At 41.0% G+C, this 144,179-nt stretch overlaps 2 protein-coding genes across 5 annotated transcripts; both read left to right on the top strand.

The window, feature by feature from the left end:
- Nucleotides 1-32,043: 32,043 nt before the first annotated feature.
- LOC117264749 (melanoma receptor tyrosine-protein kinase-like) lies at nt 32,044-140,457 on the top strand. Its single transcript, XM_033638964.2, has 27 exons — nt 32,044-32,268; nt 84,742-84,893; nt 85,866-86,073; nt 94,190-94,324; nt 95,969-96,037; nt 98,894-99,012; nt 99,564-99,705; nt 104,080-104,193; nt 104,279-104,405; nt 104,728-104,801; nt 106,021-106,111; nt 106,312-106,511; nt 106,604-106,736; nt 107,444-107,534; nt 110,986-111,143; nt 111,255-111,287; nt 116,018-116,162; nt 116,471-116,593; nt 119,308-119,406; nt 120,005-120,190; nt 124,222-124,377; nt 126,020-126,095; nt 128,659-128,805; nt 130,168-130,265; nt 134,623-134,766; nt 135,031-135,124; nt 135,432-140,457. Exons 1-27 carry the CDS (start codon nt 32,184-32,186, stop codon nt 135,794-135,796), a joined length of 3,564 nt encoding a protein of 1,187 aa, XP_033494855.2. The 5' UTR covers nt 32,044-32,183; the 3' UTR covers nt 135,797-140,457.
- Nucleotides 36,870-42,717, top strand: LOC144458969 (uncharacterized). Of its 4 annotated transcripts, XM_078163001.1 has the most exons (5): nt 36,870-39,984; nt 40,917-41,443; nt 41,591-41,734; nt 41,974-42,078; nt 42,202-42,717. In XM_078163001.1, the coding sequence occupies exons 2-5, from the start codon at nt 41,405-41,407 to the stop codon at nt 42,343-42,345; spliced, it is 432 nt and encodes a 143-aa protein (XP_078019127.1). In that variant the 5' UTR covers nt 36,870-39,984; nt 40,917-41,404; the 3' UTR covers nt 42,346-42,717. The 4 variants fall into 4 exon arrangements, 3 of the variants coding, with proteins under 3 accessions (XP_078019127.1, XP_078019128.1, XP_078019126.1); XR_013488298.1 differs by having other exon boundaries at nt 36,870-41,443; nt 41,940-42,078; XM_078163002.1 differs by having other exon boundaries at nt 36,870-41,443; nt 41,977-42,078.
- Nucleotides 140,458-144,179: the final 3,722 nt, after the last annotated feature.

Genomic DNA, 144,179 nt, shown 5'->3' with positions numbered 1-144,179 from the left:
GAAGAGCAACTGAGGAGGGATCCCTCTTCCAGGACGGACAGACGTGCAATAGATGTCAGAACAGATCAACATGACAAATTAACAGTAATCCGCATGACACAATGAGACAGAAAGTGAGACAGAGACAGAGAGAGATGCAGGACAGACAGTAATGACAGTAGCTTACAACAACATTAATTAAAGTAATAATATAATTTTAATTACGGCTATTGTGGTACAATATGTTGAAAGTATATATTAATATCTGATAGTATACATATGTGACAATACTCATATATAATAACAGTAGAAGTATGACTAATGATAACAGCAGCAGCAGGAGGCATCAGGCAGGACCACGACAGCAGCACAACCACACACGTCACACTATCCAGGCACCGCTGCGACATAAGTTAACCTGCGAGACAGTGGAGCCAAGTTAGCGAGATGCAGTAACAGGACATGAGTGTTAGCAAAGGAGAGAGAAAGAGAGAGAGAGAGAAGGAGAGAAGGTGCTCGGTGTATTATAGGAGGTCCCCCAGCAGACTAGGCCTAAGTCAGCCTAACTAGGGGCTGGTACAAGACAAGCCTGAGCCAGCCCTAACTATAAGCTTTATCGAAAAGTAAAGTCTTAAGTCTAGTCTTAAATGTGGAGACGGTGTCTGCCTCCCGGACCGCAACAGGAAGATGATTCCACAGTCGAGGAGCCTGATAGCTGAAGGCTCTGGCTCCTGATCTACTTTTGGTGACTTTAGGGACCACGAGTAACGCTGCATTCTCCGAGCGCAGGGTTCTGGTGGGATAATATGGCACTATGGACTCTCTAAGATATGATGGAGCCTGACCAGGGACGGTTTTTGCTATGGGCAATGTGGGCAACCGTCCAGGGCGCAATCTATGTGAGGGCGCACGAGCGCCCTCCAAAAAAAAAACAAAAGAAAAAAAAAACTCGCTTTTCTAGACTACCGCTCATTTCCACGTCAAGTTAGTGGAGTGGGCGCTGGGGCGCCCCTATTATCACATTTCAACAGGCAGCAGAAAAGAAAGGCGAATCCTGGCGGTTGTGGGTTGAACGGGGGGTCACAGACAGGAATACGGCGGAGGCTCATAGTGCTCTGCAGTGCAAGATAACGGCTTACCGGCGACAGAGAAGTCCGACTCCAGGTCCAGTAATTTCCTCTTTCATTGGTGTCACGACTGCCCAGTACCTGGACAACCGAGCCGTGGCGGCACACAGGTATGTGGCATGTCTGAAGAGAAACGAGCCGTTCACATTTCTCTCTTTGTGGCAGGTAACGGCCCACAAACCTCACCGCACTTTAGGGACTGTTCTTTACTTGTCAGGGGAGGAGGGTGGCTGGTTGGTTTTTATTTTATTTTGATCCCCCCTATGTTAATCACCGCTGAGGGATGGTTTGCCCAGGGCATAAAACTAGCCAGGACCGCCTCTGAGCCTGACCATTTAAAGGGACATTGTGTAACATTTTCAGTTGTTTATTGGCAAAAATTGATGTCTGCATTCATAAATATGTCATCACTGGTGTACTATTACCTCCACCAATAATCTGACTTATTCTCGTAAAAGGAGAATTTCGGATTTGTTTGTACATTGTGCAGGTAAGTCGTCAGTGGGGTTCCATTACATTTCGCCATCTTGAGAATACACCCGCCAGCAAGGGACATACAGCACCGCCTTCGGCGTTTTCGTTGAGAGCCAGGCCAGCACTGCATGACTGAGGAGCCGAAGGAGAGGAGCAAGAGGCGCTTCGCTACTACCCTGGCAAATTTGAAACAAAGTCCCACTCTTTGAGCATAATGCAGGATCATGCATATGCAGCATCATGGGAGACGGAATCCTTGTCGCCAAGAAAGCGCAAAAGGGAATAGAAAAGGCAGCGTGACCGGCAAATTAAAAAAACGAAGGCCCACATCGGGGTAGCCTTTCCCAGGTAGAGAGAGCTGCTGAGGGAGAAGGGTAATGCAATCACAGGCCAGCGCTGCTGTTGGCTGTTAGCCGCTGTTAGCGGCCAGTCGCTAACAGCCTCATCCCTCTCCTCGCATCACTGCACCGCTGTTAGCTGTTAGCCACTAGCCGCTGTTAGCCGCTGTTAGCGCTGGCCTGTGATTGTATTACCTTTCTCCTTCAGCAGCTCTCTCCACCTGGGAAAGGCAACCCCAATGCTGACCGTTGTTTTTTAATTCGCTGGTCACGCTGCCTTTTTGATTCCCTTTCACACTTTCTTGGCGACGAGGATTCCGTCTCCCGTGATGCTGCATAATACATGATCCTGCATTATGCTCAAAGAGTGGGACTTTGTTATGCGGCAGTAGTGCCGCTGGCCACTAACAGCTGTTAGCGGCGCAGTAATGCGAGGAGAGGGATGAGGTGTGTGAGGTTGAGCCACTTGTCAGTTGTCAAAGGACAAGACGTGATTGGTTTGTTTCAATTTACATCCGCCCCAACAGTCCTACGTTGTAAACACAGCCAGCATGGTGAGGAGGGGGTTTGTCAACTCGCGTCTTGTGTGTCTGTGTAGGAGCCTGAATGAATACTCCATGTAGTATCGGATGACATGGTTTCATCAGTGTTATCATAGCTTTTTGGTACAGTTGTTGCAATACGTGTTTGAAACAGTGAGGCGCTAGAGTGCGCCATCTATTTGAATGCAATATATGATTTCAACATTAGATGGGAGAAATTCCTACACACTGTGGGTTTAAAGCTTTGAAAGTTAACAGTAGGATTTTAAATTCAATTCTGGATTTTACAGGGAGCCAGTGCAGAGAAGCTAAAACAGGAGAAATATGGTCTTGTTTCTTAGTTCCTGTTAGTACACGTGCTGCTGCGTTCTGAATTAGCTGGGGAGTTTTTAAAGACTTATTAGAGCTACCTGATAATAGAGAGTTACAGTAATCCAGCCTAGAAAAATCACATCTTGGTGTTAAAATAAAACAGTAACCAACACTTACTGAAAACAAAAGTCAAAAATAAAATGTAATTATTATATAAATGAGTCCCAAATCTTTTAAAATAAATGTTGTATTTCCCTTAATCCACAGCCCGACATGACAACATCCATCAACACAACTTTGCTCGCTTGGTCTGTTAGCAGATTTCGATGTCAGAGTGATTTATGTTTAGCTTTAAACAGAATATAACCATCTGATCTGATCTATTGTTTAGTATACAGTTTACTAGGAAGCATAAAAAAATACAGGGGCATATAGTCGGAAGCTATTATCTCTTTCCAGTACTCTATACTGTCGCAGATTTCCAGAGGCAATGAAACAAGCTGCTTTCATGTAAACCACATTTGATACATGGCTCCAGGGACGGACTGGGACTAAAAAACAGCCCTGGACATTGACTCGACCCGGCCCACAGCAATCGGTGCGCAGAAACTCATCAACCCCTGGCACAGGTGTCAAAATACTTTATTCATGACTCATGATACTATACCATCCAAATTATAGCAGTAGCACCGATGTTGACTAGATGTTGTGTTTAGAGCATTGTATTCTAGTTTAACTTGAATACTCACGCAGAAATGAAGGTCTCATCACACTGCAGTCTCTCTGGCTGAACCAATACAAAACAGTTACCTGAAACACACAACGCATAGTATGAGTTATGATAAACCACAGTGTAAAGAGGCTGTAATTATACAGTTTAACTTGAATACTCACAAAGAAATGAAGGTCTCATCACACTGCAGTCTCTCTGGCTGAACCAATACAAAACAGTTACCTGAAACACACAACACATAGTGTGAGTTATGATAAATCACAATGTAAAGAGGCTGTAATTATACAGTTTGACTTGAATACTCACAAAGAAATGAAGATCTCATTACACTGCAGTCCCTCTGGCTGAACCAATACAAAACAGGTACCTGAAACACACAACACAATAATCTTCAGTAATTAATCTTACTGCACAAATAATAACACCACATTTTAATGAAAATACACCAATACAAATTTAACTTCTGTATTCAAAGCCTTCAAAGTTTTTAAGTATTAACAGAAAACTGTACCAAAACTTTAAAAAGCAAAAGCACAACAGTCCCTGTCAGTTTTGTACTATTTTTTTTTTTATATTTCTTAATATTACTGCTGCATGTGGCATTTTACAGCTAAAAGTGGAGCTGTTTTAACTACTGTAATCATTATTGCATTTCATTTTATTTCATTTCATTTTTTGCATTGAGCAACACAAACTCAGTATAGATAAAAATGTAACAACCTGAATAACATTTTCTAACATCAGCCCTAGCAAGTAACTCTCTTTCTCCCTCTCTCATGTTCCATACTTACTTGCCGTGAACTTGTGCTGCAGTGCTGCTGCTGCTGCTGTTGGCTGTGCTGCTGAACATTTCAGTTAGGCCTAGTTTGCGACATTTAGCAGCTTCACTCTCTAAATGTTGCAGTTTTTTTCCATCGCCTTCTCAGCCTCACCCTTTTCTTTGTGTTTTTTTACCGGTGTTATCCATATTTTTTCCATATAGTCACTTCACTACTACTACCAAAGATACTCAGTTATCGTCTTTGCTACTACTACTACTTCTCCTTCTTCTTCTTTAAAATTAATTGGCGGGCACAGGCAGTGCCGGCTGGCATCCAACTTATTCTCCAGAACACACAGATGGCCAGTCCGCCCCTGCATGGATCAGGTGTGTTACTGATATGTAATGTATGGTCTCATTATCCATTTGTACTGAAGCAGTTTGAACCAAGTGTTACTTTGGATTCAAGATTGTGAACAAATATGCTGCCATTCTTCTTCCACTGAAATTAGATGAAGATGTTAACACCCAGCAGGCCTTTTACCCTCTGACTTTTCCTTTGCTTCAGCTGCAATAATTTGATAAAATCTGGAAATTTGGCCATATGTTTCAACATGGCTTTGGGCCATTTTTTCTAAAGCATTAATATTTGACAGACCTAGAGAGTTTTATGTCTTTGTTATGAAGTTTCTAATTTGAAGACACTTTAAAATGTGCTTTGAATCAATTCCAGACATTTGCCCAATATCTTCAAATCTTAAAAGACTAACATTAAATCAGTCTGACTTTACTACCCCTATCTGCCCACATATTAAAGTCCCTGAAAATCAGATTAAAGGAGGATTTTCTCCTGCATAATTCAGCACATCACGTCACATGATCAGTGTACTCTTTACATATGGCTTTAAACTGTATTTTTTCAGTCTGGATAGTTTTGCTGAATACAGATTCAAAGGTATCTTCGAGGTTGTGGCCTCCTCCATTCTTATTCAAATTAAATGTTTAATTGAAGCAATTTTATTACATGCAGTGGTGTAAAAAGTCACTAGGGGTCAGCACATAGTTGTTGAGCCTCCATATACACACACACACACACACACACTCATTCCCCTCTGAAGCATTCTGCTCAAAGCTTCAGCAATAAACTAGATAGATAGATAAACTTTATTTCGGTGTCACTCCACAACACACATTAAAAATACATGAGGGTACAGAGGGAATATGTTTATAAAAATACAATATTCAATACAATTTACCCCCCTCCCCCTTGACAAAATTAAAAGTGTTGGGGACCATTCAAAAAAGAGTTGTGAGACACCAACTAAAACATCATGAAAAAGATTATAAAAACGTACACTATGGTACCATGAAAAACAAAACACAGAACAGTTGTTTTATAAATTGGAACTCATGAAAGACAATCTTCTGTTAAGGAGAAGATGATTCAATGGAACCATTAATACATAAAGTACAGTAGCGTCTATCCACTGGGGTGTTTGTATATCTACCAGTTTCTATTGCTAAAGGAGCAACTCCACATCTGAATTTTTAGCGAAGGCACTTCTAAGCTGTTTTGATAATATATTTTGCACATAGGACTCTGTCTCAAATGTATTCTTAAATAGGCAGTAAGTTCGTAGTTTGTTCCCTTCTGGTGTATTTATTAACTGTAGCCATGATTCCTCGTCTGCCTTTGACACTACCGTATCAAAATATTTAAGGTCGTTACTTAAGTAAACCATATCTGTACGAGCAAGGTGAGATAAGTTCATAGAACTAAGAAATGTTTCATGTGCGCATCATTTTTTACATTTGACAAATGAGCCGCCCACTGAAAAACACGTTTACATAATCGGTTGTCAGGCATACCACAGAGTCTGCCAGTTTTTAAAGATACAGGACCACTGGTGTTGCCATGGAGTTTTCCAACCTATATCACCCTGTATAGCAGCATTTGGGGTGTATTTACCCACACCTAAATAAAATCTACATGCCCGGTTAAACACAGCATTAACACAAGAATAACTTTTGTAACCCCGAGACAGCAGCAGCAGCAGCACAAACTAGTGTTGGTGTATAGGATGTAAGATGTAGAGAGATACATCAGCAGAAATGCAATATAATATTAAGTATGTTTTCTTTAGTGTATAATCACCAGAAAATAAGAATTGTTATTTTTTTTGCTACTTTACAATGAGCCATTATATCTACATAGGGAGCAGGTCCTTATCTACTATACAGAGATCGATATGTTGCACCGCCATGTTTCTACAGTAGCCCAGAACTGACACACCAAATGATGGCTCTATAAAGGGACACAGGCATTTTCGTGTTTTCACAGTGGCCACTGTAGTTAGCATCCCCTACATGATGAGCAGTGTCAGGAAAACACTGATTTTTAACATGAAACGTCTTTATTCAGTGTTTTTACTGGTTTAAATCAGCTGGTTTGTTTGTTTGAGAGGAAGAGACCTCTGTGGATAATTCAGCCTCCAGTAAAAACCTCCTGAACAATGAACACTGAAGGAATTCTAACCAGGAGAAGTTTCAGCTGGTTGTAATCTGCAATCCTTACTGCTAGACACCACTAAATCCTCCTAAATCTGGTGCACTGGACCTTTAAAGTTAGATTTTGTCACAAGGCTCCTCCATATGTCAGGTCCTCAACCTAAAGGTGCAGATTGGAATTTAACATTACAGTTTTCATTCAGTGGTACATATTTCCAAACAAAGCTGCAACAAATGAAATGATCACAACGTACCTGCCACACAGGAATCCATTGTCCTGAAACCCTGCCATTATAGACTGAATACAAGTACATAAACTGTATATAAATACACTGAGTGTGTATAAATACATCAACTCTATCTAAATACATAATCTGTTTATAAATACTGTCTATGGAACATCCTCAGAGTCCACAGAAACACATGGATCAAATGATGAACTAAATTCAGACAATTTCCACTTTTAATTACAGCTCAAAACAGAGCAACAAAAGATTATAAACATCTTAAAGCCAGTGAGTGGTGTGTGTGTGTGTGTGTGTGTGCGTGCGTGCGTGCGTGTTTAGTAATGCTACAAGTCATGCTACTGTGTGCTCACAGTTACACACTTCTCCCCCTCTCTGCAGTGTTTTAGTGGTTTTATCCCACAATTTTAAGTTGCTTTAGTGGCTTTAAATATCTCTTAAACACACTACTGCACCCCCGCTGCCTTTTCTGGTCATCGACGATTGTTTTATCTACTTTTTAACTTTCTTTGCACCAAAGCTGGACTGTTTGTAGCCAGTGGCTAGGCTAGTTAGCTCAGCCGGCTAATCTAACTGCTACAACCATGGCTACCTCCAGTCTCCACAAAGATGATCTACAACTCGTAGAAACAAACCAAAAGATTGCTGACCTCAGACATGTTATCCGATGAACTGAAGAGCAAATCCGACATGTTGACCGCCCTGCAGGATGTAGCTCATGAACAGTTTCTGCAGATCTCCTAACTGACAGTGGCTAAGCTATCCACTACAGAGATGCTATCGGACACACTGCCCTTGGATCAAGCCACAAGTTGTTCACGGGCTGAGGTAGTCCGTGGTGGAAGACCGGGAAACACCATTTAGCCTCCTCACCCTCTCTAACAGGTTTGAGGCACTGTCACAACCCAGTGAGAACCTGGAGCCTGGTGATGCTGGGGTTTCTCCCCCATCGCCTGGTGGTGCCTCCGCGGCTCCCAGCCCTGTCAGCCCAGTGCCCCCCGCGTTACTGCCTGAGGACACCCGGAGCCACTCTGCTATGGGTCTGAAACACCAACCCCGCACCTGGTCTTCATCTTCATCCCGGACATCGACCCCCGTCTCAGACCATCACATCCCATCGGCGACAGCTTCACAACTGAAACTACTCAGGGAGGCAGTGCGAAGACACACCAGGGATCCTCACTACCCTGACCGGGGACGTGACCCTCCCCTTCCTGGGGATTTGGCTCCCATCATGTCGGCGTCCAGCAGCAGCAGCGCTCCTTGCCAGGACACCCAGAAGCCCATTCCCCGTCCGCTTTTTCCTCCAACCACGGTCATCTTTGGAGATTCCGTAATAAGAAATATCAGGTTTTTTAATGCAGTAACACACTGCTTCCCTGGAGCTACTGTAACCGTCCTGTTACAGAAGCTTCCAGGTCTGTTTCTGTGACTCCCCCCCTTCATCAAACGAGTGATTATCCATGTCGGAACAATTGATACAGCTTACAAACTGTCCGAACACACCAAAAGGGTCTTCAGTTATCTTTTTAAGATCCCATTGAACTCCAGACTGTCAGTGTTCATCTCTGGTCTAACTCCCACACTTGGCCATGAGTCAGAGAGCTTCAGCAGTATTCTTAACCTACACACTTGTCTCCTGTCAGCCTGCAGGGCTCACAATGTAGGCTTCATTGACTTGATTGCTTATTCCTGCGCCCCACAGGCCAAGGAGGAGGCTTAGCTACGGTCTATTGAGACTGTTTTTCCTCTCGCTCACTAAACTTTAGATCTCACTCGTCCTTTGAAGTCCTCATGAATAAAATTGGCCACACATCCCCGTTTTTACTGTGTTCTAATTTACTACCCCGCAGGTAGAAACAGCTCGTTCCTTGCTGAGTTTGGTGACTTTCTGGCATCCATCATTCGCTTGGACAGAATTCTCATGAATCGATGGATTTCAACATTCACAAGAGCTCAGACAATTTTGCAGTTGACTTTCTCAACATCACTGAATCATTTCACTTTGCCCAACATGTCTCTGGTCCCACTCACAGCAAGGGCAACACATTAGATCTTGTTTTCACAATTGGGTTAAATGACCGATCACAAATGCGTTATGTTTAACATATCATTCGAGAACGATTTTGTACCGGAGACGCGAACCAAATGCTCTTGCATTGTTAACAGTTCAGCTGTAGAAAGTTTCACTGCTAATTTTGATAGCAATGTTTTGGTCTCCCGTGATGATGAAGTAGACTGTTTGGTTCACGTTTTCAACACACACTGCACAGCCATTTTAGATAACGTAGCTCCTCTAGTAACTCGCACTGTCCATCCTGTAAATTCCTCCCCCTGGTTAAATGATGACATCCGTGGACTTAGACGCATATGCCGCAAAACAGAGAGACTATGGAAATCCACCAACCTCCAAGTCCACCGTATTCACCTCAAAGAGCTGATAGGTGATCTTAATGACTTGATTAAGAGTGCTAGAGCTGCATACTTTAACAACCACATTACATCTAGCAAACACAATCTCAAAGTGTTATTTAACACCATAAACATTATTGTCAGTCCCCTCTTCCCTCTGTTCCTGTGTTTTCAAACGAAGACTGTAACCATTTGGGGTGTCGGTGGCTTACTGGATAGAGCAGGCGCCTCATGTACAAGGCTGTTGCCGCAGCAGCCCGGGTTCGACTCCAGCCTGTGGCCCTTTGCTGCATGTCATTCCCTCTTTCTCTCCCCCTTTCAAACTTGACTTTCCTGTCAATTAAAGGCAAAACTGCCTAAAAATACTGGATGTATTGTGTGTGGTTCCGTAACAATAAAGCACAAAGATACAGACCAATTACAACAGATAATCTAGCATACAGTAAAGGGCAAACCTAAAACTTGACATAAACCTTTGATGATAGCTTGCGTACAGAGCTAATGGCTAATGAACATACTAGCTTTCAATTAACAATTTACCATAAATAAAGGCACTCAAATTGTGAAATATATAAAGACAGCCATTCACTAACTAACAAGCATACCATATACAAGAGCATAAACAACAGACTTGATGAGTGAAACACACATCAACAGCAGCTCATCGAATGCAATGCAATTCACATGTTATTAGCTTGGCTAGCAAGCGACTAGCTTGAATCACATCAATTAAGCAGATGGAAAACAACTACTAAATCCCCGAAATATTTGTGACTAAATATACACTTTAAAAGTGTGTAACACAGCATAAGAAGGCAAATTACTTACATCTTCATGGACGCACACACTTGTAAATAAACAATAAGTCCGGTTTACAAAGTGCAGCCGTCATCTGCTCCTCCATTGTCTCACTCACTCACTGCTGTGTCCGGGGCGTGGTTAGGGCAGTCACACAGAGTACACATGCACAGAGCATGATCAGGCATGGGAGAAGGGGAGAGGAAATCCACAGAATAACTCGATTAGGTTCATTTTGTCTGCTCAGTTGAATGGTATAGAGGTTTTTCTTTTTTCAGATTAAGAGATTAGGAGATGTTGCTTTACCTTGACATGTTTCGACTGTCAACTTTAGTCTTCTTGAGAAGCGTCATCTGACGTGTGTCGTGACGTGTCTTTATCAGCTGGTGTTTCCTTAAAGGTGTGACCGGCCTGGCAATCTGACAGATCTGCCAGGCCAGTTACGCCCCCTGCCGCCCACTGGTCTCTGAAGGAGAGAGTCCCAGGTGTGCAACAGCATGAAAGCCCCTTCATCCCGGTTGATGGTGTCCCTGGCCCTTTTCCTGATCTCTATGGCCTCCTTGATCCAACGTTTGAATATGTTGCTTTCTGACCCAATTACCTTCGCGTTGTCCCAGTTGTGAAGTTGACAGTCAAAACATGTCAGGGTAAAGCAACATCTCCTAATCTCTTTGTCTGAAAAAAGAAAAACCTCTATACTAGGAAATCCACAGAATCTTGGCTGTTTTTACAGCCGCCCACAAATTTAGTGTGCAAATTTGTCATCAGGGAAACCTCTACTATGTCTCTATAGCATTACTGGGTAGAGCGGACAGTCTGATGAGCCGTACCACTGGGCGAGTGTAGGTCCGATCCTTCACTTGGACAACCGCAGTCCTCACTCAGCCATCTGCTCCAGGTATGATGGTCTTTACTGTTCCCACTTGCTACAGCGCTCTTGGAGTCTGATCTACAATGAGGACTACAGTTCCGATGGTGATGTCTTCTTTTTCTGAGTTCCATTTCTGCCGCGCTTGTAGTGTTGGCAGGAAGTGCTGCATGAAATGCCTCCAGAAATGATCAGCCAGGACCTCTTGTGTATCTCACCACCTTTTGCGACTTAGCAGTTCTGATTCTGAGTAGACCACTTGTGGCAGGGAGGAATCTGGCCGCCCCATCAACAAGTAGTTTGGGGTGACAGGATCCGGGTCTGCAATGTCCGTGGAGACGTAGCCCAAAGGTCTGGCGTTGAGGATGCTCTCTCCCTCGGTCAAGACAGTCCACAACACCTCCTCTGTTACAGTCTGAGCTCCTAATGTGGTACGGAAAGCTGTCTTCACGGATCGCACCTCTCTTTTCCAAGATCCACCAAGTCCACAGACTTGAAGGGGGCAAGTTGGCCATTCTTGGAACCTTGGGTTTGCCTCTCCACTTCCTGCACTCAGGGCAGTTGTGTTGATGCTTTTTCACTGCTTCCCTCCCTCTCAATATTCAGAACTTCCTGCGCAACTCAGCAAAGACACGTTCAGCTCCAGGGTGATGCAACTGATTGTCAAAGTGCTGGATTAGGAGCTTCGTGACTGGGTGAGAGGGGGCTACCAGTATCGGGTACAGAACTTAATGGCTCAGGCTATCACACCTGCGGAGTCTACCTCCCACTTGGATCAGGACATCATATTCAGGAGCAAGGGTGAGCAACCTGCTGCTTGTTGGGACAGTCTTTCCTGATTTGATTAGCTCAAACTCCTCAGGAAAACTCTCCATTTAATCATGTCGCAGGAGGGCCAGCTCTGCTTCACAGAAGTCATCGGCAGCAGGGTGAGCAGTGTTGTCAGCTGCCCCATGTAGCGACTGTGTGGTGGCTTCCAGGAGGTCCTGATATGCATTGAACTGTTGGACATCAGGTATTGTTGGACTGGTTGCTCCTGTAAACAGACCGCAGGACACTGTCTTCTTCAGCTCGTCCACCTCTTCTATAGGTTCGTTCTCTGGGGCATTTGGCCAGCGGTTGGCTGGGAGCTGAAGAAAGGGTAGCCCTTGGCTTCAGCGATTCTGTCCAGCAAGCTGAGCGAGTGTTTTCCCTCTTGTTATATCATCAGCAGGATTGGTCGCTGGGTCAATATAGTGCCAGGATGCAGGGTCAGATAGCCCTTGTATCTCTGTCACTCTGGTTCCCACAAATACTTTACAACCTCTTGGGGTCTAAGAGTGAGCTCTTTCTTCAGGACAGAAGCCAGCTGTGCTCCCATCAGGACTCCGCGCAGTTCCAACCTAGGAACAGAGAGTTGCTTCTTAGGTGTGACTCTTAAGCTCACAGCCAAGAAGGCCACTTGGACCTGTCCTTCATCCTCTTCAGTGCACAGGTACACCACAGACCAATACGCTCGCTCGGAGGTGTCACAGAACACGTGGATGCTCCGACTGCTATTACTGCAGTCCAGTTTGTGGTTGGAGTAGCATCTCAGCATTGATATCTGTGACAGCTGGAGAAGCTCACTTTCCCACGACCGCCAGACTTGCAGTAGGTCTTCTGGTAGGTGGGGATCATCCCATCCTCTTTTCTTGTCCCAGAGACGTTGCACGATGACCTTGGCTCTCGTGGTGTATAGGATTATGAATCCAAGAGGATCATACTGTTGGGCAGGCAGTCGATAAATGTTGCGCATGGTAGGCTCTGGACTTTCATGCTGGTGGTGTTTGTATGGCAGTGTGTCAGATTTGCACTACCATACAAGTCTGAGAGTGCGCTCTCGAGGGCCAGCCGTCTCTTGAGTGAACCAGGGTATGCTGCTCTCTGACCGAGACTCTCTTGGTAGGTGGCCAATGACTGTGGGCACATTACTAGCCTATTGCCGCAGTTCAAATCCACCTTCCATAAGAAGGGATTGCTGACAGTCTACCAATTCCTTAGCTCGCTCTTCAGGGGGAGGCTCTGTAAACAGTTGTCAACATATAAACAGCATTCAACTGCATGGTGGGCATCTTCTCCTGGCTCTGTGTGCCTCTGGACATGAGTTTGAAGCGCAAAGGTAGCACAACATGGGCTATATGTTGTCCCGAAAGGGAGTACATGCCGCTCATAGACGGTTGGTTCTTCATCTACTAGGAATGGACAGTCTTCTTCCAGCAGACGGACCAGGTGGAACATCCCCTTTACATCACTGCTGATGGCAACTGGGTGTTCCCTGAACCGAAGCAAGACTCCTAACAGGCTAGCTCCCAGTGAGGGACCAGGCAGGAGGTGGTCATTCAGGTTCTGGCCATTGAAAGTGAAGGAGCAATTGAAGACTATATGGTCTTTTCCATTGTGGCGCACCATGTGGTGTGGGATGAACCAGGAAAGGCTGCTCTTGTTAGTATCTGTTAGTGACACAGTGGTGGCATAATTTGCATCCAGCAACTTGTGAACCTCCTTAGAGTAAGTTGCTGCCTTCTCCGGTTCTCTGGCAAGTCGTCTTTTTCTCCCACGTAGCTGAGACATCACAGCTTCCTTAGGAGCATGGAGTGGGGGGAGATTCTCCTTCCACAGCAGTGGGGTAGCATATCGTTGGACTCTGTTCACCTCAACCCTGATTGTTTTCTCCTCAAGCTAGGGCTGGGTGGTATGACCTAAAATTTATATCACGGTATAAATCGAATCCCTTCACGGTAACAGTATATATCGCGGTATAAATTTAAGTGTAAATGTTATAATATAAGTGTTTCTGAATGGGTTTTGTAGTCCCTTAGCAAAGCTAAATTGATAAAAAAAACAACAACAACAACAACAAAAGCAAAGATATAATGTATTTTTTAGAGCATTTATTGTGCAGAATGCAGATCTCAAAACTCAAAATTAAAACCCAGTACTCTATGGTGCAAAATGTCCCTTAGGATCTATATCAAAAGGTAATTTCCTTCTTTTAGCAAAATCCTAAATGACTGAGTTGTGTTTTTTCCACCTGGACCTTTATGCTCTGCCATTTCTCCTCTAATCATCACGCTGTAACCTGTGACAGGCTGCTATGATACCACAACTATCACACATTCACATATGGAGTTTTTTGTGGAGCCCCTAGCATCACATAGGTTTACATTACCAAAGGTTTATGACAAACCCTCTTGCTGAAAACCAACTCCCGTGTGCGCACGGCGAGAGAGGAGAGGGAGAGACGCTGTGCTGCTGCCAGAGGAGACACTGAATGAGTTCCCTCTGAGCGGTAAGTCGCTAAAAGAGTCTGAGAAGTCCGGGGCTGTTCATAAGACATTAACTCACTCACTCACAAGTTCTCCAGCAACACATGTTGCACGTGCTACGCTAAATCACGGACGTGAACCAGCTCCTCTTGCTCCGCTGTCTCTGTGCTCGCAGCCATTTTCACACTGAGGCAGATGCGATGACGTCATCGACGATAGGACGGTAGAGCGCAAATCTCTACCGTGGGCCAATTTTATATCATTTCTACCATCTACCACATATACCGTGCAGCCCTACCTCAAGCCTTCGCACTGCCTCTGAGTCTTGCTTTGACCTGGTGATGAGACGCTCACTCTGATATGGCAAGGTATACTTACAATACTTTAATCGTGACTCATGATACTATACCATCCAAATTATAGTGTGGTGAGCGGGGGGCAAGCAAGGGTGGTGGACAAGTGGTAAAAAAATTTAAATTTAGAGTATGTATTCGTGACAACGCCACCTAGGGAGTTTCACCCTAGGAACTACCAGGGTTACAGTAAACAACCAAAAAGGCACAGAGGTTCGTATTGCTACATTGAGAGAGACAGGATGTGGTTTCAGTTTAACAAAAATTTATTTATTTATTATGTAAATCAATACTTTTTAAAAGCCATAAAAATCTCACTCACACCCTTAAAAAGGACCAAATAAGGGGGACCTGATCGGTGCTGAGGCTTACCAGTGGGGGAACATGAGTCAAAGAGGGGGTGTGAGGGATCCCAGGAGAGAAACAAATCACCCCAATCATGTGAAACCAAAGAAGACAAAAAGGGGGTGCACGGCCCACACACACAAAATTAAGGGGAAACCACCACCGGGACGCCAGGGACCACCACCGGCAGCTCTCAGCCACTGAAAAGGAGAACAAAATTGGTGAGGCTGGCTAAACCAAAAGAAACAAAACACAAATAAACACCAAATAAACAAAAGTAATAATGTGGAAAACTACAGTGCAAATAAACAAAATAAACCGAAATATGGTTGACGGCCACGTAAGCACAACAAAATCTTAAAGTCTTAGGCTGCCAAACATCACACTAAGGAAAAAGAAAGAATTAACTTTAGCCTAATCAAATTAGGATTTAAACAAAGTAGGCTAACATGTAACAAACAAGGGCATAATACAATATAAACTATATAAATCAAAACATACAAAACAAATCAAAGACATAAACAAAAACAAATTCGACTCAAAACTAAGCAAAATATATATAAATTGTCAAAATCATACAATTACATAAGGCAACTAATGAAAAATAAACCACAAACTACTCCCAAATAAATAGAAAACCAGAAAGACAAATAACACAAAATTAATCAAACTAAATTAAATTAACTCAACCCCACAATTAGGGCCCACGTTTCAGGCGGCTGCCAGAATGCCAGAATTCCACTGGATGCGTGTCCATTGCGGAACAGCTGCGCTGGTTATCCGCTGTGTGCATCGCCGTCCGTCAACACCCACCGGCTGCGTTTGCTGTGCGGAGCGGTGCAGCTCCGCTGGACAGCGGGTGCCAGGAGGACCCACGAGATCTTGCGAATTCACACGCGCGATATAACAATATGTAGTTCCTATAAACAGAACCACAAAACCAGAGGAGTAGTAGGAAGACATCTCAGTGCACCTTCATGATTAACATCTCCTCGTCCATGGTGTCAGCGAGGTGAAATGACGTCTGAAAACCTCTGACCTGTTGACTTCAGGCCTGCCTCCGCCCATTATGACGTTTTCAAGGTGTAGTGCAGGGAAATATGATCCGCCATAAACACTGTTTATTTTATTTGGAAATTAATTGGATGTTTTATTTTGTGAATTGCTGCGTTGTGCTCCGGCGTCCTGCAAAAATAGAAGTCCTGCTTATCTGTTGCGGAGGGCTCTGGAGCACCGCAGCTGTGATGGAGCCGGAACGCAGCACAGCCGCAGCCGGTGGAAGCACACACATTGACTAGAATTGAAACGTATCAACTCCGCTGCCGTTCTGGAGCGCAGATGCAACCCACGCGCATCTGGTGGAATTTGGGGGGAAGACCAACACACACACGCTCCCAAACACAGACCTACTGGCCATAAAGGCCACAAGCAGCGGTGGGCAAGAGCAGCAGGCGGAGCAGCACAGCACAGCAGTGCATCACACCAGGTAGAGCAGACATCAGGCAGACCAGACCCCAGGCAGAGCAGACGGGGCCTGAGGCTATGTTAACCTTTGGGGCTAACAGTCCCTATCAAGCACAACAGAGCTATGTTAAGCAAAACACTAACACACTGTAAAAGTGGAGGCTAAAGGAGGCAGAGCCCATGAGGTGTACATACCGTCTGACAGCTTCTGTCAACCCCTGCAGAGGAAAGTGTGGCACTCGTCCCGCAGATTAACAGGGTATAAACGATGTGTCGCCACAGCACGGGAATTCACTCTGACAGACCGGGGATATCAGCGTCACACAAGGAGTCTCACCAGGCGAAAATTGTAGCTTCAGTGAAGCCACTGCATGCTTACCTGCAACCAGTGGGATGCAGAAGCCGCGGAGAATGACACAGTGGCTCCATGGATGGTACAGACCTCTTGCTGGATGATGTGGAGTGCCAGGTAGCTTCCCGGTAAAGGTCTAAGTAATCAGCAGCTTCATGTAAGAGTATGGTGTGCTCTGAACCATCATCCAATATAGCGTAGGTCTCAAGTGACTTGTTGCCGCTATGAAAGATGACACATCTCAACTTAAGTAGCACTTGACTGCTGCTTGTTGGCCGATCTAGGTACAGAATTTCAGAGATGGAACTCACTAAATTGCTTTCTTCAGTAGCTTTCGGCTTATCAGATGCTGCAGCAGTTTGGTTGGCAGTGACCTCATGTAGAACCTCAAGGTGCTTTCTTTCACACTGTTTGCACTTAGCTTTGAGGGTACACTTTGCTGCTTGGTGATTACGGCTGTATCTCCAGCACCTCTTGTTGGCTTTAATCCACTCTGTCTTCTGCTCTGTCAACAACAGTTTAAAGTTGCTGCACTGGTTGAGGTAATGCTGCACAGAGTCACAGAAAGGACAGTACTTCTTTGGCTTCTCATGTGTTGTCTCGCCTGCAGATACAGTCAAAGCGTTTTCCGACTTCTCTTTCTGCTCACTGCTGTGGAGAATAGTAGCACTCTTCTGAGACTTGTGGTCAGTGTGCCGGTCCCGGCATGTAGCTTGCTTCTCTATACTGGTTTCCATCCACCTGTACATGCACGTCATACTCAAGCCACTCAGCTAGGTCAAGCAGGGTTGGAATAGGGGTGCGGATGGGGTTCACCAATTTCTGAAAATTGGCTTTTAGGTCGTGTGGCAACTTAGTTAAGAGGCGAGATACATGTGAGCCGCACCTCAACTCCATCAAGCCTTGGCCTCCTAGCTGGTAAAACATGCACACTAGTGCACTGACTTGAAGGGCAAATGACTTGAAGGCTCTGATGTCACCACTCTTGATGTTGGGGCCATCCATCAGATTAGAGATACGCTTCAGGGCTAGCTGTTGAGGTTGACCGTACATCTCAGTAAGTGCTCTGATGGTATCACTGAATGGGAACAGACCATTGCTGTAAGAATCAGCAATGAGCAGTGTTTCTTTGCACTTTAGGTGATCCATCAATATCTGGAACTTAAAGAGCTCTGAAGTATCTGGTGGGAGTATATTGTCCAATGCGAGCTTCAATCTTGCTAAGTCACAGGGGTCCTCATGTTTGAAGTCTGGGATCGTTGGCTTAGGTCCACAATTTTTTAATTTAATTTAATTTTTTTTTTTTTTTTTTTTTTTTAAAGTCTGGGATTGTTGGCTTAGGTCCACAATAGTTCTCTACCTGTGGGTGTCTGCTGAAACAGGGTTGGGCCCGAAGCTGCTCCCTCAGATTTAGATGGTAATATGGATATTGGCGGAGATCATCTGGGTTACGGTCATCACAGTGTCTGTACTGTGGATCAGGTCCATAAATGCTGGCATAGCCATAGGCTGGACGATAGCGATCCTCAGGATAACGTCTCCTATCAGGGGGATCATCGTGATGAGCTCTAAGACTAGGCTGTAGATAAGATTCAGCAGGCGGACTGTAGCTTTCACCGTGGTGACGATAAGCCTCGCTGAGGGGAGCGCGGGCCCTGTTGTCAGTCCAACTGCCTGAAGCACCATATAAAGGGCGGTTGCGGTCTTCAGACCAACCATAAGCAGCCTCATGCTGAGTATGGTATCTGTCATCATGCCAGTGGAGGCTGTCATCATGGCGATAATAGGCTTCATCAGGCCAGGAACGGTACCTCCTGTCAGGCATAGAGGATGTAGCCCCATGATGAGGGCTGCAGCTGCTGGTAGGCTGACGGCAAACAGCACCAGGTGAACAGTAGTCCTGGTTTTCTTGGTGATGCGGATGTGACTGTTGCCCCGTGCTCAGGCTGTGAGGTGGAGGAGCCTGTCTTCCATCTGGTGTTTGCGAAAGGGTGTCTTTGTAATGAGGGGATGACTCACCTGAAGTTGCTGGTGAAAGTGCTGCATGCCTACTGGACAACCCTGCTCCCTCTAGACTCTTACTGAGCTGCTGAATGGGGTCACGTAGGCTGCTGTGTGGTTGTGACTCATCACTGAATAGCACCTGTGGAGCGCGTTCATGCTGGCGTGGGTCCAGATTAGCGCTGCACGATTAATCTAATCGCAATCGCAATCGCGATGTCAGGCTGTGCGATTACATAACCGCATAAAAGGCTGCGATTTGCGATTTAATGTAGGCTAAATAAATGTTAACGTGTGTGCCTGTGAACGTGACTGCCTCTCCTGTAGTGTGTGGAGTTTGTTGACATCACGCCCACAAGCTATCCTGGTGCGTGCAGCCGGCATGCAGCAGTGACCAGCACAGACGCTGAAGAAGAGCATGAGCACAACCATGAACAGGCTAAGTTGGTGGGGAAAAAATACGTCTGTTACATGGCGATACTTTGGATTCAGGTACGGCGACGTTGAACAGAAAGATGTGTTGTAAGTTAAAGTCGCCACGTCCCGCGGCAACACGACCAATCTATATCAACACTTGAGACAGGACGTGGCGACTTTAACTTTTAAACTTTTACACAGCACGTCTTTCTGTCCAACGTCGCCGTACCTGAAAGACATGCTGTATAAAAGTTTAAAAGTTAAAGTCGCCACGTCCCGCGGCAACACGACCAATCTATATCAACACTTGAGACAGGACGTGGCAACTTTAAGTTTTAAACTTTTACACAGCACGTCTTTCTGTCCAACGTCACCGTACCTGAAAGACATGCTGTGTAAAAGTTTAAAAGTTAAAGTCGCCACGTCCCGCGGCAACACGACCAATCTATAACAACACTTGAAACAGCACAGGGAAAGGTAGGAAGAGTGCATGCAAGAGAAAGCCGAGCCGTGTAACGTTAAAGACAAAGAGACAACTGAAAGTCGCCAGAGCCTCATAAAACAACATCCAAGCACAGTTAAGCAAACATTTGTAAGTGTCACAGGGAAATCATGGACTCCATAACAAATGAAAAACTGCGCAATTTTGTTCTGTTTCGGCCCACTTGACATGCTGCTGTGTTGTGCTATGGCGTGCTGGAATTTGTCATTTATGTGACAACGCCTGAACGCAACACAGGCTCGCTCTGCTGTGTGTACAGTTTATGTTTATGTTTATTTTATTTAAGAAGGGACAGTGCACATTAATTAACATAATCACTTAAATCACGTAAATGTGCCAAATTTAGCCATACAGGCTAATTTTCATCTGCAGATGTGCTGCGCTGCTGTGTGAGCAGTGTGTTTGACTGTTAATGGTCATTGACACACTGTCTGTCCATAATAATAACTATGTCAGGTCAGTGCCCCCCTAATATAATGTAGGGGAAACACTGAAAAAAGACTCATGATACCATTTATTTATTACATTTTATTGTAATTATATTGTAATCACAATCGCAATCGCAAATCGCAGTATTGTCCACCATAATCGCAATTGCACATTTTTATCAAATCGTGCAGCACTAGTCCAGGTGACCACAAAACCGTGACAGCTTACTAGTGGGCGCAGGTGTGTGTGACATCTCATCCACATGGTGTCTGGGCCGTGATATGACATCTGATGAAGCTAGTATAGGAGAGCTAGAGATCAGGTCTGTAAGGTGTTGCACATCTTTTCGCAGTTGGCCCGTTCTTCACTGTTCCTGTCATCTGACGGTTAATGGCCTCTTCGTTTGCGAGGCCAAGTGGGCACGCAATTCCTTGTCTCTCCAGTTGCTCATCTTTACAGTGTCTGTCAGGTTTGCGTTTCCTTCTTGCTACTAGCTGCTCGCTAATTCCTGCTATCAGTTGTTTCCTGTTTATCCACCATCGGTGGGTCGCACGTCATCAACAGCTCCTCCCACAAGTCTTCAACAACCCCTCCCATTGCGGAAGGCTGCCTCGGTCTTTTTAAACTAAAAGGGTTCTGTCAATATGACTACCCATACGAGGTGGAAAATTGGGCACCTCGGATCAACTCACCAATCCGGCTCTGTGTATCTAAACACTCGCAACTTGCCGGCAAAACGGCCGAACATTCGTGGAAAATCTGACAGTGTAAAAGTGGCTACTGAGTACACATGCACAGAGCATGATCAGGCATGGGAGAGAGAGAGGAAATCCACATTGTCTTGGACGTTTTTGCACCAGTCATTGTGCAGCTTTTCACCCATCTCCCTGAAAGATCTGTTTGACATAGTGAGCACTATGAAAACCTCCTCAAGCTCCCTAGACATCCTCCCTACTTCTATGCTCAAGGAAGTAATTAGTGTCACCAGTAGAGTCAGGCTTTGTACGGCGGTGGGAGAAAGTGACATTATAGACTATGAATTATGGACTTTTATTTTATTATACATGACAGGGAATAACTTTGTTGCGTATGTACAGACTGAGATTGGGGACTGAATTCATTCATTCATAAAATAGATGGACTGTCGAGACTGTGGGTGGGGTTGTGTGTAATCTGTCATTCACAGCTGATATGAATGAGCTGCAAGATTGGGACTAGCCGCTGATTGGTCTGCTTCATGCCAAGCTTTCCAGTGGACCACGGTGATTGGAGATTTTTAAACAGGAGCTTGGCGGTGCGCAGGAGGCTCACCTGAGGAGATTAAGACGCCACAAGGAGACACAACCAGGCGGCTCACGGGTGAACAGCGGCGACAGGTTGCCAGGAGCCAAGGGTCCGACGTAAGCGATCTACTGAGAAGTACCAGCGGCAGGGGCCAAAGGACTTCATACAATGGTCTGTATTTCCTGTATGAAGGAAAGTCAAAACGCCATCGGCTAATTGAGTGAGTGTGATCCCAGATGGGAGACAAGCTTGTTACTGAACCCTGCCAGTTGTCTGTACTACTTACAGGGCCGAAGACGGACGCCGACCAGCTGTAGCCTGTCGTGTGGGGAGGCCTGAAAGACCCGCATATTACGCTCACTATTTCCTGTGCGAAGGAAAGTCAGAACATAAACCTTATTTTGAGTGAGTGAAAACCTTTGCTTTAGAAGGATTGGTTGCTGATTTCCCCTATTGTTTTGTCCGCGTCAGTCGTCGGCCTCGGGACGCCTCTGGGAAACACTAACCGGTAGGTTGTAGTAGGCTGCATGATAAGGTGGCTATATAGATTTATCTGCCTTGGTATTGGTTAGGGATCAGTGTGTGCATGTGTGACTGTATTTTTACCGTTTGTGAAATGAAATTGAAATAAAGTGTTTATATTTTTAAACTTGATTTCGCCTACTGTCTGTGTGATTTTGGGGTATCTAAGAACCTTGTCTGGTGAGCGCCTGTAGTAAATTGGGCACTCGCGACATTAGCTCTGTAGGTCCTAGTATAGTCACTATCATCAACAAATCCCTAGTCTCTGGCTCTGTCCCTTCCTGCTTCAAGCAGGCGGTCATCCAGCCTCTCCTTAAAAAGCCTAATTTGGACCCCTCCGGTCCGAAAAATTACAGACCCATCTGCAAGCTGCCTTTTGTCTCTAAGGTCTTAGAGAAAGTTGTGGCTAACCAGGTCACTAGCTATCTGTCAAATCATAACCTCGCAGACAAATTTCAATCCGGCTTCCATAAAAAACACTCCACTGAAACCGCCCTCCTCAGAGTCTCAAATGACCTCATGATGTCAGCTGATAATGCTGAATGTTCTGTCCTAGTGCTATTAGACCTCAGTGCGGCGTTTGATACGGTTGATCATGGCATCCTGCTGGACAGACTCAGGGAGTTGATGGGCATATCTGGAAGCGCTTTAAATTGGTGCGCCTCCTACCTTAGGGAGAGAAGCTTCTCTGTGGCTGTGGGTCCTTTTAAGTCTGACCCCTCTGCCCTTTCATGTGGTGTGCCTCAAGGTTCCGTCCTCGCACCATTTTTCTTCGCCCTATATATGCTCCCGCGGATGACATCCAGCTGTACTGTTCTTTCAAGCCTGATGAGTTGGAGAAGCTCAGTCCTACAAGAGTGTCTCTCCCCCATTGAAATCAGTCAGAGGTCCTAATTATAGCCACCGACAATATTGCCTCTCGTGTGTCCATGCACTTGGGGTCCTTAAAAGAAATCGTTTGCACCCACCTGAGAAATCTGAGCATCTTATTTGACCATTCTGTGCATCTCGACAAGCATGTCAAATCCCTCACCTGCACCTGTTTCTTTCACTTCAGAAATATTGCAAAACTCCGGTCCATCATATCCCACTCCGAATTAGAAATGTCTGTACATGCCTTTATCTCATCAAGGCTTGATTACTATAATTCACTGTTCACCTGCCTCAACAATTGATCTAGTTGTTTTGAACTAGTTGGAGCCAACTCCAACTAGTTCAAAACACAGGTCCAAGAAATCATGCCACAACACCCCATCCTGGCACCCAGTCCAATTCAGAATTAATTTCAAGGTCATGTTACTTACCCACAGAGCCCTCCACGGTCACGCCCCCTTCTACCTATCTGATCTCATCTTCCCATATTCCTAGAGCCAATCACTACGATCAGCCGACCAGGAGTTTCTGGTGGTCCCCAGGACCAGACTAAAGACAAAAGGGGATCAAGCCTTTGGGGTAGTGGCCCCAAAGCTCTGGAATGCCCTCCCCTTGGCCCTGCTCTCAGTCCCATCTGAGAGCACTTTTAAACAGCAGACTCACCTGTACAGGCAGGCTTTCGCCCACCTATAGCCAACCACTGTCTTTTTCTCGTTGTATTTGTTGTCTTATTCTATGCTTTTTACCTTGTTAATTTCTAAATCCTTATTTTATTTTGTATTTTATTGTATTGTTTATTGATGTAAAGCCCTCTGTGCATTCATGCTGTGAAGTAAATAAAGTTTTACTTAACTTTTGTGGTGTTAGAATGGTGTCAGAAAATGGAAATATTAAAGTGAAGTACAATTACCTCAAACTGCACTGAACAAGCAGCAGCTTGTCTCTGAGTGTGAGGTCAGTGTTTAGCCCAAGGACATTTTCACTGATAGTGGTGGACGGACACACACACACACACACACACACACACACACACACACACTATATTTAATCCTCATCTTCAGGTCTGGGTGTTTTGTTAAGCCATCAGGGCTCATTAGTTCACTCTCTTCTCTCCACTCTCCTAATCTCCTCTCCTCTTCCTTTGTTTTGCCCCCCCCCCCCCCCCACCTCCTTCTCCTCGGACTGACCGACAGATGAAAATCAGAAAAGTGAAGCTGAGCAGTTACTCTGAAAGAACCGCTCCATCTAAATTTAAATATTCATGCATTACTTATTGATGATTCTTCATATATGTTGAATTGTTATGTTCTTATTTTTGCATGCTCAGCAGATCTGGTGAGCTTTTACTGGAAGGATCTCTGTAACACCAACACGGTCTCCAGTTTCCTTTTGATTAGTTTGACTTTACAGGAAACTATCTCAGAAAAAATACAATAGTAAAAAAACAGCATAAAACATTGAAGTACTCGACAGCATGGGCACTGCTGCTGCAAAAGACTTACAACTGCCTAATAAGTCAGATGATTCTAATGGTATCATTAGGTGAAAGATGATATTGATGTGAAGTGTGCAGCAGCAAATGTTTGTTCATCAACATTTTCCCACCAAATCATCCCCCAAAATACAAAAGTTAGAAGTCATGACGTCATGTTGGTGATGGATGTTTGTGACATTAAAATATTTTGATGCTGTTCTTTCATTTGAATCTTTTTCCTACAAAACACAGCACAGAAAGCTTATAGTGATCCTCATGTTTTTCAGCATTACTCCATTGTTTAATTTTCTTCCACCTCTTCACCCCCTCTCCATCCATTATTTTCCACTGAAAGCTCTCAGTCGATTAACCTAATTCCACCTGCAAACACACAATGCAGCTGAAAAACAGGAAAAAACGGTCATCTTTAATCCTGATTTAACTGAGCGAGAGCAAAGAAACATGAAAGGAGGAGGAGGAGGGAAAACAGGGGGAGGAAGACAGAACCCTGACTTCTACAAATTACAATCACACAGCTGATGAGCTCTATAAATGACATTTTATAAAAAATGTGAAACAAGGACTCATGATAAATATGGAAGTTTAACTATCATGATTTAAAGTGTTTTATGGATATGTTAAACACATACAGCTGTGTGAAAGATTATGGTCCTTGGATACTGAACACTGACTTGAAAAATGAAAATGCTTTTCCTTCATTTTTCATTATATAACTAAAGCCACCATCTTTCATGACCCTTAAAGGTCCCTCGAATTGAGGCATGCTTTAAAGGTCCAGTGTGTAGGATTAAGGGGGATATATTGGCAGAAATATAATATAATATAATATAATAGTAAGAGGGAAAAGCCCCTTTTTCTTTTGTTATAATTTTTTTTAAGCAGTAAGTGTATAATTTGGGTAGAGCACCTCTGTGAGACAGAGCAAGACAGTACAACTAGATAAGCAGTAGTTACGTTTATTTCTCCACTTAGAGACAAAGCACCACAACTGATGGCTTCTCAAAGTGACTGCAAACTTCATCACACAGACTGAACTACCAGCATATATAATAATGCACTAAAACCAAAATTAGTTCAGCCTAAACAATGTACACTACACCACACCACAAGAGTAAGACATTTGTTGCTTAGGGTACTTGTACTACAAAGGTTATAGGAGAACACATTACTATAAAAAAAACAGAAAATATTGAGTACAAAAGCAGGCTAAAAACAACAACAATACAACACAAAAAGAATGCGTGCATGCAATGAAAAGTGTCCGGGAGTGACCAGGCTAGAGAGACTGGACTCACAGCAAGCTGTCAACAAATGCAGGAGTAATCTCTCTGCTGAGTTAAACTTAATTCACAAAATCACTGCACAATAGTGCACACAGTCCGATTTCAGCTTTTTATTCTCAATACAATACCACACAGCCGTCTTGCCACCTCCGCCTTGGTCGTTCTCCAAACAAAACAGCCCGACTGGAGGGCAGAGCAGTCTTTTAAGGAGACAATGATTGATCTGCTGATTATCAATTCACCACAGCTGTGAGGTTTGCATCCCATGGTTCGCCGGCAGACCCAAGAAGTAGAAGAGAGGGAGAGAAAGCACAATTAAACTCAAAAGCAGGTGCTTACATAATATCATCAGTATGTTTTCTTTAGTGTATAATCACCTGAAAATAAGAATTGTTGTGTTTTTGTTACCTTATAATGACTCGTTTCTATCTACATAGGGAGCAGTTCCTCGTCTACGGAAATCACCATGTTGCACCACCATGTTTCTACAGTAGCCCAACATGGACAAACCAGACACTGGCTCCAGATAGGGACATTTCACGTTTTTGTGTCGGAAAGCTCAGTTAGCAGCCCCTCCATGACAAACAATGTCTGAGAAACACTGACTTGTAACGTGAAACTGACAGCCACCATAGTTAGTGGCTGCAGCTGAGCAGTGCTGCTCAAGTGCAATTGTGACTTTTGTTGCAGACAGTGAGGGTCTGAAGATTTGACTGTTAAATGCTGAAGCTGATTTTACGGTGGCCCTGAAGGCTCAACACACTACAGAATAAGAAAACCCAAATGAAGAAGCATCTTCACACAAAGACATCAATTTGATGACACATGAACAGCTTTTAGAAAAAGTGCTGCAAGAAGCTCACAACACAGAACAACAACAGAGACTGTTTCCAGGGATGTGATTCAGATATTATTGCAGATATCTGCTGTTAACCTAGCATTAGCTGTTTGTTTATAATCATGATATCTGAATCATGTGATCATTGCAGTCACAGATAGCTGTCTATCTGTACTTGTGTATGTGTGGACGAGGCATCAGTTGTCATTTGTCTCCAATTTTTTTAATTTAAAATGTTGAATCCATCAGTTTATTACATGAATCTAAAATTTATATAATATAGTTTATTATAAAAATATTTGATAAACTGGTATATAATATTACATATGATATGCTAATATTTGTTTGATGACAGCAGTTTTTCTGAAGAAATGTTCCCACGAACCAAACATTTACTGGATGAGATGGTGTCATTGCCCGCTCACTTTGCTGTTTTCCCATTGGTTCACGTATTTTCTCAGACGGATGACACAGATAAGATGTGTGTGTGTGTGTGTGTGTGTGTGTGTGTGTGTGTGTGTGTGTTTGTGTTGTAACTTGTTGAAGAGGGCATGCTAAGACACTGCAACTGTCACACTGATGGGATTAATCAGGACCAGATCTTGGAATTCATGTGTGTGTGTGTGTGTGTGTGTGTGTGTGTGTGTGTGTGTGTGTGGTCAGGCTCATGTTACTGGATTTACTACAAAAACATTCCACACAGAGTGAAAATAAACATTATTTCTGACGTTCATCAGAAACACGACTCATCTATGAATCAGCTGTCAGTCAAAGAAATGAGACAAACGTGATAAAACAGATAAAGGTAAGTGAGAATCTTGTTTCAATTCAATTTCAGTCATCCTCATTGTGTTTGTGAAGCTGCTGTTTCTCAGGTGAACAGTCAGCTGTTAGCTTCACCTGACCTCAGTTCTGACCCACATGTGAACTGAGTCTTTTCTGCCCGGCGACACGCTGTCACATTTTATTAAACACAAATGAACAAGAAAATCCATTAAGGGTTTTTTGTTCTGCTTTGTTGGCGAGAAACGAGTGGCTACACACGAAGGATTTTAGGTAAACAACAGAAAAGCACAGAGGAGTGATTAATTATGAATGCAGAGAATACTGCAGTGTGGGTGAAATCAGTGACCCCATTAGCATGAACACATGATAAACAAACAGACGGCGAAGGAAGGAGAGACACGTTAAATAAAATGTAATGATTTTGAAACAGAAAGTAAAGAGGTGTCTGAGCTCTGCAATTTTAACATTCTGTTTTTAGTTCGAGATCAGTTTAGAGAAAGAAAAAAAACATCAGGAAACTTGACTTCCCAACAGTGAAGTGAAACAGCTTTGGAAGCCACAGCAGATTGATAAAGGAGTTGCTGTAAAAGCACCACTGCAACTATTCTGATATTTTGTTTTCATAATTTGGCCATTTGGGTGCCCTAAGTGCAACTGACTGTATTAATAACTATAATAATAACCTTAAAGTATGACCACACTGATCAACAAGTTTGCACTGTAGCTGCACTGTGTGCACTGAACCTGCAGTGCACAGCTCAAACCAAATTGTGTCTGACACAGCCTTATCTGGGTGAGTTAATGCAATACGTATGATTAGAATTGACAATGATCCATCCATCTATCCACTTATCTGAGGCCAGGTCATGGGGGGCGGCAGGCTGAGCAAAGTACTGTACTCCAGATGTCCCTCTCCCCAGTGACACTTGCCAGCTCCTCCTGGGGGATTCCCTCCCAGGCTAGATGAGATACATAATCCCCCCACCTTGTTCTGGGTCTGCCCAGGGGCCTCCTGCTAGTTGGATGTGCCCATAACACTCCTAACAGGAGGCATCCAGCAGGATCCTGATCAGACTTCACTTGTATCTGTGATCTTATCTCATTCTGTAAATCATCTCATCTGTAAATCAGTGGAAACATTTTTTAGAGCGTTACATCCACTGTGAAATGATTTTTTTCATTATTTGATCCATAGGGACCATTAACATTTGGAAAGTCTAGAAGAGCCATAAGATTAAATCAATTTACCCATCCAAGTTAGCGGAGCTAAACTGCCATACTCAGCAGCAGTAAGTCAACTGTGCACCTTTTTTGTGGGCCCCATAATGTGGAGGATCCGGGTGTTTTCATACCGTGAAATTAGAGCTTTTTTGGCTTCATGTGCCACTAAGCAGCTTTTATAGGAATAAGTGGGGCCCTGCCTCCAATGCTGTATCTAGGTCTCTTTATACATCCATGCTGTAGATGAGGACCTGCTCCCTATATAGATATAAATGGTTCATTCTAAAAATTCAACAATTCTTATTTTCAGGTGATTATACACTAAAAAAACATCCTGATTATATTATATTCTATTTCTGACAATATTTCCCCCAAAATCCTACACACTGGATCGTGAAATACATTTTTATATAAAAGAAATGTATTAAAGAAACAATGTTCTTTGTTCTTTCTGGTTTAAGACAAAATGACATGTATGAAGATGGGACAAAATGGGACAGACATGTCTCACTGTCATCTGATTTCTTTTAGATCCAATGACTCAGTTAATGACCTATCAGGAAAATGACCAGCAGATTAATAGAATACAAACATGTCTGTTGCAGTACTGGTAGATCCACCAGGCTTTTAAAATTTGTACACTAAACTGAGATTTTTATTTAATAATAAGTCAAATATCATTTAGAAAATGTAGTGAGACACAAAACCGTTTTAAAAAAACTGTGAGAGTTTTAAGTCTGTTTCAAACTGAACAAACACAAACAGTCAAGTACCCAAGTCAAGGTTTGATCTCTCCTCTCCACCTCTCTTGTCAGTGTCCTTCCCCTCTGGACTTCTTCAGCACTGACGAACAAGCAGAGAGAGAAAGATGATCAGACTGAAACTTCACCTCCATCTGTCCTGAGAGAAAAAACTTGTAACTTTTGACTGTACTGTCAATTTGTTGTTGAGCTTTGATCCAGATCTGCATGTCCTGTTGTCCCACAAGGTCTCCACTCCTGGTTTATACTCAGCTGGTCTGGGCTCAAAGCTCTTTCTTCTTTTTTCATTTCAAAACCTGCTTCTCAACCAGCACAGCCATCAGAGCTTTCTGATAACTTTAGATCAGAGGATAATTAATGTTGGTGTTCAGAGAAGAACTCAGAGAAAGAGAAAGAAGATCGGGCTCTCAAAAGCTGCAGAAAATGAACCTTCATCAACCTGTAGAAATAAACTTTTTAAAATGTCCACACATGATCAACAGAATGGCACCTGACAATAACTTCTCAAGCTTAAAAAAAACCCCTTCAAATAGTCCAAAATTACTACGTACATTTCTCGATGTGTGTTTCTGCCACTCTCTGACTTCAATCAGAATCAGTTTTATCACAAAGTACATTTTCACTTCACTTCTCTCAAATTTTCTTTGGTATTTGGTGCATATACTAAACATACAATAAACAAATTAAAAGGAATAGAAATAAGGCATAACATTCAAGAACATCAATATAGAACAGAAAAGTTACAATATACAGTGGCATCCAAAAGTTTGGGCACCCCTGATCAAAATTTCATTAACTGTGAATAGTTAAGTGAGTACAAGATGAACTGATTTCCAAAAGGCAGGAAGTCAAAGCAAGATTACTTTTTATTTAGATCTTTTACAGTTTCAAAATAACAAAAAAGGAAGTTTGAGCACCCTGCATGGTCAGAACATAGTAGCGCCCCATTTGGCAAGTATCACAGCTTCTAAGTCTCTCAGTTCTTTGGGGCATTGGTGGCTTACTGGATAGAGCAGGCGCCCCATGCCGCAGCAGCCAAGGCTCGACTCCAGCCTGTACTCCCCTACTTCCCCCGCCACCCAAACTGTAGTAGACACTGTAGTGAAAAAAAAAAAAAAAAAAATACTTTTATCAAACAAATATGTACAATATAGCAGTTTCAGAATAAGAGAGCTGCACAGTTTTGAGCAGGATGTGCAAAAATATTAATCAGGGGATGTGCAAAATTCACAGTGGAACAATTATTTTGCAATATGCAGAGATTAAAGAGAATTATTTTTGAGTAAGAAATTTTTATTTAGAAGAAACAAAGTACTTAAGAAAGAAATGATGAACATGTGATTTGAAACAAAGGCCACTCTGAAACCAGGAAAAATTAAATGAAGAAAACTTTTGAAAGTACACACTGACATTCTTATGATTCAACTGCGTGTGAATGTTTGTCTGATGTTTGCTGAACATTCCTCATCTGTTCAGGTTGATCACATGTCTCATCATTGTGTTCTCTGTTCATATTTGACATTGGCTCACATGACTCACCTTTTGTTTTCACTTTGTGTTTTCACTTTGTGTTGTTTTTCTATTGAGGAGAGCAGCAGGTTTGACAGGATCGCATTTCTATAACCATATATTATTTCCTTTACTTTATTCAATAGGAAATTAAAATTAAGGTAAAACAAAACCTCCTGTGTTGATGGACCATCACTGGTTCCCAACCTGAGGTCCAGACTGATGGAGGGTCATCAAAAAATCATACTATTACTAAATTAAATGACTTCAGACTTTATTCTAACATTTGATTATTTCTTATGAAAAAAAAAAAAAAATACCTGAATAATTTGCCTCATTTAACAAATGAGTATTTGGTCCTTCACCAGAAAATTTCGAGCATCAAACACTTGATTTCCTACATTCTGGTGAATTTTTATGAACCAATTTACTGTGTAAATGTCTTTAATTTAGTTAAAATAAAAGTCCTCTGCTACGTTCATTTTGTGTTTTTATTAGGGGTAGACCGATCCCCCCTGAAATCTATGCCTATGATATAATGTATTACACAATAAATTAACTGATGATGAAAATATATTAATTAGTTGCTGTGTAGTCTTTAAGAGAGAATTTTATTTTATTAGCTCATAATGTTTTGTTCTAAATAATAAATAAATATATAAATAAATTAATGTTCAATATTTCCCGCTGACATGTAGGCTAGTGGAGTTGAAATACAAAGCAGCATAAATTCTAAAGTAAAAGTACCCTTAAAATTGTATTTCCGTACACCACTGAGTTAATGCACGTGTTACTTTTCACTGGCCTGTGGCCACCAGGGGGCCTCTGAAAGAAAGAAATACAAGCGAAGACAATTTCCTCTGTTGATTTGATTCATTTACTTTAATTTAATAAAACTTTATTTACTCCTGTTAGGGTGATTAAAGCCAGCGCGCTGGTAATATCTTTAAGGTAAAAATTTGACCCTATTCCTCTGTCTCTTCCCTGTCTCCTCTCGAATGGACGCAGTGAAGTGTTTTTTATTCCATGAACATTATTTCATGTTTTTTTTATTTGTGCTGTTGTTTTATTTGCATTTTCTCTGACAGACAATGATGTTGAGTTTCAGCAAAGTCGACCACACATGTATGTCATGTGTATGACATGTCAATAAAGTTAACTGAAACTGAATAAGAGAGAGAGGGAGGAGGTGTGGAGACAGAGGAGGTGTGGACTTCTCTGCTGTCTTAGTTCACCTAGATCCGCTCCAACCCTCAAACACGCGAGTGCCTGTGCTGTCACTGCGACTCATGGAGAAACCATCTGTTCTCAACTATCACAAGGAGACAAACTTTGAGGAATTTAAATAAAGAAACACCTGCAGACATGAGGTTTTGGGGAGGAGGAGGAGGAGCGGCGCTCCTGATGCTGCTGCTCGGCCGCTGCTGCTGCCCCAGTCCCGACAGGAAAGGTAGGACTGAGCCCGGGGTGAGAGCTCCGGAGAGAGAGCGTGTCAGTGTGGGAGACAGGGAGCAGGAGCCCGGGGTGAGAGCCCTGGAAAGTGATCTTAAGACTGTTTCTGCTGTTTTTACTTAAACAAGAGATTTACCGATTTATCTCCATCGCTGCTCCTACTTTACCATAGGAGTTGTAGCCTGCTATTTATCCTACAGTTGTGTTGTGTAAAAAAGAAGATAAATTATGAATAGGTTGACGCAAACTGAGTTTTAATACATTCAAAGTTCACAAAATGATAATAAGGTGAAATATTACAGAAATGTTATAAAAGACGTCAAATGTTTACAAAATGTAAATGTAGCCTGTCTTTATAACAGTTGGTTAAATTCATATAACGTTATCATCATTAGTGAAAGTAGAGTTTAGATATGTAGGTTCTTATAGGAATGAATGGTTAAACTACAAGTACAATTTATACCACAATAAGAACATTATAATAATGATTAATATGCTCAGTCATAAATTAGGCATAAACCACATGATGCCTCATGTGTTGTCTCATTCAACACTAATTGTGTTTAGAGTTTAGAGTTTAGATTATTATCATGGAGTTTCTGCAGAAGAAACACTTTAAACAGCTCACAGACAAAGTGGATTCATGTAACGGGTTACAACTAATGAGCTGAAATGTGAGCTCAGTTTGGCTCCCGTCAGAACATCACAGGAGAGAAACTACACTTAAACTCTTTCATTACTGAATTATCAGCAATTAAACGTTCATTTCCTGCTGTTTTCTTTGCATCTGAGCCAACTCTCTGAGCTCGTCTGCCCTCACTGTGGCTGTAGACTGAATAACCTGTTTGTTCCAAACATGAACTGATGAGGAAGAGCCTCAGTAGGGCTTCAGCTTTCAGTTATTTTCATGATTGATGGATCTTCTGATTGTTTTCTTGATTAGTTGATTGTTTGGTCGAGGTTACAGATTACTAGCTAGGCCTACCCTGTTAAAAATGTAACATGCATTGTTATTATTTTAATTTCTTCATCAAAGTAATGCAACTCATTACATTTGATTACTGTTTGATTACTTTTCTCACAAATGTTAAAAAACTGGACAATAAATCCTAAAAATGTGTGGAAACCTGCCAAAAGAAGGGATTCTTGCATGGTGAAAGATGTAAAGCAACAGAATGAATGTTTTATTCTACATATAAGCTTTTTACCAAAAATAAAAAATTCAGATGTAACCCATTTTCACCAACTTAATTACATGTAACTATTTACACTATTTATAAAAGGTACAATCATGGAATGGGGGTACAGAGTTGTCTCGCCTTTCAGACGGCAGTGGAGGTAGTAAGAGCGCAAAATCCAAGTCTGTGTTAAAGGGACATCCTGCAGGATGGGATGGGTGTGACGTTTTGATGACATTATATATGTTCAACACACTGCTGGGAGGTTTTAAAAGGAGCTGATAGCAGTTAGCAGGTAACTCAAGAAGAACAGTGACTGTTTATGTCTGCAAAACAGTGAAAACAATGAATTGCAGGAGCTCCTTACCCACTGAACAGAAGACGAGATCAGCCGCCATATAACAGGAATGGTAAATGATTGTTGTTGTCATGTTAACGTTTATAAAGCACTGTTGATATGTCTGTTATGTCACACTAGAGGCTGACACTGTCGTGTTACATGTCATGCCTCTTTTGCTTCCATGATGCTGGTATGCTGTGTAAAATCACAAACTGGGGCGACATTATGCCGCAGATGTTTGGTTCTGTGTTAAAAATGAAAATACGGTGTAAAGAAGGGACTTTGAAGCAGCTTTAAACATAGCCAAAAACCCTTCTTTGGAAAAACGGTTAATTGCCCCCCCCCCCCCCCCCCCCCCCAATATATCATTTGAGGAAACTCTATAATTTTAAACTACATAATAATAAAAACTGAAAGCATTATATATGCAACCCGATGAATTTTAACTTTAAAAAAATTGCGTCCTCCCCCTCATCTGCCTCACAATGGTTTGGTCCGTGTCCGCATACACTGGCGCACAGCAGCGCTCGGCAGGACTGACTGTGGATCAGTGAAAGTGTGTCAGAGTAGAGGTCACTGAGCTCCAGTTAGTAACTACTTTGCAAAAGTTCATTTAAAACAAGAGACTGACCAACACTTTTATTTACTTCTTCTTTTCAACAGGATAAAACACGTTACCAGATATAACCAGACAGCGTTTCGTTCAATTCATTACCTTGCGGTTGAGTCTTCTGTCTGAATGCAGCAGTCATACAAACAGCCCTGCCGCTATCAAACTCAAATAATTTTGGACCAATATAAGTGCAGTTTGGATTGTTACAATTTACAGAAGTGTGTTTACGAAAGAGAATACTTAATTCTCATACCAATTTTTTTCTAATCTTTTGTAGATGGTAAGTGTAATATTTCTATATTTAAAATCAACGTACCTTAAACAATTAAGTTCCAAGTATATTTTTCCTGCATTTAAAGTTGTTGTCATGGTGTGATTTTGTTTATAATCTTTTAAATAAATGAAGACTTGATTAAAAAAATGATATAATTACAGCAAACACAAATTCAAAAAACAATTTCAAAAAACAAAAATTCTCTGGCAGCCTTCATAGTGAGCGTGTTTTTTTTTACACTGAAAGCAGAACAAATAAATGTGCTTCTTTGGGAAAATTAAATCCAATAAGGCATATATTAGCTTTAATTTAGTTAACAGGTGTTGCCTCGCTCCTACTACTGTAAATAGCCAGCATGGCATTGTAGCAGAGATAAAATGAGTAACACTTATTGAATGACCACATAAATATATGATATCAAGATAAATTCAAACTGAAACTATCTTCATCGTGATTTCGGTCTTTGTAATAAGAAAAACGACACCCACATATATATATATATATATATATATATATATATATACAGTACAGGCCAAAAGTTTGGACACACCTTTTCATTCAATGCGTTTTCTTTATTTTCATGACTATTTACATTGTAGATTCTCACTGAAGGCATCAAAACTATGAATGAACACGTGTGGAGTTATGTACTTAACAAAAAAAGGTGAAATAACTGAAAACATGTTTTATATTCTAGTTTCTTCAAAATAGCCACCCTTTGCTCTGATTACTGCTTTGCACACTCTTGGCATTCTCTCCATGAGCTTCAAGAGGTAGTCACCTGAAATGGTTTTCCAACAGTCTTGAAGGAGTTCCCAGAGGTGTTTAGCACTTGTTGGCCCCTTTGCCTTCACTCTGTGGTCCAGCTCACCCCAAACCATCTCGATTGGGTTCAGGTCCGGTGACTGTGGAGGCCAGGTCATCTGCCGCAGCACTCCATCACTCTCCTTCTTGGTCAAATAGCCCTTACACAGCCTGGAGGTGTGTTTGGGGTCATTGTCCTGTTGAAAAATAAATGATCGTCCAACTAAACGCAAACCGGATGGGATGGCATGTCGCTGCAGGATGCTGTGGTAGCCATGCTGGTTCAGTGTGCCTTCAATTTTGAATAAATCCCCAACAGTGTCACCAGCAAAACACCCCCACACCATCACACCTCCTCCTCCATGCTTCACAGTGGGAACCAGGCATGTGGAATCCATCTGTTCACCTTTTCTGCGTCTCACAAAGACACAGCGGTTGGAACCAAAGATCTCAAATTTGGACTCATCAGACCAAAGCACAGATTTCCACTGGTCTAATGTCCATTCCTTGTGTTTCTTGGCCCAAACAAATCTCTTCTGCTTGTTGCCTCTCCTTAGCAGTGGTTTCCTAGCAGCTATTTGACCATGAAGGCCTGATTGGCGCAGTCTCCTCTTAACAGTTGTTCTAGAGATGGGTCTGCTGCTAGAACTCTGTGTGGCATTCATCTGGTCTCTGATCTGAGCTGCTGTTAACTTGCGATTTCTGAGGCTGGTGACTCGGATGAACTTATCCTCAGAAGCAGAGGTGACTCTTGGTCTTCCTTTCCTGGGTCGGTCCTCATGTGTGCCAGTTTCGTTGTAGCGCTTGATGGTTTTTGCGACTCCACTTGGGGACACATTTAAAGTTTTTGCAATTTTCCGGACTGACTGACCTTCATTTCTTAAAGTAATGATGGCCACTCATTTTTCTTTAGTTAGCTGATTGGTTCTTGCCATAATATGAATTTTAACAGTTGTCCAATAGGGCTGTCGACTGTGTATTAACCTGACTTCTGCACAACACAACTGATGGTCCCAACCCCATTGATAAAGCAAGAAATTCCACTAATTAACCCTGATAAGGCACACCTGTGAAGTGGAAACCATTTCAGGTGACTACCTCTTGAAGCTCATCAAGAGAATGCCAAGAGTGTGCAAAGCAGTAATCAGAGCAAAGGGTGGCTATTTTGAAGAAACTAGAATATAAAACATGTTTTCAGTTATTTCACCTTTTTTTGTTAAGTACATAACTCCACAAGTGTTCATTCATAGTTTTGATGCCTTCAGTTAGAATCTACAATGTAAATAGTCATGAAAATAAAGAAAACGCATTGAATGAGAAGGTGTGTCCAAACTTTTGGCCTGTACTGTATATATATATATAAATTTATATATATAAAAAAAATTCTTAAAGATATTTTTTGGGCATTTTTGCCTTTAATTACATTTGTCCATGCTGGTTCCATTTATATGTGTTACAACAACAGTAAATTTGATTGAAATATTTCTGTTTATTATGTTTATTATTATTGTTTTAATCAAACCCTTCGTGCTAATCACAGCATCAGTTAAATTCACAAGCTTTTCAGTTCTCACACGTTTTTAATTTTCATCCCTCAGTCGTTGTCTTGATGTGTTCACAGGCACAATGAAAAGATGAGGATCACTCAGAGTTTAGTTCACACACCCAATAAACAAAGTGTCCCTATGGGAGTGATAACCTGAGGGAGGATCACACAGATCATATCATTACTGATATCTCACAGTACTCACCCTTAACACCCTGTAACTCCCCAGTGTGTTTAAAATACATATTACAGGGCTGGCCCTAGACTTTTTGGGGCCCTGAGCAGAATTTGGTTTGGGGCCCCTCTTTTGAAACGTGCTGCCACTCAAGACTGACATTTTTCAGGAATCCTGGATGTCATGGGATTACTGTGGGATTTCCGCGGGATTGGAGTCTGTTTTACCATTCATCACATGACTGGGACTGGACAGGGAAAAAGTCAGCGGTACTGGGCAGGACAGTAATCATAATAAAAATATTGGCCTAGCAATGTGAAGTTATTGCAGCTATTAGTTCGTTTCCACAGAGGAAATATATACCTCTAAGTATATGAGTACACTTATGTTTAGCATGTGAAGTAAAATTGATCATTTATTAAGATAATATTATTGCGATGCTCATTTCTGTTAGCGTGTTAATGGTAATTCCCATTATATGTTAGCATAGAGCTAATGGACTGTGTGCTAGTTATTTGCCACATGGTTGTAGCAGTTAGAATCAAAATAAAGCTTAGTACATTTGTAAGTTTTCACTTACCAGGAATTTGCCTTGATGTTTTGTGCAAACAATGAACGTATTAAGAGGAAATATAATTAAAAGCAAAGTAGGACAACAGTCAAGAACATAAATATAAAACAGCAGTATTACAATAAACATACGAAAAAGATATTATTTAAAAATATAGAATATGTACAGTATAGCTGTTTGAGCTGTTATTTTAGCAGCATGCTTCTCTGTATAGTTGATTGAATGTGCTTAATTTTCCATATAAATATTTTGTTCTAATATGATTAAATGCTATATTCTTTGTTATTTAAAAACACAACACAGGAACGGGATGGGACAGAAGTGAAAATCCACTCCTGTGTTACCCTCTAGTTGCCACTTTACATGGCACTGTTATTATTTTAGTACAGACAAGCATATAAAGACCAAAGTGGGACCTGTTAGCAGCAACACTAGCTTCAAATTGACTACAGTAAATACTGTATTTGTCTATTACGGCATAACCCCCTTAACGGTTCTTCTCAGAACATTTTGATTGATCTGGTTAAAGTCTGATGCATATTTTAGTGTTGTAGTCTCATTGTAAAGGGTTGAACCTCACCTGTCTTCATGTGTAAGATGTGTGAATGTAGAAAAGATGTGACACGACCTAAAACATGGCAGTCATATGGAGAGGAGCAAACATTTATTACAAGTATCTAATAATGTTGTGTAAGTCTGATACAGTGATGAGATGAGAAAGACAAAAAGAGACCAGTTTAATCAGCAGTTCATTTGGAGCACGACTTTAGTCTTAGTTTTTTCTTTAATTGATTATTATTACAGTGACCTTTCATATACGAGGGTTAAAATACATTTTCATTATTTCTTATGAGGGACTTGTAAATATAATGCTTTGTAGTGACACAGTAAATTCTAGTGTTGCAAAAAATATAAATTTATTGATACATATCAACTCTAAGTATTTGAAACAATTGCAACCACAATCTGTGGTTAGATAAAAGTGTGTTTAGGTCCTGGTTAAAAGCAGCGGATGGGAATCCGCACGAAGCCCGTTGCACTTTGTGCAAAACAAATATTCAACTCGGAACATTAGGGGTAAAGGCTCTGGAATCGCATGTGAAGTCTTGGAAACATGAGACCCAAATAAGAGGTCTGCAACACACCAGACAACTCTCCTCCATACTTCCTCCTTCGGGGGACCCAGTGCCTGCAGCACCGGCTCCGCCTCCAACCTCCCAGCCACCCGCTACTGCTACCCAGCCTCCCGGTGCCTCTACTCGGCCTCTCGCTACTCAAGGAAGAATCAACCTTGCGCTGGGATTCACGCCAACACTGGTGGCAGAAGTGATGTGGATGCTGGAAACCGTAGTTAAACACCAGTACTATAACAGCAACGAAGGCATAGGCAAGCTTTTTGCCCACATGTCCAACAATTCCAACATCACGAAAACATTTGCATGTGGTGGTGATAAGACGGCTTATATCACAAAGTTCGGTTTGGTGGAATACATCAAGAGGGATCTCGTCACGAAAGTCAACAACGGACTGTTCGTTGTTATGTTTGATGAAAGTTTGAACCAGGTGACCAAGACCAAGCAGCTGGACATACATGTTGGTTTCTGGGATGAGGGGGAAGTCCAGTCGAGGTACCTGGGGTCCCAGTTCATGGGACATGCAACCGCGCAGGACTTGCTGGTGAGTGTCAGAGTAAGTAGCTAACGCAAATCAATTATTTATCTGTTCCATTTGGTAGCTAAACATTTTTCTAGAATGCCACTAGCTGTAGTGTCCCAGCTAACTTTATATCAGTGGGCCTATTGTAGGCTAACGTTAACTTAGCCTACTTGTCTCATCTGTGAACTTACTAGCAACATGTATATTCATTTTCAGCTTCATAGGAATGAGTGTTTGAGTACATTTGAAATGCGTGTTGGTACGTAGCCAATATTGCAATTATCACAGCCATTTGAATATTCTCAGTCACCCTTCCTGTAGCTGCAATTGAGTATTAGACTACACATTTGTTCATCCTGCAACCCTTGTTGTTTTCATTTGTAATGCAGAACTCGGCTATGAACAACATGGATATTGCCTAACATTAATTTTTGTGTTTCAGGAGTGTATTAACCAGCTCCATCTAAGGAGCCTGGTCTCTGTGTCGATGGATGGTCCCAATGTAAATTGGAAATTCTTCGACCTTCTCCAGGAGGAGCAGGCTCATCTCTATGGAGGTGTGTTTTAGAATCATTACTATATAAAGTGTCTTCATGATTATTTATCACACAAACACACAACTCATTTCCCTAAAGCCTATGGCCAAAGCCCTGGACCACTAGGGAAGAGAAAGGACAGCCTCCAACTCTTCTATCTCTCAACAGTCACATCATGTCCTGTTAATACCACATGTCACTTTCCTACAGACACAGCAGAGAAGGGTTTTAAACTGATATGGTTATATACATTTTCTAATAAAGTTATATGAATTTCAATGACAGGTAAGTAGCTGGTGGCTGTGGGGAGCTGTGGTCTTCACACACTTCACAGTGCCTTCAAGTGTGGCTTTGTGGCATGGGAGCTGGACAGACTGCTGAAGATATAATAAGTCTGTACTACATTCATAATCCCCCTCTGCCTATTTTTGCTGTAAATATTGATTTGCAGTCTGATCATGATCTCCACACCTCTGCTGTTAAACCCAATAGACCCCTTTCACTGTTTACAAACAATGTACTAGCTGCCTGGAAACAGAGATGTAATTGATCAAATTAATGAATGCACCTCTTCCATTTAGTGTGACACAGCCATTCCAGTGATGGGGCCACAATTAATGTTATCAATTCCACCTGGAAGCAGTGGAGCAGTTTGCTGCCAGTATGACATCATCAGAAAAGGGGTGTTTAGTACAACCGTATTGTAAATTTTATCTGTACACATGGTTCCCCTCACCGACAACCCACTGTACAACTCTGTACATTGCTGTTGTGTTAACTGAAACTTACTGAACTTACTTACTGAAACTTTATTCTAATTTTAATTTCATTTTTAATTTGTATTTCTATTTTTCAGTCTTGTTTCACATTGTCGTGGAAGCCATCAAAAACATTTCACTGTACAATGTTTACCATGTGCATGTGACAAATGAACATGCCTTTTTCTTTTGAAGGCAATGCACACATTGTTTAACAATGTGCCAGCGAGGAGGGAGGACTACATGCAGGTCACCAAGTCAAGTGTGTTCCCGTTGTCCTTCTGTGCCCACCGCTGGGTGGAGAACCTGCCTGTGGTGGAGAGGGCTCTGGCGGTCTGGCCATCACTCCTCATCTACATGGAGGCAGTGAGAACTAAGAAAGTCCCCAACCCTGGAACAGATGAGCACTCTGAATAAGTTATACAAATATACGACTGGAGAACACTGATGACTTCTTCCTCTCTACGGAGACATTGTTTAGCTGAATTAACTGATAGTTGTGAACTTTGAAACTTGAGGGGGAAAGCAACTTTGAGTTACTGTAATGTGGTAACCTTAATGTCAGTGTGCATGCAGTTCTACCAATTATATGAAATACATTTTATATTTTTCTCCTCTATTTTATACAGGATCATATGACACCATAGCGGCAGCTATAAAGTGTCCTCTCATCCTAGCCAGTGATGCCCTTCTTAGGAAGGGACTTGGTGGAGTTGCTGAAGGTAAAGATTCATACGGGGATCATTGTAATGCCATTTCTAGCTTCCGTAGAGTCAGTGAATGCTTACATTCTCCTTTTCCCTGTTCTGAACTGTCAGTTTTACATTTTGCCAGGACATCTGTTCACTTTTTAGTGTGCCTGTTAACAGTGTTTTCTGAGGCGCTTTATCAAGAGGGAGCTCCTCCAACACGCCACAACAGTCCAGCTGACCCGACTGGATGTCACAGAAAGGAAGAACTGGGTCTGTCTGCAGGATGTTGACATTGGCCTTGGTGCTGAGTCGATCCTCAAGGTAGTGTGATAATTTAACCTACTTAGACTTGATGCAGCATTTGTGTGTATACCTTTTAAAACCGATGTGATGTTTGTGTTGATTGCAATGATGTAAACAGTGTTTTTAGGTTAAAGAATGGCGTATTAGGTTTAAATAGGTTTAAAAGATGTTAAAAGTTAAGGTCAGGATGCTGGCAGCAAAAGTTCTTGTGTGATGTCCTCAGCAAGCCCTACCCTGACCTCTGGGCTTTTTGCCAGAAGCTGCTCATCTTGTCCCACGGTCAAGCGTCTGTTGAGAGAGGCTTATCGGTGAACAAAGAGGTGGAGACAACCAACATAATGGAGGACACTGTTGTTACTAAGGTGTGTTAATTTCATCAAGTTTCTTCATTTATTAAAGAAAACCGGTAGAGAGTTTTAAGTGATCTATTAGTTTTAAAAGCAATGCAGTGTTTTATAATAGGATTACATGAATTTCCCTGACAGGTGCCACTCACTAAGGAGCTCCTGAAGTCTGTGGAAGGAGCTTGGACCAGGTACTGTGACTACATTTCAGAGGAGAGAAGGAAGAAGGAGTTAGAAGCGCAGGCTCAGAAGAGAAAGGCTGCAGAGCTCAGAAAGATTAAGTGACTTTTTTGTTGTTCGGGACTAGTTCAGTTTTCTTATCAACCAGGTTTGATTGCTCTGGCTTTGATCTGAACTGAGCTTTTGTGACTGTGTTCATATGAAATGACTGTTTTCTACTTTAATAAATTTACTTTTGAGTAATTTTGGGACTTAGTTATTTTATATTAATTATCCTTCAGACTCCTTTGTCTGTATGGCAGTGAAATCACTAATTTCATCACTTTGAGGATGACAAAAAGCTATCATATGATGTCGCGAGATCTAAAATTCTATTCAACGAGGTCTAAAAAAGATCCAAAAAAGTCTTAAATTTGACTTGTTGAAACTTGTAGGAACCCTGCCACTGCAAATATCCTCGGTGTGTTGTCAGTATTTGTTGGCAAATATGGCACAAAATGGTGTCTTTTTGTTAAGGACATTCAGTATATGTTTTATTGTCTCATAAAAGGTATTTCCCAGGGGGCCCAAAGAACAGCTTATACTGCTTCATGGCTGGCTCTGCATGGTTGTAATGCCTAATGAACCTGCTGCGAGTACCCATAAGCTCACATTTGTATATGATCACATTAATTTTTTCTACCTTTTGTACATTGAATGTAAGCTAAGTTTGTAACTAATGATTATTTTCATTATCAATTAATTAAGTTATTTCTAACTAATCATTTTAAAGCAGTGAAAAAGTGCATGTCACTATCTCTAAAAGCTTAAGTTCACATATTCAAATAATTACTCACTTTGTCCAACTAACAGTCCTAACACCAAAGATATAAAATCAAATATCAAGGACGATTAACTTGGAAGAAGCTGGAACCAGAAAGAGTTTTGTTGGCATTTTTGATTAAAAAGACACATTTTGCGTCATGTGTTTCTGAAAGATCTGAACTGAGATAACAGATAGTCTTCTTTCCTTTTTCCAGCTGAATTGACAGTAGAAACAAAAACAAGTTTGCAAAGCATCACAGGAGGTCAGACTGATGAATATTGAGCATATTTTGTTTGTTTGTTTTATCAGGCTGTTTGGCTGTATGAGTTTTGTCTCCTGAAAGAATGAAAGAATAAATAACCTAAGGAATGATGGTAGAAAATGCTGAGCTCAGCTGTTCAGACTGTTATCTGTGTGTGTGTGTGTGTGTGTGTGTTTCACTTAAACGTGAAAACAGCTAACTGCACTCTCTCTTTGTCTTGGCAATAATTTGATTATGAAGGATTTTTGTGACTCTCAGTGTGTGTTTGTGTGTCTGTCCTTGTTTTGAATAGACTCTTGTTGTGTTGTTATATGTTCACTACATCCACACAGATGTTTCAGTCTCATGTTAGAGTTGAGGGTTCACTTCCCACACCAATCCGCTAGCCAATCAGACACCAGGATTCAGAGTCTGAATATTGAGTGTAGAGTTCACTGACGAGATCCTTGAGGAGGTGGTTACAACCTGCAAGCAGGTTGCAAATGAACTTGTGGAGGTTGCAGACATATAGTGGGAGACTGTAGAGTCCATTCCAGAGGTCCTAAAAGAGATTCCAGGGTTCCTTGAAGTGGTTCAGTTGGTCCTTGAGTTGGTACCAGAGATCTGTGAAGACTTTCCAGACATATTTGAAGAGGTTCTGACTATTCCTGACCACCTTTAGGAGTACCTTGTGGAGGTTCCACACAGATGTCATGAAGTTGTAGAGGTCCTTTACCCGAATTAGAATTGTGTCAGTTGAATTAGATGTGGCTGTTCAATACAAATATTTGACTATTTGCTCCTTTTTTTCCATATAGTTTGAAAGTTTGAACAGGGTTCAGTGGGACATTCAGGCTGTCAGTAACAGTAAAGAGGTTTCAGGGATCCTCAAGAAAGCTGCAGAGGTCCATGAAGTGGTTCTAGGTGTCCTTGAGGATATTGTAGTATTCCTTGACAAGGTTCCAGGGGTCCTTTAAAAGGGTCTAGTATTCCTTAAGGATCAGGAGGTTGTAAAAGGTCTTTGAGTTCCTTGCAGAGGTCCATGAGGAGGTTTAAAAGGTGCTTGAATTCATCATGGAGTTCTTTATGAGGGTTCCAGATGGATGTGATTAATTTGTAGACATTCTTAAAGAGGTTTAATTTTGAGGTTCATTTGTCAAGTTCTTAAAGAGGTTTAATTTTTCAGGTTTATTTGTAAATGTTCTTGAAGAGGTTTCAGGGTCTTAAAGAACATTGTAAAGGTCATAGGGATTCTCAAAAACGTTGTATGTATCTTTGGTTTGGTTCCAGAGGTCCTTGAGGAAGTTTCAGGAAAGGCTGCAAAGTTCCATGGAAAAGTTCTAGGTGTCCTTGAGGAGGTTGAAGAATTCCTTGACAAGGTTCCAGTAGTCCTTGTGGAGGGCCCATTGTTCCTTACAGTTCAACAGGTTGTAAAGAATACTTGAATATGTCGCAAAGGGTCACCAAGGAGGGTAAAATTGGCCTTGAGCATGATGTGAAGTTCCTTGTAGGAGCTTCAGACAGATGTTATAAACTAGTAGACATTCTTAAAATTTTAAGTTTGGTTTTAGGGTCTTTAAAGCCCTGTTTCCACCAAGCGGCACAAAACGTTACGGATCCAACACAGTTTGGTACGTTTTCTTCCGTTTCCACTGTGAAAAGTTGTGGATGGTACCAATGGAACCGTTCCTAACTGTTAGCATTTTTGGTGCCCCTTCGGTGGGGGTGCCTAGTACACAGATCTGATACTAAAAGATGGAGCTGTTAACACTGCAGTTCGTTGATTGGTCAGTAGCGGACGGTCACTCTGCTTAAAGTGCTGACACACCAAACCAACATCAAAGGACTAGCGGTGACGAAAGCCAAATGTTGTGTCGTCTACGTCGCCTCATGTCGCCCTGTGTCACTTGCATTTGAACACACTACAAAGACTACATCCAACGGCCAAGTAGCACGTACGTTCTGCGCCTGCATGAGAGGAAATAACGCAAAAGGCGAAACCGAAAGTCCGAGGAATGCCTGAGATAAACAAAGTGGCGGAGTGAGAGAGTGGTACATCCTGGATTTCCTATCTGTGCAGCCGAGCACCGCAGCACCTCCACGGACTATTACATCCAGACGGTCCCGGTGTTTCCTCCGCAGGCTCCACTTCACTCTCTTCCCACTTTAACCTGAATAACAAACCGGTTAGCCCCAGTTTCACTACAGGCAGATTCACTCGCTACAGGGGCGAGGAAATAAAACCCGAACAGCCAATCAGAGTGATCTCTCTCACCGACAAGCTCTGCAGCCCCGATTCAACATGCTCAATCGGCTGAAAAGCCGCCGCTGCTGAGGCCGAAGTGCCGACGGTGTGAGACACACCGCAAAACTAGGGTGACAGACGCTCACCGACGGCCCGACTTTGACCGACAGCCAACCGTTGGCTTGGTGTGTCAGGGCCTTTAGGGCTGAGTTGTGGCTAGGTTTAGGCTGTAGCCACTGTTCATACTGTGGAGAGTTTTATTAGTAGACTGTAACTATAAAATATAAGGATGTTTTGCTTGAAGGACTGAAACTGCCAAAATCAAAAATAAATAAATATATGCCCAATTATCAAATAAATGTGCAGGTTAATTTGAAAATAGATAAATATGCACAGAAATATAAAAATTAATAAAAACAATTTATTTATTTATTTGACAAATTACTTATTTTCCTTATTCATTTATTTTCATATTTATTTATTCCCTCATTTATTTTTTTATGTTTACATTTATTTCTGTTTTCATTTATTTCCCTATATATTTATTTATGTATTTATTTATTCCTGTATTTCTTCACCCATATGATAATGAGGGGTGTGTGTCTTGACTATTCAGGCATTAGCAATCAAACCAGAACACACCACAGTACTGTGAGGAGACTTCAAAAGTGTCAGGTCAGGCCCTTTTCACAAAGACCGGAGGTGCACAGTTGGAACTGTAAAATGTAATGTCTAATTAATATTTCGGTAACTCTGCTTGTTTCGACCACTGCATGGAAGTTTTATGTTCAGTGTCAAATATAGGGAACGTGAAGTTGACGTGAAGACCATGTTGAATTTTGGGTACGGGCTGTGTTTAAAGGATCCCGCTGCCTTTCTGTTGGTGAGTTGGAGCTATGAGTTGGTTACTGTTGACAACATTCTTATATCAATGAAAGTATGTTTTCAGTTTACACATGTAGATACTTGTATTGCGTATGCAATGTTTAAATTAAGAGAGTAAGTTGAGTTTGCACAGTCAATTGAATCTGTAACACACTCAAGCTAACTGGCTATGATTTAGTATTAGCTGTCTGACCGCTATTTGACACATGCTGTTGATAATCAGTGTTATAACTGAACAACAACAAAGACCCACTCCATTTTAGAATATATTTACTCCTGAACAGCTGCTACCATACTACATGAAATATGTCATATTTAAACTTTGGAACATCTCGTGTTATACCATCAACAGACCTGCAGTCTGCAGCAAGGGGCAGAGCATCATCACAGTGAGTGATGAAGATCACGGCAGCAACATGGGATGACAGAAGAGAGTGAAGCTTGATGCAGGACTGAAGCAGAAGCTGCAGGACATCCACAAACTGTTCCTTAGATGAATTTCATCCTCACAGTCTGCACAGCCAGCAGAGAGAGCATGATGGTGCCTGTGTTGGTGTGTTGGTGTGTTGATGGGGGCATCAGCTTGTTCGGTAGTTTCAGAAAGAAGCATCCAGGGATTATGCTGTGCCTGCTGGATATTGGTGTAATCCTTCACATGTTCCTTTTGTAAAATAAAGTTTTATTCTATACAGTTTTGATATGGTGTTTTTTCCTTCATATTATACATTATGTAGGCTACTTAAGTGTTGAATATGGGGTTAACTTTTCACTAATACTGATAAAAGAGGAGAAGAATCAGAGCAAGATCTGCTCAGGTAACAAGGACATTAACAAAATATAAATGTTTATGATTTCTGTGAACGTTCAAACTTTTGTCCATCTCTACATTTCTTTCAAAGACTGACAGAGTGGACATGAACAGTAGAGGGTCTGCTGTCCAGGCTGGAGTTGTCGTCTTCTGCATTGTGCAGAGGCTGTGGCACAGACTGCTTCTTTAAATAAAATCACATGTAAATTAATTGCATATAGATCAGTTTGAGCTCAATGTAAGTATATGTGACCACTGAAATACAAAAGATAACTAACTTTCCTCCTTTTTTTATATGATTATTATTGTCACTTCACAATAAACCTATCTGAAGTTCACATAATTATTGTTCTTCACGCTTAACAGATGCTTCATCTCTGTCTGTCCTTTCACTGTCTAGTAAGTTTTGTATTTTGTTTGGTTTAATAATTCAGACAATAAGAGGAGTGTCACCTTATCTTTGCCAGTATGTCTGTAGTCTGTAGTTTCAGATAACTCTCAAATTTTCCAAATGTGCCTCCACTCGAAACTGCGTGAAGTCTGGATTTTCAGCCATGTCGCCCAAAATTCTTAGATCTCTTGCAATTGTTCGCCAGTGTATATTCATTGCTAGTTGCGTATAGCCCCTCCTAGTGATTTCCGGAAGGCTGCATTTGGGATCGAGACAAGTACCATCGATCTGTGAAATCTCATATAGATTAACCAATGGCTGTTAAGTGACACCATGAAGACACACCCCCTCATTATCATATGGGTGAAGAAATACAGGAATAAATAAATACATAAATAAATAAATAGGGAAATAAATGTAAACATAAAAGAATAAATGAGGAAATAAATAAATATGAAAATATATGAATACGGAAAATAAGTAATTTGTCAAATACATAAATAAATCGCATTTATTTATTTATTTTTATATTTCTGTGCATATTTATCTATTTTCAAATCAACCTGCAAATTTATTTGATAATTGGGCATTTTATTTCTACATTTCTTTCTTTATGATTTCATTTATTTATTTATTTATTGAGCCATTCATTTAATTATTTTTGCTGCCGCTTGCAGCAGCCGGAGTCTCTGAAGGGTTACTTTCGGTCAAGGTACCATACACCTCTGGTGGAAACAGGGCTTAAGAAGATCTTTGAGGAGGTTCAAAAGGTCCTTGAAGAGGATTCATGGTCCCTTAAGAAGTCCTTGAAGTGGTTCTAGGTGTCCTTGAGAACCCTGTAGAGGTCTTTTAGTATGTTGCAGAGGTTCTTGAGGAGATTGTAGGTGTCCTTGAGGAGGTTCTAGAGGAGGTTGTAGAATTTCTTGAAGAGGTTCCAATGGTTCTTGATAAGGGTCCAGTGTTCCTTAAGGCTCATGAGGTTGTAAAGGGTCCTTGAATTTGTTGCAGAGGTCGATGAGGAGTGGTCCTTTAACATGTTGAGGAGTTCCTTGTGGGGGTCCAGACAGATGCAATAAACTTGTAGAGGTCCTATAATAGATTTCAGGGGTCTTTAAGAAGATTGTAAAGATCCATGAAGAGGTCATAGGGATTCTCAAAAAAGTTGTATATATCTTTGATTTGGTTCCAGAGGTCCTTGAAGAGGTTCTAGGTGTCCTCAAGGAGGCTGTAGTATTTCTTGAGAAAGTTCTGCTGGTCCTTGAGGGGACCTGGTGTTTCAAGCGGTTGTAAAGGGTTCTTCTGTATGTTGTGGTGTACCATGTGGAGGTTCAAAAGGTGCTTAAAGACATCAAAGTGGTCCGTGAAGTGGTTGCAGAGTTCTTTATGGAGGTTCATGAGGTCATTGAAGAGATGTGCAGAGGTCCTATGAGACTTGTTAGTGGCCATGGAACTTTAAGAGGTCCTTGAGGAGTTACCTTGAGTGGACCTGCTGTTTCATTTGTTTTATGTCAAACATTGATGATATTAAATCTTATCTTTTTAAATCTTATCTTTCTCTTTAATGAACTTTAACAAAGCCGATACCCTGCAGGCCTCTTCTGATTGGTCAACAGACTTTGGGATTATAATCTGCACATTAATCAGGTCTCTCAGCTTGTTTCTGCAGTGAGCAATCATCGATATAAAAATGAGAATAGTGTATGTGTGTGTGTGTGTGTGTGTGTGTTAACTGAGCAACCATCGGTTGGTTTGTTGTGTGTCGTGGATGTTGAAACGTTTTAAACCTGAGAGCTTCAGCTGCACTAAATGATGTAACACTGATTGTTGTGACTGCAGAGAAATGTTTGAACTGAGTGATTTGACCTTCAGTCTGCCAACAGAAATGTGTGTGTGTGTGTGTGTGTGTGTGTGTGTGTGTGTCAACCTTGTTCCCATTGACTCTGACTTTTGGGAAAGACCTTGGCGGTGTGTGTGCTTGTTTTTGTGTATGTACTTGTGTGTGTGTGTGTGTGTTTCTTTGGAAGCAGCTAAGCGAAACACCAACAATAAAGAAGATGTTGGAGCCTCGAGGTAACCATGACAACACTGTTAGCATACTGAGTTGAGCTGTACTGACTGAAAACTACGACAACAATCAGCCAGATTCAGGACAAACTGTGCTCACCAGGCTGCATGGATGGCATCGACATGTAAGAGCCTCCAACCCAAACACTTAAAAAGACACTAAACATTTTTAATGGTCGTTTTGTGCCTCTTTACGCTTGTTTTGCATCTATTTGTAGTTGTTTTGGCATTTCTTTATGGTTGTTTGTATCTATTTGTAGTAGTTTTGTGTCTCATTAAGGTTGTTTTGCATTTATTTGTAGTTGTTTTGCATCTTTTTTTTTTTTTTTTTTTAAGATATTTTTTAGGGCATTTTGCCTTTATTGGACAGGACAGTTGGACAGGACAGTTAAGATGGGGGGGGGGGGGGGGGGGGGGTGACATGCAGCAAAGGGCCACAGGCTGGATTTGAACCCGGGCCGCTGCGGCAACAGCCTTGTACATGGGGCACCTGCTCTACCACTAAGCCACCGATGCCCCAGTTTTGCATCTATTTGTAGTTGTTTTGGATCTCTTTGTAGTTGTTTTCATCTTTTTTGTGGTTGTTTTGTGTCGCTTTGTGGTTGTTTTCATCTGTTTGTGGTTGTTTTTATCTCTTTGTGGTTGATTTCATCTCTTTGCGATTGTTGTTTTTTTTTTAGTCTTTTCATGCATATTTGTAGATGTTCATCTCTTTGTTCTCATTCTGCTTCTCTTTGTGGTCATTTTGTATCTCTATGTGGTCACTTTGCAACCTTTTGATTCTCTTCATAGCAGTTTTAGTAGTTTTAGTTTTCTTGGCCTCTCATACAGTTGGAAGCATCAGAAATTTTTCTCAACGTAAAAATGTTTGCTAAGTTTTGACTGTCCTCTTCACACCAGAACAGCGTGCACACTAATGCTAATCCAGCACTCACATAAACATACACCTGCCTGACAAAACAAGTTACAGATATGTAAGCGAAAAGTAAAAACAGAAACATAACTTTTTTTTGTTCCATTTGACTTTTATTATTTATTACATAAACATAAATTATGTAAGCTTCACACAGATATCACGTAGCATGTGTAAATGTGATTTCCATCAGCGATGCATCACAAATATGTGAAGGGACTCTGTGTGTGTACTCTGACTATCTGAGCATGTCACATTTGTCAGTCTGTGGGCAACTTAAGTTGTTCCAATTATCCTTGAGCAAGTAATGAATGAGAATAACTGTGTGCAGACGCTTTCCCAGCAGTGAAAGTGAGAGGCTGTCAACTGCAGCTTTGTCATTGCAGGAGTGACCTGCAGAGCCTAAGGACAGAGGCTGTGATATGCTTCACATATTGTGAAGCCCTTGAGGCAAATTAGTGACACTGGACTTTATAAATAAAATTGATTTGACTTTACTTACAGGCAGCAGCGATGCAGCCTGGGGGATTTTCAGAGCTGGAATGTGAAGAATGTCAATAATGGAGCTCAGAAACAGTTAGCAGGATTATACCGGCTGCTCGCTCTCTGTACTGTAATGTGAACTCTGTGTTTGAGGCAGGAAAATGAAAACATCTTTAACCTGTGTTTGACTGTTTCAGAGTAAACTGCTGTCACTCCTGGGTCAGTCCCTGGAGGTCAGAGTTCACACAGAGCTGGGTCTGCAGCTGGACCTCTGTCAGCTGTTTCCACACATGTAATCTGCAGCAAATATCAGCGTATGGCTGCAATTCTCAGTATTCACACTTGAGCCTTAAATTGTGTGTAGTGTAATGGCTCTTTATTACAGAATTCAGAAGATGGTGGTGAAGAAACTTTACCTCATTTAAGTAATTTGTGCTCTCAAAACACTTCCTGTGATAACTCCTTTATTTCTGACACAGCAACACAAAAACTGATCTGGTAATTTTAAGAAAAAAAGAAAAAAGAACATGTTGGCATTTGGCATTTAATACTTGATTGATGACAATCATGCTTTAAAAACAGAAATATTTTTGTTATTATACTAATAACCTCTTTGTTCCTGGTCCCCCATGTCCAGCGGTGTTCCACAGGGTTCAATCCTTGGACCTCTGTCATTTTCATTTTACAAAATACATTTTCATTGTTATGTTGATTATAACTTTTTAATAATAGTAACTGGTCTCATGTGTTAGCCTGTTTAGTAGATGCTAAGTCGGGCATTTGAGCAAAAAGTCACTTTTTATTTGAAATTGGAACCACTGCTCATATGTTGTGTTTACTGCCACAGAGGAGATATCAATCTCTTTTTTGTGTGTGATGGCGCCTCTCTGCTGGCATCTGTGACAGTTATGTCAGGTAGCTGGGCTAAAATTAGCTTAGTACCAGAGGTCTCCAGCCACTATTCAAAGCTGTAATTTTAACAAGATTCTGACTAAGTTACAGTGCAAAAGTCACTCATAAGTGATAAATATTGAATGGAAAGTTATTAATACACAGATTAACTTGAACAAAAGTAGATCAATCTTTCAAAATCATTTGCCACATCTTCACCAGCCTGTATACTGAGAGTGTATTTTCTCTTCGTTGATATCGTGTTTTGATTAAGAACAGTTAATTGTTCTTGTACTCATGCATTTTGCGTTTAACAAGAAGCTACAAGCACATATGTGATTAACTGCTGACAAAATGACGTTTTTATGTTTTTACAATCCGTTCTCAATCCCAGTGTGTCAAATACTGCAGCTTGGTCAGGGGCTGTCAGTGTCTGATTCCAACACACAAGGCACCCTAATGTGTCTGTATGAGATGCACTGGGCATTCAGCTAACTCCAGTTTAAATCCATCTGCAGCAATGACATAGTACAAAGAGTGAGAGAATGTGAGTAGGGCAAGAGGTCCGGGTGACGGATGGGTCAAACAAAGGACTTTCGCTCAGGAGATTGATGTTCATGCCCCTGTCCCATTTTTTAAAATAAAGTTACATAGTTAATGTTACATACGTCACCTGATGTAGTCATTAACTTTCTTGAGTTACACAACAAAATTAATTATTTTAACTCAAACCATGATCTTTTCTCTAAATCTAACCAAGTAGTTTTGGTGATGAAACCTACTTTTCCTGTGAATGTGAAGGTTTATTTTGAATAGAAATAATGCATGTAATGAACTGACATGCTTTCCCTGAGCATCCCTGAGAACTGATGCTATGGAGGTACCTCCAGCATCATAGTTTGAGAGGTAGAGCCACTGTCCAAGCTGCCATATTTGATCAGTTGGGAGTGCTTGTTTTTTTTTAGTGAGAAAATTTGTAAATATAGGTTTACTGCTGTAAAAAAAAGGGTTTGGGTGTACTTACTCTTTAAAGGTCAGTTTGTTTTCTCTTAAGGGCCCTTACACATTGGTCAGCCATTGGTCAATGTTGGGCTGTTGGTGAGCATCTGCTGCCCTAGTCGGTGTGGTGTGTCCCGCACCATTGGCGCTGGTTGGCCACCATCGGCTTTTCTTTTTGTCAGTTCAACATGTTGAGTCAACGGCAAAGCCCGTCGGTAAATTAAGTCACTCTGATTGGCAGTTCAGCTCAGCCCACAAGATTTGTGTTAATGTTTACTGGTGCATAGTAAATATGGTCTGTTCTTTCAACATTGGATTGTGTTGTTAATGTGCTAACTGGCTAACTAGCATCAAGACAGTCCTCTTATTTCCCTTTCTGAATGATGATTACAGACTACCGCCGTCTGCTGGTGTGTAGAGTTATTTCCACTCATGCAGGTATGGAACGTACGTGCTGGTTGGCTGTCAGGTGTCGTCTTTGCGGTGTGCTTATGTGCGACTTTTTGGCAGAGACACAGTGATGTCAGTCAACAGAGCAGGGGGCCTTCGTCACCGCTAGTTCTCTGAAGCTGGTTTTGTGTGTCTGGGCCTTGACTTCACAAGCTTGATAACCACAGAGCTGTTGTTAGAAGGGGGGTTTACTGTATGATGTCAAAAAATTGTTTGATTTAAGAATTAGTAAATCTGTAAGTTGACTTGAAACAACCTGTGCAGCTGAGTCCATCTCGTCCACAGTTGTTAGTCAGCTGTCTATGTAGGAAGATGAAAACTTAATTTTAAGCCCCTGCCCACTTAACTGTTATTGGTCGTTTGTTTTTTAAAGGCTGGTCAGTGAACACAAAATGAGACCTGAATTACTGAATAAAATCTGAGATGTGGGCAAGAATTCAGAGGTCTGGAAGCATTTGTTGTAAATGAATAATAATTTATAGAGCTATACAGTGTATGAAATGTTTATGTTTTTGTGCCCTGAGCAGTGTCTGCAGGTTCTTTGTGCCAGGCTGCTAAGTTTGTGCTTTGTGCCAGGCTGCTAAGTATGTTAGACTTAAAGTCACAGTGGTGGTTGAGTTACAGTCTGCCAGTAACTGCCTGAGAGGAAGATCCACCTGACTCAGCAGAAATCTCTGTCAGAATGATCTGACAGGGAGAAACTTTAGCTGAGCCTCTCTGGGTTTTTATCTCTTAGCTCCAACTGTAACAGAGGAAAAGGGATGCATCCTCTGTCTGGGGACATTATTTACTCTGAAAGTGTTAAAAGAAAGTAAACAGAAGTTGTTCAGTTGTTGGAATTTTCCTTCAACAGCAACAGAGTGAGAGGCAAGCAGAGTCACGCTCCAACCTGCACACACTGCTGCAGGCGGGACACACACACACACATGAACCGACACGTGCAGACACATATGTACACATGCACAGTGCAGATTGTGTGATTAGTTTTTGATTTGGAAAATATTTGTTCAGGGTCATCCTTTCAGCCAAACATGTAGGATCTTTTTATTTCTGTGAGTGAACTAAAGAGCAGAACAGAACAAAGCAGACAGACACAGCCCAACCAAACTGATTAAACGTTATGACACTAACAACGGACAGGAAATATCTCAGGTTTCCTTTATTAAGTGACCACTGAGGCTGAGGCTGACTCCAGCAGTGAGTCAGTCCCCATAGACCCCCATGTTAAAATGTCCAGCTTCACAGCAGAAATAAACATGTTACGGCCTGGTACAAAACAGTTTTGGTCTCTGTAGCTAATTTCAACATTCATGAAAACTGTTCATGGAGTGGATTTTTACATTACTGACCTGTTTAAATTTTTATTTAGGCTTAAAGTTATGCATAATTAAGGGTGGGGCGTCTTTGAGTGACAGGCTGTCTGCTGATAGTGTCCTGGGCCTCTCTGTCAGAGCCACTCCTCGCTCCTTTAAAACTCCACCCTTTTGCCCAAATATTGTCACTTCTGGCTCAAAAAAATCCAAGACGGTGACAGCCATAATGCCAATATTGAGATTTCAAAGTGGGAGTCACCAAACCAATGGGCGTCATGGTAGCTACGTTTGTGGTTTTCACTAATACACACTCATATTTTATTAACTACTAAAAACAATATTTTAATTGCTTAACAGTGATTTTGTTGAGATTTTTGTTAAGATAACCCTTTAAAGGAACAGTGTGACAGATTTAGGGGGATTTAGTGGCATCCAGTGGCAAGACTTGCAGATTGCAACCAGCTGAAATTTCTGGTTACAATTCCTTCAGTGTTCATTGTTCAGGAGGTTTTTACTGGAAGCTGAATTATGCATGGAGGTCTCTTCCTCTAGTTTTTTCTTCTTTTTTTCTCCAAAATGTTTGAAATAAAGTATATTCAGTTAATTTCCATTCAATTCAATGGGACTCCATTCATGTTTTTGCAGTGGTCTCTGTAATTATCCCCTCTGCGATGAGAGTTGAAAAAAAAAAAAAATCTGATTAGTAACATGAAACTGCTTTATTCAGTGTTTTTACTAGTTTAAATCAGCTGGTCTGCTTATTTAGGGGAGGACGAGACTAATGACTAATGAAGACTGAAGAAATTCTAACCAGGAGAAGTTTCAGCTGGTTGCAATCTGCAGTCCTCACTGCTAGACACCACTAAATCCAACACACTCCTCCTTAAATCATAATCACAGACTTTCATAATGCCATTATGAAAGTCTTGAAAGACCAGAGGACTGATGCATAAAAACTAAGACTAAAACTGTGTGTATGCACTGAGACAGAAATGTACCTATACAGTCTTTTGAAGATTAATGTTTTTTGCTTAATAAATCTCAGTGATTGTGGAACCAGGCACTATGCACTAGCCTCATTTCCCTCCAACTTAATTGATATAGAAACACCCTGTTTGCACATTGATAAGTTGTACTCGCTCCACCACTCATTAGACCTGTCAGCAAGGTTCTCCAACATCAGAGTAGCTGCACAGCTGTCCGTATGACAGATTTTGTGTGCATTCATCATTTATACATCTGATCCCAGGTGTACTTTCTGTGCAGTGTTTTCATCAACAGTGGTCAATGAAAACCTTCCTCCATGGTTAGGTCTGGTAGGTGGAGGTGGGCATAGAGGTAACAGGCTCACTTTATGTCAGAGAAGAACATTTAAAGACGGACGTCATCTTTCTGTTCAAGGAGACTTTGAATGTTTCTCAGCAGAGCTCAAACCAGCTGAGTGTGTGTCCAACAGGACAAGCATTTCTCGGCTGGTCTACACATTCCTGACAGAGACAAGGCCACTGTGTTCATGGCATTCTGCAGCATTATGTCTTGGTCTGAGTCTCAGTCCAAACACCAGGTTCAGCAGCAGCAGTCTGTTAACAGCCTCAGGTCAGCTCAGTTTAAATCGACAGCCTCTTCAGTTTCTGTCATGTCACGTTCACAAATACCAATAAAAGCACTTAACTACAGTTTAAAATCTGAGGCTTTATCGAGTGTATTTAGAGCGCAGCGATCAAAAAGCCCTCATTGATTTTGTGGAGTGAATATTTGAAGTCCAGCTGAGAGGTGGAGCTGCAGGCGGGGTGACTGCAGGTCAGACACTCGATCCAGTCATTCCCATTTCATAGTTTTAAACATGAGATTTATGGATCGATTTTTTTTTTTTTTTTTTAATGGTTCAAAGTCATTCAGTCAGAACTCTTTTTTTCTGTTTTCATTTTAGCAGTGATGGCTCTAAAGATTATTTTTAGAGAAACTTTAATACAAAAGTGTGAATTGCAAAAGTACTTCACATCACTATAATGACAGGAAGAAGCAGAGAAAGCATATACTAAAAATAAAATGATCAATCTTCACAGTCTCTGGAACTGAATCAGAATTGATCTTATGATAAGGGAGTCTAATGAACCTCTGATTAAATCTTTTATCTCTTTTCATTCTGTTTTTTTTTTTTAAATTAACAAACAAAGTATTTTGGCTGCCACTTTGTCAATGATCTCGTCAGATGCCGACTCACACAGGCACCATCAAAAAACCCTGGACTTTCAACCGGGAGCCTGCTGTTCATTTCCCATGTGAAACCAAAAGTCAGTGGACGTATTTTAATAACAATGTAGTGTGCTGATATGCAGGGGTTAAAGTTCTCCCGCACAGCGCCGGATTTCCGGCGTGGCGAAGTTTCTGTCCGGCACGCACAGAAGTGCTGTGCAGTGCGAGCATTTCACTCGCATTTGCCCCTAAAAATATATATATATATATATATATGTATATATATATATATATATATATATATATGTGCGAACCGGGAAAATGATTTAGGTGCACAGTGTGCGAGTAAACACAACCTACGGTTTACCGTAATCGGCATCGGATGTTTATTCATCAAAAACCGATCGAATAAATGTATTTTAAAACTCGCTCTTTTGGCTCTGATACAGCCGTCTCCCTCCCTACCTGCAATCCCCACTGCACTGGGCTTGTGACAATGTCCCGCCTACAGCCCCCTCTGATTGGTTACATGGCACAAGTGATAGCCAATCAACACTGACGCCTGTGCATGCTTTCACATCATGTCACATTGAGACACAGAGCACAGAGGGAGCAGGAGAGGTTCTGGTAAGACAGCGATAATTTTGAAGATAAGGTAACAGAAACCAGACAGAAATGAAAGTTGCAATAAAAATCCTCTATGCTGAAGTTTTAAAGTCACCACCACAACATTATATGATCCATTTCAATGATGACATGCTTGCCCAGAGGCGAAATTTCAACGTAACTGCCTGTTTAATTCACATCAAGCTTGATACAGTTTTGCAAACAGCCTAAATGATTTAGCTTCTAAAAATAAATGGCACCAAGGCAAAAAAGAGATGTAGGAGCTATAAGTCAAACAGTCTGGTAACCACTGAAAGTTTAATCTTTATTTATAAACTCATTATGCTATAAAAGTTTAATTTGAAAAGTAACTACTAAAGCTATTGTCTTTTTGTTCGTTTTAATACTGAACATGTTTCTTTGCAACATATACATATCTATTTCTTCATTTTGTGACCACAACACCAAGCCCCCCCGCTCCGGAAAAGATTTCAGATTTCAGGCACACAAATTTTCTGTGCTCCACATTTCAGGCATAACATTTTTTCTTGCTTTAACCCCTGTGATATGTGTAGGATGCTACATCAGATGTCACAAATGTCACATGACATTACTTTTATTTTTTCTGTTCTTGTTTGTTTTTATTTTCATTTGTTTATTCATTTATTATTAATTGATTATTATTTATTAATTTATTTTTGTTTTTTAAGGTACCCTAGGCCACTATACAGAGTCAGAAATCACATGTAACAAACTGTAATTGTACTGTATTTATTTTAAGCCAAACCATGATGTTTTTTCTAAACCTAACCAGGAACTTGTGTTGCCTAAATTGAAGGAAGTAAAACCAAAAATGTTGTGTTTAACCAAAGTTGTAAGTTTATTTTGAAAAAGACTGTATTTATGTAACAAGCAGAAACTGTACATTTCCGGTGAAAATGAAGTGTATTTTGAAAAGACATAATGCATGTAACAGGTGTAAACTGACACAGTGTCCCTGATCGTCCAAAACAGACGCAGGAGTGTACTTTGAGCATGATATTTTGACGTATAGGTACACTGACAAAGCAGCAGTTTGACAAGTTGGTATGAGAACATTTTGGATATTCAAGTCTTCTCATTTCTAGTCTGTGCTGAGTTTCACTTTCACTTTTAAAAATGACAGACAAGAGTTACATTATTATGTCAGCGTAGATGATTAATATTTTGTGTGGAACTGGTCTGGTTTCTGTCTGTCTGATTGTTTCTTAGAGAAAGAGGCTCCACTCTGTAACTCTGCTGTCAGATTGGCAGTGGTGGAGGAAGTATTTAGATACTGTACTGCAGGAAAAGTACTAATACCACGCAATAAAAGTAGTCTCTTGCATTTGAAATGTTTCTTCAGTTAGGGTTGCAAGTATTGCAGTTATTATCAGAAAGAGTGACCCTTAAAGGAATGAAAACAGAATGGTTATTTTTGGTCAGACAAATGTTTTATAAGCTGGTCTGTTTCTATAATTAGAATAGAATAGAAGAAAATAGATAGAACAGAATAGATACTTTATTGTCTGAACCAAATGGTACCAGAAATTAAAACTTGAAACTATTTTCTAATGGAAGAATGCTTAAAAAGTCTCCCTTTTGAAAATAACTAATATAAAGGGGAGATTCTCCATCCAGTTGCATTTTTTTTTTCAATATTGTAAACAAGCAAATGCACACAGTATGATTTACTTTCAGTAAAAGTATGTACGTACAATAGGTAAAACATAGTTAAAGAATTAAAAGTGACAGTTATATGTTATATATGATCTAATGAGATGATTCTAACTCATGCATTAATGTAAAAGCAGGGTTTTACTGTTGCAGTTGGTTGAGGTGGAACTCATTTTCAACTATTAACTAATTATTATTTTCATTATGGATTCATCTGCTGATTATTTTATTATGATTATTTTATTTAGTATTAGAATATTTGTAAAACTAGTGAAAATACTGACAGAGTACACCTTAACAACCTTCACACCAAGCTCCAGACCACTGTTCAAGACCATCAAACAACAAAAGCAATTGTGTTGTAGCGAGTTGTTGCTGGTTTTCCAGTGGGGATTGTACCCTCAAAACCAGATATTTCAAGCCAAGACATGATCTTTCCTAATCATAACCAAGGGTTTTTGTACCTAAACATAACCACAGGTTAACCACAGCGATGCTAAAATGTAGACTTTCAGTGTATTTGCTACATAGCAATGCACAAATGTACAGTGCTATGGTATGCAGAAATATATTTTGGGGATTGGGTTAAAATTAAAAAGGATACAGTTTTAAAATGAGAAGTTGTGCTTTGGAAATGTGATTTTATTGGGCCTTTAAGCATCACAAAATAAACTCAGCTGATTCTGTGTGCTTTCACACAGATCATTAAAGGGTTAAAGTTTGAGTCAAGCTGTTTTTGTTTCTGTCTCAGAGATGAAGAGAAATCTGGTTGAAAGTCACTCTCCATCTTCTCCTCTATTTTCTTCTCCTCTCTGATCTTATGAAGATTGATTTTGTCCTGCTGCTTTGTGAAGATGCCGCCACTGCAGCCGCCTCACAGTGAAGACACACTGACTTCACTCTGTGTGCATGTGGCTGCAACTTTTTTTTTTTTTTTACTCTCAGAGGGATTAGCTGCTTCAATGAAGGTCACATAAATAAAGATGATGAGAAAAGAAAGAGAGCAGAGAAGAATTCATAGTTTCTCTTCACATATTCAGCAGCTTCTAAACGGATGCATCAAATCATACATATTGATATTCCTTTTAACAAGATGATCATTGTGTCACCTTAACCCAGTGGTTAGTACTGTAACTGTTAAGTCCCTTAACTTCAACAAAGTAATAACATTTCCCTAAACATGCCCACCACCATAGACAGACAAAATGTCAGCGGTGAAAGGGCTTGTACTTAAATACTGTACTTAACCCTCCGGTCCCCCTCGGACGGAAAACGTCCTTTTTAGTCATTTTTCAGTTTTTATTTTTTGATAATTTTGGCTGTGTTCATGCATGTAGCATTACATTTGGTCAGAAACCTTATTTTTGGTGATATTTTTGAAATTTTAAAGCTGCTCCTAAATCAGGCCTAAAATACACAAATGGCAACCTTTTACGACACCTCGCCCTCTCGGACGAAAAACGTCCCCATTGAAACCCATTAAAACAACATTTTTTGATTCCCCTTCAATTAACATAAAAAATGTGATTTTTTTTCTATCTCTGGCAGTCAGGTTGGTTAGAGAGACCCAAGAATGGTAAAAAACAAAACAACAAAACAAACAGATGGGGCCAATTTCCATTTTTGGGGCCCTGCTGTTTTTTCAATGCAATTCCTGGTTTGGCCACTTGAGGCACTATAGGCCCCTAACAGGGAGGGCAAATGAAGAGTAGATCAAAAAATGGTTTTGCTGTGCTCATAAGGATGTGTATGTGGTCTGTATAAAAATAGTGCAATATTAGTTTGTGTGTGTGTGTGTGTGTGTACAAGGGCTCAAAATACACAATGTCAAATCCCTATGTGAAAATATAGCTAAATGTAAAACCATATATTCCGTATTTGTTCATCACATTCTTGTGGCAACTTAGAAACATGAATTTGATGATATTAGTCATGCATTCCAGATTTAGGGGATCAAAATGGAAGTTCATCTGCCCAAAAAAAAAAAAAAAGTAAAATAAATGCTAAGTTAGTGTTGATATGGATGTCTGGGGGCTATAGGTACTACAAAAATATAGTGTGTCTGTGTGTGTGTGTGCATGTGCATGTGTGTAATTGTGTGGCTAAAAATTGCAAATTATGAGCTGCTGGTTCCTGCAAGGTTACATTACTGTTCTCTCCATATCTCTCTCTCTCTCTCTCTCTCTCTCTCTCTCTCTCTCTCTCTCTCAAACACACACACACACACACACACAATGAATATTTGGTATGTATAATCCGAGTAGGAGTTGGTTAAAAGATTTAAGCAAAACAAAAAAAACAACAAAAAAATAAAAAAAATATTAATATTTAATATTTTTATGGTTGTTTTTCAACAAGGACGAAAAATGTCCCGAAGGGGAAAGGTGTCGGTGTTAATTGAAAAATTGACACTGCAAAAATATAATATAATAAATATATATATATATATATATATATATATATATATATATATATATATATATATATATATATATACAGTACAGGCCAAAAGTTTGGACACACCTTCTCATTCAATGCGTTTTCTTTATTTTCATGACTATTTACATTGTAGATTCTCACTGAAGGCATCAAAACTATGAATGAACACATGTGGAGTTATGTACTTAACAAAAAAAGGTGAAATAACTGAAAACATGTTTTATATTCTAGTTTCTTCAAAATAGCCACCCTTTGCTCTGATTACTGCTTTGCACACTCTTGGCATTCTCTCGATGAGCTTCAAGAGGTAGTCACCTGAAATGGTTTTCCAACAGTCTTGAAGGAGTTCCCAGAGGTGTTTAGCACTTGTTGGCCCCTTTGCCTTCACTCTGCGGTCCAGCTCACCCCAAACCATCTGGATTGGGTTCAGGTCCGGTGACTGTGGAGGCCAGGTCATCTGCCGCAGCACTCCATCACTCTCCTTCTTGGTCAAATAGCCCTTACACAGACTGGAGGTGTGTTTGGGGTCATTGTCCTGTTGAAAAATAAATGATCGTCCAACTAAACGCAAACCGGATGGGATGACATGTCGCTGCAGGATGCTGTGGTAGCCATGCTGGTTCAGTGTGCCTTCAATTTTGAATAAATCCCCAACAGTGTCACCAGCAAAACACCCCCACACCATCACACCTCCTCCTCCATGCTTCACAGTGGGAACCAGGCATGTGGAATCCATCTGTTCACCTTTTCTGCGTCTCACAAAGACACGGCGGTTGGAACCAAAGATCTCAAATTTGGACTCATCAGACCAAAGCACAGATTTCCACTGGTCTAATGTCCTTTCCTTGTGTTTCTTGGCCCAAACAAATCTCTTCTGCTTGTTGCCTCTCCTTAGCAGTGGTTTCCTAGCAGCTATTTGACCATGAAGGCCTGATTGGCGCAGTCTCCTCTTAACAGTTGTTCTAGAGATGGGTCTGCTGCTAGAACTCTGTGTGGCATTCATCTGGTCTCTGATCTGAGCTGCTGTTAACTTGCGATTTCTGAGGCTGGTGACTCGGATGAACTTATCCTCAGAAGCAGAGGTGACTCTTGGTCTTCCTTTCCTGGGTCGGTCCTCATGTGTGCCAGTTTGGTTGATGGTTTTTGCGACTCCACTTGGGGACACATTTAAAGTTTTTGCAATTTTCCGGACTGACTGACCTTCATTTCTTAAAGTAATGATGGCCACTCGTTTTTCTTTAGTTAGCTGATTGGTTCTTGCCATAATATGAATTTTAACAGTTGTCCAATAGGGCTGTCGACTGTGTATTAACCTGACTTCTGCACAACACAACTGATGGTCCCAACCCCATTGATAAAGCAAGAAATTCCACTAATTAACCCTGATAAGGCACACCTGTGAAGTGGAAACCATTTCAGGTGACTACCTCTTGAAGCTCATTGAGAGAATGCCAAGAGTGTGCAAAGCAGTAATCAGAGCAAAGGGTGGCTATTTTGAAGAAACTAGAATATAAAACATGTTTTCAGTTATTTCACCTTTTTTTGTTAAGTACATAACTCCACATGTGTTCATTCATAGTTTTGATGCCTTCAGTGAGAATCTACAATGTAAATAGTCATGAAAATAAAGAAAACACATTGAATGAGAAGGTGTGTCCAAACTTTTGGCCTGTACTGTATATATAATATATATAATATATATATAATATAAAAATATAATCTATAATCAAAATTGGTGTTGTTATTAATCATTCACATATCCCAGACTGTGATAATTAAAAAAAATCATCCAACATTTATAATATAGAAAGTAATTCATAATTCATGTTTTTTTCATAAAAGTAACAGTGACTTCATGTAAAGAAAATGGCATATAAAGGGTTAAAAATCCTCAAAATTAATGAGTGAATATAATTTGAGTAGGAGTTGGTTAAAAGATTTAAGCAATTACAGTCAGGAAAAACCACAAGTGCCTTTTCAAAGAAAACTTTCTCACTCTGCTAAACCACACAAAACGGTGCCTGACGCAGTGGTCACACCTTTCTGCATCCTTGGTTGGCCGAATTAACTCCATCAAAATGAATATTCTCCCTAAATTTCTATACATCTTTCAATCAATACCGACCTTCATTCCTAAATCATTCTTTGATACATTAGATTCTGTTATATCATCTTATATATGGAAGGGCAAGCGCCCTCGGCTAAATAAGGTCCATCTCCAAAAACCTAAAGGAAAAGGGGGTATGGCGCTGCCTAATTTTCGTTTTTATTATTGGGCAGCTAACAATCGCTGTGTTACTTTTTGGTCATATTTTCATAACCGATCTGACTGCCTTTCACGGGTGGCAATGGAGTTGGGTTCTGCTGAAAACTTTTCCATTTCAGCACTTCTTGGATCTCCACTCCCTCTCCCACCAAATAAACTCATAGACAATCCAGTTGTTTGGCACACGTTGAGAGTGTGGGCTCAGTTCTGGAGACACATTGGCTTCCTCGATTTTTGCCTCTCAAGTCCCATTTCCGCCAGCCATCTTTTCCAACCCTCCTTACTGGACCCAACATTTCAGGAAAGACAGAGACTGGGTATTGAGCGCTTCAGAGACCTCTTCACGGATAAGAGTTTTGTATCGTTTGAGCAACTGGCTGAGAAGTTTAGTCTCCCAAAGTCTCACTTTTTTAGGTATCTACAAATAAGACACTTCCTCCGCTGTCAGATACCAAACTTCCCTCAGACACCTGATATGAACATTGCTGATGCAATTCTCAATTTACAACCATCACGGAAGGGTTCGATCTCCATTATCTACAATAAACTGCTAGGCATAAGGGAGGCCCCACTCAACAACATTAAAATCGCATGGGAGCAAGATCTGAATCTAACCTTGTCTGAGGACATATGGGACACCAATTTTAAGTTGGTTAACTCAACTTCTCTTTGTGCCCTTCACCGCTTGTTGCAATTCAAAGTTGTACACAGGACCCACATATCCAAATCAAAATTGTCTCGCTATTACCCAGATGTAGATCCCTGTTGCGACAAATGTAAGAGAGGAGGCTTCACTTATCCACGTGTTTTGGATAAGAGCTTGGAGAAATACTGGAGGGAAGTCTTCCAAACTTTATCCCAAATTGTCAACTTGGACATGGAACCCAACTCTCTGATTGCTCTTTATGGGACCACAGGTGACATAGATGTGCGCCTGACCCCAGCCAAACACCGAACTCTGTCTTCTGCCTCTCTCTTGGCCAGACGTGCAATATTGCTGAGGTGGAAAGATGCTGCCCCGCCCACCCACGCTCAGTGGTTGAGAGATGTTATGTCTTGTTTAAACCTTGAAAAAATACATTACTCAATTTGTAACTCCAAAGATAAGTTTAAAAAAGTGTGGGGACCTTTTCTGGAATACTTCCATAACCTTCAAACTAGCTAGGGACTGGATCCCTTACTCACACTTTGTTCTCTGTTTTTACATCAGCAATACCAAGTGTATAAATCAGTCCTCTCTTTGATGCCTCCTTTTGGCCCATGCGTGGGTTAATAATTTATATATTTATTTATTTATTTATTTTATTTTACTTTATTTTTTTTAATTTTTTTACCTTCTTAGGTTGAAATCCGACTTCCAGCTGTTACCTGTATCACTCCAGGAATGAAGTGCAATTGGTCTATTTGTCCCATGTATTCTCTTATGTAAAAGTCTGGCTTGGAAATCATGGGTGGGGTGGGTGGGTTAGATAAGGTTTTTTTGTTTTGTGCTGTGTTTTTATTTTCTCCCAACTGTGCATGGACAGGATTATCTCTCTCGACCTATGAGTTGACTGCATATTTTATAAACTTCCTGTCTTACACTTAAACGTGCAATATGTAATTTTCTGCCGCTATGGGGTCTCAAACCAAAATAATAACAGAAGACGGAGTTGGATGATGTCACAAAGTAGCGTGGGGTCATGGGAGTTGTAGTCAGTTGTAGTAACAGATACAGATCTGACGTTCCTCACTCCGTGAAACCGAAACCGACCGTGGCTGGCTGGAGCGCTGGTGCCCTGGCAGCAGTGCTTGCAGTACACTGGTGGAAATGATTAATATTTCGATAACATCAGCCAGATGTTTGCTTACCTGTCTAGTAGAACACACGCAAGGTTGGCGTCGAATTGTAGTCCTAGATTTTCACGAAGCTCTCTCCATCTCGGAAAGGCCACACCACCACCTCTTCTTATCCCAAATTCTTCTGGAATCGCTTGGTTGACCCGTACGTTTCCGTTTTACTGGCTTGTTTACCGTGACAACTTCGGTGTCAGAAGGTGCAGCAACCGTCAATGCATAATCATGATCCATGAGGAGTTAGCTTAGCCTAGCAACAGTAACGTTCATTCTCTGACGTCTCATCCGGTCTGCTTCATCTTCTTCTCCTTCATTTAATGGCTATGGTAACTGGAGTTATGTCGCCATTGACATGCGACCTAATGACACGGTCCGTAACTTTTATTAATATTTCATATTTATCTGGGTTTGAAAAATTGTTGGAAACATTTCTGATAATCAAAGTACACAACTGAACAAAATATATAATATTGGTTTAGTCGTTTTTAGACATTTTTATGTGGAAAAACTACATATTATACCTTTAACACCTGTACCATATATTTGTGAAAAAATTCAATAAAAATATCTTGAGAAAAAAAAAGATTTAAGCAAAAAAAAGTAGAAAAAATATTAATATTTGATATTTTTATGGTTGTTTTTCAACAAGGCCGACAAACATCCCGAAGGGGACAGGTGTGATTTTTTATAAGAGGGACCTGAGTTAAGTTCAAATTTGGGGTACTTGTACTTTATACTTTATAGTTCAACCCTACCACAATTAATTAACAACTTTAGCTCCTAGTTACTGTCAGAGAAAGAGAAAACGGTTTAGTCTTGTTTGCAGGGTAACCATAAAGACTGGAGAAAGATTCGGGTTTTTCTAGTTTACTCGTTGGACCACAGACTTTAAAAAAACGACAGCATGTAGTTGGCCAGACCAGCAGTAAGATGTTGTTGTTGGGTGCAACTCAATCACCAGAATAAATGTTGGCATTGTACGTGTCTACAAACCACGGATATGTTACATTTGTATGCAACAAATATGTTGAAACTTTTTGTTTCAACAACACTGGGGTTAACACATTTGTTATCACATAACGTTACGTTCAGGCACAAAAAACACTTGGTTGTATTTAGGAAAATATCATTTTTGGGTAAAAAATACCTATGCAGTGGCTGCTGGAAACATTGTGATGTGTCGCTAGAAAACACGTTTTGGTCGCACAATTGCCTCTGGAATCACAGCAAAAGGTGGCTTTTGGTGTCATTGTCTGACGCTAAAATCACTGAGAAAGCACCAGTGTACGACAGCTTCTAAATTAGTACAGGCTGGAAACCCTCATGTTGGACACTCTGGCTGGAAACAGACCAGTTTTGTTGTTTAGTTTGGAGGACTTGTTGATCTCAGGTCAGTTTGGGTTCAGACTTGGGTCTGTATGTGTAACAGGGGTCCATCAGGCCATTATTCAGGCAGCTGATTGGACAACTCGCTCTGTCAACAAGTAGACACAGTGCCTCAGTGCCGAGAAACAACATGTTGACTGACTGAAGGTTGTTATTATGAACGCTGACTGTTAAAGAGCAGTCAGCAGCTACGCTTATTACAGCTAATTTAATACTCTCTCTCTCTCTCTCTCTCTCACACACACACACACACCTGAAAAACATGAATGTTGCAATGAGAGAGGAAGTGGAGAGAGTGTGTGGGTGCAGGTATGGGTGTGTGTGTTATCTCTTCATCTTTTGCAGGTTGTGAAACAGATAAATTCTTTGCCTTCTCTCTGAGCTCTGATTGGCTGCTGTGATTAGAATCTGGAGGACATCCGCTGGAATCAAAGAAAACCTCTCTCTTCACAAAACAACAGACTGCAGCAAAAGCCTTTTTGTTTTGGTCAGATGTGGAAGTTGATTTGTTCCACACAGGAAGAGAATTCATATTGAACAGTCAGAAGATTCCAGTTTGAACTATGTGTTAGAAACACTGCTGTATTCATTAAAGTGACTCAGACTTCACCTTTTTGCTTCTAACAAGCTCATAATGACTTTTAAACCTCCTGGACCAGCACTCACCTACCTCTGTAGGGCAGAATTGTAATTAATATCTTTTTTTAAAGGAGACCTATTATGCTTTTTTAAGGGTCATATTGATAGAAATATGTAATATTGGGGTCTAGTGGAATAGATTTATGAGCTTTAATGTTCAAAACACACATTATATGTCTTGTACTGCTCATTGCTGCAGCACCTCTGTCACCTCTGAAACGCTGTGTTTGGGCTTATGTCCCGCCTCCCCAGCAGCCCAGTCTGCTCCGATTGGTCAGCTCGCTCAGTCTGTTCTGATTGGTGCAAGGCTTAGAAACGCCACGCCCCTTAGCTTATCTGACTTCACCTCCGGATGCTGCCGCAAAACAACAACAGAGGCTAAGTTAATAATGGTGGCTTTTCGCCCTCATCAATTTGAGTGAAGAAACACGAGCCGATAGACTCGGAAGCCGCTTTGAAACAAAGACTGGAGCTGGACGTTTCTCCTCAGTGGTAAGTTTTTCTTTTGTAGCCGTCTCTCAGCTGTAACATGACAACTGTAACTTATCTGACGTTATGGTAACAACTGTATGTCTGTCCTCTGACTGAATGAAGTTGGAAAAGTCTGCTGCAGAGTACAAAAGGTTTCTAACAATATAGTCAATACATAACGTGGAAACACCAACAGCAGCACTCAGTTGTTATATGACGTGGTGTAAAGCATTACTTGTTTTTTTTAATCTAACCAGGCTTATCTATGACCAGATGAATGTAGCTTGCATTGGGTAAAAATACCAAAGTTATAAATTCTGCTACGAACACATTCCCCGTTAAAACCACAAAAGTTTTAACCCGTGGATTCATCAGTTTTACCACAACAGATTGAGATGACAGATTTCTGTATTATAAAAACAAATGAACATAAATAACTGGTACATTCAGATGTCTTAGCTGTCATGTTTACTGAAACCATTCTACTAAAATGTAGCTGCATTTTATAATCATCTTTACCTTGTGTTTGTAATCTACAATATGTACGATGTACCAATGTATCACAGTTTCTCCACAGCATTTATATGAAATCAAAGTTTCATAGTAAAATGCATGTTGCTTCCTGGATCAGTATTTGTTCTATGCAGTGATGTTGTCTCCTGAGTCTATATTTGCTTACTTCTAAAACAGTATGCCTTGTGTCTTTTTTTACCTATTAGGTTTTGGGGTAATGGACCAGGTTCCAGTTCATCCTACATGTTTGATACACCATGCAGGCGTGGTGAATCTGTACACCCCACAGAACATCCACAACTGTGTAAACTTGATTCTGAAAACTAAGGTTTCATTATACCAAAAAAACCCACAAATGACAAATAAGTCTTTTGTCAAAAGAACTTTATTTTTTAGCAAATGTAAAAAACAAAAACTACAAAAAACTTACTAAATAATATACAATAGGTAGATATATAAATATAAACACAGCAGTGTTTTATCTGCAACACTAATAGTGTCCAATTCTTTCCGTTCAGGCGTCCATCCTGTCCTGTGTCCTTTGAGGGTCTCTCATACTGGGATGCCAGGTCCTTTGGGATGTGGATTTTGGGAAAGTCGAGCCTCATCAGGTCATCTACAGTCTGTAAAATATTGAATTTAGATAGAGTTCCTTGTGTTTTTAAATTAAGTGCTTCCATGAGTCCATCCTTCTTGTATATATTTCAAGTGTTGCCACAACCATTTCTTATTTTTTTCTGATGTTATTATGTTGGTAATAACAATAAAATTATTTACAAATTACTGCATATAGGGTCTGTTTTTTACAGTTTTTGCTGAGGGTAAATGTAAATAATAACAGAGTCACCAGGGTCACATGTTGAGTCATTAGATACTACTAGCTCTGTTTAAGGTTCTCCCTCTTTCTCCTCTGACTCAACACGAGGTCTCGTACTTCGTTTGAATCCTATGCCCTTTATAGGTGTTGATGACAGCCGAAAGTCCAAATGAAAGAAAAAGGCAGTGCACTTGTGTAACACAACAGGGTGTCCAACACAACACTGGTTCTGTTTAAATAAATGTTTTGCTTTGTATCGTCGGGGGTTAGCACAGCCCTGATGAGAGAAGTGGGAACAGGTGTGTAGGTGGGCGGGGCAGTCGGGGAAAGTAGGGGAAGCCTGTGGGCATCTGGTTGATGAATGGAAAATGGCAATGAAGGAGCAAAACAGAGAGACAGACTGTGACAGTGACTACATTCACAGGCACACTAATATTTCACTATTATTCTCGATATGACAGTACTCAGATTTGGGTCACGTAAACAGCATTTTCTGTTCAGATATTCCAAATTAGGCCTTTTTCTGAATGAAGCATTTTCTGATTGAGACATGGGATATGCTTATTTAGGTTTTAGGAAAAAAAATTTTGGCCATGTATACTTTTGGTAGCACTTTCCAAGCACTTGGAACAGTTTGAAGGTTTGGGTAGAGATGCATGTCCCAAAAAAACCCAAATGTCTAGCTGGAAGGAGAAACATACCTACTTTAAAACATAATGAAGGACTTGGATATCAACAGGTTTTTGTATATGCACAAATATCCCAATGCCAACCTGAATGAAAGAGGGAGGCTGAGTTCAAACGGTCCAACAAGTTCACCACTGGTAGGAAACTGAGCAAAATGGCACAAGCAGCTCCAAGGGTTCTGCTTTTCTATGTTTTGACATGATAAATGACATGTTAGGGGACGCTAATTGGAGTATACACGGCTGCATGTAAACAAAAATATTTCTGGAATATTTATTTTCTTTTGCCATGTAAACAGATTAGTAGGTATATTGTCTTTTTTGGAATAAGGGCAAAAAATTGAAATATATTGTGCATGTAAACATCGACAGTTATTATGTTTGTATCATGTAGATGGTAAATAAAAGGGGTCCCTGAATAGACCCCTGGGGAACCCCAGCAAAGAAATGAACCAGTCAAGGGCTGCATCTTGTGATAGTTTGAAAAATATTTTGTCTGTTGTGGCACACTTTCAGATGTCTTCCCCAGAATGAACTAAACTCAACTTCAGTTTTTGGACAACCTCAGTTTAAAAAGTGTCACTCTTTGCTGCCACTTTTTAAAGAAACCTTTTTAACATTTTTTTTTCTCTGTTGTTTGGGGAGGAACGAGAGGGCTGGGGATTGCTTAGTTATATCAGGCACCTTGGGAAAATTAAGATTTTGAAATTCGGCACCAATAGACACATTGATCATGTAAATAGATTTGAGTAGTGTTGTAGTACTCGAGATCGGTCTTGGTCTCGAGACCATTTTTTAGGGTCTTGGTCTCGTCTCAGAATTGAGGGCATTTTTACTCGGTCTTGTCTCGGTCTCGGACTGGGCGGACTCGGGTTTTTTGAACGAGACCAGTCGAGACCACCACTGATGCTTTTTGTCCGTGCTTTACTGATAAGAGTGAAAAAGACCATCTCAAAAACCGCTAATAACTTCAAATCATTGGTAGCATAAAGATTTTCCCCAGCTGCAGCTGCTACCTACCCGGTGTCAGTGTGAGTGACTGACACGCCCCCTGCACACAGAGGATGGAGACGGCAGGAGGAGAGGCTGTGTGAACTCAAAGATTTGTTTCTTTGTGCTCTGCAACAACAGAGCAGATAGTGTTTTTGTTGTTATATTTATTTAACCCTATGGGCCCGAACGACGCATAGTGCGTCCAAATTCACACCTGTTCTTCTCTATTGATTTTCTCCACGACCATAATAGCGAGAAACCACGCATATCATGTGAAACAGCGGAATTATAGCTTTCCGACAAGGCCAAGCACTTGTCGGTAGTCCAGTGTTTTCACAGCGAAAAAAAATGATAAAGTTACACTAAAATGATGTATAACAGAGCTTTCATACAGCTTTGCACACACATTACTCTTGGATGGATTACTCCTGAATGCAGGCTCGCACAGAAATGCCACGCATATCACATGAAAGCGCAGGACTAGAGCTTTCTAGTGATACCACACACATCATTGCGCTGTCATCCCATCACGCTATAAATCCAGATTAATTGTCTACAAAATAAAAACCTGACGAATTTCTTTACAACCCATCATACAGATCTTGTTATCAGTCACTTCATATAGTGAGGAATATCGTGTCTTACCACGTCTTAGGCTTGTGTGTGTTTCTCCCTGTCTATCCACATTTGTAGTCCGGCTTTCAAGATGCAAATATCTCCATATTGTCCAGTTGACACTCCATCAAACTTTGTATGACAAGACCAGCCACTTCACCTTTGTGCACCCAGACAACAGTAGCCTAATTATGCATGCATGACAGGGCCGTAGTCACCATATACATTGAGGGGGACACGTGTGCCCCCACCAATCCCCAAAATGCCCCCCCCCCCCCATATATAGCCTAACTGAAACTGAAAAACAAATATTATCTTGGAGGACATCGTTGCACTTGGTTGACTATTTTTCTATTATCTTAGATGTAAATATTACATGTTTCTTTCAGATAAAACACATTTTTGACTTGGGGATTTTTAATGTTTTTACCACAAACAAAACTTATTCCAGGGTCCTCATTTATTTCTGGTCAGTTATGGGTCACCAGATTTGAACTCTTTCCCAACTCTGCAGTCAACTAAACCCAGCTGATGAGCTTGTTAGTTAACAAGATACAACATGTTTATCAGACAGACTCTGGAGTTGTTCTAAGGTGTTTTTTTGTTGAACTGTTCCTTTAAAGCATGATGCAAACATTGAGAAAGAGACAAAGGGAGGTGGACGACCTGTTGACTGAGATAATTGAGTCAGTTTGACCCTGAAAGTTAGAACAGTTTGTCTAACCACACACACACACACACACACACACACACACACACGCACTGCTGAGTCAGCAGAAACGTGGAGGCAGAGGAAAGATGGATGAAGAGGATTTGAAAGATACGGTTTCTTCATGTTCATCTTGTTGCTCTGATTAATTCGTGGTTTATCTCTCTGAGCTGTAAGAGGGCAGCGTGACAATTTTCATCATGCAAAAAACACAGCAAATAGATCTTCTTCTACTTACCACCATTCTGCAGGCCTTTAAACCACACCTTACAGAAACGCTTTCAGCTGTAGCTGTAGTCTGTAATGGTCATGGCTCAGAACACAGACAGTCATGCTAGAAAAATGCAAACAGGACTAAATGTCAGAGAGGTGGTGGAAATGAACCGGTACACTTGGGTGATGAGGGGAAATGGGAGGCAGGTGAGTATGAGGGAGGGGGGAGATCAGGTGATGACAGGAGGACAGGAAGGAGTGGCTGGGTCTGGAATGATATGAGCATTAGGAGATTTTTTCTAATTTTAACTGATTAGATTTTGGTGGTTAAGAGTTAGGACTACTGTGACCTTGCACCCATCTAAGTGTGATATAAATTTGGCACAAATGTCCACTTTGAGTTGAGGATGGATGGAAGTGATTAGATTTTGGTGGTCGAAGGTCAAGGTTCAAGGTCACTGTGACCTCACAAAACATGTTTTTGGCCATAACTCAAGAATTCATGGGCTAATTATGACAAAACGTCACACAAATGTCTAATAGGATAAACTGATGAAATGGTGAGATTTTATATCCAAAGGGTCAAAGGTCAACTTCACTGTGACATCATAATGTTCTGCAACACTTATTTTGGCCATTACTTAACATCATATCTCAGGGGAGACATTTGGTCAAATACTGAATTGGTTACTCTAATCTTGTAAATGTGCTGATTGTATAGATCTTCTGTGCTGCTGGGGTTTAAAATGTGTGTGAAGCATCCATGTTTTAAAATTTGTAGCTTCTTTGCAGCAACATGCATATGACTGTCATGTCATGGCGACATATGAATCTGGACAGACATGGATGTAAAGTGTAACCGCAACTTGACTGGTTCGTGGAGGCAAACACAGTAACTCTAGTTTTTCAACATTTGGGGTTCTGGGAGTCTGGGCTTCCTCACCCAACAAATGTATCAGATAAAATGTACAATCAGCTACAAGTTTTAATTTTTCCAGATGTTTAGTTCTGATGTATTCAAACTGCTTTGCAAAGCTGCTGAGACAATAAACATTTGTCTTCTATATGATGAAGACTGCAAAAGCATTTCTACATTATCTTTGGTAAATCGACCTGCATCTGCATAGCACCTTTCTAGTCATCCAACCACTCAAAGCGCTTTTTACACTATTAGTCACATTCATACACTGGTTCCATACAAGGTGCTACCTGCTACTCCGTTTTTAACACACTCACACACTGATGAAAGCATCATCGGGAGCAGTTTTGAGTTCAATAACTGCTGATCTTCTGATTGGTAGATGACCTGCTCTACCTCTGAGCCACAGCCGCCCATGCCTTTGTAGCGAAACACACACACACACACACACACACAGGAGCACTCCTTTCATGTACAGTGTGCCGTACAGCAGCTGAGGACGCCATCCAAGAAACAATCTGACAGATCAGACCTGTTCCTGAACAAACAGCATTCTGTGTGTGTGTGTGTGTGTGTGGTGTGTGTGTGTGGTGTAAATTGAACGTGTGAAATTGTCACTATCAGTGTCTCTTTCATGCACACAGATAAAAGCTCATCATATCTGTTTATTATTACAAGGTTCCCACAGTCCTGGAAGTCATGGAATTTCACAATCACATTTTCGAGGCATGGAAAAGTCATGGAATTAGTAAAAGCCCATTGAGTCATCGATATTTACAATAAAATATCGAAAGTATCTAAGTATCTAATATCTTTTCTGTAGCTGACAACGTAGCTTTTATACGTGTCACTGTGTGAAAACATTTTCTTTATCTTCACGTAGATTTCTTCATTTTCTTCCCACGGTGCGTCTCTCTCTTCATGTATGCCCTCTAGCTGACATTATGTTTAAATAGAGCCGGAATCTGATGTGTTTGAAAAAGGACGGGCAAAAAAACCCCCAATTTTTTCATTATGGATCCTTGAAAAGTCCTTGAAAAGTTTTGAAGTTTCATCCATGAAAATGTGCAAGAACCCTGTTATTACTGGTAGTGCTAGTGCTGTCCATATTAACCGTAGTTATTGTCATAATGTTGTTCATCACTGCAGCAACACTTGGCTTTCAACCCCTGATTCATCATTTATAAGCAGAATATGAACACAAAGCTGCTGGAGGATATTAAGGTGCCTGATTGCTGCAAATTGCATTAAAACCCTCCTCCTCCTCTTCTTCCTCATCACTCAGTGAAATATGATTCATTCAGTATGACTTCTCATTATCTCTGATGTCCATCCAGAATAAAAGTCTATAAATTCACTTAGAAATCAGAAATCAGAAAAAAGAGGCTGCAGAACTTATCATGTTTTTAGGTTTTCTTCAGTCTTCCAGTAATCCAGTGACAGTTGTCTGTACATCCGTCAGTACACTACAAACAGGAGCTGCTTTCACATCAGTCAGCACAGTGTGAGTGGAGAAACACTGCAAACAAGTTCAGGAAAATGGGGCTCAAGTTGCAGCTCACTCACTGACTGACAAATGCATCACAAAAACATGTGACTTTGACACATGGCTGCTGTGCAATTCCTGTTTCAAACCGGTGTTTAACATTGGTTTCTTTGAACCATGACTGCCATCATTCTCTAACATGTAGTTCTTACTGTAACCACAACAACCATAACAAAGAAGTAATTTTAACCCAAACTATGATTTTCTTTTCTGCATTGCGTTTATGCCTAGACCAAACCAAGCCTTACCCAGAGCACTGTCACATTATGAAACTGATTTATTTTGTAATAGTTTTGGATTTCAGATCAGAAAACACTATGTCTGAAAACATGTCATGTGACATTGCTTCAAGATTTCATGATACATGACCACAGGTGGGGGTAGGTCTGACCTGTTATCACTGATCAGACTGCAGTTATAACCACATCGGTCTGTTAATGGCTCTGACTATTATTCTTACTGGACTTAGTAAATATCCGCCAAACTAGAACTTGATGCCATGCAATTTGCCTCAGTGATTTACTTTCATGGAGAGGCTGTAACATTTGCTGTCACTCCCTGACACCACAGCTCCCTGTCTGTTTCTTTTACACCTTTACAGGGATTATTTCTTACTAATATTGTGGTTTTATTTCCCAGTTAATGTAGGGTGTCTGCTGGCTACTGTTAGCTAAACAAAGTGCAAATGCAAGCTTAGCTAATTGACAAACAAAGTAACAAGTACTGGTAACGGATTAAAGTGCAGATGTATGATAATTTGACAATTAGCACCACCTCCTGATTATATTAGGGAACATTATAGAGCTGGCTAGCATTAGCCTTCCTTATAATTATTGAATATCATTAATAGTTTCAAGTTTGGTTAGTGATATTGATAATCCTAACAGCAGTGCTATCTTGGAGCAAACAGGGGCTTGAGTTGAGTTATATGCAGCTGTTGAACACCTGTTAGAGACCAAAAACAAGGAAAAAAACGCACACATTTAGATATAAAACATCAGTCAACAAAACCTAATGTGTGTTTTTTAATTTTATGGAAAGATTTTTCAGTAAAAGTTGAAAGAACAAAGATATGATGGGTTATAGTGTGATTTGAATCCAATAGAACTGACACCAAAGTCTGGCTCCTTGAATGCCGTCACTGACATCATGACCTTTCCTTCTGTTAGAGTTTACTTGCTAAACTTAGGGAAATAAACCAAAAAACAAAGTATTTAACCAACGTTTTAAGTTTATTTTGAAAAAGACAGTATGCATGTAATGAGCAGAAACATTTCCTGTCAAAACCAGAAGTATATTTTGAAAAAGACACAATGCATGTAAAGAGCGTAAATTGACACGCCACCCTTAACATCTAAAACTAACACAGGAGTAATTAGGAGAATAGTCTTTGGTCATTTAAACAGATCAGTGTTACAGATGTAGCAAGCGCGATTTCATTGTATAGGTGTCTTTATTGTACAATGACAATAAAGACTATTTTATCTTATCTTATCTTATCTTATCTTATCTTATCTTATCTTATCTTATCTTATTGTCTTTTTCAGAATAAGAGCAGAAACTGGAATATTTTTTGCATGTAAATGTAGGGAGTGAAGAGGCACAGAGGAAAGAGAGGTGGAACAGGATAAAGATGTAGTGGGAGGATGGATGAGTCAAGGAACTGGAGGACAGAAGAGAAAAAGAGGAACTGAGGGAGAAAAGAGAGGAACATAGGGAACAGAGAAGGGAATTAACAAGTGGGAGAGGACAGATGACAGAGGAGAAGAGAGGGAAAGAAGGAGACTACAGGAAAGTAAAGAAAGAAAGTTATTTTTTAAAAGGTTATTTTAATTTCTAATGTTAGTTTTATATTTACATTATAAATAAATATACTCTATGTGGTTCTGTATGTGTGTCCAGATGTGGGCCGCTCCCCATGGGGCTCTGACAAATGGGCTGCCCCCAAAGTGAGCCGTCAGCCAATCACAGAGAGGCAGAGAGCAGTGCAGGCTGCAGCTGTGTTGTCTTTGTGACATCACAGCGGGGAGCCGGCCAGCAGGAATGATGCCAAGTGAAACAAGTTGAGACCAAAGTCATCATCACTTTAGGGACTAATAATCTCTATTTTCATCACCATACTGTTAGCTAGGTTTTTCCTGGTGTGTAACGAGCATTACAGCCTCATGATGGTGGTCAATGTTTTGTTCATACTCTTGGGAAGACGTAGCTAGTCAGTGTTGTCTATTCTCACTTGAACTCTGGCATTTGTTTCCTGCTGAATCAGATCAGGTGTGGTGAGAAATCTGCAGGACAGGCGAGACAAACTCTGCTGCAGGCTGTCGGTCAGGAAGCTGCAGGATTTTATACTCCAGAAGCCTGGACAGAGCATGTCTCTCCTCCTGGTGTTAGACTCATTACTTTTTAAACCCTCCTGACAAACACTTCTCATCCTGTGATGTCACAGGATGGTGTTTTAATTTCATCCTGAACGGTCTGAGTTGTTTCAGAGGTTCTGCAGGAAGTTGCTCACTCGTACAAACGGAGCCTGTAGGGTTTCATTCCACTCTGAGATTACTGAAGTGTCCTGCAGCTGCTGTTGAACTCGTTCTTCTTTGTAAATGTTCCACACCTTCCTACTCCTCCCTGACAAGTCTCTTTTAATACTTCACACAATGACGTCTTATCTGGAAACATTACCTGAGCGACACCTGACTGGATGTAACCATGAAATCCAAACAGGTTCAAATGTTCAATGCCACAGTATGAATTTAGAAAACAAGTTTTCAGGTACCAGTGGTGGAAAGTACTGCGTTTAAATACAATTTTGAGGTACTTGTACTTTACTGGAATATTTAAATTTGATGTTACTTTGTACTTCCACTCAACTACATCTTGGAGGCATATACTGTATTCTTTACTTCACTAGTTTTATTTTCAGATTAAGATTTTACAAAGATTGTAAACCATGGAAGCATCATTATTAAATATCAAAGTACTGGTTCACAACCTTTCAAAACTGTAAACCAAAGAAAGGAAAGTGAAATGTGTTTTAAACAAAATCAGAATAAAGACATGCTAGAAAAACTAACTAAAGCCCCTTTTCCCGCTGCATAAAAACCCACTAACTAACCTACTAAATGTTATGGTAAATGTTATGTATTGTGTTGTAGTACTGGAGTTACCACTAGGTGGTGCTGTAAGAATACAAGTGCTGTGCTGTATATGTTGAAGCTGCACGAGTAAACACTGTTCAGTCTGATTCAAGCCATCTCCTCCTTGAGTCCTATATATTACATGGTGTCAGAAGTGGGATTAAAAAGATAAAAAAGAACCCAGAAGATGAAAGATGGAGCTGCAAAAACCTCCAGGAACGTTGAGCTTAGAAGGGAATCTAGCTGAAAACTGGAGAGTCTGGATTCAAAAGTTTAACATATATCTCATCGCTAGTGGAATAGCAGAGAAGTCGGAGAAAATAAAATGCGCCACTTTTCTCCATGTTGCCGGGGACGATGCCATCAAGGTATTCAACACGTTTCAGTTTGACGACGATGTTGATGATCTGGACGTATTGAAAGATCTGTTTAAAAACTACTGTGAACCTCGAAAAAACCTGACGTACCAGAGACATTTGTTTTTCACGAGGGCGCAAGGAAATACAGAGTCTATTGATGCGTACATCACAGACTTAAAAAACAAAGCAAAAGACTGCGAGTTTGGAGACTTAACCGAGTCATTAATAAGAGACAGAGTTGTATGTGGAATCACAAATGACCAGATTCGAGGCAGACTGCTGAGAGAGCCGGAGTTAACGCTATAGAGAGCAGTGGACATTTGCCATGCTAGCGAGGTGAGCCAAACTCAGCTGAAAAAGTTACATGAAGAAACTGAAGTACCGGTTCAGAAATTATACAAGCAAAAAACATATGGAAAAAAGGAGAAACCACAAGTTCAACCAAAGGCAGAAAAACCACAAGCAGATTGTGGTAAATGCGGGTATAAACATGAGCCAAGAAATTGCCCTGCATATGGCCAAACCTGCAACTCTTGTCACCGGAAGAATCACTATGCAAAAATGTGCGTGAGCCGTGGACGGAAAGAAATCCGACGGAAAATACAAGGTATTGAACGTGACACAGCAAGTGATGATGACATGTTCATAGGGACAATTGAACTGGAACAAAAAGAAGTGAGCCATGTTAAAAAGTTAGACAGCGTGGATGAGCAAACAGATAAAGATGACTGGACTGCAACAATGAACATAAACAACCAGACACTCACTGTACTGATAGATACAGGTGCTAACTGTAATGTCATGTCCAAAAGAGAATTGGATGCACTGAAATTGACTGAAAAGAACCTGGACAAATCTTGCTTTAAGTTAGTGGGCTTTTTTGGGCAAAAAGAGAAGCCACTAGGGCAGAAGACCATTAAATGCCAATACAAAGACAAAGAGTTAAATGTGGACTTTCAAGTCATAAAGCATGATACAAAAGCAATATTGGGAAAGGATTCTAGTGTTGCTTTTGGTATGGTGAAGAGGATATATGGAGTGGAAGAAAAAACACAGACAGACATATTGAGTGAATATGAAGATTTATTCACAGGATTGGGCTGTGTCCCAGGAGTTCACCATATTCAGGTAAACCCAGCTGTTACACCAGTGATTCATCCTCCTAGAAAGGTCCCAGTAGCCCTGAAAAAAGACATTGAAAAGGAATTAAAAAGGATGGAAAACCTTGGTGTCATCGAAAAACAAACTGAGCCTACAGAAGGGTCAGGAGCATGGTGACTGTTGTGAAACCAAACAAGATAAGGATATGCCTTGACCCACAGGACCTAAATAAAGCAATACAAAGAGAACACTATCCTCTGAAAACTGTGGAGGAAGTTGTGGCTGAAATGCCAAAAGCAAAGGTCTTCTCAGTTGTGGATGCAAACCAAGGCTACTGGCAAATCCAGTTGGTTGAAGAGAGCTCCAGACTTTGTACCTTTAACTCACCCTCAGGAAGGTACAAGTTAAAGAGACTTCCCTTTGGAATATCTTCAGCACCAGAGGTGTTCCAGAGATGCCTGTCACAGCATCTAGAAGGACTGGATGGAGTCGTCAATGTGATGGATGACATTCTTGTGTGGGGTGAAGACAGAGAGTCACACGACAACAGACTGAGGAAGCTGTTTGATCGACTGAGGAGCATAAACTTGAAACTAAACAGAGACAAATGCAAAATCGGACTGAGTGAAATCAGCTACATAGGGCATGTGCTTAGCGAAGATGGATTGAAAACTGACATGAACAAAGTGCGAGTCATACAAGAAATGCCTGAGCCAAAAGACAAAACAGAGCTACAGAGATTCATGGGCATGGTGCAGTACTTGGCCAAGTTTATTCCAAATCTCTCAGAAGTATCTGCACCACTCAGGAAGCTGCTGGAAGGAGAACCCACCTGGCATTGGGAGAGTGAGCAACAAAAGAGCTTCACACAACTGAAAGAGCTTGTGAGTAACACTCCAGTGTTAAAATATTATAATGTGGAGAAGCCTGTCACACTGTCAGTCGACGCCAGTTCTGGTGGTTTGGGAGCAGTGATCCTGCAAGAACAACAACCTGTAGCGTAGGGCTCAAGGACACTAACAGAATGCAAACAAAGATATGCTCAAATAGAAAAAGAGCTGCTCGCAATCGTGTATGGATGTGAAAGATTTCACCAATATCTTTATGGCAGACATGTTCAGGTTGAATCAGATCACAAACCATTGGAGACTATTTTTAAAAAGTCACTCCACAAAGCTCCAGCAAGGCTGCAGAAAATGTTAATGAGGCTACAGAAATACAGCCTGCAGGTGACATACAAGCCTGGTAAGGAAATGCACATTGCAGATGCATTGAGCAGAGCCAGCCTGAACACCACGCACATGGCAGACAGGAGGATGAGTTGGATGTGAGCTACGTAGTCCAACAGTTACCTGTCTCAGAAGAAAAGTGTCAGCAGTTCAAAGATGCAATAATAGAGGATGAGGAACTGAGACTGGTCCGACAAACAGTACAGGATGGATGGCCTAAGTCACGGAGCCAAGTTCCAAAGTCAATCCAAAAGTACTGGACTTTCAGAGAGGAGCTGACATATTCTGATGGACTACTGTTCAAATCTCCAAATTGGTTGTTCCTACAAAGATGAGAGAGGAGATGCTGGAAAAAATTCATGAGGCACATATGGGAATTGTGAAGTGTAAGGAACGTGCAAGAGACATCTTGTTTTGGCCAGGCATGGCAAAACAAATTGAAGAAGTTGTGCAGAAATGTGCAGTGTGCAACAAAAACAACAATCCCAGAGAGCCCTTGACACCTCATCCAGTTCCTTTCAAAATTTCAAAATTAAGTGGTACTGCAAGCAAGCCCATCATTATGGCACTTAAGTCTGTTTTTGCCAAACATGGTGTACCTGATGAACTGTTTTCTGACAATGGGAGACAGCTGATAAGTGCAGAAATGCGAGACTTTGCAACCAGCTGGGAGTTCAAACACTCTACCTCGAGTCCAGAGTTTCCACAGTCAAATGGACAAGCCGAGAAAGCTATACAAACAGTGAAGAATCTGCTGAAAAAAGCACAGGAAAGTCTCAAAGACCATTGCTCTTTTGGAGTACAGAAACACGCCTTTGGAAGGAGTAGGCTACTCACCTGCGCAGCTGCTTGTGGGAAGGAGGCTGAAGGCAAAACTACCTGTGTCAAGGAACCTGTTAAAGCCAGGAGTGTACAGACATGTACGGAGCAGACTGATGAACAGACAAAAGAAGCAGAAACGCTACTTTGACCGTGGCACAAGGAAACTCCCTGTGGTGGGAGAAGGAGAAAGAATAAGAGTCAGACAGCAGAACCAATGGCAACCTGCTGTCATACTGAAGAGACATGATCAGCCAAGGTCTGACAATGGGCAAATCTACAGAAGGAACAGGAGACACATTCTGAAAACCAAGGAAACCGCAAGTTCCCCACAACAAGCACAACACGACTGTTGAAAGTGGTCACGATTCTTTGCCACTGACGGAGAGCGGACAGCAGGAACTGAACCAGAACAGAGTGACTACCAAGAAAGTCACATGCCTGCAAGGTCTCCACCACAAACACCAAAGTCATCAGTGATAAAAGAGTCAGTGAGCACTGATAATCATGCAAAAACCTCACGTTTTGGTAGACCTATAAGAGTTCCCCTTAGGTATCGGGGGTAATAGCTGAAACTGTGTTCTGTTAAGTTCTAACCTGTTTTATTGAGAAGAACTGAAAAAAGAAAAAAAAAAATCTAAAGAAAGGGAGATGTTATGTATTATGTTGTAGTACTGGAGTTACCACTAGGTGGTGCTGTAAGAATACAAGTGCTGTGCTGTATATGTTGAAGCTGCATGAGTAAACACTGTTCAGTCTGATTCAAGCCGTCTCCTCCTTGAGTCCTATATATTACAGTAAAGGTTATTATCAGCATTCAGTCCCGGGTGAAATGACTCTGCAGTAGTTATGGGTATTTATCAGCTCCAGCTCTGATCTGCAATGATAGAAATATGACACCTGGGTTTAGCCTCTTTCCCAGCAAGATGCAATGACAGGCTGCCACAAAATACCATCCATCTCCGTCTAAGTAGCGCTCAAACATTGATCCACATTTAGTGGCACCAAGTTTGAGAGAGAGGCGGAATTAGTGAGAAATATATTAAAAAATGTAACCACCATAACATTTTCACTGGCCTCTATCCTGCTTTCTACTGTTTACTAACCTGCTCTCTGGCCTGTCTGTGACATCAAATATGATGCACCACCCACCCACAGAGCAACTGAGTCAGTCTTTCAACAAGAAATAATCACAATCTTTATTGGTTCTACTGAATAACCTATTGTTTAGATTGTAATATAATACAATTATAAGCCTCTTTCACGCATAGTTCCCCCAGAATAACTGTTAAAAACCTTTCAGGCACCTGTGACTTTCACTTTTCACACATACACTACTGTCCAACTCATACACCTCGGATTTAACAGTGTAGAAACACATTTTTAAGTTACCATACTGTTGTAACTGTGTAAATTGAGAGAAGTATATGTTACTCCTTAGGTCCACTAGGTGGCGCGATGATTTCAGTTGTTACCTGTTGGGAGTTAAAACAGAAAGAAAACAAACAGTCAATGCTGTGTACTGTGAGAAATGATGTAATCGAGCTGCACACTGTGTTCGTCAGGAACAAAATAAACTCCCTCATGTTCATTAAGAAGCCTCCCTTGAGTTACTACGCATAAGGAATTTGATTTTGTCATTATATTGTTTTATATATACTGTTTGCTAGTCTTTATACTTGTATCCGACTGTTTGCTACTTTTTGTATTTTGCACCTATCTTTTTTCTTTTGCACCCTACTGTTAGCTACTTTTAACTTTACTGTTAGCTAGTTTTTGTTTTGTTTGTTTTTTGCACCCTACTGTTAGCTTGGGTTTTTTGATACCATACTGTTTTTATGCACCTTACTTTTAGCTTTTCGGACCATGCTGTTAGCTAATTTTTTATATTAGCTAACAGCATTTTTTTTATATATATTACACCTTACTGTTAGGGTTTTTTTTTTGTTTTTTTTGCACCATACGGTTAGCCAGTATTTTTTAAAAAATATCATACTGTTTTTTTTTGCACCCTACTGTTAGCTAGTTTTTATATTTTTCACCTTACTGTTAGCTATTTGTTTGCACCATACTGTTAGCTAAGTTTTTTACTGCACCCTAGTTTGCACCTTACTGTAATCCAGTTTCTATATTTGCTATATTTTGCATTTTGCTTAACATTTGCTGTTTTGCTTTGTTATTTTAGTTCTTGTACATTACACTATTCAAATATTTTGACAGCACAGTCTTGTGATTGGTTCTCTCGCTCCAAGTGAAAGCGTCTTTCGTCAGATGGACATAACCCTTTACTTGCTTGTTCCCGCAGTGTTACTGCTTTCACTCACAACACAGCCAAACCGGCATTTTCCCTGAAATGTTTCAAGGTCTTGAGGTGGGTATGCTGGCAGTGTAGATTTCCCTGTTGCCATTCATACATGACCCCACGCAGAAAGTCTTCTTGAACATTTCAGAGATAGACTGTATGTGTGAAAGGGGATCTTTTCATCCACATCAACACAACATAAATGCAAGAATCTCATGAGCACTCATTTTAAAGCAACTGGAAAATAAAATAACTAAAATAACTTTTTCTTTCATTTGTTTTATATTGTACGTTTCCTCACACCCTGACTTTAAAGGGTTAAGTTATCAGTTTTATATGTTAATATCCTCAAAATTTAACTAAAAACATGCAAATGCCACATAGGCTCTTATTAGGAAAGCATGAATGGTTGTTGAAAGTTTTCCCGTTCACTTCATTTCAACCTGAGAAATCAGGAAAATAGTGGCCATTAGATGAACTGTAACTAACTTATATCACTCTCCCCCTCTCTCTTTATCTATCAGTGTGTCAGGGAATGAGTAACCAGCTGACATTGTTGGGCACCCATGATAATCACTATGACAACATGGTGAGGATGTACTCCAACTGCTCCGTGGTCCTGGAGAACTTGGAGATCACCTACACCCGGGAGCACCAGGACCTGTCCTTCCTCCAGGTCTGTCTCCAGCGCTAAATTTGTGTAGTGTCAAACACACCTTTTACTCCTGCTGATCGTTTTAAAATCATCCATCAGTTTTTGGATTGATTACCTTCCTTCCTTCCTTCCAGCTGCTGGTTTCAGCTCATTTCTATGACACTTCATTTTTCTGTCGGAGTGACATTTTCCCTACTGTAGTGCTGCAGATGTGAACAGGGCGCTTTTTAAAAACTGTCTTTGTGTTGCATTTGAGGACGCTCTGACATTCGTGAACTGATGCCAAACAGCATTACCTTGAGGAGCTTAGAAAAATCAAAGCCCGGAAGACAAACACGGACGCTTTGAAAAGAATCGTGGATTTTACAGAAAGTTGCAGCGAAGCAGGTCAAAGCGTCTTTCACTGTGTCAACAGAGCGAGTTCAAAACAGTCCCTGCTCACAGCTGTGTAATGTTAAATAATCCCTCTGCAACAAGTCTCACATGAACTGTACAGGATTTCCTTAACCGATCATTGAACATATTAAGAATCAATAGATAGTTATTGTGTTTAAATTTTGGCATGGGCCAAACACTGTCCAGAATCCAAGTAAATGAGGCATTTTAGGCAATAAATACAAATGGTTTGTTGCTCTTCAATGAATGGCAGATAATAATAATACTTACTATATTTAAACAGAAAGAGACTGAGTGTACTGGTGACACTGATCTCCTCACAGCAGACTTTAGTCTTTGTTGTGGATTAATATATTTTCAATTAGTTAACCAATAAACAGTAAGTAGTTAACATCCCTAAAATGATGTGAAACCTTTGGCTGCTTCAAAGGAAGAGAATCAGTCTAAATGCTGTTGGGTGACTGTTGGAAAATGATGAGCAAGAATTTAAAATATGTCCACTTTGTAGATGTAAAGTCACTGAGAGCACATCAGTGAGATCTAAAACAAAACAAAAACATACAAAAAACAAACATTGATGATTTCTTCTTTCTTCAGTCCATCCAGGAAGTTGGCGGCTACATTCTGATCGCCATGAACGAGGCTGCCAACATCCCGTTGGTCAATCTGAGGCTGATCCGAGGCCAGAACCTCTACGAAAACCAATACGCTCTGCTGGTGATATCCAACTACAACAGGAACACCTCTTCTGCAACTCTCAACTACACCAGTGGGCTGAGACAGCTGCAGCTCAGCAGCCTGACGGGTAAACCCACACACACACACACACACACACACACACACACACACACACACACACACAAAACCCTGTACTGATTTACTGGTGAGGACCCTCACTGACATAATGCATCCCTCAGCCCCTTACAGACAAGGTAGTGAAAATTCTGTCATGATCTGTTATTATCCATATCTATGTTATTTTAATTTTTAACAATAGTAAGGCATATATAATAGCATTTAATTTTTATTCATTTATTATCATTTTTTTAGTGATTCTTAAGTACAAGCTCATAGATTATACATTTGTAAGCTGGGGTTTAGTGATACTTAAGCAGTAAAGTTGTGGCTTGTTTCGAAGGTTTTGTAACCTCTGTTCCTACGGAGGTAAGTTTACATACAATGGTCAACTATAACTATAAAATAAAAGAATGATTTTCTGAAACATAACATTCTGAGGATTTTTCAGTCAGAATCACTGCAAGTGCTATTATTGGCATTGAGTTATAGAAGTCTGAACACACATAAGGAGGAGTTTTTATGGAGCGCTCCAGGAATAAGTCCTAAAGCCAGGTAATTAGTTAGTATGTTAGTGTCCCTGGTTCCCTCGTCTTGAAGTTAGTGGGTTTTTGAATGTGTTTTTAGTTAAATGTCTAATATAGATTCTTTTGTTAACTCAAGCTGAAGAGACTTTCACGTTTTGTTCTACAACACAAAATACATCAGTAAATACCCCACTGGGAATTCTGAAGCTTTTATGTGTTTTAAAAAGGTGGTTGCTAACAAGTGGCTAAATGAGACTACAAAACATCATCAAGCTGAACATGGCTTTACAGCTGTGTTGCAGGAGAGATGTTCAGTCATGTGACTGTGATGTAGTTTGTTTATAGCCTAATGTTAGCTTTATACCACTGGCAAATGTATTTATGCTGCAAAAATCATAAAAGTGGTGTTCATTTGTGAAGATTATCTTGCTGAACAAAATGTGTAAGTATCATTAACTTGTTTGTCACAGAGCTTATTTTCTGCAATTAAATCAAATCCCATAGGCTTTTTGATGAGGGAAACAAGGCAATGACAACTTCCATATTGGCCTATGGAAAAACATCATCCCTGGAGCACTCTATTTCAGCCTGAATATTTCCTTGAAAAGAAATGCCTGCAGATGACTATAACTGGGACTTATTGGCTGGAAAACAGAGTGGGACCACAGCATCAAGCCTCACCTAGTCCGAGTTCAAAGTAGATAACAATGCCACAGAAAATGAATATTTTACACATGGTTTTACCAAGGGTATGTCTAGATTCCCAAAAAAGGACATTTGGAGACTCCAAAGGAATCTTGGTAACCGTGGTCACATACTGAGGATAAAAAGGCTCCTTGTCCTGATTCTAACCTGAACCTTAAAAGCGAGTCTGAACCCTCAAACAGACCTTTGAAGGTGAGGACTGGCCAAAATGTCCTTGCTTTCCATAAAATGTCCTGACTTTCTAGGTCTAAAACTCACATTGGTTCTCACAATCATAGATATATAAGTACTCACACTCTTAAAATATGAAGTATACAAACCTACACACACAGGGCCAGAGAAAGTTTCCCCAGCAAATACACAGAGCTGGTGAGTAGTTCAAGGGGCCTTGATTTTATGGACTTCCAGGGCAATTAAACAGAACCAGTGAGTAGTACAGGGACACTCAGAGTCTTGAGCTTCCAGTGAATACACAGAGCCAGAGGGTGTGAGAGCAGTGGTGAAGTGGTAGTTGATTAGGGGGGTGTAGTACTGGGTAGATGGGTAGATTACAGAGGAGAAGTGGGTATACTCTACTAAATATGTCAATGACATGTTGGCTGATAGGTGGGTATACTTTAAAGGACTAGATAAAGAGGTGGGTATACCTTGTTGATAAGAAGGGCTGGTTACTTTTCATGGCACTATTTACTGCTCATTGTATTCTGCTTAATTTCATTTTACAAGCTGCTGATGAGTGTCAGGGATGTTGCCACGCTTGCTGTACTGGCAGCAGGCCTGGGAGGGTGGAGGTGGGGTGGAGATTGCACACTATTTAGAAATCTTCAGTCAACACCAGATTGTACTCTGGCAGCAGGAAATAGACCGCACCCTCACAAACTTTGGCTGATGACGTTGATGTTTCACAGTGCGTATTCACTCTGTCAGCGTGAGATCCAGCAGTGTTAACTAGACTTAAAGTGTTTTGTAGCTCTGCATCTGAAGCTGGAGGTGGTGGAGGACGTGATGGAACTTGAGTTGTGGTTTTGATGTGTGATATAATTAAGTTTACCTGTAGCAAAAAAAAATTTGAGATGGATCTTTACGCACAATAATAAATTCATTCTGTAGATTTATTGAAAATTTTGAATTAAAATGAAGTTTTGTCTTCCAATACGGCATTAGCCTGCGACCCTGTGTCTTCATATGAGGACATTACATTTTGGGTTTGCTCCACCTTATACTTAATTCTGCTTAACTTTGACCTGCTGTCTTCATTTGTGGACACTTTTTCAATCTTATGGAAGCAGGAGCACAATAGATCAGTGTACAAACAAGGAAAGCAAAAGTGGACAAGGCAGAAACCTGATCAGATTTTGTGATCAAAACTTGTTTATTTCATAATAATAATAATAATAATAATAATAATAATACATTTTATTTGTTGGCACCTTTCACAACACCCAAGGTCACCTTACAGATAAAAGATAAAATACAATAGCACAAGAGATACATATAAAAATACAAAGAGAATACAATGTGGCTAAATGAATAGATAAGGAGAATAAGACAGTTGAAGGACAGAGTGTTATAGGGAGTAGGAAATTTTAAAAGGTGTGTTTTGAGGTGGGAATTAAGGGGTCAGTAGAATCCAGAATGCGGATGTGTAGTGGGAGTGAGTTCCAGAGTCTAGGTGCTGAGCAGCTAAAAGCCTGGCACCCATTGAACTGAGTGCGCATATGGGGGAGCCTGGTTATGGAGAGCTTTGAATGTTAACAGGCGGAGCTTGTATTGTATCCGTTGTTGGACAGGGAGCCAGTGGAGGTGAATGAGGACTGGTGTGATGTGATCTGAGGACTTGGTACGAGTGATGATTCTGGCAACAGAGTTCTGGATGGATTGTAGACGGTGAATGAGTTTATGTGGTAAGCCAGTGAGGAGGGAGTTACAGTAATCCAGGTGAGAAGTGACCAGAGCATTTATGAGGACTTCAGTGGAGTGTTGGGTGAGGGAGGGCGAAGTCTGGAGATATTGTGGAGATGGAAAAAGGACATGACGAGACGAGATTTGCAGACAGGAAGGTTGACATCAAAAGTTAAGAATTTGTGATCTGACAACGGAAGTTCTTTACCAGAAAGATTAAATGGAACAACACCAGAGCAACAGATCAGGTCCAAAATATGACCCTTATTGATTGTTGGAAATGCAACATACTGAGTGACTTCAAAACTGTTCAGGTTGGAGATAAAGTTGTTGGGAACATAATTTTAGGTCTCACACGGCGGCACCAATTATGTTGGGAACATAAATTCAGGGCGTCACACTGAGGCCCCAATTATGTAGGGAACAACAATATTAGGCCTCACCAAGGGGACACCATTAATGTTGTAAATTGGCTATCGGAAATAATTAATAATTTTTGATAATAATTAATAATTATGTTGAATAATGTGACTTAATTAACCTTTAAATCACCTTGTGGGGCACCATTCCCGTAAAGGGAAAATGATAGCCAGTTAAAGATATCAGTCTCATAAAATACGCTGAACTATTAATTTAGAATTTTGATTAATAATTAAATTAATGACAATAACCAAAATTAACAGTAAAACTGTGAAGGATTTCGGGGGTTCTTGACGCAGCAATGGCAGACTATTCATTCACTCTTGTGCAACATTAAACAGACAGCAGGTATGATTCCAAACAATTATATTTATTCACAAAGTAAGCAAAGCAAAACCAAAACACACAAATTCTAACTAACTATATACAAGCTTGGTGTTTATATGTGTGTGTGTGTGTGTGTCTGTGAGAGAGAGAGAGAGAGGGAGAGAGAGAGAGAGAAAGACAAAGGCGGGTGTGGTGATCAAAGAGCCGTTTGGCCTACAAAACAAAATGGCTGACAACAGAGAGCTACAAGATGGCCAAATCAAAGCTGGCTTCAGATCGGGGGAGGTGTTTGTCTGACCGTGTGGTCAGGACAAAGACAAAGGAAGAGAAGCGGGAACTTTGAGTTGCCTCTTTGAGTGTAGCTCTGTTGAAAGCCTATTTGTTGATGAGTCTATGTGGATGTGATTTGTGTTGCAATATTGGTCTGGATTCGTGCAGAGGCACAGCAATCACTCAATGACAGCATTAAATCACATACAACAAGTTAAACAGTCTTGCTTAGCCTGTAAAGCTGTGATAAAGCTATGCCCAGTTGTTACGTTACTGATCCTTGAGTGAATGGGAAGAAAGAGTCAGTTGGTGGTGTGCTGCTTTGTTAGCCGGCGGAAGAAGGCTAGAAAGAGCTGTGGTTACAGATGCAGTCTTTGACGTGTCCTTTGTTTCAAAGGTGAAACTCTGAGCAAGCTGGTCACTCGAGGTCTTTACAGAGTTAGACGCTGGATGCTAACTCACTTGGTTCTCCTTGTTGCTAGAAAGCTAGTTGCAAACCTTGTGCTTGCAAGTTTAAGTTCTCTGGTTCAGGTTTGCCTGTGTCTTGAGCATGGGCAAGTCGTGGTCCAAGAAAAAGAGAGTCTGTGAGCAATTGCCCTCCCTTCAGTGGGTTGGGGCAATGGAGCAAGGGTCTGGGTATCTGGTCTGGTCCAGGCCCAGCTGAGAAGAGAGGTGTGGGCCCAAGTAAAAGAAAGATTGTCTGAAGGGAACAGACCTTGTACAGATGCCTGTGTCATCACAGAGTCACATGTCACTGTCAAAGTCCTGTCCAATCAAGTTTTGAGACTTGTGTCTCACTGAGGTGTGAGTTGACCTCCTGTAGAGATGAATGTCAGATAGCTGTCTTTGTTTGAAGATCAAAGAGCATGCAGAGAGGAAAAGCCTTCACATGTCCAGTTTAGATTTTAACAAATGACAAATCATCTGTGCTCCTGTGAATTCCAACAAAGTCTAATGAGAAAATGTCCTTGGGATTGTCAACATGAATATTAAAATCCCCAGTTATAATTATATGTGGAGTGATGGCACATGGATCTGTTAAAATAGATGATAGTTCAGTGATGAAGGTGGAATGATGGGGACAGGACAAGGACAGGGGACTATTTTCAAACTGTCGCGATAGATCAGCGCGAGGCCACCGGAAGTGCATGGTTTAGCAATGTAAACAAACACGTGCAGCAGAGACTGATTTAAATGAAAAAAGTCATTACGTCGCTGCCAGGTTTCAGTAAGGCAAACAATGTCCAAGTTAAAGAGCAATGTTGCTTTGTTCGTGAGGGACCTGATATTGAAGAGGGAGAGTTTAAGAGTGACGTGGGAAAGTTTCTGAGTCCGCGACACAGGGATTAACACAGAGCAGTCAACGGACCTCCTAACTCGGTTTGGCTCACATGATCTCAGCGTCCAAAAGGAGCGAATGACGCGACTGTTGTCATCCCCGGTACGAGGAGTGTTTATTTGTTTATTTGTTGTGAGGCTGGGAGAAAAAGAGAGAGTGGATGGACAGGTGTGTGAGGTAGATAGTCAATCACGTGCGTAACTCACAGTGTGCTGGAGGTTGGAAGCGAGCATGCGGCATTCCAACATGCTCAGGTGAAGACTGTCTCGCCCATAGAAGGAGGGACGGTCCCAGAATCAAAGTGGATGAAACCCATATTATATGTGCTGCGCAAACAGATTGGAGCCAGGTATGGAGGTAAAGAATCCTGCTAAAACGGCCTGTGCCATAACCCAGTGTGGGGAGTGGGCCAGAAATAAAAGCAGACTTTCCAGAACTATTAAGAAGTTTAAAAAGATGAAAAAAATGAACTTTTGTCAGCTCCGATTGCCCGCGAGTGGTGTCGTTCCAGCCGCAGTGGACGATTACTTTCGTGATGGGGGGGGAGGGGGTGCTGACTCCAGAAGACCAGGACGTTTTTCCAGGATGTCAGCTGTCGTAGCCCCGGGGAAGCAGTGAGTGACTGCATTCGCGGAATGGATGTGCTGAACGATGGAATCACCGACGACCAAGGCAATGGGGGGGAGAGAGGAGTGGGTGCCTAGTTCACAGCAGTATGAGAGGGGACAGGAGCAGCAGCAGCGGCCATCGAAGAGGCCAGGTGTTCACCATGAACCACATCCGTCCAGAGTGGCAGGTGTGTAGACAGGTTTGGTGGGAAGTTGGAGGCTGAGACCTTAGGTCTGGCTCCAGTCCTGGACCGCATAGCGGCTGGTGATGGGAGCGCCATCGCCGCAACTGCCGCAGGAGGCGGCGACGCATCTGGAGGTGGAGGAGCCGCCATCGCTGCTGTCGTCGTTACAGCTGTCACAGCTGGGACGCAGTCCAGTTCCACATGAGGAGAAGGAGGAGCACCAGACACTAGAACAGCCATGGAGACATCAGCAGGGTGAACAGGGACATCAGCTGGTAGCATGGCAAAGCGGTTTGTCAGGTTGAGGGACGGAGGCACGACAGCACGGGGATTCCCCCTCTTACCTCTGACCGCCACCACTAACCAGGGAGCCTGTGAGCTGGGAGTTGAGCACGAAGAGGGCCAGCGGCATGGTGATGAAGGGTCCCAGAGGATGGTGTTGGCAACGACTGAGTTCATGGAGGAGATGACTTTTAGACTGTGTGGCTGCAGTGTCGATGAATTCGGAGAGGAGAGTCTTTTTTCCGGAGTTCATCTGAGAGCCGTCTGATGTCCTCCCTGAGGTGAGTGATGTGTCTTTCTGCTTTTTGGCAGTCCTTCCAGGGCATGTTGGATGGTGAGGTGCATGGTGCCATGGCTGGAGCAGATGGAGGCTGGGGAAACAGAAAACAGCTCTGGCAGCAAAGGTGTTTGTTTATGCTTAGTCGACTTGCGGCTAGCTAGATCGCTAGTGTAGCTTCAGTGGGAGGCAGTAGAAACTTACACACAAAGACTCCAGTTGGAGTGCACGGCGTTTAAGTGGCATAGAAACAGGACGGTTTGGATTATGAGAGGAGGCGAAACTTACCGGCACGGGCCCAAGTACTGGGCCTGGTGAGGTGGGCTAGGTGGTTGCCGGCTGACAGGAATTTTCCCACGCTGTCAAACGCAGGCAGATCAAAGTGCATCTTAAAAGCAGAATTCAACGGCTAAGAAATCCTTTGAGCAGTTAAAAACAACTGGTATCCAAAGGGTAGGCAGTTAAAAGCAACTATAAAACAGAATCAAAATGCTATTTTGCTTATTTATGCTTAATAACATTTTTTGATTGATTTGATTTATCATCATCTCGTTTGAGGACGTTGGGACTTGATTGTAGTCTCATTTGAGGACATGGGGACTTTATAATCGTCTCATTTGAGGACACAGGGACTTAATTTCAGTCCCATTTGAGGACATTGGATGTTCATTAGCATCTTCTCTGAGGACATTGGGACCTTTTCATCATCTCGTTTGAGGGCATTGGGGCTTTTTTTTTAAGTGTTGTTTGAGGACATGGGGACTTTATAATTGTCTTGTTTGAGGACATGGGGATTTTATAATTGTCTTGTTTGAGGACATGGGGATTTTATAACCGTCGCGTTTGAGGACACTGGGGCTTTATTATTCATGCAGAGATAGTTACCAAGAGTATAAATAGTTCTTGCATGTGGTACAAATTAGGTTACACTTATTTTTTACTATTTATTTTTGTATGATTCATTTCCAGGACATATTTCTGTGTTAAGAGCAGGAACACTGCTGAATGCAATAGTAGGAGACAACTTGGAGGTGCAAGATTTGTTTAATTGATGCTTATATTGATATTGGATTATTGATTTCTTCTTTAGATTTATTGAAAATATAAACTGTAAATTAAATACAGCATAATCTGAGTGAAATATTCAAACACAAAGCATCAGCCCATTAAATTAAATAAATCCTCTTAAATCCTGAACCCTTTGACTTGGACCTGGAGAGGACTGATTCCATGACTTATTTCTGAACTCTATGATGCTAAAACTTCACCATCTTCTCCTCACAGAGATTCTGAAGGGAGGGGTAAAGATGACCCACAATCCTTTGCTGTGTAACACTGAAACCATCCAGTGGTGGGACATCCTGGACAAAGCCAGCAATCCCAGCATGCTTTTCAAAACGGAAACCTTCACACGTAAATGTAAGTAGAACTAAATGGACACACAGTCCTCCATAATAACAGCTCTCTGTAAGAAGTTTGAGCAGCTACATGTGAAGTTTACTCCAGAGGATTACTGCTACCTGTGATAGTGGATTGTAATATGGAGTCAGAGTATTTCTACCATCAGCTGATTTGTCACTATTGAATTTTACCGCCATCTACTGGATTTTAAGATATATGACTTCGATTTCACCGAGGTCAAATGTCCTGTCTCACAAGTTTAGCGAACCCAAAGAAGCCAGGGGTGAAACGTGTTGTTCGCCCTTAATAAAATCACTTTAACTCAGTTCAGTGTGTGTAGTCCTGTCTCACAATGTTAACAAAAGTGACAAATAATTTGTCAGGGAGTCTGACTAATAACTGGAGAACAATCAGTCAGGTCAGTTGAAACCTAGTTTACTACTACAGTGAGTAGGTGGAACATTAGTAACACCCATACAGACATGTTTTCTAGTCCCTGTTAAGTCTGCCAGCCAACATGAGCATCATACTTTCTAGAGAAAGGGGGTGTCCCAAACTAAGTAAATACCCTAGATATAAACACAAAACTGCTTAGCTGGCTCAGTCTTGTTATGACTGAGATCTTGAGATCTGAAAAATATTATTTCACCATGTACAGATTTAGTTCACACATCCACAAAGTTCACATGTATTTTTAAGCTAGTTGCACCATGTCAGTGGCACAGCTGATGGAGGATGCCAGAGGATTCCAGGCATTTCCAATAACTCAAGCGCATTGTGAAGTCCAAAAGTCAAAATGAATTAAAAAAAAGATAGATGTAATCACTTCCAAAATTCACAGCATGTTTTAATCAAACAAAATATTCTGCTCCAGTCCATATTTGATGGTGTTCAGCTTTCAAAAACAACATTTTCACTGCGGTCACACTCTGGCTGTCTGCACTTCAGGTACGCACCTGCACTGACAAACAGGACCATCAATTATATTCATTAAAGAAAATAAGACTAACTAACTGAATCCAATTAATCCCTATAAGCCTTTATAAGTATGATAGAGAATTTCTGCAAATACAGTGGATAAGTACAAATTCTGAAATTGTTTTATTTAAGTGTAATATTCTAAACATTACTCTAACAGGTACAGAAACAGCCCATTATGAGAATTTGTTAAATCATTTTTTATAAGATATCCCAGTAAATCATTTTTAGGTGGAATTTTGCTCATCACCCTTTCAGGTCATTTGAAATAACGAACAAAACATGTTTCAGATTTGTTAGTTTAATAAATGTTGACTTCCAGTTTGATTATATCTGGCTATATATTTTGACCATTGTGACTTTTTTTTTTTTTTTTTTTTAGATTTTAGCCCCATTACATGAACACATATAGAGCATGTGTGATATGTACTAAAAACAACAGTAGTTTTGTGTTCTTCTCTTCTTCTCCCACCCATTCATTAAAATGAAGTCCTGCCTATGGATCAACATTAACATCAAAGCGATCCATTCTGTAGCAGTGGTGTAGTCTTGGTGTAGTGTTTGCTCTGGCAGTTATGTTGCCATGGAAATGGTGGAGTAGTATTTTAGTGATGAGCTTGGTGTGCTGATTTGAGCACATTCTAAATGTCTTGTTGACTGTGTATAATATGTGTCTTTTTCCAGGTGAGAAGTGTGATCCTGGGTGTGTAAATGGTTCGTGTTGGGCAGCAGGACCGGATCACTGTCAGAGATGTAAACTAACACTCACTTGAATACACACCGATACAATTACTGTCACACTTTCCAACCCTTTCCCTCCCCGGCATTATCTTTGTCTCATCATCTTATCTACTCTACACCATCTTACCTTTCTCCACCTTTTATCCTCCTTCCCTCCTCTGTCCCATTCACTCTCTCTTCCTCTCATCCCTTAATTTAACTTGACTTAATCAACAGTTAAACCTGACCGACTTCCAACAGTCTAGACCAGTGCTTCCCAACCTTTTACCTCAATGGACCCCTTTTCTGTCACTGAGTAAACTGATGACCGCTGGCTTAGTGACATTTTTTAATAAGTATTTCATATTATATTCAATGCATAACAGTAACAGTACAGAACAACTGATAAACTGTAAAGCTGACTGAAATAGTGAACGTTATAACTTCAGGAAGATGGTGTAGAAAAGAGCAGTGTGGATGAATTATTCCCTATGAATATTACATGTGAGGTGAGTTTTCCTGATATTTTTAGGAACTGTTTATACAGTTCTTTGCAATTTTTTAATAATCATACTCAATAGGCTTCTTTTTTGATAGATTCAGTGTTCCTGACTTTTGCCCATTGTTGTATTAGCTCTTTGTTCTTTGTTTGTTTTAACTGTGTACTTTTCTAATGCAAGATGAGGCTCTTTAGCAGAGAGTGAATGTGAAAATGAGAAAATGTTTTATCTTGAATAATAATGTTAACTTTAAAAATTACAATTTCATTTAGTTTTCTACACAGAAATGAATGAAATGCTGATGTATGGGCCTACTGTGTACATACAGTACAGGCCAAAAGTTTGGACACACCTTCTCATTCAATGCGTTTTCTTTATTTTCATGACTATTTACATTGTAGATTCTCACTGAAGGCATCAAAACTATGAATGAACACATGTGGAGTTATGTACTTAACAAAAAAAGGTGAAATAACTGGAAACATGTTTTATATTCTAGTTTCTTCAAAATAGCCACCCTTTGCTCTGATTACTGCTTTGCACACTCTTGGCATTCTCTCCATGAGCTTCAAGAGGTAGTCACCTGAAATGGTTTTCCAACAGTCTTGAAGGAGTTCCCAGAGGTGTTTAGCACTTGTTGGCCCCTTTGCCTTCACTCTGCGGTCCAGCTCACCCCAAACCATCTCGATTGGGTTCAGGTCCAGTGACTGTGGAGGCCAGGTCATCTGCCGCAGCAATCCATCACTCTCCTTCTTGGTCAAATAGCCCTTACACAGCCTGGAGGTGTGTTTGGGGTCATTGTCCTGTTGAAAAATAAATGATCGTCCAACTAAACGCAAACCGGATGGGATGGCATGTCGCTGCAGGATGCTGTGGTAGCCATGCTGGTTCAGTGTGCCTTCAATTTTGAATAAATCCCCAACAGTGTCACCAGCAAAACACCCCCACACCATCACACCTCCTCCTCCATGCTTCACAGTGGGAACCAGGCATGTGGAATCCATCTGTTCACCTTTTCTGCGTCTCACAAAGACACGGCGGTTGGAACCAAAGATCTCAAATTTGGACTCATCAGACCAAAGCACAGATTTCCACTGGTCTAATGTCCATTCCTTGTGTTTCTTGGCCCAAACAAATCTCTTCTGCTTGTTGCCTCTCCTTAGCAGTGGTTTCCTAGCAGCTATTTGACCATGAAGGCCTGATTGGCGCAGTCTCCTCTTAACAGTTGTTCTAGAGATGGGTCTGCTGCTAGAACTCTGTGTGGCATTCATCTGGTCTCTGATCTGAGCTGCTGTTAACTTGCGATTTCTGAGGCTGGTGACTCGGATGAACTTATCCTCAGAAGCAGAGGTGACTCTTGGTCTTCCTTTCCTGGGTCGGTCCTCATGTGTGCCAGTTTGGTTGTAGCGCTTGATGGTTTTTGCGACTCCACTTGGGGACACATTTAAAGTTTTTGCAATTTTCCGGACTGACTGACCTTCATTTCTTAAAGTAATGATGGCCACGCGTTTTTCTTTAGTTAGCTGATTGGTTCTTGCCATAATATGAATTTTAACAGTTGTCCAATAGGGCTGTCGGCTGTGTATTAACCTGACTTCTGCACAACACAACTGATGGTCCCAACCCCATTGATAAAGCAAGAAATTCCACTAATTAACCCTGATAAGGCACACCTGTGAAGTGGAAACCATTTCAGGTGACTACCTCTTGAAGCTCATGGAGAGAATGCCAAGAGTGTGCAAAGCAGTAATCAGAGCAAAGGGTGGCTATTTTGAAGAAACTAGAATATAAAACATGTTTTCAGTTATTTCACCTTTTTTTGTTAAGTACATAACTCCACATGTGTTCATTCATAGTTTTGATGCCTTCAGTGAGAATCTACAATGTAAATAGTCATGAAAATAAAGAAAACGCATTGAATGAGAAGGTGTGTCCAAACTTTTGGCCTGTACTGTACATATATAAATATATATATATATATATATGTATATAGATATAGATATAGATATAATTATATATTGTTTGCTGTCATTCAGCTTCCACCTGTGGGTAGAAGCTTGTCAGGCTTGTAGTCCTGGATTTCACATGATGAAGGGCCTTCTCAGACTTCTTAGAATCAAAAAAGCCTTGCAACTCCCCATGTAGCCTTAGTGACCCCAGGTTGGGAACCAGTGGTCCTTTATATTCTGATTGCGTGTCAAACTTTCATTGCCTTGTTATTCCATTAAATGTAAAATCTGAAGACATCAGACCCTCTGTTTGCTACTCTCCCTGCACAGATCCTTTTTTGTACATTCAATGTATATTTTTAGTGTGTAAACAAAACATAATTATCCTTTATGTTGATGAGCTGCACCACCAATGATGTAATCAAATGTGTCTCTACTAGTCACAAAGTTGCAGTGCGCGGAGCAGTGCAGCAGAAGGTGTCGCGGTCCAAAGCCCATCGACTGCTGTAATGAACACTGTGCTGCTGGCTGCACAGGACCTCGAGCCACCGATTGCCTGGTCAGTGTCTACTGCATTATCCTGCTACAGTACTGTTGGCCTTAACTCATGATAGCTGCAACAGTTTGCATGTAGTAGGTGCAAATGTGTGGGACATTTTAAGGTAACTTCAGAAAAACAGAATCTTGAGACTTACCTGTCTCCATCTGTCTCAAGATCCTAGTTAAGTCACACGTTAAGCAGGTCCCATATCAGGACAGATGAGTTCTCGGTCAAGGCAGGCAGGTCCCAAACCAGGACCATGGGTGAGACACTGAACCGCAGGAAGCTCATGATGTGTCATCAGAGGTAGATCACAGCCACCGCAGTGAATAAGAGGCAAATTTGCTAAATAGTAGTCCAGATCATTTCAGTTTAGTTCAGACCAAATTATTTCATTAATTCTACCTCTTTTCTTTCAAAAATAAAATGTATCAACTAACAGCAACTGTTCTCTGTGGCTGAGTTGTGCTTCATTTGTTATCCACTCTTATACCTTTTATATTTATAAAACTACAGTTACACATAATGAAGACACTGTCTCTCCTTCTGTCTCTCTGCGTCTTCTCCAGGCCTGCAGGGATTTTAATGATGATGGAACCTGTAAAGATGCTTGTCCTCCTCTGACACTCTATGACCCCAAAACCCACCAGGTGGTCAACAACCCCAACGCCAAGTTCACCTTTGGGGCAACCTGTTTCAAGGCCTGCCCACGTATGGACTTTAAATTATTTTTTTTTATTGACTTCACTCCTATAATTCATTCTGTATATCACCCATTCTTAAGACTCGGGACAAGCCAAACGAACATTATTTTTGGGGATTCCTCTTCTGTTAGGCTGGAAAATATATTTTAAAAGTTCAAAGTCTTGACTATAAAATCTTGTAATGGACCAACCTTCCAGTGATTTAATTTTTTCTTAAACAGTGTACATGATGGATGTCAGAGGTAAGATCTGACAGAGTTGACAAAAGTTATTGTGACGACAAGACGGCAGTTCAATTCAAAATCCAAAAGGTTTAATCAAACAAACAGGCAAGGGTCAGAACCAGGAGATGAGGCAGAGTAACACAACGTTCAGGTGAAAAGGTAAGTGCTGGAATGCTACCGAGAAACTAAGACAATCTGACAGAGGACAAGGGGAAATGGGCTAGTATATACACTGAGGAGCTGATGAGGGAATAGAGTGCAGGTGAGGAGATGGGCATGGAGCCTCAGGTGAAGAGAATTAATGAAGGCCAGGCATGGAGGAATAACAGGATCTGTAATAACAGGAGAATTAGTCACCAAGAACAAACTACTGAGTGAATACTGAACACAGATCAGGAAGGATTTAAGACAGTTATATATTTGTTAACTTCATAGCAGTGGTGGTGAGGAGCTCTTAATGCTAATTAAAACACTCATTTTTAAACAATAATTCATTAGTTAGTTCCAGATTTTAAGGGCTTTTAACACATTTTGAATTGTTTAAAGTTGCTTATTCCTGTCAAGGAGAAGGCTGTGTTTTGACAAAGGGCAAGTTTAGTAGCTAAACTAAAATTCACCATTCCACGGTTGTATGCCCTAGCGCATTAGACAAACTTGCCCATAGTTTTTTGACTAACGGAAGTGCAGGGGCCTCAGGGATCGCTCAACCCCTTCACTTCCGGCGGTGCCCCCAGGGAATCGCCTTGTTGTTTACAAATACTTCCAGGTAGAAAACCGGCAGAGTTTAGCTATGTGTACATATATATATATATATGTATATATATATATATATATATATATATATGTATATATATATCACATTTTTCACGTCACTATATCACCGTGTAGACTAATCTGATGTTTGTAAAGTCTATAAACACAATGATTGAACAAACATTACTATCTCTGTGTGCACATTTTGTAATTAATAACATGGTTATCGTAGATTAGCTGGGATAACTGTTAGCTGTTAGCCCCGTTAGCGGTTTCTGTAGTAACTGAGTAACTTAATAAATGGTCCGTGAAATTTTTTTTTTTCCCAGCGGATATCTTAGTTACAACATGATTGAGCTAGCAAAGCAGTATTGTGTTGCTATGTGTGGTATTTATTCAGTTTTGGGAAATCACGATGTCTAGAAAGCATCAGTGGCTGCAGCTGACAGGGACAGTTAGCAAAGCTAACATCAGGACGTCATCTGTTAAAAGCCTTCCGTTGTCGGATACGACATGAAACTACTCCAGTTAGCTCAATCATGTTGTAAATAAGACATCCGCTGGAAAAAATATTTTTTTCACGTTGACGAGACAGCGTTTTGGGTGGAGCAGTCGCCATGGATGCGGAGTTTGCTGTTTCTGTAGGTACACATTTCCTGGGGACACCTGCACGTCTTGGCCCCGCCCCTTCAATTGTGATTGGCTAAAGCGCAGCATCGTTCAAACTCAAAGCCCTGCCCTCCCCCCCTCTCTAGTCGTCTTTCATACAGGGCTGCCGACAGATTCTACAATGTAAATTGCAGAATCTGTCTTGAGAGATTAGTGAAAACATGGATGCTTCACACACATTGTACCCATGGCAGCACAGAAGATCTGTACGATCAGCACAATTTCAACATTAGAGTCACCAATTCAGTATCTTCTGACCTTCTGTTCCTGAGTTATGACATTGAGTGAAGGACAGAAAAGTCTTTATGCTGATTATGATGTCACAGTGACATTGACCTTTGACCTTTTTGATATAACACATCATGATTTTATCCTGCTAGACATTTGTGTGAAGTTTTGTCATAATTAACATATGAATTCTTGAGTTATGGCCAAAAACATATTTTGTGAGGTCACACTGACCTTTACCTTTGACCTTCAATCACAAAATTCTAATGAGTTTATTCTTCAGTCCAAGTGGACGTTTGTTTCAAATTTAAAGAAATTCCCTCAAGGTGTTTTTGAGATATTGTGTTTGGGAGAATGAGACAGATGCAATGTCACAGTGACCTTTGACCATCAAAATCGCATCAGTTTATCGTCGAGTCTAAGTGAATGTTTGTGCCAAATTTGTAGAAATTCCCCCAAGGCGTTCTTGTGCTATCGCATTTATGAGAGTGCAACAGACAAGGTCAAAGTGACCTTGATCTTTGACCGATGACCACCAAAAACTAATCAGTTCGTCGTTTAGTCCGGGTGGACATTTGTGCCAAATTTAAAGAAATTCCCTGAAGCTGTTCTTGAGATATCACATTCATGAGAATGAGATGAATGCTAGGTCATGGCAACCTTACACTTTGACCTTTGACCACCAAAATCTCATCGGTTCATCCTAGAATCCAAGAGAACCTTTGTGCCAAATTTGACTAAATTCCCTTGAGGTGCTTTTTAGATATCATGTTTACAAGGATGAGACGTACGTACATACTGATAAATGGACAGATGGATGACTTGAAAACATAATGCCTTCAGCCACGGCTATCGCCAGTGTGGAGGCATAAAAACAAAAGGAGATCAAAATATTTTATAAATCATATTTATTTCATGTATATAAATCCTTTAAAAATAATGTTTTGCCCCAGAAACAGAATTAGTGTGTTATTAAGTTTTACTTTAAAAGTGTTGATAAATGTCCTTAAGTGATGTCACTTGAGTCAGCTTCAGTTGAAGACTTCAAGTGTAAAGTGGCAGTGTGCAGTTAGAAAGAACTGAGCTTAACAGACTTATGTAGCTCGCTGCTCTTCCGCACTGCAGGATTCATCAGCTGCTGCACCACAATCTACCACCAGTTTGTTAGAGGAAGGGGTGCATTGTGGGTAATGTAGGTGCAAGGGAGAAGAATGTGGGGAACATAAAAGATGATATTTCTGGTTCTACTGCATCATTTTTTTTACTCTGGGCTCTAGTTTCCCGGCGCAGCGCAGGGTGGCGCAGGGTGGCGAACCCCGCGCAGAGCTAGTTTCGAGCAGCGCAACCCGAGGCGCGCTCAGTTTGGTAGTTTGGCAGACCGAGGTGCGCTGAGATGGGTGTGGCGGCGCAGCAGGGGGAGGTGTCGACAGATCCAGCTTGGCGCAGTGACAGTTTCGTGCCAAAAGGCTTCGCCGAAGGTGCGCTAAAAGCTCGCCAGCTGAAACCAGGTCTACTGTCAGCACAGGCGGAGCGCAGCCGGTGTAAGCCGAAGTTTGGCTGACCGGCGGACAGTGCGCACACGTCACCAAGACTTCACAGGCAGGTTTCCAGAATGTCAGGCACATTAACAATGCAATAAATAGCCAAAAAACCACTATTCAATGCAACTATCTGCAATCAGCACATACATGTATCTCTATATCGACTGTCTCGTCACATCTGATGTCAGATCAAAGGGGATTGGCACCGTTTGGCACGTTTGGCACGCGTAATGGAAACCCAACCTGATTTGATTAACACAGCTGCAAACTAATGAGTTCACATCCCTCTCAGCCAACCACAAACAGCCACAGCATCAGATAGGGAGTATATATTCAGCATCTGTCATCTTAGAAAAGTCAAAAGAAAAGAAACAGAGTGAGACTGCGAGAGAGAAAGAGAGAGCGCGCGCGCATGAGAGAAACGCAACATTGATTTACAATTGTGGTGACCTCCTCCCAGGCTACCTTTGCATCATCAGCCCGTGGAGGTCTGCTCGCAGTTCCATATATTCGGACACTGCGAGCTTGGACCTCCCGGACCAAAACATTAGTTTCCTCCTGGGAGAAGTCTGGCTGTCTGACGCTGCTGCTCTCTTCCGCCATGGCGAATTGAGTAAACTCTCATTACGCCTTCGCGTGGCGCATTTAAGGGCGAGGAGAGGGGCTCATTTGATTGGTGTGATGTGTGTAAAACCCACTCCACGCCTTCTCTCCTCCCTCTTTCCGACTTGCGCAGGTAGGAGGGACAGAGGTGGGAAAGAGGAGTAGCTGCGCCAGGCGCACGGTGTGCCAAAAAAATCCGCCTGGCCACACCCAGTTGGCGAAGCGCAGGTGCGCTGCGCCCCCCGCCTCGCCCGGTCTGCGAAACTAGAGCCCCTTAAGTCAGACAGGGTTTAAGGAGTGCAACAATACACCAATGGAGTCTTATAAACAAATAAAATTGTGCTTTGTTTTTATTTTATTTAGATAATTACGTGGTGACAGGTGGATCATGTGTTCGTACCTGCAGCGCTGGAATGTACGAGGTGGAGGAGAACGGAGTCCAACGCTGCAAAGCATGTGACGGTCCCTGTCCTAAAGGTAGACCGAGACTGAGACAGACAGAGAGATAGACAGATATGAACACTAAACAAATAACTTGACAGAGTCTTTCTCTTCCCTCTAGTCTGTGACGGAGTCGGCATTGGCACTCTGATCAACACCATGGCCGTCAACGCCTCAAATATTGAATCCTTCCGGAACTGCACAAAGATAAATGGGGACGTCTCCCTCATTGAAACCTCTTTCACTGGGTGAGACACTCAGAACATTTAGTTTGAGGAAGTCAAGATGACATTTAAACAATTCAACAGCAATGTGACTTTACAGTGTCATTGGTTACTTTGGAAAAGATACACAGATCTTTATGAACTCTTTTCACTGCAACTTCTTTCCACCTAAGAGCTCAACAAGTCAGAGGTTTAACTAAATGTTAAGGTTTACCACAGTTATTGAGACTAGGTCTGTTGTCTGAAACAGAACTTTTAATTTCCTGATGTGCAGTGAAGGAAAAATTCTGTAATCTTTGAAAGCAAGGCTTGAAACTAAGGTTTTTTCCTTTATTGGCTCTTCCAGGGACGCACACTATAAAATCCCACCCATGGACCCGGCTAAACTGGAGTACTTCAGGACAGTGAAGGAAATCACAGGTAGGTCAAAGGTCATTAATGCTTCTCCTCATTCGTCACACTGAATTGTTATGTTGAGTCTCCTGGTTATGATTGGTTCACACTGGTCTATCTATGTCCCAACCCTCAGCTTTGATCACGAGCTTTGGGTAGTGACCAAAAGAATGAGATTGCGGATACAAGCGGCCGAAATGAGTTTTCTCTGAAGGGTGGCTGGGCTCAGCCTTCGAGATAGGGTAAGGAGCTCGGACATCCAGAGGGAGCTCAAAGTAGAGCCACTGCTCCTTTGCATCAGAAGAAGCCAGGTGGTTCAGCATCTGATCAGGATCCCCCTGGGCACCTCCCATCAGAGGCGTTCAAGGCATTTCCAACTGGTGGGAGGTCCAGGGGCAGACCCAGAACACATTGGATAGATTATATATCTTGTCTGGCCTGGGAATGCCTTGGGATCCCCCAGGAGGGGCTGAAAAATGTTGCTGGGGAGAGGGATGTCTGGAGTGCTTCGCTCATCCAGCTGTCTCCACGACCCGACCCTGGAGAAGTGAATGAAAATGGTTGGATGGATGGTTACGATTGGGGTTTTTTGAAGTCTTCCTATTATGATCAGGTTTTTGGAGTCTTACTATTATGATCAGGCTTTTGGGGTTTACTGGTTGTGATTGGGGTTTGGGGTCTCTAGGTTATGATCAGCTTCTAGGATTTTCCCAGTTATGATCAGGTTTTTGGAATCTGCGGGTTATGATATGTTTTTTTGGGGAGTAAACCGGTTATGATCAGGTTTTTGGACTGTCCTGGTCATGATCAAGTTTTTGGAGAATCCAGGTTACATTCAGGTTTTTGGAGTATCCCAGCTATGTGACGCACATGTAAACATCATATCCTGGTTTCAGAAACGTGGATATGCCACTTGATAAATACCAGGATACTGTGTGATGTAAACATCTGATCCAGATTTCTGATCATTCCAGGTCTCTCAAGTTTTTCATATCCTGAATAACTGAAAATCGTGACACTAATGCACTTATAAACACATTCATTGGGACTTCTGACCATTAACTTTCTGAGACTTGGTTGCTGGTACAGAATTATTGACCATCTACTGACTGAAATTCACTGAATTGTGTCAAAAGCAACTACTTACAAAGTTTCTGAGAAGCTTTTACAGTGTTGTAGAGGATGGTTGATGTCATTGAACAGTGCAGGTACAGTCTGGGTATATATGTGTTTGTGTGTCCTCCAGGTTTCCTGCTGATCCAGTCCTGGCCAGAGAATCTGACCTCTCTGTCAGTGTTTGAGAACCTGGAGATCATCAGAGGAAGAACAACACGAGCGTGAGTCAGCTGATAAATATATTGTTATAAAAAAAACATTAAGTTTTGAATACAGGAATTTTACTTGTAACTTAGTATTTCTACCTTGAGGTACTATTACTTTTACTTACTGTAAGTGAAAGATCTTCCACCACTTTTTACTAGTTGAATATTGAATATATTTCATAAACCTCCCCTTATAATAAATCTTTCTGGTCCAGTCAGCACAGTTTGGCGGTAGTGAGGGCAAAGCACCTCCGCTGGCTGGGCCTGCGCTCTCTGAAGGAGGTGAGTGCTGGCCGGGTGATGATGAAGGACAACTCTCAGCTCTGCTACACTGGGCCGGACCAGTGGACCCGCCTCTTCAGATCCAACGACCAGACCACCAGCATGCGTAACAACGCCCCCCCCGAAGTCTGTGGTGAGTTCCTGTGTTTGTGTGTGTTGGGGTTGTAACTGCCATCACTGCTAATAGAAGTGAATAAAATGGGAAAATTTGCTTGTGTGTTTCAGAACAACAGAATCAAACCTGTGACCTGGAATGTACAGATGATGGCTGCTGGGGTCCAGGTCCTACCATGTGTGTGTCCTGTCGCCACTTCAACCGTTGGGGGCGCTGTGTGGCATTCTGTAACCTGCTGCAGGGGTGAGAGAGCTTTGAACCACAGCAGATTCTCCCTGCTGGGACTTGCACCTGTGAACTTTTTACCTAATATGCCCCCATGTGAAAATATTATTAGAATTTTGTTGATATTCAGTTTTTAAAGCTTTTGATGTTAGTAAACTTGGAGTATTTGCAGTACAAACTTATTACTAAACTTTTTAAATACACTTTACACAAAATATAATCAACAGATTTAATATGATGCATCATCACATGGGAGACATGCCAGGTGAATCGGATATTTTTTTTTTACTAACAGATATTACCATGAAACTTCCCCAGTTGATTATTTACACTAAGACAATTATGTTTTATAATACAAGTTTTCTGAAATTATATGTGTAAATATGAAACTGAGACATCATTAGCTCAAAATCTCAAAATTGACCAGTGTGTGAAAAAACACTTTTCATCTGGGGTGTCTTGCCTTGAGATAAACAGACACTTTTATGTATTTAAGTATATTCTGATGCTTATACCTTTATACTTTTGCATGGGTAAAGTTTTTCACGGTATTTCTATACTGTGGTATTACTACTTTTTCTGAAGTAAAAAGGCTGTTATTCTTGTATTCCATCACTGCTTTTATTTGGCACTTTACCTTACATGTATAAATCTGTGCTCTATGATAGGTTGTCCTTTGTGATCTTCTGTCCTGACTGTAGATTTCTCTTTGTGTGTTTTTGCAGCGAGCCCAGAGAGGTGGAGGTGAACGGTAGCTGTGTCGAGTGTCACCCGGAGTGTCTGCTGCAGAGAGGGACCCCAGCCTGCCATGGACTGGTCAGTCCAGCTTCTGCTGGGGTTCATTTCTAATGTACAAATCTTAATATGTGAAGTATCAAATGGTGCCAGACTGTCAGAGCACAGCCTGTCTGTTATCATCTCTCCTACTCTTTGATTGATTCTCAGATTAATTTGCGCTCATTGATATGATCAACTATGGAAATAAAATATTACATTTCTTGTGCAACAAACTAATCTAAACTCAAGGGTCCACTTACATTTGCTCAGCTTTAAACCATAAATCATGTCTTCAGCATGGTCTTCCTCAGCTGGATAAGAACGTCTCATGGCTTAAACTTAACATACAAATAACGATAAGTTAATAAGTTAGCACTTTTCTCAATGAATTTCCTTATTACTTAGTGCTTTGCACCCACAAACTAAAGAAAATAATAATTTCATATAATTTGAATGATTTTGATTGATGAGAAATTAAAAGCAGGATAATGATTCACGGTTCCCACACATTTTCATGGACAAAATTTCAAATCTTTTTAAGGACTCATAATAAGTTTCCATTTCAGAAAAGCATGTGCTTCACTGTGTCTGCTGCACTTGCCAGCCCACTCATAGTACTTTTCTACACACACGCAGCAGAATTTCACTTTCCACAACAAACGCTGCCACACTACATCACACATACACATAACCTTTCTTTAAGGGGAAGGCTTGGCTGGTATTTGTCATGAAAAATGAGAACAGCGTGAGTTTTCCTTTTGTCTCAAGCAGCAAACAAGTTGAGTTAATTTGCTGTAATTGACAATGTATATTCTGTGTTGCAACTATTGCACATCACAATGTTGATGCTGAAACGATATATCATGCAGCCCTCAGTTGACGTATATTGGATTCACAATGGCATACAAAAGTTTGTGCACCCCTGGTCAAATTTTTAATTACTTTGAATAGTTAAGTAAGTTGAAGATGAACTGATCTCCTAAAAACATTAAGTTAAAGATGAAACATGCTTTTTAACATTGTAAGCAAGATTATCATTTTAATTTTTGTTTTATACAATTTTAGAGTTAAAAAAAAAGGAAAGGAGCACCCTGCAAAACATTGTGCACCCCAAGACATTTGAGCTCTCAGACAACTTTTATCAAGGTCTCAGACCATAATTAGCTTGTTAGAGCTATGGCATGTTGACAGTCGTCATTAGTAAAGGGCAGCTGATGCAAATTTCAAAGCTTTATAAATACTGTGACTCCTGAAACCTTGTCCCAGCAATCAGCAGCCATGGCCTCCTGTAAACAGCTGCCTGGCACTGAAAACTAAAATAACTGATGGCCACAAAGCATGAGAAGGCTTTTTCCTCAGCTCATAATGTAATTAATAAATGGCAGTTAACAGGAACTGTGGAGGTCAAATTGAGTTCTGGAAGGCCAGGAAAACTTTCTGAGAAAGCTGTTTGTAGGATTGTTACTGTACGTTCACACCAAAAGCTGCCAGAGCTGCAAAGGCGACAGGTCCAATTCATTTTCAATGGACATGTGGCGACTAGAGGCGTTTTGAGCTGCAAAAGCGATGAGCAGCGGTTTGGCAAAGTGAGCTGCAAATCAAAGTTGAAGACTGGTTAACTTTATGCAAATTAGCTATGACGCGTTTGAGCTGCAAATGACCAGCAACCAATCGGAATGTTGATGTCCATTGCTTGTGTGGAACCCAGAGAACATCTTCGGAACGTTTAGTTCCTACCACACGTTCTTTCCTACTTCAAAACAAGCAGCAAGCTGTCAAACTGATCTATGTTCAGCCTGAAGTAGCGCTGGAACCTCTCCCCATCCGGCCGCAGCTCCTGCACCAGCCGATGATATTCCCCATGCTGTTCATGGCCCTGGAGGATATCGTGAACCCAGACCCGACGGCGGCTACATCCACGCAGGTACCACACAGCAGCACAAATTACAAGAGTGTCTTCTTCCTTGTTGAATCGATACACAAGTGTGGACAAGCGCACATACTTATACAATTTGTGTTCTGGAACGCTTGTTATTAGAATGCAATTCATTTGCTCTCCTTACCACCTGTTTAACTAATCGCACTGTAGGCATTCGAATCCAAACCATTGACAGTGTTTCCCCTAGGTTTACAGCTTTGGGGGGGGAATAATAAATGGGGTTTTCATTTTCAGTTCTGGTTTGGCCCACTTGACATGCTGCTGTGTTGTGCTACGGCCATGCTGGAATTTGTTATTTACGTGACAACGCCTGAACGCAACACAGGCTGTGTGTGTTTAATGTTTAATGTCAGACATATTTAGAATTTTTATTCTGTTTTCATTGTCCAAATGTGAACGTTTCTGTACTCAGGCAGATGCACAAAGTCACATTTCTGTGCTCCAGCCAGTAACCTGCTTTGCGGCTCCTTTAAATTGAGAAGCATAATCGAACGTTCAGAATTTGATGTCATGAGCAACTTGAGCTGCTTTCGCTGCCACAAATATTTATTTATTATATAAAGAGCTTTTTGAACACAATGAGCATGGGTATGTTTGGAGAAAAACAAGAATTTCATAAAAAGAACATCTGTCCAACTGTGGACAGGGGTGGATGGATCATGCTTTGGGCTCATGTTTCAGTCAGTAGCATGGGGAACATCTTATAGGTAGAGGGAAGAATTGATTCAGTTAAATTTCAGTGAATTCTGGAAGCAAACATCACACCATCTGTGAAAAAGCCGAAGATGAAGAGAGGACGGCTTCTCCAACAGGACAATGATCCAACACACACCTTGAAATCCACAAAGGACTACCTCAAGAGGTGCAAACTGAAGGTTTTGCCATGGCCCTCACAGTCCCCGACCTAAACATCATTAAATATCTGTGGATAGACCTCAAAAGAGCAGTGCACTCTTTGCTGGTTACAAAAGGTGTTTAGAAGCTGTGATACTTGTCATGGGAGGATCTACCAAGTTCTGACCATGCAGGGTGCCCAAACTTTTGCTTCGGGCCCTTTTCCCTTTTTGTTGTTTTGATACTGTAAAAGATTGAAATTAAAAAGTGATCTTGTTGAAGAAGTATGTAATCGTAAACTTCATGCATTTTTGAAACCAGTTCATCCTTTACTTGCTTTATTTTTCACAGTTAACACAATTTAAAACAGGGGTGCCCAAACTTATGCATGCCACTGTATGTTATGTCAACAGCTAACTTACAGAACATAAGTTTGCTGTTATGTTATATTACGTGGAAGGTTATCACCTGAAGATTAAAGTAACAATTCATTTCATTATACACAACACAATTTTCCAAATCTTTAAATGATTCTTACTAATTCCATGACTTTTCCAGGCCTGGAAAACAAGATTGTGAAATTCCATGTCTTTTCCAAGCTTCCATGACCATGGGAACCCTGATAATTACTGAGTAGTGAAAAACTTTAAGAACTCACCAGATTTTCTATAAATGACTCCTTAGTTGCCTTCATCCCTCCTCTGTCCCCATCTGCAGGGTCCAGACCAGTGCTCCCAGTGCGCCCATTTTAAAGACGGCCCCCACTGCGTGCCACGCTGCCCCCATGGTGTGCTGGGAGACAGAGACATGCTGATCTGGAAATACCCTGACAGGACAGGCCAGTGCCAGCCCTGCCACCAGAACTGCACCCAGGGGTGAGACACATGTTACTGATTCATCCTGCAGTGCTCATTGATGTCTCTGATGATATATGGATTAATAAAAGTGAGTTGAATAAAAGGAGTGTTGTTTCTCTGTGTCTGCAGGTGTTCAGGTGCTGGACTCTCTGGATGCACCGGGTAGGCACTTTGTTGCAGACTGTTTCAGTTCCCACTAGGCAGAATCAATTTTATTACAGTAACTTTCAGGAAGAAATTGCTATCATCACCTGCATAAAACCAAATGATGCTGAGCAGATGCTACCTCAGTTGGGTAGTTTTTAAGCCACCTGAAAAAAATCAACATCAGTTAAAGTGTATGCTATATTCGGAATATTTTCACCGCTTTACCTTGTCAGACTTTTCTGACATGGAATTAAAGTTGTTTTATCAAACCCGGCAGACTCCATTGTCATTTCACAACAAAGTTGCCGATTTTGCATATCTCAGCTATTGTAATCAGTCGCCAGTTTTCTATCCAGAGGTGATTTTTGTTGTCAGTGCAACATCACATTGACTCGGCCTATAAATCTGTGTGTTGTCTTCAGTCTTGTCTGCTAGTTGATCTCATTTTATCTTCTGAAAGCTTATGTCAGAGCTTCACAAAGATCTAAATAAACTTCAACATCTTTGAGAGAGTTAGACTGCCAGTAGTAAAATTCACAAATGACAACCTTTTACGACACCATGCCCCCTCGGACGAAAAATGTCCCCATTAAAACCCATTAAAATGACTTTTTTTTTTATTCCCCTGCAATTTACATAAAAACATGATTTATTTCTATCTCTGGCAGTCAGGTTGGTAAGAGAGACCCAAGAATAGTAGAAAAAAAAAACAAAAAACAGATGGGGCCAATTTCAATTTTTGGGGCCCTGCTGTCTTTTCAATGCAATTGAAAAGTTTTGGCCACTTGAGGCACTATAGGCCCCTAACAGGAAGGGCAAATGCAGAGTAGATCAAAAAATGGTCTTGCTGTGCTCATAAGGATGTGTATGTGGTCTGTATAAAAATAGTGCAATATTAGTTTGTGTGTGTGTGTGTGTGTGTGTGTGTGTGTGTACATGGGCTCAAAATACACAATGTCAAATCCCTATGTGAAAATATAGCTAAATGTAAAACCATAAATTCCGTATTTGTTCATCACATTCTTGTGGCAACTTAGAAACATGAATTTGATGATATTAGTCATGCATTCCAGAGTTAGAGGATCAAAATGGAAGTTTTTACTAAAATCCAGCTGAATCATTAATTTTCTCTTGCTTCCTCAGCAGAGCAAACAGACACACTAAATAATAAGCAGTAAAATTGCCTGTATTTTTCTCCTATTTTTTTTTCATTTTTGAGGTAAGTGAGCCAATTAAATAAATGCTAAGTTTGTGTTGATATGGATGTCTGGGGGTTGTGGCTGTGTAGCTACTAAAAAAATATTGTGTGTGTGTGTCTGTGGCTACAAATTGCAAATTATGAGCTGCAGGTTGGTAAGGTTACATTACTGTTCTCTCTCTCCCTCTCTCTCTCTCTCTCTCTCTCACTCACTCACTCACTCACTCACTCACTCAGACACACACACACACACACACACACACACACACACACACACACATGCACGCACATGCATGTGCAGGCACAGGCTTTCAAACTCAATAGAAAATAATTTACACATTCATATGTGCAGTGCATTTTTGTATCGATTTCAGTAGTAGTGTGATGTTTAGTGATATTTCAGGGGTGTGTGCATGTGTGAGTGTGTGTGTGTGCGTGTGTGTGCGTGCGTGTGTGACAGATCAGTTATTGAAGTACTGATATAAAAGTAAACTTGACTTTATCAAAGGTCATGTGCACGTGTACATGCACTTACACAGTGACATACACATCTGCAATCATGCAATCAGTTTACTGGACTTCAAAGGTGCCAATACGGAGTAAAAAAAAATAAAACTAACTTCATTTAGGTCAGTGTGTTTATGCAACTGGAGTCGGAGCAAAAGTTATGCATATAGCTCGGCTGACTCGTCATTGCATTCATCCAGCATGGGGAGGAAATACTGTTACACACTGCATCACTGACATATACCATACTATGATAATTAAAAAAAAAAATAAAAAAATCTAGCGTTTAGTGTATAGAAAATAATTCATAATTCATATTTTTTCATAAAAGTAACAGTGAGTCTATGGAAAGGAATTTGTATTTAAAGGGTTAAAATCCTCCAAATGAATGAATATGGTATGTATAACCTGGGCAGGAGTTGGTTAAAAGATTTAAGCAAAAAATATTAATGTTTAATATTTTTATGGTTGTTTTTCAACAAAGATGAAAAACGTCCCAAATGGGAAAGGTGTCGGTGTTTATTGAAAAATTGAAACTGCACAAAAAATAATAATGCATCAAAATTGGTGTTGTTAATAATCATTCACATATCCCAGACTGTGATGATTAGAAAAAAAAATGTATCCAACATTTATTATATAGAAAGTAATTCATAATTCATGTTTTTTTTTTTATATATATATAAAAGAAACAGTGACTTTATGTAAAGAAAATGGCATATAAATTGTTAAAAGTCCTCAAAATGAATGACTATTTGGTATGTATAATCCGAGTAAGAGTTGATTAAAAGATTTAAGCAAAAAAAAGTAGAAAAAAATATTAATATTTAATATTTTTATGGTTGTTTTTCGACAAGGACCAAAAATGTCCCAAAGGGGAAAGGTATCATCTTTTATTGAAAAATTGAAACTGCACAAAAAATAATAATGCATCAAAACTGGTGTTGTTATTAATCACTCACATATCCCAGATTGTGATAATTAGAAAAAAAATCCATCCAATATTTATTATACAGAAAGCAATTCATAATTCATTCAGGAGTTGGTTAAAAGATTTAAGCAAAAAACAAAAAAAGTAGAAAAAAATATTAATATTTAATATTTTTACAGTTGTTTTTCAACAAGGATGAAAAACATCCCAAAGGGGAAAGGTGTGATTTTTTATAAGGGGACCTGAGGGTTAAACATGTTAAAGTAACCTTTCCTTTCACCTGAATAACATCTCTAAAGGTGTATTCAGACAGGAAGTGTGGCCTTTGACCACATGTCGATCTAGTTCCAACAGTGCTAACCTTAGACTAACCTTCTGTTGCTGTTGTAAAGTCTGGAGAGGAGCTTTGCTAAAGTTAATTCCAGCTTGTTGAAAGAATTATTGGAACCTGTTCCTGTTTAACTCTGCTCACATCTTGATGCTAAGCTTCCAGTTTGTTTAACCAATGACTGCTGATTTCTTCAGTTACTCAGAAGGATCTTTGTCTCTTTCAGTTGTCAGTCTGGTTTAACCATTGTACAGTGTTCTCCATGTACAAAACAAACCCTTCATACTAAATAACATCTGTTTGTAACAAGGACTTTCTACAACCTAAAACCATCAGAGACCATTTAAACATATAGAGTGAATAATACTGTAACAGTTGAAGGACAGTTGATGAATTCTCCATTACTATCCTAAATTTGAAGAGGAGTAGAATGCCAATAATAAATGTGAGTCACTGGGAATTCTACCTTTACATAAATAAATATAAGTGGGAGTTAATGAGACTCATATCCTTAAATTTGAAAGCAAAGTAATTTCAGTGCTAAGTCTTCCCTTGCATGCTGATAACTTTAGATGACATATAAAGGTTCAAGATGCAAGCACAGGTGTTTGTTACCTGCAAGGCTTTTCTGCCTGTCTTACCTCCGCTGGTGCCAGCAGGGCAGCTGCAGGGTCGTCAGCTGGGAGCCACTCTTCACAAATGTTTCACCACTTGAATTCCAGGACATCTCTAGGTGGTGGGGCAGCGGTGGGGACATCTCCTTACTGCTCCCTGTGACTGGCCCTAGGATCCTCGGTTCCCCTACAGCCAGAAGCTCCCTTTCTCTGCCTCCTTGGCCAGTTCCCTGAATGCGTTCTTTCGCTTGGACCCAGTGATTGACGGTTTTTAGCAGCTGCTGGGTGAATTTTCCAACCAAGCCTCTGCATCTGACTTCCACAGGGTAGGTGCATGCCTTCCACCCTGCCTCAGTACAAGCCGCAGCAAGCTCACTGTACTTCTCCTTTTTCCTCTCAAAGGCTGCCTCCATCACTTCTCCCCACAGCACAGTGAGTTCTGCCATGATTACTGTCTTGGCACTCCCTCCGGTTGATGTTTTCCGCTTCAGCTCCTTGCCTGATGAAATGTATCTGTGGTTTGGAGAATGACAGGCTGGCTCTGTTGGCACTTGGTGGTGCCGCCATCTGTACAGGCCATGAGTCAAAGCTGAGCTGCAAGTTTGGATATTGGGCAGCACAGAGACTGCAGTTTGTTTCCAAGCCATACCAGAGATATATGTTCTGGTGGCTTGGGAGGGTGTCATATATGGACCTGATGAGGAAGCTCAGTGTTGCCTGAGGGATCATCCACATGTCTACCTAGGTTATGACCCCTTTTGGTGACTGCCTCCCAGTTTGTCCATCTTCCTTGATTTTGTATGTCTCGTCCTCCATCCTGATCACTTCTAAGATGACTAGCTCTTTTCTTTCCTTCTTCGTGGCTTTTGACCACATCTTAGGAGCTGGTCCTCACCCCAGCCCTGTGTTGCCCTGCTGTAACCACCCGACAGTCTCCTGATGCTGAAGTTGACTGATGGCCTGGTCAACTGGTTATACAAATTCAGCATGCTTAATCTGAATGGGAGTCAAAAGTTTTACCAGACCATGCTAAGTGAATTATAACTTAATGTGCCTAAACTGCATGAGTATGGTGAATCATTTAAATGGGAGTCTTGGAGAAATTTTACAAATGTTTTTACCTCTGTATAATTAATAACAAAATTGTCCCTTTGTGTGTCCTCACAGTGCTGCCACCCACTCCATGTTGGCGGTGGGCGTGGTTGGTGGGCTCTTGATTGCTGTCATTGTGTCATTGGTTATCTTTGTGCTGCTGCGGCGACGGCAAATAAGGCGGAAGAGAACATTGCGCCGTCTGCTGCAGGAAAGAGAGGTGGGAGAGGCTTGTGTTAAGTTCATTGATGCAAACTTTTTCAGTGATAACTTATTTCCCATAATGAAGATGAGACAAAACAGTTTTTGTTGACTAAAATATACTAAAAATGACGAGGAGTTTTGAGTACAGTATTAATAGTGAATATAGGAATTGCGAACAAAATTAAAACTAGAGAGAACATAACAACATACACAGATGCAGTGTGTCATCTGTATAGAACCCCTGTTAATATTTGAATCCCATGTACATGGGCTGTTTTGTTTTTGGAGGAATCAAATAAAGTTATTAAAATGTGTGTGTTGTAGCTGGTGGAGCCCTTGACTCCGAGCGGTGAAGCTCCTAATCAGGCGCTGCTGAGGATCCTGAAGGAGACAGAGTTTAAGAAAATCAGGGTGCTTGGCTCTGGGGCCTTCGGGACTGTCTTCAAGGTGAGGTTGTTTGATACATGCAAAATAACATTTCATGAAACTTTTACTGAAGCCACTATGTCTCAACATTTAAGCCTTGGAGTGGAAATGTAGGACAATCCACCACTTTATTCCACCGCAATATCCCGACAACTACTGGATGGATTGTCATGACATTTTGTACGAACATGCATGGTTCCCAGAGGATAAGTCTTATTAACTTTGGTGATCCTCTGACTTTTTATCCAGCGCCGTCATCAGGTCAAGAAGTTAATGTGTACAATACTTTGGTTTATGACCAAATACCTGCAGAACTAATGACATTCATCAGCCTCAGCTTGACTCTTTGTTTACTGATAATTACAAATGCTAACATGCTAACACGCTAAACTAAGATGGTGAACATGGTAAACATTATACCTGCAAAACATCAACATGTTAGCAGCATGTAGACTCTTGCTGCTATAACTACTGTATTTCCATGATTAAAAGTACTCCATTTATTTATGGAGCCATGCAGCCACTGTCAACACTGTCATTACAATAATTCAAAGTAAAAAGCCTTGTGTGAACAAATCAGGGGATTCTGTCAACAGGCATGCTGTCAAAGGGCTTTTATCTTGAAAAGGGAACAAAAAAGGTTGAGTTAAAAAATATTTATATTTGAAATTGCACTGAAATGTGATATAACCTCAGTATGATTATCAAAAGAACATTTTAATTTTGCTGAAACTGTGCGTGTCACGTGGAAAAAATTCGCAAGACTCCTATTCTTTAGATGTTCCACAGCTGAGCAGCAGCTGGGCTGTGTCTAAAGGTGTGTTCACACCGGACCTGTTTTTTTTATTCACTAGAGACGAGTTTACATACAAAGTCAATGCAAACGGGCGATTGAGCGTATATTTGCCTGGGAGAAAAATTGCTCGGGCTCCAAGCGACAGCGACAGAGCGACAGAGCGATTTTTCGCTCGTCGCTTGAGATGAGAAATCCCATCTGGAGCTGTATTTTGCTGGGTCCCGTCGCTTGCAGCTAAACGCTGATTGGCTGCCGTAATCCCGGGTGCTTGATTGTCATGACATGTCAGCTTCATTAAAAGTATCGCTGCAAATTAAAAGCAACAATAGATGTAAAAACACACAGACACAATACATCTGTGATCAGTTCCCTAATTTAATTTTAACATTTTTTTCAATCTTCTCCAATTTCTCGTTTTATTTCATGGAAGTGATCAATGTAAGTGCACTTGTCCTAGAACCGCCAAGACAGTTTTTATAATGCAAATAATTCTATTTAGATAAAACTTACAAGCTTCTCTTCCTATGACTTTTCCTAAAAATGTGTCCTGTATGTTTTCTAAAGCCTATAAATTACAAAAATGAAACACACTAGACTTCTGAGCATTTATACCACAGACCGAAATTATACATTTTGATACATACAGGTAGGCTATATACATATTGCAAAACTCTGTAAAAGTACACCAAAGCATACATTTTCATTTCCAAATATTTATTTGAAAACGAAACCATTCATACTGTCAATGAAAAACCATTTTGTTAATAATAAAAAACGAATGTAATGTCAACAGTGACCACGCCAGCCGGCGGGACTGTGGCGCTTGGAGGGGCGCTGTAATCCTGGCAGTCCTCTTGTAAAGCACCACGGACAGCGCCAATGCATTTATCGCTGTGGCTCAGAGGCTCTGATGCCTGAGTCAGAGCATGTGAGTGGAGTTGGAGCTGGAGCTGCCTCAACCATAGGTTATTGGTAGGAAGAAAAATGGCTGCTGACAAAACTGTCACTGTCAACTGCCTCCAAGCGCGACCAACGACCTGCCAGACCATCATATGTAACTTCATTGTTTATGCTGCCCGTGTACTCAGAAGCACACAATGAATGCATTTTAGAGTAGCCTAATTTCCGAGAAGTTAAGATAAAATAAAAAAAAATATTACAGACTATAGAACAGGACTGACAACCTCTTCAATGTCTCAGGTTAATTAATTAACACTATTTGTAGGCTTTTTATAATGCCTTTTTTTTTTTGCTGCTGCTGCACTGTGTCTTCAGTTGAAAGTGGTGATTTGCTAAATACATTCTACAATAATAAATTAGATTAACGTTTGGTCTACAATATTGTTGGCTATATTATGCATTTTAATTAAAAAAACCCTTAAGAATAAAAGAAGTAAACATCGAAATAATTAGTGGAAACTTTTTTTTTATTGATACTCCTCTCTGACATACTAACAACACACACACACACACATTGAACACGCAATTGAATGAATGAATGAATGAATGAACATTGGAAGCGGTTCAGCCGCAGTCCCGCCGGCTGGCGCGGTCACTGTTGAGATTACATTTGTTTTTTATTATTAACAAAATGTTTTTTTATTGACCGTATGAATGGTTTCGTTTTCAACTAAATATTTGGAAACGAAAATGTATGCTTTGGTGTACTTTTACAGAGTTTTGCAATATGTATAGCCTACCTGTATGTATCAAAACGTATAATTTTCATAATTTTCAGCCGCTGCCGCGGTCGGAGGTATAAATGCTCAGACAGATGCATTGTGTCTGTGTGTTTTTACATCTATTGTTGCTTTTAATTTGCAGCTATACTTAAGCACTACTATTGTATTTTCATTATTCTTATTTTTTAATCATTTTAACATATTTCTAAAGTTCATCATCCTGTTATTTCTACATTGAATGTTATAAATATTATTAGGGTCTATGGATTCCTGAAGGAGAAAATGTGAGGATCCCCGTAGCCATCAAAGTTCTCCGAGAGGCCACATCACCTAAAGCCAACAAAGAAATCCTGGATGTAAGACTCCTCTTTTTATTCTCATTCTTCTTTCATCCACTGGTTCCTCCTTATTTTTTCTCATTCTCTTCCTCTTCTCCTTCTGCTTGTTGTTAATCTTTCTTCTTCTCACTTTGCTTCCTCCTTACACAGCCAGATTATCACTGATTTGTGGAGTCAAATTAATTATTTATGCATTTATGGGCTGCAAAATCATGCTCCCAAAGGTTTTAATTATTTGCCTTTTCCTTTAAATGTGGATATAAAACTGTTTGAATTTGATGTTGGATTGAGATACATGGATACACTTCAGGTTTCACTTCTTGATCACTCGTCCCCATGTGAGAAAAAAACATTGATAACCTGAATTTTAATGAGTGAGCGAAATGAATAATTAAAGGGTATGAAACACTTAATTAATGGACAAAATAAATATTCTTAAGGCTCATCTAAGTAAATTTAGAGAGTAATCTATCAAACTTGATCCCTGCCAGACTTCTGCTTACCTCATCCTGTAGTTACATGGTCAGTTCATGACGTCCTGTGGTGATTGAGGACTTTGTGCTGGTTTTACTGAACATGTTTCAACACCAACGTACTTGTTTGTGTGTGTGTGCAGGAGGCGTATGTGATGGCAAGCGTGGATCACCCTCATGTGTGTCGTCTTCTGGGGATCTGCCTGACGTCGTCAGTCCAGCTGGTGACTCAGCTGATGCAGTATGGCTGCTTGCTGGACTACGTCCGGCATCACAGGGAACACATCGGCGCTCAGTGGCTGCTCAACTGGTGTGTCCAGATAGCTAAGGTGAGCCCAGATAAACGGGTTCAGTCTGACTGTAAATCATCTGCTACAAACCTGCAGCCCTTTGCTCATGAGCTCACATCTTAGTTTACATTTGTTTAAGAAGAAAAAGAAGATCTCCCTCCTTGCTCGTTCTGTGCCTGAGGCATCAGCTCTATCTGTAGCTCCTGTAAGCCTGTTGAGACCTATTAGCCTGAATACAGCGGGAAACTGTGTGTGTGTGTGTGTGTGTGTGTGTGTGTGGGTTGAGACAGTGTTAATCTGTTCAGACTGTTTTAAGTCTCACTTGGATTTTAAAGTGCTGGGAAAATCACAAACAACAAGGTCATGAGCTCAGTGTGAAATCTTTGTTGTTCGGCATTAAGCTGCCAGTTTACTCCCTCTGAGCTGTCGGACGGTGGAATAGATTTGGATTAGTGGGTCTGTGTCTGACAACTCCCCTAAGGCTCCATCCCATTTTTTATTTTTACTGTACCGTTGACCCTTGTTATCAAGTGGCCCTTTGCCCCAGAGTTACAGAGTTACAAGGGTTAATGGTTAAAATATTCCCCTTTGAAATGCTAGGCCGTTTTTCACTTGTTTCCAAACTTTGTCCATCTGCCATTGTGCTCGTGACTCAACTATCTCATGCCCAGTTCCTCATAAGGACCAGCTCCAGTCCCTGATTGGCTGACTGACCAGTTTTGCAACACATGACGCGTTTCCTGCCGTAAAGCAGATTTTTTCCGCGAAATTTCGGCACTGGTGGCGGAAGCTTATTACAAAAATTGCAAAGCCACTAAGTAACCTATGTAAATGCTGATAGTCTGATTTTAATGTGGCCACTACCCTGTGCAACGCACATTATTTTCATAATGATATATTTAGGAAAAGATGCTATCTGTTGCTTCTTTAACAGTAATCTGTATGACACAATGAGACAAAGACAGAGAGAGAGATGCAGGTAATGACAGTAGCTTACAACAACATTAATTAAAGTAATAATATTAGAATAATAATTACGGCTATTGTGGTACAATATGTTGAAAGTATATATTAATATCTGATAGTATACATGTGTGACAATAATCATATGTGTATAATAACAGTAGAAGTATGACTAATGATAACAGCAGCATAGGGTCGTCACAATACTAAAATTTCAAACTCGATATCGATACCCAGGAAAATATTCAATACTCGATACCATTTTCGATACAGAAGCAAAAAATTAAGAAGCATGTCATTTTTTAAATAAAGATCAGAACAGTAACATCAATGATAACAACAAAAAATTCCCCCCAAAATAAATAACAACCAGAAACAAGATCTGTCCATACAAATGTATTTATCTACAGCCCTGTTTATTTTCTGTGCTTCTGGTGAATTGGCACCATATTTTCGTTGCTGATCAAATAGAGTTGGTAGTTTAGGCTCAGGATGCTCCTGTTTCTACCTCACTATGTGATCAGAGAACCAGGGGTTACGGGAGAAACCAAAGTTTTCTCAGCTTCAATCTGTGACTTTACAGTTAACATAACTTTTCAGACACACATAATTGTGTTGTCCTGTTAAACTAACATGTCTATTAATGTTACAGATGGGCATGACTGATAAAGTTTTCTGCTTAGCTCCCACATTAACGCTAGAAGTTATATTTTAGTTTGATGCTGGTGACACCAGCTGCTCAGCTGCTAGTGATGGGAGGGGCTGTACCTGCCGTCTGCAGCGTGCTGTGTTCACTTCACTAAATATTTCCAAAGAGCGCTTTTTCCTTTATAATTTTTGACCAAAACTGGCTGCTCTGATCCTCCTGCAGCCACGCTGGCCATATTACAGCAACAGGAATGTGTGCATGCATGCACATCGACGACAACAAGCCGGGTTGCAGCGAGGGCTCTGTGCCTGCCAGACGCTGCCTGCACAGCGTGTGTCCGTCGGACCTGTCGCGCGCACCCAACAGGCGCTGAGGTGGCGTGCACTGTTAGTATCGATACTTGTGTAAATTAGTATTGTATCCGGATACAGCGTTTGAGTATCGATACTTTTCAGAGTATCGATACTTTTGACAACCCTACAGCAGCAGGAGGCATCAGGCAGGACTATGGCAGCAGCACAACCACACACGTCACACTATCCAGGCACCACCGCGATATGAGTTAACTTGTGAGACAGTGGGGCACAAAGGCTCCGGAGAAGAAGCCAAGTTAGTGATATGCAGTACAGCCGAGTTAGAGAGGGAGAGAGAGAGAGAGAGAGAGAGAGAAGGAGAGAAGGTGCTCGGTGTATTATAGGCGGTCCCCTGGCAGACTAGGCCTAAGTCAGCCTAACTAGGGGCTGGTACAGGGCAAGCCTGAGCCGGGCCTAACTATAAGCTTTATCAAAAAGGAAAGTCTTAAGTCTAGTCTTAAATGTGGAGACGGTGTCTGCCTCCCGGACCGCAACAGGAAGATGATTCCACAGGAGAGGAGCCTGATAGCTGAAGGCTCTGGCTCCTGATCTACTTTTGGAGAATTTAGGGACCACGAGTAACCCTGCGTTCTCAGAGCGCAGTGTTCTGGTGGGATAATATGGCACTATGAGCTCTCTAAGATATGACAGAGCCTGACCATTTGAAGCTGATGATTTGTCTTGTGTGGGCTACAGGCAACCTATGGTAGTTGTTAGGACACTCATGATTCGTTCACAACTTAAGTTTTGTGCTGTCAATCGATCAAATAAGTCATCAAATAAAAAATACTGCTTTATTATCAGACCACTAGCGGTGCTCTGTAGGCTAACATTAGCACCCTGTGCGTCTACCATGCCAGTCTACACTGATACTAGAGGAGCACTAACAAGTGAAGCAACTTTGCTGTTGGAATTTAGTTAAATTTCAGGCATCTTTTGCCATCACAGTGGAAATGCAACATGGAAATGTGTCACTAAGCAATGCACAATGTATCTGCTCTGCAATAACTAGAAACAACTGTAGAACGATGTTTATGCTGGGTTCTCTTAGACTCTTAACAGTGACAGTGACTCAGTCACTGTGTCAGATTAGGAGATTATGGAGTCATAATATCTTGCTGTGACTTGGCTGACAGACATGACAGACTAATTGTTGGTCTACCAGCAATTGTGCTCATCTTTCACAATATGTGTGATGGCATTGGGACATGTTCTTGTCCTATTTTTATTATTAATATTTTAGTCACTGTAGGTATTCGTGTCCCAGCTGAACTGTTTTTGTAGTAACATAATAAATTGCCACCAGATGGCAGGAGCTTCATTTGAAGCACAGAATGAAAACCATGCAAGTCAAGTTCCTGCAGATGTTTCAAAATAAAAGCCTATGTCCCTCGAGGGAACATTTAAAAGGCTGCGGTGTTGTTGCCATAACTCCACATATTTTTTGTCCATTTCACAATTCTACCTTATAGCAGCACTTACAACATTGCTCCTCTTTTGCTTTGCCATGTTTACAGTTCTCCACGGCAGCAGATAGCAGATGTGTTCATATTTGTCAAAATCACGGCTGTGATGGAAAGAGTCGTGGAAGGCTGAAAAAAAAAAAAAAATCAAATATGCTAGTCTATTTATCGGGATATCATGAGGCATCCTTATCATGATACAGGTTGACCTGTATTGACCTGTGTTGACCTTTGACCACCAAAATGTAATCAGTTCATCACTGAGTCAGATGGACAGTTGAGCCTTTGAAGGTATATAGTAGTTTTCAGAGGACCTAGAACAGTTTGGTCCCAAAACGCTATATGAAAGGCACTTCAACAACACACTTTGGCAAAAATGTCCATCCTAACTCAACTTTACGAATAAATACTATTTTAATTTGTATAGCCAGCACTTTTCTCAACAGAGTGCTTTAACAAAGGACAGGAGAGACACTAGTAAAAACATTAAATTAAATATTTAAAAAAGGCATGTTTTTGTTCAACATTAAAATAAAATAGAGAAGCATCAATACAGACTGTGAACATCAAAGAAGACTCACTTACAGACCGGTTTACAGTCATGACACTCACTTGAACCTGTGTGTGTGTGTGTTCCTGTAGGGCATGAACTACCTGGAGGAACGTCACCTGGTTCATCGAGACCTGGCAGCGAGGAATGTCTTGGTGAAAACGCCAAACCACGTCAAGATCACCGACTTTGGCCTTGCCAAGCTGCTGACAGCTGATGAGAAGGAATACCACGCCGATGGAGGAAAAGTGTGTTTGTTATCCATATAATTGTATATATTGTTACCCTGGAAATAGAAAATACTGGTCAGGATGAATAATTCATGTAGAGAGAGTTTAGAGTTGTTGGAAGGTGGATTTTTTTTAGTTTTGATGAAACCACAGGGCTAACAGTTGGTTGCTTCCAGTCTTGTTGCTAAGCTAGGCTAAACTAGGGGTGAGTTTGTGTACAAAAAATCTCTAAATGTTTGAAGTGAGTAATTTTTTTCATGTAAATGTGTACACGGGTTTCACTGCTGGGTGGTGCTATTGCATTATACCAGTAAAGCCCCAGTTAGCCGAATACCAACCAAACGGGCCATTTAACCAACGGTTACAGGCCGCCACTCAGAAATATCGCCATTCTGATGGTCCGCCATCCCGAATTCTGGTCCCTGAGTCCTGACAGTAAGCTATGGCGAGCCTGTAGAAGCCGTATTTCCCATGCATGTCAGCAATTTTCACCGGGGACGCAAGCGAGTAATTCAGGCTGACATTACCTATTTTTCAGCGAACTCCTCTGGTAATTTTATTAAAAAGTATAGCATATACGCCCACAGTAAGTTATTATTATTATTATTATTATTGGGTCTTATAAGAGTGGGCTACAATGAGCACCGGACCATCAAATCACAGCATCCGCAGTGAGAGGACACGGAATTGTATGCACTTTTACGCACGCGGGTCTAGGCGATCACGGATATTTGATGTGGCAAAGATGTAGCTAGATGTATTACCTGTTTTTAAGCGGCACCGAGATACATGGCTCCTCCATCCGTCCATAGCACAAGTAATGTGCGCCACTTCACCACTGACCCGTGCGTAAAAGCGCAAACAATTCCGTGTCCTCTCACCGCGGATGCTTTGATTTGATGGCCCGGTACTCATTGTAGCCCACTGGTGAACGACCCCCTTAACGAACGCGCCATTTTAATAGAATGAAGCACGTACTGACCTGTTGCCAAACCCGGTCTGACACCATTTCTTGTCATATTCGCAGTCTATCACAGTCAGTCAACAATTAGTATCACCCCCTCCCCTAAAAAAAAAAAAAAAAGTTTTTCGTGGACTAATTTTTCATACCTGTTTATGATCTCAAACACGTGTACACGGACTCACCCCTAGGCTAAACATGCACAGCGATGATGTCCAGCTGCTCCTTTGTGATTTCCTAATATGTTCAGATGGTTCTTCTGACTATGCATTGATGTTTAAAACTAAACCACCTAGTTGTTTTAACCACAGACATTGGTTCATGGACGTCTGTTTTGAAGCCACGATTTTGGTATTTTGGCCGTCACCATCTTAGTTTTGTGGAGCCAGATGACCATAATTGGGCGAGAGCGTGGAGCTGTGATGGAGCGAGGGGTGGATCTGACTCACGGACTGTATTGATACCTAACAGACAGCCTGTCACTCAAAGAGACCCCACCCTTAATTATGCGTAACTCTTAGCCTTGATAAAATGTCAACAGGAGAATTATATAAAAATTCAGCTATGGAGCCCAAAACTGGGGGTCTATGAGGATTGACTCACTTTTGGAACCTGCCTCAAGTGGACATTAGAGTGGTTGTTGCCACTTGGTTTTAAATCCCTTTAAATGTCTCTTAAGTTTGTCCTCTCTCTATGCAGGTTCCCATTAAATGGATGGCGTTGGAGTCGATCCTCCAGTGGACCTATACCCATCAGAGTGATGTCTGGAGCTACGGTGAGTCAACCTCTGGTTCTCCTGCCTGCACAGGGCCCTGAGGTCACATGTAAGAAAACCTGCAGTAAGACTTGACACTGTATTCAGTGGTGTATTAAAGGTAGGGTCTGGAGGATTTTCCAGTTGCTGTTTGTAAACACACATTCAAATTTGGCCCCTCCTATCAGGCTCAACTCTCCCGGGTGTACGGAGCCCGGAGGTACGGAAGAAGGCTTCACAGAAGAGGTTCAGGCAAGGCTCGCGCTGGTGCACGCTCGGGCACGCTCGGGCACGGCACCTGCGCTCTCTCATTGGCTGGGGAAATCCCCGCCCAGAAGCGGTCCAAGCTCACAAAAACATCAAAATACAGTTAAAGGGCAGGAGCTCTGCAAACAGAGTCACCACCACACATGAGTAGAAGCCCATAGGTGATTATTAAGCAGGATTTCATTTGTATATGTCTATATTTTGTTTTGTTTGAAAATCCTTCAGATCCTACCTTTAAGATATTCCTCGTCAAAAATCAACAAGTCTCAGATGCATTTCACGCTCATCACATTTTGATGTCAAGATGTGACCAACAATGTAGAGCTTTCGTATTTTTATGTTCTTACTAACAAACTGCTGGTTTTCTTTAACAGCATCAACCAATCAGCGATCAGAACTTAACAACAGCAGCTAGCTTTAAACTCTGACGTTGAGATTTAGGACTTGTGAAGCCTTACCATTTGAAAAGAAAGCAGCCACCTGACATCTAACACCTCTGAGACGTTCACAATCACTATTTTCTTTTCTATGTTTGTTTGTTTTGTTCCTTTTTTGGTCCAGATTTAGCTCCAAACTAATGACAGGCGGTGTCATGCAACTATTCTGAAAGCTTATAATTCCAAAGCTCCACTGGACCCAAAGGCCATTTGTCCAACAGCTTGTTATCCCCAAAACAAACATACATTTCTCTGAAGGGAACTCTCTCAATTAGAGGCATATGGCTAGTTATTATGCAGAATGATGTCATCAGACCTTTGATGAAGGCATGACCCTGCAACAGGTACTAGCCAATCAGAGGCAGAGTAGGGCGTGTCATGCCTCTGCTAAGGTCCAACAAGGTCATTCTGTGTCAGCGCAACACTTTGTTTTTGCTCCCATTTTTCACAAGTTTAAGTTAAACAACAAAGACTTTTTGTGCACTCAGTAGATGTATTATTTCTCTAAAATACTGATTACAAATTAGTTTAAGTTAGTCAGCCGGTGTAAGCCGAACTTTGGCGGACAGCGCGCACACGTCACTAAAACCTCACAGGCAGGTTTCCAGAATGTCAGGCACATTAACGATGCAATAAATACCCAAAAAAACACTATTCAATGCAACTATCTGCAATCAGCACATAAATGTATCTCTATATCGACTGTCCCGTCACATGTGATGTCAGATCAAAGGGGATTGGCACATTTGGCACATTTGGCCCACGTAATGGAAACCCAGCTTGATTTGATTAACACAGCTGCAAACTAATGAGTTCACATCCCTCTCAGCCAACCACAAACAGCCACAGCATCAGATAGGGAGTATATATTCAGCATCTGTCATCTTAGAAAAGTCAAAAGAAAAGAAACAGAGTGAGACTGCAACAGAGAAAGAGAGAGCGCGCGCACGAGAGAAACACAACATTGATTTACAATTGTGGTGACCTCCTCCCAGGCTACCTTTGCATCATCAGCCCGTGGAGGTCCACTCACAGTTCCGTATATTCGGACACTGTGAGCTTGGACCTCCCAGACCAAAACATCAGTTTCCTCCTGGGAGAAGTCTGGCTGTCTGACGCTGCTGCTCTCTTCCGCCATGGCGAATTGAGTAAACTCTCATTACGCCTTTGCGCGGTGCATTTAAGGGCGAGGAGAGGGGCTCATTTGATTGGTGTGATGTGTGTAAAACCCACTCCACGCCTTCTCTCCTCCCTCTTTCCGACTTGCGCAGGTAGGAGGGACGGAGGTGGGAAAGAGGAGTAGCTGCACCAGCGTGCACGGTGTGCCAAACTTGCAAAATCTGCCTGGCCACACCCAGTTGGCAAAGTGCAGGTGCGCTGCGCCCCCGCCTCGCCCAGTCTGCGAAACTAGAGCCCTAGATCTTTAACTTAAACCTGTGAGAAATGAGAGCAAAAACAAAAGTGTTACATTTAAATGTTTGTTCAATATAATTAGTCATGTGCATCTGTTTGGGAGAGTGTGTAGTCTTCAGAGCAAGGTACTATTGTTTTGTGGATACTGGGCTGTCGGACAAATGGCCCTTCAGTCAAATGGGACATATTTTGGACTACTGGGGGTCTGAAATTATGAGCTGTTGGAACAATGGACAGGGCCCTGATTGGTTATATTGCAACAACCTCATATCAGCTGTGTGAAAACATCACTTTCTGTGTGTCTAAATGGTTTAATACTGTTTCCTTAAAATACTCAAACAACCAGCTTTTTACTCATCAGAAGAAAAATTCTACCTTCTGATAACAGTTGTCTTTTTGGACCTGTGTTGACGTGACTTTAACAACCAGCGAGTCAATTTGAGTGGTTGATGGACTGTGTTCTGCAGGTGTAACAGTGTGGGAGCTTATGACATTTGGTTCCAAGCCGTATGATGGCATCCCGGCCAGTGAGATTGCCTCGGTGCTGGAGAGAGGAGACCGGTTGCCCCAACCCCCTGTCTGCACCATTGATGTCTACATGATCATGGTGAAATGTAAGAGCTGAAGATAGACACAACAAAGAATGACCAGCCATGCTAACAGCTCTTTTAGATTATTCTTAGAGCTAAATGCTAACATCAGCACGCTAGCATGACCACACACAGAGAGGCATATTGTCTGCTGCAGAGCCGTGCACACAGCTCTGGTCTTCTGGCAATGGGAAAATTGCCTGTTTTAAGCATAGTTTAAAAAACCTGCATACACCTGCTAATTTTGGTGGGAAAGGGGTTTAAAGGAGAAGTCCAGTATTTTGCACTTTGAGCCCCATTTCTTGGTTGTTTATGATGAAATAGAGTGGCTAAGACCAAAATAGTGACGATTGCTCATTTTCGGAGAATTTGGCTTTCCCCTGCCTGGCTTAACAGCGCTGCCTATGGCCATGTGTGAACCTGTCCTAAAACCACCCTAAACATTCATTTTCAAAGCCATGAAACTCACCGAGTGGTCAGTGGTGTTCTTTGATAATCTGACATAAAAATCGTAGCAAACTGTGGTTTCCGTGATGATTTATTTGACATTTTGTCTACCCCATTGATTTTCTATAGGAAGCCTCTTTGTCTGTTGGTAGTAATCTGCCACCGGAAACAGAAAGGGGGTTGTTTACAACAAGGTTGTAGTCATTGTAGTCTTTTAACTCAGCAAAAGTGCCGGATCGACAGTGCTGTGTGTGCTCCTGGAGGAAGAACGAGAACGAACGAAAACATTTTGTAATAAGTTTAAAAAACTGCACAATGGATTACTCACTTGTAAACAACCTTCACAGTACGATGCCTTTGAACACAACGGCAACCTTCTTCTTCTGCTTCTTCTCTGTGTCCCATTATGTTGCAATGGTTTCCTGCCGGTTGGCGACACCCACATAAAGGAGCATTATCGCCATCAAGTGGGCTGGAGTGTATAACGCCTCAGGGTCAAACGAACGATCAAGTGGAAGTTTACAATAAAAACTTAAAGAACACGGATGGAAACCACAGTTTGCTTCAATTTTTATGTCAGAACATCAATGAACACCACTGACCACTGGGTGAGTTTCATGGCTTTGAAAACTAACGTTTAGGGTGGTTTTAGGGACAGATTCACACATGGCCATAGGCAGCACTGTTAAGCCAGGCAGGGGAAAGCAAAATTCTCATCATAAACAACCCAGAAATGGGGCTCAAAGTGCAAAATACTGGACTTGTCCTTTAAGTTTAGTGTTTGTTCATTTCTGTAGGTCAAAGACAATAGTAGGCCTACCAGTCTGGAGTGGGCCAACCGACATCCCACACTGCCAGCATTACTGAAAAGACTGCAGTACCATTTTAAAAAAGACAGCTGGACAATATTGAGTCCATATTTCCTCTCTCTCTGTCCAGGTTGGATGATCAACCCATCCAGTCGTCCCAGGTTCAGAGAGCTGATAGTGGAGTTCTCAAAAATGGCCAGAGATCCGTCCAGATACCTGGTCGTACAGGTACACTGAGAGTGTGTGTGTGTGTGTGTGTGTGTGTGTGTGTGTGTGTGTGTGTGTGTAAGACAGAATGACCTCTTTCGTTAAAGAACATAACGGTTCATCAGAACTTGGGTCTTATTTTGGTAGTTTTGTCCATTATCTCTATCAGTAATAACAACTTTGTACTCACCAAGTTAACAGCTGAGATCTGTCAACATGTTGATGTCACTAAAAAGAAGAAGCAAATGATCAAACAGGTTGGAAACAAACCAACAGTTTAAGATTTTCACTTTTTTAATTACCGTATTGATTTTAGTGTCTCATTTATGATGATAACATCAAATGTAAAATTTATAGCAGCAGGATTACATCACTCACTACATTTACATGCACACTAATATTCAACTGTTTTAATGAATATGACAACATTTTTAATTTGATAGGAGTCATGAAGAAACACACCTTAGGGGTGGGCGATATGGCTGAAAAGTGTATCACGATATAGCTGGTTCATATTGATTGATAACGATAATTATCAATAATGTTTTTTTTATAACCTATTCAAAATAAGGACCAGGAGAAAATAAATCAATTTTTTTTTTTTCTTAAGATATTTTTTGGGTGTTTTTGCGTTTTTGCCTTTAATTGATAGGACAGCTGAGTGTGAAGGGGGAGAGAGAGAGGGAATGACATGCAGCAAAGGGCCACAGGCCGGAGTCGAACCCGGGCCGCGGCGGCAACAGCCTTGTACATGGGGCGCCTGCTCTACCACTAAGCCACTGACGCCCCAGAAAATCAATCAGTTTTAACACATTTATTTTAAACTCAATAGCTTTCTTCAGATTTCAATCACGGTAATCAGTCAAGGCACACGGAGGAAAATGTAATGTCAACACAACCTTTAGAAAACACTCAAATAAATGAACATACACAGGATGGTATAAAAACTAAAATAAAAAATGAACAGTTTTCTCTTAACATAAAGTAAAGCTAATAAATGATTTCAGGCAAACATTTCTGTAAAGATGAGCAGCTGAACAGAAGACTATGTACAGATGAATAAGTGATTCACAGAGTGAGGAAAGTGCTATGTAGAAATTAGTGCAAACCTGAGGTAGACTTGTAATGACATGTAACAGCTCTGCACACTGCCTTTGAATCGTCCCCCTCTTGAAGTCGAAGCTTTTAATCCTCTCTCTTTCTACAAATCTTTATTGTATTCTTTTCATATTTTGCCCACTTGTTAGCGAAGTAGTTAAAGAACCGCCATTAACTGCGCAATTTAAATGTGAAAAGTCTCATTGACTGACTGTCACCTGTGTGTATGCGGGGAAGGAGAGGGGCTGTGGAAACATCCTGCAGTTGAAAGGCGATGTTTAGAAAGCAAGCCCAAGAAACAAGCCCCAAAAAAAACTCAACCCGCGACTTTTTTTTTTGGGGGGGGGGACAATTTCATCTCTTCTAAATATTGCAGGGGACATGTCCCCTGCATCCCCCCCGGAAGTTACGCCTATGACAGAGCCTTTCCAAAACCGGACCCTTCCCACCCCCACTCCATCTCGGCGAGTCAGTGTGTTTGTAGTCACCTTCACAGCTGAATGAAGCACCCTACATCAAGGTGTAGGGTGTACACACAGCAGCACATTTTATATTCATTATATGTATTTGTATCACTTTTCTTTGATTCATGCTGAGGTTTACCAGAATTTTGGTAGCGTATATCATCCTTTTGGCGTTAAAATAAATAAATAAATGAATGAATCGATATATAAGTAAATAAATAATACATAAAAATGTATAAAACTTATCCCTGAGATTAGCTGGTGATGTTTTTTGTCTTTTACTTTTGTTAACAACTTCTTGTTTTTCACTTTGATGTTTATAAGCTGCTCATTGTTGCAACAGTTACTGTTTTATAGAGACTAGAGAGGTGTAGATTTGGTCCTAAATACACTGTAGCATTTAAGATGTTAACATCTGTATGGCAATTTTAAATGTCTATCTTAGTTTGAACAGTTAACATTCCTCAGGGTAGTTGCATGGAACTATATTTGTACAGAGCATCTTCCATGACAAACACAGTTCTGCGTTGCACATGATTAATAAGGCATCGGTGCAGGCTTGCTGTTGGAGGGTTTTCTAATGCACTTCCATTCCTTGCTAGTTGGTTTGGGACAGCACCTCAGCGTGAACACTAAATGCTGTGGAAATGGATAGGGAGAGGGTGTAGGGGGCAGTCTGGGAAAGGCCCAGACTGTGACGATATGAGCAAACACTTATTGAATGAAGTCAGGCTGTGTGTGTGTGTGTGTGTGTGTGTAGGTGGAAAGTAACTAATAACATTTACTCGCGTTACTGAGTAGTTTTTTTGTGTAATTTGTAATTTTTTTCAGTAGTTTTTGAAATCTGTAATTTTACTTTTACTTAAGTAAATTTTGACTGAAGTATAGTACTTCGCTACATTGGAGATCACATCCGTTACTGAGTAAAAAAAAAAAAAAAAAAAAAAAAGCAGACGCAGCAGTTGAAATGAACGAAAAAACGAACGAAACGAAAGAAAACTCCGTGTGCACAGTGCCGTGTATAATTGTCGGTCAGAAAAATACGGCCCAAGCCGCGCTCTTCTGTGCTCACCTGTGTCTGTCTGTGTGTATGTGTGCGCGCGCGCACGTGTCTGTGTGTGTGTGTGCGTGTGCGCTCATTGGGACCGAAATCCGCTGTGCGCGATACAGAGAGCAGAGGAGAATTGTAAAGGCGCGACCATGTAGAGACAGAAATGACATGCCGTTGTGTAAACACTATAAGTCATCACGTTATAAAGTGAAATGTTTCACCATATAACATGATAAATAGTATATTGTGATGTTATTATATGAAGCGTCTGTCGCTCAAAAAAATGTAACTTTAGTTTATGAAGAGATAAGATGGAGCCCTCTCCTCTCCCCTTATATGCTTTACTCACAAGTGTGTGAATTGACCTGGATATGAAGCGTCCACAGCACCAAATAATATAACGGTAGTTTCTAAAGAGCTAAGACACAAAAAAAAAGAAAGAAAAATAAATCAGCAGCAGCGGTCATATTTCAGCAGCAGAGCACCACCGTTGCTAGTTGCATATAGGAAAAACACTGTTGCTCAGTGGATTTGTTGTTTTGGAATACACAGTATTCTTCCAAATTAGCCTAGGGTTAGTGTATTTTTTTTATATATATATGTATTTTTTGGGGCAATTTCAGCCTTGGTTAGGACAGACAAGTGTGAAGGGGGGGAGAGAGAGGGAGTGACATGCAGCAAAGGGCCACAGGCTGGAGTCGAACCCAGGCCGCTGCAGCAACAGCCTTGTACATGGGGCGCCTGCTCTACCACTAAGCCACCGACGCCCCAGGGTTAGTGTATTATAATATTGAGAATTTCGCTTTGACAAGCTCTCTCTTTTTTGACCATACACCTGTTTGCATCCCTGAGAATAATGCCCAACAACATTGCTCAAAAAGTTGCTCTGTGTATCATCAGTCTAACAGTTGTGTTGGTGAGTCAAAATGAATGAGGGCTGCGCAATATTAGACAAAACTGACAATGCAACGACGATTTTGTATACTGTGATATGTATTGCAATATACAATGTATTGCAATAACTTGAATAGCTCTATTTGGAAAGAAGTCATCATTTGGGATTTGGAAAGGCTGTATTTGCATGAAATATACATTTTACAATCAAAGTGTCCTGGAAATTGAGAACTTCACAACCTAAAGTATTAACCAGCAAAATAAGTATGGCATATTGCCTTTGACTAATATTATATTGATATGATGAACTTATACTGCGAGTCTCACAATGTGACTATTGCACAAGAACACATTGCGATGCTCTAATGATATTGTGCAGCCCTAAATTTGATTGAATTCTATGGTTCATCACAGAAAAATAACCAGTTTTCAGGATTTACAGTATACCCCTTAAGTTACTTATACTCCCTACCTGGACCATTTTTGCTCTGCATATGAGTGACCCCCATCAAGTTGTTGGAAGTAACTAAGTAACTTCTACTTTAAGTACATTTTAGATTTTTAGATGGGTAAGTTAGCCTTACTTGTACTTAAGTAGAATTTCATCAAAGTAAAGGTACGTTTACTTGAGTAGAATTTTTCAGTACTTTTTCCACCTCTGTGTATGTGTGCGTGTTTATATAGAAGAAAAAAAATAATAATGTGCAGCCTTTCATCTGCAGCTCTAAATGTCACATGCACATAATTGTGAACGACAGTTTTCTTGTCAAACTTGTGCCTGTTGGTCAAAATAACCGCATTTTTATGTTGGTAAATTACCCAACCAAAAATAGCACTAAAAATGGTGAACGTAATCTGACTCCTGTCTCAGGGTGACCTCCCCAGTCCCACAGACAGCAGGTTTTACTCTCGCCTGCTGAGCTCAGATGACATGGAGGACGTGGTCGATGCAGACGAGTACCTGCTGCCTTACAAAGGACTGGATAACCATGACAACCATCCCTGCAACGCCACGGTATACACACACCTCTATTACAGTTATCAGGTCTGTATGACCTTTAATGACTAATGTTTTTGGTCTCTTGTTTTCTCTCTCCACTTTGTTTGAGTCATTGACATGATGTAAAAAAAAGTTGTGTCACTGAAGAAGAGATAAAATAGAAAAAACAGTAAATAAATAATTAAAATGATCTGTTGCATGAAAAGTAAACAAACTTTTTCTTCAAGTGTTCTGTTGACAAAATGTGCGTCCTCTGCTGCCTCTGTTTCTTCATGTCAGAACGGTCATCCAGTCAGAGAGAACAGTATCGCTCTGCGTTACATCACCGATCCAACTCACAATGCACTGGATAAGGAAGACTTCACCAGCCATGGTATACATCTGTGTGGATTACTGACAAAATGTTATTATAATTGATAACAGAACGATTAAGAACCTAACAGAAAACAATGTGACACGCTTGTTAAAATAAGAAATGTAAAAAACACTAAGTCAGCATGTGGTAGAGTGGAAATGGTTTAGCTAATTTGTGAATGATCAAACATTTGTTTATACAGAGCAAAATGTCACTCAGTGTTTCATGAAAAAAAGACAAGACACATGAAATAAAGACTGAAGGACAATAAATAAATCAGTGAGTAAATAAACACACAAATCTTTTCTCCTTTTCTCTCTTTCAGAGTACATGAACCAGAGTTTAAGTGAAACCAGCTGTAGCAGCAAGCTGCCGGAGGTTTTAAATCCCAACTACGAGGACCTGAGCCTGGGCTGGGGTGCCGCCTCGCACCCCTCCCTGCGGGAGGATCCGAAGCCTTTCACCCAAGTTCCTGAGGGACCCGAATACCTGAACACTGCCCAAAACTCGCTCCCCCTGGCTAACAGCGACAGCCTCAACAACCTGGACTACCAGGCCGACTTCCCACCACAGGCAACGCCCCCTAGCACCAACCCCACCACTTTAACTGGGAACGGTCTTTTCCTGCCGGCAGCAGAGAACCTTGAGTACCTGGGTCTGGGTGCTGCACTGCACACCCCCGTCCGCTAGAGGGCAGCAACACTCAGAGAGTTTAGACTGATGCTCTGAGGCTTCTGTGGCTGCAGACAGTATTTAATTTATCTGTTTTAATTGTAAAAATTTCCAGGAAATCCTGACTGGAACCCGCACGCTGACCAGACAACAGTTACTGAGGAAGAGGAGAGCCAGACTTTAAGCAGGGATTCAAACCAACCTCCTGCTCACAAAGTGGATGTTTCTTCAACTTTTAAATGGCTGCATTCATTTGTTTGACACTTGGAGTGGGAACGTGAAAACCAAACAGTCATAAGCTGTTGAGATGGAAGTCTCTCAACAAAACTCACATAAACTCTTCAGTGTCACCTGAACAGTGATTTTAATTGGTACATCCCGGTCCCTCAGATGGTAGTCTGACTCACCAGATGTAGACTGTGGATGGAAACCTGCCAGTGCCGTCTGCGTGTTACTGTTTCCAAATGCCCTTCACTATGGGAAGCAACAACCTTTGACAGCTTACACACCGAAAAAGGCACATTTTGATGAAGGTTTGGATCGTGTAATAAGACACATCTGCTTTGTTGTTTCAGTGAATTATTTTAAAGATCTATAACGAATAAAACCACTTGTGAACGCACCTCAGAAAAATCCAGACTTACAGGACTCTCATGCCTGATGTTGATCTGTTTGCTGATCTGCTGACACGGTCAGTGGGAGTTAATTTGCCACATTTTAACTCTAGCAGCAGCACCTCCGCTCCAGTGACAGTTACTTCACTAACTGTACGTTAGGCGGAAATCATTCATTTTCAATGAGAGCCTGGAGACTTGGGCGACTTGGGCGACCTGGTCGTCAGCCGCGCGTCTTGGGCAACCAAAGCGACCGGAGCGGAGTTAAAACTCGTTTAACTTTATGGTAATGAGCTCTGACACAGTTCGGCGACAACCAATCAGAATGCTGACGTGCTTTGATGAAGCGGGTCACAGAGAAAAAACCATGTAATGTAACTTTGGTTCCTACAGCACACTTGTTCCAACAATGGATATCGAGAAGATTATAACTTGCGTTCGCGCCCACTCAGTCCTTTATAATATGTTGCCATTCACTTACAGAGATCAAAATAAAAAGAATGAGGCTTAGGACTGCGTCACGGATATAGTTGGTTGGTCTGGGGAGTTATAGGGCCCTATTTAGATGGTCTAAAACGCGAAGCGCCAGGCGTGCGGCGCATGGGCGTGTCCCAGTCACTTGCCAGTTAGACAGCGCGTTTTTAGACTGTGCGCCATGGAGGAGAGTCTAAAAGGGTTGGACTTATTCTGTAAATTAGTCATGGGTGTGTTTTGGGCGTATCATTCAATAAGCCAATCAGAGTGTCACCTCTCATTCCCTTTAAAAGAGGCGCGATTGGAGCGCATGGCGGAGAGCTAGTTAGATGGCGGACCTACCAACTGGAAAGAGTGAGCGTTTTACAGCTGAGAAGACGGATCTCCTCGTGCGGGAGGTGAAGGCCTGTCAGAAACAGATCTACGGGGACAGCAGACAGGCACTCAAGCTCCTTGAGGTAAAGCAGGCGTGGGATCACTAATACAAGAAAGATCTTACTAAATATCTGTGGAATATTATTCAAACCTGTTTTCATCATATAACAGAGCACAGCTGTCAGGACTGCCGCGGAGCTCCCCAAGGTGCTGATCCTGCAGCTAGGAAAGAGTTTATAAAAGAGTGCTTAGGATTCAAGTTGACGTGCGCCCAAAAGCTGAAAATGGCGTGCGCCAAAAAATAATCTGATTTATAAAACCGTGTGCATGCACACTTGCACGCAATGTTCTCTTCTCTTAAATCACAGACCTCCTGGAGTTGTGCGCACCCAGATCTGCCTCATATTCCGCCCTCTACACGCCCTAGTTTAACCATAAATGGTCATGCAAATCACCTCATGAATGCGATCTGCATATAAATAAGCCGGCATGCGAGTGTTCTCTCGTTGTGTGAGTCACGGCGACGGGTGAGAAACGAACCAAAAAGCGAAATTTCTCCGAGACTGAGCTAAAGACCCTTTAACGGGAGGTGGAGGACTGAAGAAAGATTTTATTTGGTGGCCAAAGCAGCAGGATCACTAATAAAAGAAAGCGAAAAAAAGTGGCAACACATCAGCGCTGCTGATGCTGTCAGCTGTGTCTGTGGGACTGCACGGACAGTGACAGAGAAAAAACAAAAGTGGTCTGATCTAAAGGTAGACCAAATACTTCTACTCCTTTACCAACATGTAGTTAATGTGTTGCTTTTAAATTTGAGGATGTTTGACATTGATGTGCAACATAAAGAATCACATTTATTAAAGGTGGAGGCAAAAAGGAGTATGTGCCAGTGCCATCTTGCGCAATTACGCACAAGGGTCACCACAGTATTTATATGTTTATGGCAATTAGTCTGATCAGACACCCGGACTGAATTACAGCATGAACCAGTGGTATCCCTGTCCCAAAATACAACGTGTAATTTGAAATACAATTCAAAGATTAAAGTGTAATAGGCGAACATGTTTCTTCATGCCGGTTTTGTCATGAACAGCACATGTCTAAGTAGGGCAGATGAAATCAGTGTGACGGTTGTGCTTAATGGCTGTATTTCAAGACATGATAAATGCACTGGAAATATTTAGCTAAATAAATAAATATATTCCATGCAGTCGCGCCGTCCTCTCCCCCTCCTGCGCTCACAGAGTGGACAATGAGACGTTAGAGGCAGTGCGGATTAAATACGTATTTAGAAAGAATTTCAATTCAGGATTTGAGTTGGATTTTACAACGTTTTTATGAAACAATTATCACTCACTCCAAGCGCAAAATAAGGCTGCTGGATTTAATTTCAATGATAACTTGGATCTAAGGTGGATATAACGTGACATTAAATTTGTGTGAGACATCAATAAAAATCTGACTCCACTTCTCCACCTCGCCGTCTGCGTTGCCACTTCCCAGTGTCTTCCAAAATGTGCGCACGCATGACTCAGAGTTTGCTTACAGGTGCGCACATTCTCCCGCCAATTTTATTTTTATAAATCACAACCTTTGCGTGGTAAGTGGCGTACGCCACTTTCAAGCCCTGTTTTGTGCGTAAGCAAGCTTTATAAATGAGGCCCCAGAACACAGCATGAATTAGTTAGCCTTGTTAGCAGGTTAGATGAACCCTGTAGAACAACCAACATTACTCAAACTGTGGCTTCACAACAAATTTCACATTTTGGGGGGGGGGGGGGGGGGTAAAAACGTGTAAACTGCATCGTTAAGGCAGACGAGTGGAGCATTAGCTGGTAAACATCACGTTTATACACTTTACACAGAATTAAAATCAAAACTGAATTAAGTAAAATATTTACTGAATGTGTTAGTGTCTGTTAATGAGTTGTAAAAAATGGTAAATCATTTTTCAGAAGATGTAGATGTTCATCGTAAGCTAGCTCAGGCTCTGTTAAATTTAACAACATGCTAACATAGCAAGGCAAGCTAATCACTAACATGCTCATTTAAAAAGGAAAACAACCAATGCCTTGAGATGGCTGTCAGAGATGACAGAGGTATGATCACGTTACCCTGTCTGAAGTGTTACAGGTGCTGTATTCCACGTTTTATTTAAGAGGTTTAGCGTACCGTTACCTAACTTTTACAACTGGAAAACACCAGTTACAATTCAGCGCCAGAAGTTGCACCCATAATTCACACAAGGATCATGGGGGCTAGGAATATGGTGGATATTTTTCTGAGAGTTGTAGTTACAATTAATCATGCAACAGTAAGTGCGTTAATATCCACTTGTTTTTATGCACATTTTTAATTTCCTGTTGTATGAGGTGCAAAGGTTGGGGTGTCAACGAACACTTTAAAAGCTTTTTAAAGATGGGCAGTAAGTAACGTTCCATAAATATGGGCACATTTGTTTCTCTTGTGATCAGTAATTAATGTCCTCAAGAACCTGAAGAGTAAACAGTCTCTCAGCTTCCGTACATTTGCACTAACAGCAGCAATGAACAGTAACAAGCAGTGATAGTTAACAGAGTCAGTGTGCAGTAACAGTAAATCAGAGTTTGGCTCATTCTCATCAAGTAAAGGAGAAAATAAAAAAAACTTTTTACACTTAAGCACAAATTCATCAAAGCTAGTACACGTAAAAAAAAAAAACAAAAACAAAAAAAAAACAAATGTTAATATTTACATCATCATTCAAGAGCTCACCTGTCTAACACAAATACTGTTGGTCCATCCAAACAGTCACTGCCCAGTGGATGGAAACTCGTCTTCTTCTTCTACGTACACAACAAACCAAAGTAATTAACTCAGCCAGCAGGAATGCAAATAAAACTAAACCCAGGTGAGAAGAAACTTTCAAAATGTCCACAGCATGAAATAAAAACCTTTCAGCTTCAACAGAGGAGGAGTCTTTGAGAATTTGTTCTCCAGCCAGTGGCGCCCCCCAGAAATTGGGGTGGCTCACCAATACCAGAAGCTATCACTGAATTTCATGAATTAGCTCATGTTGTTAAAGTATAAGTATAGAGGCTAGTTGAAAACTATGTTACTGTGGAGAGTCAGGGAATCACATACTGATGTACTTTTGTTTCTTATTTTACAATAAATGTTACTAATTCTCTGATGTGCATAGACTAATAAAGGTAAGGTTATCATTTTCACTTCCAAGACAATCCTGTTTTAATGTGTTGTGTATCTGTATTCGGTGATTCATTGTTCTTCAAACAGGCTAGCCATGCCAGTGGTTCCCTGCAAAAATTTTGCCTACATTTGGAGGGTTATTCAGCCTCTGACAAGCTGTGCCAACATGGTTGGTGCCAATCAGCCCGTTCTCATTCTGAAGTTGTTGAATACAACCGTGTTGTCAGTGATTTCAGCGTCAGACGCCTGACGGCAAAAGCCACCTTTGGCGACGGTATGTTATGCCACCAGGTGGCATCAGGTTGAAAGGATGCCGGCAACAACATAATATAAGAAGTTAGAAAGTCCCTATGGGCCGGGTGGGAGGGTTGGTGGATGAGTCCAACAAACCCTGGACTTTGACCCAGGAGCCTGGTGTTCACTTCCTGTATGAATGTAGAGCCAAACCATGATGTTTCTTTCCAAACCACATGCCTTTGTTAACATCCCAGTATTGGTTGCGGCGTCATGGAATGTCAACAGCAGACACAGGAGGATACCTCATACGTAATATGCAGACATGAAAGGCCACTGACAAAGCTGCGATATGTGATGACCTGGCATGAGAAGGTGTTGTAACAATGGGTGGTTAGGCTGTCTAGATAAACCAGATAAATTGTGCCCAGATATAAATGAGTGTGCTGCCACCCATTGAATTATTTTCTTGGGAAGGGGGGTTAGTGCCACCAAAGGTAAAAAAACCAAAAAACAATACTCTCCTCTGCAGCGTTTTTGCAGACGCACTGTTCCTCTGGAATTACTGCTCCTTGAACTCAACACTTTTGATGGACCAAAGTTTTAAAAGGAGATGTTGTGACTATTTAGAAGATTGAGTGTTAAAGATTCCCCAGCAGCGGCACTCGATGGAAATACAGCTACAAATACAATTAAAAGTTTAAGATGGGCAAAATATTTAACCATATCTAAACGATATGTTGTTATAACAAAAGTTTTTCTTACTTAAAATGGAATAATTTGGTATCTAACAACCAGGACTTACTTAAGTTCCCCTATTTAGCATTTACAAGCAATAACGTTTCAGAAATAATTCATAACAGACTGGAATGTAGCTGTAAGTAGATCTAAGTGTTTGTTAACACTACTATAACTAATCCTGTGGATAGACAGAAGTGGAGGCTGCTATATAAACAGATCATGAATGATAATATAGTAAAGCAGTTTAAGTTATATAAAATATATCCTCATAGGAAAATTTAATTGTTTATGAAAACAAAATTAATTAATAAACATTTAAAAAATCTCATAGCTCCTTATAACTACATTATAGTCTGTTATAAAACATTTATTAAATGTTTGCCAATAAATGTTACATTGAGGTGTTACCATAACATGAGAAATATCTTCTTATAACGTGAAATATATCTCATTCTCACAGAGATTTAAAAATGTCTAATAATGTAACACGATCGAACGTTCAATGATTCACGTGATGAGCGACTAGAGCGCCCAAAGCTGCCACAAATATTTTTGACAGTCGTGCTTCTTGGGTGTCCGTGAGAGACTTTACCTCTTTGGAAGCTTCTGGATTGAACTTACAGTAAGAGAAAAACGCAGGTTGTATCTTTAATTTCAGTTATTTTGTGTTATTGGTTACTGTAGCCAGCGTAACTAGGTTGTGATTGGGTGAGATGGAGGTGAGGGACTCTGAGGGAGAGAAGTGCAGAAAAGAGAGGGAAAGCGAAAAGAAAAGGAGCAGAGAAGAGAGGAGAAAAAAACAGTACGTTACTTTTAGTCACACACTAGATTGGAGTGAGTGATTTGTGTGAATGTTTTTTGAGCTAGAATAACGCAAAGTTGTCGTAGGCAAGCCGCTGAAGAGACGACGCCATTTGCTGATCGCTCGGACAGTACAGTGAGTGTTCTGTTCTAGCTAAAGCCAGCTAACAGTGGAGGGATGCCGGTCTTACCTGGGACAGGACTGCCTGAGTGTAAGCTAAAGACAGCTAGTGAATAGAACAGGATTGACCTGTTGACTGAAGGAAAGAGCTTGAGTGTGATTTGGCTGTCTGTCATCGGTCTCCTTCTGTCCCACTGAAAGTAATTACGATAACATTAGTTATAAATCATTACAATCATTACATTATCAATAAATGTTAGGACGTGATTGCTCTTGACAACCATACAAGACTAAGGACAGAATTGAAAAAATAATTTAAAGCAATAAAAGCAACATGCTGTTTCACCAAGATAAGGAAAGACTAACATATTTAAACAAGGCAGACAACAATATATGTTATATACACATAACACATAGTTAGGCCTATACTGTGTAATAATACATTTCTATCATATAATTATGCTATGTCATTAATATACGTATACTGGCCTGTATACATATATAAATACATACTATCCTTATCCACATCCCTTATATTTAAACTGTGCAGTGTGTACATACTGTGTAATATTCCTGTGTGCAATATTTTGCAACTTCCTGTGGGATATCTATACATTTCTATATTTTCACAGTAAAAATACTACACATCATGTATATTACACTTATCCTGTGCAGCTATTAATCATGAGCATACAGTATCTGTTTCAGTGAAAGGTGTATATGGATTTTCTATTATTTTCATTATGTCTAATTTGTATTTAAAAAATATTTTATCCTTTTTCTATTACCTCTGCTCTGAGCTCTGAGCTGCTGTAACGTGAATTTCCAAGGTTGGGATTAATAGAGTCTTACCTAACTGTAAACTAACACTAATCCTCAAATATTAGCACATTTTACTTTAAAAAAACAACTGTTTTTACATGATGTAACTGTTTATGGCGTGCTACACATATATTATAAATCAATGTAGTTATTGTCAGCTACTTACCATAAATCGGAGTTCTGTCTCTCAATATTATGTATTTAAACGGCCCGCCAGTAACTTCCGGGAACTATCGAGGTCTACGGCCCTGTGTTCCAATACCCATACTACCATACTATTTAGTATGCCAGAAAAAGAATTAGTGTGTCCCAATACATAGTATGTCAGATGCAGTATGCCAAAAGTACCATATTTCGCAGTATGCATGTCAGCATGCTTCTTTGGCCATTCTGACCCACAATCCTTTGCGCAGCGGAAGTTACGTCACACTGACTGAGCTGCGTGTACAACCAACGCCCACACTTCCTTTCATACATGGTTTATTTAATCTGAGATACTAAGACACTACATATTAGGACTGCAATGATCTGATTATATACTGTCACATATACAGTTTTGCAAGAACACAGTTACAACATTCAACCTTATTGTTATTATAGTATAATCAATGTTAGGGTTCAACTATGTCTACAATATAGAAGATTCTACCAGTATAGGCAGTGGTGTAAGTGTGGTATAAATAATGAATGAATATGACTAAATATGAATACACTATGGGCCAGGTATGAGCAGTATAGACTAGTAAATATATAAATAGTAAAAGTCAAATACATATTAAGTAATGTAGTAAGAATGTGCAGGTATGTTACACTACAAATAAAAGTAATGTGAATGTAAGGCTGCTTCATGTGCAGACAGAATATAGTGCCAGCAGCTGCATAGCTGTAAATATATTTAACAACAAACATCTGCCAGCAACAGAGAGCTATGTGTGAAGGGGTTAATATGCCTACTGGTGACTAGTTCAATAGACAGGTCACTAATAATAGGCTTGGGACTGTTTACGTGAACACGTCAGTTTATTAGAAA

Source organism: Epinephelus lanceolatus, chromosome 20 (genome assembly GCF_041903045.1).
Source record: "Epinephelus lanceolatus isolate andai-2023 chromosome 20, ASM4190304v1, whole genome shotgun sequence".
NCBI classification, from domain to species: domain Eukaryota; kingdom Metazoa; phylum Chordata; class Actinopteri; order Perciformes; family Serranidae; genus Epinephelus; species Epinephelus lanceolatus.
The sequence above is the reverse complement of the archived record's forward strand: the minus strand, read 5'-3'. Positions and strand labels throughout refer to the sequence as shown.

Excerpts from the sequence above, each read along its gene's own strand:
- LOC117264749 (XM_033638964.2), top strand. The coding sequence starts at position 32,184 with ATGAGGTTTTGGGGAGGAGGAGGAGGAGCGGCGCTCCTGATGCTGCTG. Across the intron at positions 104,194-104,278 it reads TGACGGTCCCTGTCCTAAAG|TCTGTGACGGAGTCGGCATT; the intron begins GTAGACCGAGAC and ends TCTTCCCTCTAG. Across the intron at positions 120,191-124,221 it reads GGTGTGTCCAGATAGCTAAG|GGCATGAACTACCTGGAGGA; the intron begins GTGAGCCCAGAT and ends GTGTTCCTGTAG.
- LOC144458969 (XM_078163001.1), top strand. The coding sequence starts at position 41,405 with ATGCCCTTCTTAGGAAGGGACTTGGTGGAGTTGCTGAAG. Across the intron at positions 41,444-41,590 it reads ACTTGGTGGAGTTGCTGAAG|TGTTTTCTGAGGCGCTTTAT; the intron begins GTAAAGATTCAT and ends GCCTGTTAACAG. Across the intron at positions 41,735-41,973 it reads GTGCTGAGTCGATCCTCAAG|AAGCTGCTCATCTTGTCCCA; the intron begins GTAGTGTGATAA and ends GCTTTTTGCCAG.